General features: G+C 69.0%; 6 protein-coding genes across 10 annotated transcripts; 4 read left to right on the top strand and 2 right to left on the bottom strand.

The window, feature by feature from the left end:
• The first annotated feature begins 9,490 nt into the window (after positions 1–9,490).
• Positions 9,491–77,051, top strand: CBFA2T3 (CBFA2/RUNX1 partner transcriptional co-repressor 3). 4 transcript variants are annotated; one of them, XR_009181483.2, is made up of 13 exons: positions 9,491–9,871; positions 57,717–57,857; positions 60,063–60,140; positions 63,564–63,805; positions 64,245–64,334; positions 67,742–67,923; positions 68,451–68,671; positions 71,528–71,613; positions 72,333–72,498; positions 72,723–72,791; positions 73,622–73,812; positions 74,982–76,233; positions 76,472–77,051. XR_009181483.2 is itself a non-coding variant. In XM_058279573.2 (12 exons), the coding sequence occupies exons 1-12, from the start codon at positions 9,784–9,786 to the stop codon at positions 75,267–75,269; spliced, it is 1,842 nt and encodes a 613-aa protein (XP_058135556.1). In that variant the 5' UTR covers positions 9,491–9,783; the 3' UTR covers positions 75,270–77,051. The 4 variants fall into 4 exon arrangements, 3 of the variants coding, with proteins under 3 accessions (XP_058135556.1, XP_058135557.1, XP_058135558.1); XM_058279573.2 differs by having other exon boundaries at positions 74,982–77,051; XM_058279575.1 differs by lacking the exon at positions 9,491–9,871 and adding an exon at positions 35,392–35,459 and having other exon boundaries at positions 74,982–77,051.
• A 4,649-nt stretch (positions 77,052–81,700) lies between these two features.
• On the top strand, positions 81,701–84,445 carry PABPN1L (PABPN1 like, cytoplasmic). The gene is made up of 7 exons (XM_004479598.5): positions 81,701–82,028; positions 82,390–82,510; positions 82,673–82,737; positions 82,980–83,086; positions 83,320–83,407; positions 83,905–84,008; positions 84,186–84,445. The coding sequence occupies exons 1-7, from the start codon at positions 81,768–81,770 to the stop codon at positions 84,223–84,225; spliced, it is 786 nt and encodes a 261-aa protein (XP_004479655.2). The 5' UTR covers positions 81,701–81,767; the 3' UTR covers positions 84,226–84,445.
• A 1,733-nt stretch (positions 84,446–86,178) lies between these two features.
• On the bottom strand, positions 86,179–90,948 carry TRAPPC2L (trafficking protein particle complex subunit 2L). The gene is made up of 5 exons (XM_004479592.5): positions 90,839–90,948; positions 88,957–89,129; positions 87,923–88,010; positions 87,694–87,773; positions 86,179–86,374 (listed from the first exon to the last, which is right to left on the bottom strand). The coding sequence occupies exons 1-5, from the start codon at positions 90,869–90,871 to the stop codon at positions 86,329–86,331; spliced, it is 420 nt and encodes a 139-aa protein (XP_004479649.1). The 5' UTR covers positions 90,872–90,948; the 3' UTR covers positions 86,179–86,328.
• A 348-nt stretch (positions 90,949–91,296) lies between these two features.
• Positions 91,297–114,943, top strand: GALNS (galactosamine (N-acetyl)-6-sulfatase). Its single transcript, XM_058279576.2, has 14 exons — positions 91,297–91,508; positions 98,306–98,429; positions 98,851–98,925; positions 99,389–99,491; positions 101,920–102,063; positions 102,416–102,482; positions 102,706–102,833; positions 102,905–103,044; positions 103,241–103,344; positions 106,054–106,190; positions 106,759–106,861; positions 108,918–109,039; positions 110,863–110,980; positions 113,929–114,943. The coding sequence occupies exons 1-14, from the start codon at positions 91,389–91,391 to the stop codon at positions 114,013–114,015; spliced, it is 1,572 nt and encodes a 523-aa protein (XP_058135559.1). The 5' UTR covers positions 91,297–91,388; the 3' UTR covers positions 114,016–114,943.
• A 116-nt stretch (positions 114,944–115,059) lies between these two features.
• APRT (adenine phosphoribosyltransferase) lies at positions 115,060–117,270 on the top strand. Its single transcript, XM_058279577.2, has 6 exons — positions 115,060–115,216; positions 115,300–115,406; positions 116,382–116,515; positions 116,622–116,700; positions 116,802–116,940; positions 117,164–117,270. Exons 1-6 carry the CDS (start codon positions 115,137–115,139, stop codon positions 117,168–117,170), a joined length of 546 nt encoding a protein of 181 aa, XP_058135560.1. The 5' UTR covers positions 115,060–115,136; the 3' UTR covers positions 117,171–117,270.
• A 318-nt stretch (positions 117,271–117,588) lies between these two features.
• On the bottom strand, positions 117,589–121,693 carry CDT1 (chromatin licensing and DNA replication factor 1). Of its 2 annotated transcripts, XM_058279578.2 has the most exons (10): positions 121,416–121,693; positions 121,071–121,184; positions 120,835–120,986; positions 120,525–120,722; positions 120,304–120,449; positions 120,022–120,122; positions 119,380–119,568; positions 119,093–119,245; positions 118,680–118,881; positions 117,589–118,207 (listed from the first exon to the last, which is right to left on the bottom strand). In XM_058279578.2, exons 1-10 carry the CDS (start codon positions 121,683–121,685, stop codon positions 118,044–118,046), a joined length of 1,689 nt encoding a protein of 562 aa, XP_058135561.1. In that variant the 5' UTR covers positions 121,686–121,693; the 3' UTR covers positions 117,589–118,043. The 2 variants fall into 2 exon arrangements, with proteins under 2 accessions (XP_058135561.1, XP_058135562.1); XM_058279579.2 differs by lacking the exon at positions 119,093–119,245.
• Positions 121,694–121,896: the final 203 nt, after the last annotated feature.

The following is a 121,896-nucleotide window of genomic DNA, read 5'->3' on the forward strand; positions in this document are numbered from 1 at the left end:
GCCTCAGGCCCCAGAGAGGGCACACCTGGGCGCACCTGGGCGCACCTGGGGGAAGGGGGGGCGGAGAGCCAGCGGAGGGCCCACGCAAGGGCCCCGGGGCGGCCCTGACTGGCGCGTCCCCCTGCTGTCTGCCTTCGGAGCGGACCCCTTGGCGGGGCGGGCTCCCCGCCTCCCGGCCGGCGAGGGGGGCACCGCTCCCCGCCCTCCCTCCCGCCGGGGGCTCGTTTGGCCGCCAGGGCTCTGCGGGGAGCTGGGGAGCAGGTGCCGCCGGCCGTCGGCGGCCAGGCCTGGGAGGCGCCGCGCACCTGCGCCCATCAGTTGACAGATGGGCCCTGGCTGGTATTTTTGGATTCGGTTAGACCTGGGGCTGACGTGAAACGATACGGGTGCAGGTGTGAGCGCAAACAGCATCCTGGGGGGGGGGCGCCGAGGAAACGGGGACACGGGGAAGCACGGGGGGGGGGGGGGCTGGGAGCCGGCGGGTGCTGGGGGCCCCTTCCAGGGGGCGGGACCCCCGTTGGCCCTTGGGCTCGGCCACAGCTCCCCCGAAGGCCCTGGGCGGGACCCCCAGGGTGGGGGAGGAGTTGGGAGAAAGGCGGCGGCGGGCGGCGGCGGGCGGGGACCCGGCCAGCGCCGACCTTCCCAGCAGCAGCCGCTTTGTTTCTTACCCGCGCGGCGGGCAGGAAGGCCCCGCCCTGCGCCCCGTATCTCTGGGGCCACCCCAGGGCCGGGGGGGGGAGGGGGGAAGTTCCCAGGAACCGAGATAAGGCGCCCGGACGCGGCCGCCGGCTCCGCAGACAATGGCCCCTGGCGGCCGTTTGGCCAGCGCTGGCTGCAGGGCCCGGAGTGTCCGGGCAGGAAGGGCACGTCCCCGCCCGGTCCCAGCCTCCGCCCTCGGCCCGAGGACACCCCCCTTCTCGCCACCCGGAATCGGCCCCTACTGACAGGCAGGGAAACTGAGGCTCGGGGCCCGAGTGGCCCCCGGGAGGCCGTGCCTGGGTCGTGCTGCGGGCAGCCCGCCCCCCCGCAGAGAGCATGGGTGCACGGCCATCCCGCCACTGCCCACCCCACTGCCCGGGCGGGCCGCAGGCCTCGCTCCTCCCTCTCGCTCACCCGCCAGCCCACGCTGACCCCAGCCGTGGGCCAGGCCGGGATCTGGGAGCTGGGGACGCAGCCCCCACCGCCCCACGCGGCCGGCGGGGACGGGCTGTCCACCACAGCACGCCACCCCCCGGGCAGGCGCGGGAGCCCAGGGCAGCAGCCACCAGCTCCGGCCGAGCGCTTCGGCCTCAGGCGGGGGTGTCGGCCCCCCGGGGCTCTTGGAGCGGGAGGGAGGGTGCATCCCCCTCCCCGGCGTGAGGCTGCTCCGCAGTGCCTGGGGCCGAGCTCCACAGACGCGGACGGGCCCCCCAGCGTCCCGGGTGCTGCGCCAGCAGGCCCCCTGCCCCTCCTGACGCCGTGGGGGCACTTCTCCCTCCATTGTCCAAAGAGACCCCCCAGCAGTGAGAAGAAACCGGAAGTTCCCTTCTCAGGGCGTGAGTGGCTGCCCTGGAGCGTGCCTGTCGCCAGGGGAAGGGGCCGGGGGCCGCCAGGGCAGACCCCAGGGAGGTGGCAGCGGGCCAGAGCAGGCGTCCAGGCTCCGCCGGGTCCAGGCTGCGGCCTCTGCTCCGCCCACTGACCCCTCTCGCCTGCAGAGAGCAGAGCCCGGCTCCCCTGAGTCCCACCTCCCACCCCCCCAGAGGACGGTCACCGACAGCCGGCGGGCCCCTTCCTGGCTGACCCAGCCCCGGCCTTAGCGGGGAGGAAGGCTTCACTAAGCCAGCCTCCTGGAGCCAGGTGCTCACCCTCCCAGCCTCCCTGGCACTGAGCTTGGCTGTGGGACCCTGCCCAGCTGATAACCTAGAAGGGGAGGTCTGCCTGGAGGTCCTGGGAAAGTTCCCTTTCTGATTTATTTCCTTCCTTCCTTGAATGCAGTGGACAGAGGTTGTGATAGCAGGTGCTACAGCAGCCATCTTGGAACTATGTGGTGACAAACCAGAGGACAGAAAAGCCAGCACAGAGGGGATGGCAGAGCACAAAGCCGGAAGGAGCCGTCGCTGACTCTGCGCCTAATCCGAGCTTCGTGACAATGAGCATGAGATAATTAAAGGTCTTTGTTGGCTAGAGCTCTGTTGCTGGAGCCTCTGTCACTGGTGCTGAGCGCATCCCAGCCGGTACTCCGGGGAGCAGAGCTCTGTCCTGGGAAGCCCGGCCGTGACGCGGGGGCCTGGAGGGAGGGACGCCCGAGGAGGGGCAGGGCTGAGGCCTGGCGCTGCCCCTCGCTGCCTGGTGACCTCAGGGAAGTCCCGAGCCCCCAGGCCTCAGTGTCCCCATTTGAAATTAGAGAGGGTGTGGCGGCCCTTCCTGCCCCGGCCTGAGCCCCTCCAGGGGACCCCGGTCAGGGCCCACCGCACGGGCCACGGTGAGCACTCCGCCTGCCTGAACCCCCCAGGAGCTCCTCATGTCGGGAGAGGACCTCGAGCTGGACTGTGGGGAGGGGCGTGGTGGGCGCTGTGGGGGGAATGGGGGGCACTGTGGGGGAGGGGTGTGGTGGACGCTGCGGGGGAGGGGCGTGGTGGGCGCTGTGGGGGAGGGGCGTGGTGGGCGCTGCAGGGGGCAGTGGTGGGCATTGCAGGGGGGCGTGGTGGGCGCTGCAGGGGGGCGTGGTGGGCGCTGTGGGGGAGGGGCGTGATGGGCGCTGCAGGGGGCAGTGGTGGGCGCTGCAGGGGGGCGTGGTGGGCGCTGTGGGGGAGGGGCGTGGTGGGCGCTGCAGGGGGCAGTGGTGGGCGCTGCAGGGGGGCGTGGTGGGCGCTGCAGGGGGGCGTGGTGGGCGCTGCAGGGGGGCGTGGTGGGCGCTGTGGGGGAGGGGCGTGATGGGCGCTGCAGGGGGGCGTGGTGGGCGCTGCAGGGGGGCGTGGTGGGCGCTGTGGGGGAGGGGCGTGGTGGGCGCTGCAGGGGGCAGTGGTGGGCGCTGCAGGGGGGCGTGGTGGGCGCTGCAGGGGGGCGTGGTGGGCGCTGTGGGGGAGGGGCGTGATGGGCGCTGCAGGGGGGCGTGGTGGGCGCTGCAGGGGGGCGTGGTGGGCGCTGTGGGGGAGGGGGTTGCATAACTGGCTGGTGACCACAGACCTGGACGTGAGCCTGGGAGAGGGGCTTGGTCCGGGCCTCGATGACCAGGCCCTGGACTTGGCCTTGACTTGGTAGCAGATGGACGCCATAGAAGGAGCTTGAGTGGAGGCCGTCCAGGGCCCGGCCTGAGTCCGGCCTCGCCCACCCCTGCCGTCCCCGTCGCCCCCGAGGTCAGCTGGACGAGGCGTGGGCTGAGGAGGCAGAGGCAGCCGAGGTTGCGGTGTGGCTGGGGGTCCCCCAGCTTCATCCCCCCGGGCAAGCCTCCCGCCGGGCCATCTGGTCTACCCAGAGAGGCCCAGGGCGCACCTGGCCCTGCCCCCCCAGCCCCGCCCCCCCTACCTGGCTGGAGCCAGGAGCGGCTAAGAGGGAAGGAAAGGCCAGTCCTGGGCCCGCGGCCGCGAAGCACGCGCACCTCCCAGCGGTGGGCTGGCCCAGGCCCCAGGCCCCGCCCCCCAGCCCTCCCTTGCCCACCTCACCCCAGGGCAGTGCGCACGGTCATCCCCACACCACGGCCGGGGAAAGCGACGCTTAGGAGGGGACGCAGGCTCGAGCGGGCAGAGCCAGGCCCCGGGGGTGGACGGGCCCTGGGACCCCCGGGGGCACGGGGGCTGCCCACCACCCCGACAGGTGGCCGTGGCGCCCGGCTCCCCGCGCCCCTTCCTTCCTGCCCCGCCCGCGAGGGGGAGGGAAGCAGCGTGAAGAGGCGGCAGATGGCGCTTCCACGGGGCTGCGCAGCCACAGGCTCCAGCTTCTCTCAGGCGGCAAATATTTACACCCGAACGTGTCCCGGTGCCATGTTTTTGCCTCCAGCCAGCCTGGGAGTCTGTCCCACCACCTGGGAGGAGGCAGCCTGGCTTAGGGAGGGCCCTGCCTGCCCGGGGGACTTGCGGAGGCAGCAGGGGTGCTGCCCCCAGCAGCAGGACGCTCCGAGCCGGGCCTCCGGGCCTGAGACGCGATGGGGCCAGAGGCGCTGCCCCGGGGCCTTGGCACGCGCTGCCCGCCCCGCGGGGGGCATGGCTCACCTGGCCGCTCGGGCCGCTGCCTCGCAGAGGGCCCCGACCTAACTCACGGCCCTGCCGTCCCCCTCGCCCATGTGACTTGCCCTCCAGGACTTGGGACGCCGCGGCGTGTGCTGCTCCCTGAGTCTCCCCGCTGCCCTCCAGACCCCTCACGGCTGCCGTGGACCCCCCCGCCCCCGCCCCGGCCCGCAGGAGCTGCTCGGCGAACGCAGGGCCAGCACTGGGCGGCTGAGAGCCGGCGGCCACAGCCCCCCTGAGCCTGCACGTTCGGGGCCCCCTGTCTTCACGACGGGCCCCCGGACCTCCCGGCGCACCTCGCGCCTTCCCGTGTCCCCGACGTGCTCACCAGCTGGACCGCGCTGCTGGTCTCCCGAGGCCCTGAGGCCGCGCCGTGCCCCTCACCGCCCTCTGCCCTCGCGGCTCCGCAGGTCCTGGTGTCCTGGAGAAGGGCCCCTTCCCTCCCCCCAGCCCAGCCCAGCCCCGGGCACGGGACCCCGTCCCCACCCCATGGGCTCTTCCGCGGCGTGAGCCCGAGCTCACCCGTCCCCTTTCTAGGATCTGGCCGTACGGAGCGGCCAAGGAGCTCCCCTGGGGCTCAAGACCCCCTCTCAGGAGAGCCCGGGGTGGCCCCGCCAGCCAGTGTCCCCACCAAGGCACTGGACATGGGAGAGAAGCCATCTGGGCCCCCACCGGCCCCTTGGTGCTGGCCACACCGAGTGACCGCCACGGATGCCCCGTGGAACAGAAGAGTCGCCCAACCGGGCCCAGGACTCCCAGACGACAGCACCAGAGGGTGGACGCTCTGAGCCAGCGTTTGGGAGCTGCTTGTTACACAGCTGTAACAACCCATCACCCATCACTCTGGGGGCTGCTGTCCCCGTGTTGCTGCTGGGCCATGACCAGGCCTGCCCGGCCCCCAGGCTCCAGCCGGCAGGAGTCCCACCCCCCTTAAGCCCCTGCCCATCCCGAAGGCGGGACCCAGCAGCAGAAGGGCGGAAGGCAAACGGCCCCCGGCCGGGGCGGGCTCTCTTGGGCCTTTTCTGGGCTCTGTGCCCAAGGTCAGCTGACCCCTGGCCTTGGGGCCGCGAGGGGATGAGATTAGTGGCAGCAGCTGAGGACAGACTCGTCTCCCAGAGGGAGCGGCTCAGCCCGGTGCCCCACCCTGCCCACCGAGCGGCCGCCTGGGGGGGCTTCCTCCTGCTGCTCCAGGAGCCGGGGCCTCCCAGGGCTCGCCCCGTTTCCCCAGGAGCGTCAGGCCAGGAACCGCGGCCCATCCTCCAGGGCAGCCCTCCTGGGCCGACTCGACGGCCACACGGGCCGGGGGGACGCGGGCACCCAGGTGGGCAGAGGGGGCTTTGGGCCCGGGGGGTTGGGACGTCTGGACTCAGTCCCAGGCTGGATTCTCCGGCCACTCCTGGGGCCCCTCTCTGACCCGGCTCCAGCCTGGCCCCAGATTCTGGGCCCAGGAAACCCTGACCTCACAGCGACGCCACGTCAGCAGCCCCCACCCCATCCAAGGTGGAGCAATTCAGGGAGAGGCGCAAGCAGCCCCGGGCCCCAACAGCCTGGCCCCCTAAGAAGACCTACACCCCAAGAAGCCTGGCGTCCCAAGAAGCCCTGTGCCCTGGGAACCTGGCACCCCAATAACCCTGGCACCCCAAGAAGCCTGGTACCCTGAGAAGCCCTTCACCCCGAGAAGCCCTGCACCCCGAGAAGCCCTGCACCCTGAAGGTGTACAGTCCCTGGAGGGGTCGGTGCCACTCAGGGCTGCACAGCAGCGTTTCTATTCCACTCCTGTTCCAGCGATCCGTGCAGCCCTGTTTTGCTAATGGAGTGAGTGAATTTGGGGGGCTGGGAGCTCGCCTACGGCCGAATGGTGAGTGGCCCTGGCTCCAGTGCCCTCTGCTCCACATGTGCATGCCAGGCCCGGCCCCAGAATCTGCCCCCAGAGGGCCCTGGAACACCCCCAGCGGGGTCTGAAACCCCCCCAGTGGCCCCTGAACCCTCCGCCCCAGCAGGCCCTAGAACCTCCCCCCAGCGGGCTCTGGAACCCCCCCCACGGGCCACGCCCTCGGAGCCCTGGCCGCTGACCAGCTCCCCCACTCCAGCTGGACAGCAGGGTGCTGGCGTGGGCGTGGCCCGGGCGTGGAGGCAGGAGGACAGGGGGCCGACGGCAGAGAAGTTTCCGGTGGTGGGGAGGGCCGGCCAGGGTGGAGGGGCCGGTGCTCCCCACCGGCCAGCCTCATGGGACGAGCTCGCCGCACCGACGCGCAGCAGCACGGGTGGTGGGGGCCGGCCGGGGGGCGCCCGGGAGGCACTTCCGGGGGGCTCTGGAGGGGGAGGGGATCGCCAGGTGCGAGGCGCCCGGGGGTGGAGGAAGCGGCGAGTGTACCTGGCGTCAGGCCCGAGACAAGGAGCATCAAAGGCGCAGCTCGAGGAGGGGCCGTGGGCAGCGTGGCAGCTCCAGAGGGAGCAGCGACCAGATTGCGGTGGGCAGGTGTGTTTGCTGGGGGGGGAGGCGGGGGCAGGACGGCTGCCGTGGCACCTGGCAGGAGCGGGCTGCGGGGACCGGAGCCAAGTCCTTGATTCCCCAGATTCCCCAGGGAAGGGGCCTGTTCTCGGCTGGAGTCACGGGAAACCCTCTTCCTGACGTAGGAAGAACTTTCTAGCAACAAGATGCCCATCTTGGGAGGCGTCAGGCCCGGATGGCAGGGTGGGGGGCTCGAGTCTTCCCCTGGGCTGGTCCCGCGCTGCTCAGGGGTCTCGCCAGCTCATCCTGCAGGCACCGAGCCGGGGTGCATTCAGCGTGTCGCTAAGCCTCAAGCACACTACGAGGCAGACCCTGTAACCATCCGATTTTACAGGTGAGGAAACTGAGGCACCTGCCCAAGGTCACCTCACAAAGGTGGGTGAGACTGGGCTCTGACTCCGTAACTCACCTCCAAACCGGCTTTCCCAAAGCTGAGGTGCCACGGAACGGAGCGGGGGGTCAACACTCTCCAGAACCCCAGTTCTTTACTTAGATCTCAGGGGCACCATGAACATGGGTAGGAAAAAAATCACCTCTCAGGTCACTAACCTCTAAGCAAAGTGCGGCATTTCCTTCCAACATGAATGTCGGCAGCCCTCATCCACCCATCCATCCACCCACCCATCCCTCTACCCACTCATCCACCCACCCACCCATCCATCCACCATCCACCCACCCACTCACCCACCCATCCAGCAGTCCCAGGGGCGTCTGCGTGCCAGGAGGTGGGACAGAAATTAGACAACTAGACAGACCCTGGGGAAGAGGCCTCCCCTCGCCGCCCCCACTGCTGTCTCTCCACTCTCCCACTCCCCACTTGTCTCTCTCCAGCCTTCAGTTGTCCCCCCGACGCCCCAGAGTCCCGAGACGAGTGCCCACTCCAGGCGCTTTCCCAGGCCGGCCCCTCTGCTTAGAGGCCCCTGGGGGCCCCTCCTGGCCGCACCTGCAGCAGCGGCTCCCCCGGCCCCCGCCCCGGCCACGCCCGCGGCCACGTCAGGGCTGGTCAGGGAGCAGGCGACCGTCTCCCCTAGACTCTAAGTCCCCAGAGGGCAGGGGTGGGCGCTGCTGGACACCCACATGGCCCCGGAGCGGGGCCCCCCAGGTGCTGGCTGGGAAGGGGAGGGGAGGGAGGCAAGGCGGGGCCCCCGCCCCCGCGCCCGCCGCCAGCCGCCCCGCACTTCCTCCCCTGCTCCTTATCTCCCGGCTGCCCAGCCCCCGCAAGCCGCAGCCAACGTCCGCTTCCCACAAGCGCCAACTGCCCGGCCGTGGGGAGCGGGCGCGCTGGCCGTGCCCCCCCGGGCGGCCGCCAAGGGGCCCGCCGCGGCGCTGGCCGGCTTCTCCCCGTCCACCCCCCACTGCCGTCACACCTGCTGACTAGAAACCCCGGCGGGGGGATGCGCACCCCCCGCGAAAGTGGAAGTGCCGCGTCTGCAGGCGGGGGCCGCCGCCGGCGCAGCCGCCCCAGACATCTGTGCCGGGCTGAGGAGGTGGCCCCCGCCGCGCCAGGCTGAGCCGCTGGCACCCAGCCCGCCTGGCCCGCTGCCCCGAGACCCTCTGACTTCGACTCCTGCCGGCTCACAGGGTGGGAAATGGCCGTCGCCACGGTGACAATCCATCTCCACCCAGCCGGCGGCACCCCCTGAGCAGCCCCGGAGGCGGGCAGCCGCTGTCCACCCTCTGCGGGGGGGCCGCTGGGCTCTCGAGGCCGCCGGCCGGATGCTGGCTCTGAGTCCCACCCCGGAGCCCGAGCAAAGGAAGCGAGGCGGGGGCACAGCCACGGCCCCCCGCGCACCAGGCCCCCTCCCCAGCCCCGAGGTGACAGGCAGCTGGGGACACCTGGGAGGAGAGGGCGCAGCCTCCCGCGCACAGCGCCGGCCACCTCGGCAGACCCCTGCCAGGACCAACTCCTCCTGGTCAGCGTGCTTCGGCTCAGGACGGGGCGTGCCCGTGCCCGCCTCTCGGAGCATTCTAAAAGGAGGTCAGAGCACGAGGACCGCGGAGGTGGCCTCGGGAAAGGACACGTCTGGGGCGGGGGTCTCACTTCCCACACCCCTTTGCCCCTGCCTGCCCTTATGAGCCACGTGCGGCTGTTGCCAAAAAAGTTTTAATTAAAGTGAAACAAATGGAAATGCTCTGGTCAGCAGCGTGCGGGAGCCAGGCCCGGGGAGGCCCCGGCACGTCCTGACGGTGCCCGGCCAGCCCCCAGGCCCGGGCTGCGCTGACCCGCGTCGTCCTCGGACGGCCACCACCCGGGGCGCCTGCAGCCCCTGCTCTGCATCTCAGGCCCCTTCGGCCGGGGGCCTCGAGGACACCCCTCTACTTTTCGGGGATCCCTGGTCCCCCCACGTGCATCCTGGGCCTCTGCTCCTCCTGAGGTGAGGCCCGGAGCTCTAAGGCCCCCTCGCCCGCGGCCCCCAGGCCAGGTGAGCTCAGCCGAGCAGGGAGACGCCCCCTGGGCACTGAGTCCAACGGAGCGCTGGCGGGGAAACCGAGCGGGGGCGCCAGGGAGAGCCCCCCGCGCCGAGGGGAGGGCCGGGGAAACCGGGGCCCGCGGCCTCCGCCCCGAGGGCAAGCGGGCGGCCAGCGCCAACGGTCCCAGGCCCCAGGCGCGGCGGGCGTCCCCAGGTTCAGCAAAGAGGAAGTTGTTGGAAGCTCGGCCCGGAATGGCCGGGGGCCGGCGGGCAGGGCCAGGCCAGATGGTTCCTGCTGGGGAAGGGGCAGGGTGCAGCTGCGCGCCGTCCGCATTATCGCGGCGACACAGCTGGCTGCTTCCCTCCGCGGGCGAGGGCCCCGCGCCCAGCCCGGCCCGCGTCACATGAGCCCCCGCGGCCGCCCGCCCCCTCCCCAGGGCCACAGCCCGGGCCTGCGGGCAGCCAGGCGGCAGCTCCCGGGCCGGGCTCCAGCGGCACGGGCTCGGACCCCGGCCGGCGGCCGGCACCTCCTTCCCTGCGGCCCCGCGGGCTCGGGCGCCGGGCTCCAGGAGCATCCTCGGGGGGCGGCCGGCCCCGCGTGCCCCCCGCGCCCGGATTTCAGAGCCCGGGCCGGTCGGCAGCCCCGCGCCGCAGCCCCATGTCCCGGGCAGCCTCCAAGCTGGACAGCGGGCTCCCGGCGGCCGCCAGCGGCTCGGCACCCCAGGCTCCCAGGAAGGGCGGCCCAGGTAAGGGGCGGGGGCCGGCGGGGGGCGGGAGCCGGCGGGGAGGACGCTCCAGGCGGCCATGCTGCCCGATGTTGACACAGCCCGCCGCCGTTGACTCACTCCCTATCGACCTGGCCCCACCACATGGCCCCGCACAGCTGGGGCAGGTGGCCCCGGGGCCCGCAGGTGCCAGGCCGGGCGTCCCGCCCCACCCAGAGGCAGATGCTGGGGGTGCTCGGCCCCGGCGCGTGGGGGAAGGCGGCGTGGCTGGGAGGTGTGGAAGGCGCTGCTCCGGGGCTGGCCCGGGCGCCGTGTCACGGGCAGAAGCCTTGGAGGGCAGAGAGGGAAACTGAGGCCCAGGGAGGACGGCACGCCCCGGGAGCGAGCGACAGGGCCCCTGTCCACCCCAGGTCCCCAGGCCGAGCTCCCGCCTGGGCTCCTGACCTTTGAGCCAGTTCCAGCAGGAAGTGGGGGACAGAGAGCAGTGCTCTCGCCCTCCCCAGGGGGTGCCCAGCTGCCCCCGGCTCCCCGCCACGTGGCCTCTCCCCAGGCGCCTCCCGAAGCGGGAGCCAGCAAGTGCCCCCGCCGCGCCTGCAGAGGGGCCGTGCCCCCCAGGCCGGTCTTAGGGCTGCTGCGCAGGGCCCGTCCCCACCCCAGCGGGCCCGGCAGTCCGAGAGCGCCAGCCCCCCACGAGGCGCTGCACCTTGAGGGGCTCGTTCCAAACAAAGATGCCAGCTGTGCAAAAGCCCAGCTGAGCCGGCGACACGTGAGGCCCCTGGGGTCATGTGCCAGCTGGGGGGATTCAGGGTGCCCCGTGGTCACCCACCCCTGCTGCCTCCAGGTCCTCCGGGTGCAGGGCAGGGGGCTCGGGTCCCATCCAGTCAGGCCACTGACCCCCACTCTCCAAGGGCCCCCCGCCCGGCCCCACTGTCCTGGGGGCCGGGCTCCCCGAGGCTCCCCTGTGTGAGCACCCCGTGTGAGCGCCCCGTCCTCCCTGACGTAGGAGGGCTCTGGGACCAAGGACCCCAAGGGGCAGCGGCTCTGCTTGGCCGGAGGGAGCTGAGGCCCGTGGAGGGAGCCGAGGCCGGGCCGGGGGTCTCGGGGGGCCTCGGAGCCAGGGTCCCGCCCCCGCGCGCCGCTCCTCGGGCAGTGTGCTCCCCGGGGAGAGCAGGCAGAGGGCTGTGCCCGCCTGGCGTGGTGTGCGCCGCCGTGGAGACCCCCCCGGGCCCTGCCCCGGCGCCCGCGAGGACCCTCCCTCCCCGCTCTGGGCCAGCGTCGTGCGAGCCCCGGGCCCCTGCGCCCGCCGAGGAGCCGCCAGCGCAGGCGCCGCCGTGAGGGCCCCTTTGGCCCACGGGCCGCCGCCGAGTCGGAAAACCTTGGAGATGTGGAAAAAACGGTCGTTGGCTCAAACTTTGAGAGCAGTAATGGTTTTTCTAAAGCAGAAGCATAAGGTCCTTTCTGTTTCTAGAGCAAAAGCGTGTTGAGCGTGGCCCGCGGCCGCCTTTGTGTCTGGTGGCGAGTGGGGGGCCGCTGGGGGGCAGAGCCGTGGGCCCCTCTCCCTGCCAGCGCCACGGAAGGCGTGCCGGCTGCTGGGCCCCAGCGAAGCGGGCGGGCACGTGGGGGGGCCCGGACCCCTGCCCTCAGCTCCACCTTCCCCACCACTGGGACCTGTGCCCTCTGACCTCGCCACGGGGGTGGGCTGCCACATGGGTACGCGTTAACTCGGTTGCTTGGTGTGGAAAGAAAGGCCCAGCCCTGTGTAGAGGAGCGTTTGCCATGCTCAGATTTATTAGGCACCTGCTGTATGTACTCAGTGCTGTGAGGGGACTAGCAACTGGCTTCTCCCAATAAGCCCATTTTACAGAAAAGGAGACTGAGGGTCAGAGTGGTGACCTGTCTTCCCTGGGGAACGAGTTGTGGGAACCGGGACACACGGTAGAGGATGTGGGGACAGAGAGCTTGCAATCTGCTCACAGGAGAAGGACCAGGTGAACTCAAGCAGAAACGGCTGCGGGCCATGCACCCGGCCACCTGGGGAGGAGCAGCCAGGGCTTTCCGTGTCAGCGCAGAGGGCAGCGGGGTCAGGTGCGCAGACCGCAGCCTGAGCGCGACCAGGCACCTGGGAGCGCCGGGGCGGCGAGGCGCCGCTGCAGCCCCCTGCCTGCGCGGGGCTCCGGGTGCGGGGTCCGCGCAGCCACGGCGCCAGGAGCCTCGCCCTCCTCCCAGGCCACCTTCCCAGGCTGCTCTCCGGAATGTTCTTTACCCAGAAGGCCCTTCCCTGGCTGCTGGCACAAAGCGCCACACACAGGATGACGTGAAACAACAGCAAATTACGCTCTCGCGGGTTCTGAGGCCGGAAGCCCGAAATCAGGGAGTGGGCGAGGCCACGCCCCCTCCGCGCACCGGGGTCCCTCCGGCCGCCGCGTCCTCCGTCGCCACGCGCCGCCCGCCTGTGTCTCCTGGAAGGACGCCTGCCCCTGGACTGAGGGCGCCGCGGGGCGGGCTCAGCCCAGGCCGTCACCTAATCACGTCCGCGGAGACCCTTGTCCAATAAGGCTCGGTTCGCAGGCTCCAGGCGCGAGGTCGGGGCCCTCTGCCCCCCGCGCCGGCCCCCGGCCCCACCCCTCAGCTGCAGTGTCCCCTCCGGGTGGGCGTCCTCCCCGTGGGGCCGCAGCCCCGGCCCGGCACCCATCCCCGGTGGGCACCGCTGCTCAGGCTTCACGCCACCCCTGGGAGCTGGCCCTCCTCGGGTCGCCCGCTGAGAATGTTCCGGAGCCGGAGGCCGCGCCGCGCTGGAGCTAATTAAATCCCCGCTGATACACCAGCCAACGCGGCGTTGGCCAGCAGGGCCGGGCTGGTAGGCTGCCCGCCATAAAGGCGGCCTCAGGGCCGGCGCGGGGGCGGGGGCGGAGAGCAGGGGTGACCGGCGGGACCGAGAGGCCGTGGTGGGTGGCGTGAGGGTCGGCGTCCCCTCCTGGGCTCGCCGCACCGGCTGATCGAAAACGAGTCAGGCCACGTCTTGCCCGTGCACGGCCTCCGGGGGCTCCCCACTCGGAGCTGCAACCAGAGCCCCCCGGGTCCAGGGCTGACCGCCCAGCCGCCCCCTCTGTGCCCCGCCCCTGCACTCACCCCTCTCACTCCACTTCCGCCCCGGCCCCCGGGCTGCTCGGCACACCTGCCAGCCACCGCCCCAGGGCATTTGCACGTGCCACTCCTCTTCCAGGCGCCACGCGCCTCCCTCTCCCTGCAGGTCTTTGCTCAAGGTCACCTTCTCACAAGGCCCACTGAACCCCTTTTACATTTCTTTAAAAAAAATTTTTAATATAGTTTCATCTTCATATATATTTTGTAGATTTTTATTTATTTATTTCTCTCCCCTTCCCCCCCACCCCAGTTGTCTGTTCTCTGTGTCTATTTGCTGCGTCTTCTTTGTCCGCTCCTGTTGTTGTCAGCATCATGGGAATCTGTGTTTCTTTTTGTTGCGTCATCTTGCTGCGTCAGCTCTGTGTGTGTGTGGCGCCATTCCTGGGCAGGCTGCACTTTCTTTCGTGCTGGGCGTCTCTCCTTACGGGGCGCACTCCTTGCACGTGGGGCTCCCCTACACGGGGGACACCCCTGCGTGGCACGGCACTCCTTGCGCACATCAGCACTGCACATGGCCAGCTCCACACGGGTCAAGGAGGCCCGGGGTTTGAACCGTGGACCTCCCATATGGTAGACGGACGCCCTAACCACTGGGCCAAGTCCGCTTCCCTCTTTAAAAAATTTATTGAAATATATCACTCATACATAAATATAAATAAACAATAAGTGTATAATAGTTGTGAACACGCCAAACAAACATATATATCATCAAACAAACTTATATAACACCTCAACCTACCACCAATAGCTTACATTGTTTTTAAACCTTTTTAACTAATAATTAAAGAGCATTGTCAAACTATTACTACTAAAGTATTTTTCCCCTAACCAATCCTATTATTATCTTTACATCTTTTATATGTGAACATACATAAACAATTAAGTGTATAGTAAAAGTTGTGAACGTACAAAGCAAACACGCGTAACGTCACACAGGGGTCCCACACATCAGCCCTCCACCAGCACCTGGCATTGTCGTGAGACGTTTGTTACAAACTGAAAGAATATTGTCAAAATCCTACCACTAATCATAGTCCTTATCTTACATTTGGTGTGTTTTTCCCCAACCCACCCTATTATTACTTCTTAAATATATATTTTATGACAGAAGTTGTAAACTTATAAAGCAATCATGCACATGTGCAGGATTCCCTAACAACACCCTCTATCAGCACTCCACACTGTGGTGTGTCATTTGCTACAGATAAGATATCATCTGATTGTTATCACGTCCACAGTGTACATTTGGCTCACATTTTCCATACGGCTTCAGTATCAACACAAGACATCTTTTGCATAGATGCAGGAATGTTGTGCTATTACTGCTCACCACAGTCCGTAGGTCGCTCCAGCTGTGTTTTCCCATGCTTCTCCACATTCCCACCACCCTGCAGCAGCGATGTACATCTGCTCTAGCTCACAAAGGACACTCTTCATCTGTACCATCAACCACAATTCTCACCCACCTCCTGGTTTACTTGTATCCATGTTCTAGATTATTCCGACCCCTCCGTTAACTCGCACCCTCCCCCCACGGCCAGTTGCTCTGTCCTGCTGCGCTTTGTCCTTCCCTGCTCTGTCCCATTGACAGGCTGGCCGTTCCCCACACCGTTCGCCATTGTCTGCCTCCCCTGCTGCTCTCGGCCGCCCTGTCGTGCCCTCAGTGCCCAGAGCGGCACTGGCCCGGCTGACACCACCCGCCAGGAGGGCGAGCACTGCGGCCTTGCCCCGTCCTGGGCCCTCCTCGCGGCCGCCTGGCTGCCGGGTGACGCCCGCCGCCGCCGCTGCCACGTCAGGGAGGCACGTCTGAGCCGCACCTCCAGACCCCGGGGTCTGCGGTCACGGCGTTGTCGGATGGGGAAACCGAGGTCCCGGGGCGGGAGTCGGCTGCTGGGCTGCCCAGAGAGAGGGGCCGGCCCAGAGCTGGACGCAGCAGGGACACCAGGCGGCCCACGGCAGGCTGGCGGGCTCCCGCGTCCGAGCTCCCGGAGCCGGCGGGATCGCGCATGGGGCACCGGTGCAGGGTCGACGCTGTGTGAGCTTGGATGGCGTCCCACCCTCTCTGGGGGCTGCACATTGCCCGGGCCCCCAGGCGGGCGGTCCAAGGCCTGGGCTCTGGAGAGGGGCTGCCCAGGCCGCCCAGCACAAGTGGGGCAGGGGGCTTCCCGTCGCCGGGCCCTGGCACAGAGGCGGCGGGCTGCTCAGGTGCACCTGGCGGGACACCGCGGGGTGAGGATGGGACGGCACCTTCTCCCGGCCACGCCCACCACGCCACCTGCCACAGATGGGGAGGGGTGGGGGCCTTGCGGGGGCTGCCGGGGGTCCCCAGGGGGGCCCAGGGCCCTGCATGAGCCCTGCGGGCGGCACCCCCCCCTGGCCCCCAACCTGGGAGTCCAGCAGCCTAGACGTGGGGCGCAGGAGGTGCAGCGACGTGGAGGGCGGGCGCAGCCTCGGGTCGCCCCACTCCTCCCCCATCCCCCCAAGACAGGACACGGCCCAGAGAGGGCGCGGACCCCCAAGCCACATGCGCGTCGGGGCTGGGGTGGCCTCTGGGTCCGTGTCCCCTCAGGGCCCTGGACTCGGGTGCGCCAGGCCCCCGCCGCCCCCCGCCTGGCTCCGGCTCCCAGAGCCTCCCGCCCTCCCCTGCCGACCTGGCTCCGAGAACGATCCTCCAGGAAGGAGCCCGAGGAGGGGCGGCCAGGGGCAGGGAGGGGCGCACGGGCACCCCAGGGACACCAGGGCACCCAGGGACACCCCGTTCGTGCTCTCCCTGCTTGCCAAAACGACCCACACGGCACTTTCCAGAAAGGTGGGGGAGGGGTGACAGACAGGAAGGGGTGACGGGAAAATACCGGGGCGGCCCCTGGCCCGGCGGCATCCTGGCCTCGGAAAGCTGGAGCTGCCGCTGCCTTTGCGTGTCTGCGCCACAGGCCTGCGTGTCCGAACCCTGGCGCTGGCCACCGTCCGCGTCCACCTCGGCCTGGCACGGCTTTGGGCCGCTCACGTCTGTCAGCCCCGTCCCCCCAGCCCCGTCCCCCCCAGCCCCGTCCCCTCAGCCCCGTCCCCCCAGGCCCGTCCCCCAGCCCCGTCCCCCCCAGCCCCGTCCCCTCAGCCCCGTCCCCCCAGCCCCGTCCCCCCCAGGCCCATCCCCCAGGCCCCGTCCCCCCCAGCCCCGTCCCCTCAGCCCCGTCCCCCAGGCCCGTCCCCTCAGCCCCGTCCCCCCAGGCCCGTCCCCCAGCCCCGTCCCCCAGGCCCGTCCCCTCAGCCCCGTCCCCCCAGGTCCGTCCCCCAGCCCCGTCCCCCCCAAGCCCATCCCCCAGGCCCCGTCCCCCCAGCCCCGTCCCCCCAGGCCCGTCCCCCAGGCCTGCACACCTGCCCTGGCTCCCTCTGTACCACCCTCCCCTCCCCGGCCTCAGGGTGGCGTCTGGGAGGAGCCCCCGGAACCCCAGGCAGAGCAGCCTGGGGCCCCCAGAGGGGCAGCCCTGTGGCCGGGGCCGGGGAGCAGCCTGCCCGAGGCCCAGCGAGCCCCCCGCCATGACCCGCCAAGGAACCCGCGCAGGCCCCGCCTCCACGCCCGCCCAGCCCGGGGCCAGGTCTGTGGACGCGCGGCCCGGCTCTGCCCGTGTCCGGGGCTGCTTGCGCTCGGGGCCGGCAGCGGGGCCGGCAGCAGGGCCGGCGCTGTGAAGGGGGAGCCTGAGGAGCCCCTCCCAGGGGCATGGAAGGCGGTGGTTTCCAGGGAACCCACGCTCAGGGCCCCGTCCGGCAGGCCCGGCACCGCCCCTCCCCGGGGCCATTTTGTCCTTGGCAGTCCTTTAAGGGCCTCGTTGTGCAGATGAGGACACAGGCTCAGAGAGGCAGAGAAACCGGCCCAGGGTCACACAGCGTCCCCGCAGGGCTGGGGATTGGGCCCCCCCACTGCGCTGCTGCTCCCCTCTGCCGATCGCCCTGCCTAGAAGGAGACGATGACCTTTCCCCTCACCGACAGGAAGGGGCCCCTTTGTGCACCCACCACCCCAAGGGGGGGCGCCGCCCTTGGGCTCCGCCCTCCCTGCACCAGCCTGGTCTGCTCGCCCCGTTCCAGAAAGCGCAGGCAGGAGCGGCTGCCGCTGGATCAAGCCCGCCCTGAGGCCCCAGCAGGGGCAGCACAAGCAGCGCAGCCCAGCTCGGCCCGGCGTGGCCCCAGCAGGGGCTCTTCCCGGGGCAGAGCTGCCTCCCCGCAAGCAGAGCGGCTGCCTGGGAACCGCGGGGCCGCGGCTCAGCACGCACACGCGCCGGCGTTTCCGGCTTTTTCCGAGCGTCCCCTCAGTGCGGCCGAGGCCGGCGCTGGTGGTGGGACCGAGCTGGGGTCCGCAGGGCAGGACTTCGCGAACGGCCCTGCCCGCGCGGGGTTCACGGCCTTGAGGGAAACACAACTGGACGAAGGGGCAGGTGAAGCTCGAGGCCGAGCGTGGGGCGGCAGCCGGGCCGGGGCTACCGGGAGGGGCCGAATCGCAGCCCCCAGGCCCTGACCGTGGCGAGGGGGCGGAGCACGGCTGAGGTCCGGGGGACCGGGGGCCTCTGGGCTTCAGGCCTCGCCCGCCCGCCCCGCGCTGGGCCCCGCAGGCCTGTCTCCTGGGCAGCGGGTGCCCGGGCTGGGCGGCCTCGGCCGGCGAAGGGCCTGCAGGGGCCCCTCGGCCCGGCGCCGCCCGTGGAGCCGCTCCCTCCCAGGGGACTCTGGCGCGTGCCCCGCCCCGCCGCTGCCACCGGGAGCCACGTGGAGAGAAGGAACTGGGGACCCCCCCCCCGCCGCGGGCTCCCGTGCTTCCTCCTTCCCTTCCAAATCGGGGTGCATTTTGAATGTCCTGGAAAGCCCCGACTTCAGGGGGCCGGGCGGGGGGTGGGGCGCCAGCGGCAGGAGAGGCCTTTGCATACCGCCCCCGCCGGGACCCCTTCCCTCCAGGCCGCCCGGGGCCCTGCCCAGCTGGGGGCCCGCATTGCGGCCCCGCCCGGCCCAGCTGCCACGACTTGCGGCTCGGAACTTCCTCAAAAACGGGTCTGGCCAGGTCGGCCGCGGGGATTTTCTCACCACCCGCTTCCCCTGCCCCGCCCTGCCCACCGACCCACCCTGCCCCGGGCCCCACAGCCCTTTGGACCCCAGAGCTCAGAGAGGCTGCCGTTTGCCTGCGATCACGTCCCGACCCGCACATCCCCCTCCACGCCAGCCCCCGCGCCAGCAGTCCCTGCAGAGGTGCAGGAGGAGGCGGCCTCCACTATCCGCCCTTCCCACAGGACTGTCCTCCCCCGCCTCACCCATCAGACACACTGCCTGTCTGCTTGTCCGTCTGTCCGTCCACCTCCAGCAGGTCAGTCCCCAGGGCAGGGAGTTCGCCAGCTTTGAGCACGTGGTCGCCCTGGGCTAAGGGCCCATGCCTGGCAGAGATCACACACGGAGGAAGGGGAGACGCGCCCAGCCCCCTCCCCGGGCACCCATGCCCACCTCGAGGGCCGCCCTGCCCCTCTGCAGGCCACTGTTTGGCCAAATCTGATTTTTAAAGCGCAGCCCAAAATCCTAAATTTCTGGTGAAATTTCCAGTTTTGAGAAGATGGGCAGACAGGGCCCCTGCGGCCCACGAGCCGAGGCGCCCTCTGGCCCTGCCGCCCGGGCAGCCCGACCCCCGGCCCCGGGCTCCAGGCCATCCCGGGGCTGCCAGTTCCCAGGGGCCTCCCCGGCCTGGGGCTGCCCGGCCTGCAGGGTGGGCCGCCCACAGCGGGCGCTCGGGCCGCTCCCGGCCGCGGGGCAGCTGCGCGGGCAGACAGCAGCAGGGCTTCCTGTCAAAAACCGAAACCGCCAGGTGCTTCCCTGCCGCCCGCCGGGTGCGCCGCAGCCGCCCGCCCGGGGCCCCCAGCCCCCTGCAAAGCCGAGCAGCCCCGTGACCCGACGCGGCCTCTCGGCACCGTGCCCCCCAGCCTCAGCTTCCCCACCTGTCGCGGGTGCGCGGGGCCCCGTCTCAGCGGCCTGGGGGCCGCACCGTCCACGGGGCTTCTGGGGCTTGGGTACCTGGGGCCTGGGGGCCGCAGCCCACCCAATACTGGGGTGCAGAGAGCGCGGCAGCGTCCGGGGACCGGGTGGTAGCAGGCTACGTCGGGAGCGTGGCGTCACGCTCACTGCGCCGGCCCCTCTGCCCCTCGCTCCGGCTTCTGGGACGTGGCGCGTTCGCAACGCAGCTTCGGGCACCGTCCCTGGACGTCGCCCTCCGGGGCTGAGCCGGGAGCTGGCCGGTGCCCACGAGCGCCGCCGAGCCCGCGCCGAGCCCGCGCCGTGCCCGCGCCCGTGGGAGCTCTGCGGCCCAGCCGGGGCCCTCCGTGCGCGGCGGGAGCGAGGGGCAAAGGGGCGGCCGAGGCAGGAGCCCCGCTTCCATCCTTCCCGGTGAAGGCGGATCCGCGCGAGTCGGGCTCCCAGGCCGGGCGGGTCGGGCCACTCCCTCCCAGGACCCTTCCCTCCTCCGCAGAGCAGGACGTGCGGCGCCGCGGGACCCTGGAGCCGAGCGGCCGCGGCAAACCCGGGCGGTCTCCGGTCGGTTCCAGGGGGCCTTTCCCGTGTGCATTGAATTCTAAATTTTGACCTAAAAAGCATCAGACTGTGCATCCTTCTGGAGTTTTCTTTCCCCCTCCAGTGTCTTCAAGGCTCGTGGAGTCTGCGCTTCCGCTGGTTCACGTCGGCCGCCGTGGCCTCCGATGGCGGAACATTCCGGCAGCGTCCTTCACTGGCCCTGCTGCCGGGCGCTGAGGGTGCCCAGGCCTGGTACACGAGCTCGCTGCAGCATGGCTGCCAGACGCGGGCTCGGGCTGGCCCTGGAGTGCCCACAGGGTGGACGGGCCAGTCAGCGGGCGGCCGAGCAGGCCTCGTGGGTCCACGCCCCCGGCCCGGCGAGGCAGTGGGGGCTCTGGGGGCTGCCGCAGGAATGCAGGCCGGGTCTGACCTGCCGGGCAGGGCCAGGGGACGAGCCGAGGGCACGCGCCTTCCAGCTCATCCAGCGCAGCCGCCCGGCGCTGGGATGGCATGCGGGGCAAGGGGCCCGGGAGGGCTGGGGCTCGGCAGCTCTAGCCGGACCCTTGCCTGAGGGCAAGACGGGCGGGGAGAGGGGCTGGACGCCTGGCCCGCCTCCCCTCGTCCGCTTCTGGGCCACGGAGCCGCCGGCAGCACCCGGAACCCTGGCCCTGCCGCGGGCGCTGCCGAGAGGCCTCTGAGGCCTGCGCCGGCCGCATGTCCAGCCGCCGCCCTGGGTTTCGTGCCTGGACCGCAGCGAGCTGGGCCGAGGCCCTGGAGAGGCCTGGAGCCGTGCGGCCGCCGCCGAGGGGCCCTTCAGAGCCCGCGTCACCAGGAAACTCTGCTCTCCCCTGGCCGCAAGAGGCTTCTGGGCTGCCGGTGGGGACTCCCTCCACCCCCGCCTGCTGGAAGAGGCAAAGGGCCGCCGTCCAGGTCGTAGGGTCCCCCGCCCCTCCCCGCACAGAGAAGGGCCAGGAGGCAGCTTGAGCAGAGCCCCGTGGGGTCCTCGACGAGGCCAGGGGCCCAGGGACGGCGCGTGGGGGCCGGGCCCACAACCCCAGTGGTGGACCCCAGGGCAGCGGCACAGGCAGGGGGCCTCGGCCTGGCACCGTGGCTCCAGGGTAGGCTGCGGGAGCCGGCAGGCGGCGTGGAAGGCCACCAGCTGGCGTCGCCATGACGCGCGGCACCGTGCTGGACGGGGTCTCCTTCCACCGAGTTCCGGGGATGCCCTTGTCGGCTGTCACCTGTTGCGCACGACCGAGGCATGTCGTCAGCGTCCCCGTTTCTCTGCCGGGTGCCGAGCCGGGCTGGTTGCCCGGAGCCTCCAAGCCGGTCAGTGGGCAGCAGAGGCACCTGGACGTGGCGCGATGCCGGACGCCAGGGCCGCGTCTGGAAACCGGCGGCTCGCTGGCTTTTGATTTAGTTTGGCTTGCGCGCCCGCAAACGTGTTTTTGAAGAACCAGTGCCTGATCCGGTTTGGCCGCAGGCCTCGGGCTGCTGCTCTCTGGGTGAGGACAGCGGCCGCTGGCGAGGGGGCGCAGGCAGCAGGTCACCCCAGCTCCGCACCAGGTCACAGGGAAGGCAAGCCTCAGGGCCCGTGCTGTCCCCCAAGAGCCACGTGCCCCACGGGTGTGCCAGCAAGCGGCACCGGGGGCCCGCGTCTGTCTGCGCTGCAGGTGCCAGGCCCACCTGGCTGGGCACACAGCGGCAGGGGCAGGGCGCGGGGCCTCGCGGGCGCTGCGCGGCGGGCACCCTTCTCGACTGCGGCGCCGCACAGGGCCTCGGCAGGGGTGCCCGATGGGCCGAGTTGCGGTGTCTTTGTGCTTCTGTTTAAAGTTGCAGAGGTTGTATTTTCCAGCGCAGTGTGTATTTTTTATTGAAGACAAGCTCGAAAGCCAAATCAGCAGAGCCAGTTCCTGCTGGAACCAATCCCCCCGCCGAGCTTACTTCGGTCAGTTTTTAATTCAAATAAGCATGTTATTAAATGATCCAGCCTCCTCACTTCTGAATTCTATTTCTGAGGCAAATGGATGGGCAGACGGACAGACAGATGTATGGACAGATGTATGGATGGACAGATGGATGGATGGACGGACGGATGGAGGATGGACGAATGAACACAGAGATGGATGGATGGATGGACAGACAGATGTATGGATGGATGGACAAACGGACAGATGGATGGGTGGACGGACAGATGGATGGATGGATGGACAGATGGATGGACAGACGGCTGGATGGCCGGCTGGGATGAATGGACAGATGGGGGGATGGTGGGTAGGAAAGTGAGAAGGTAGGAAAGCAGGAAGAAAAGGTCAGCGTATAATTTTCAAAAGGTTAAAACACAGCTCTGGCGCCAGCACCCGGCGGCACGCATCAGGGCCGCAGCTTGTCCCTAACGCGGGGCTGGGGGAGGCGAGAGGGTCCAAGGAGGACACGGGGCAGGGAGCCAGCCCGAGACGAAACCGGCAAGGGCCGCAGGACGAAAGGCCGTTGTCTTCTCATCAGGACGAAATTAACTGCAATTCTTCAGTTTCTTACCAGCTGGGGCCCAACTTCACACGCCTGGGGCCCCTTCAGCCGCATCAGGAAGGCAAAGGCGCCCGCGCTGAGCAAACGTGGCACAGCTTTTCCAACAAGGGGACGAGGCGGGCGGGAGCTTCTCCTCCTGTGGGCAAAGCCCTGGAGTTAGAGGGGACGGGGGGGGGGGGCGGGAAGGAAGGCCACAAGGGGCGTGGGGAAGTGGTGGCCGCAGGCCCAGTTTTTTGCTAGAACATTCCGGAAGGCGAGGACCCCTGTGTGTGCTCCTCTGGCTGCCTTGCCCAGGTGCTCTGGAGTACGTGGGCCTCAGGCAGCCCGTCTCTCAAGTGGGGGCAGAGCCTGGGGGCTGGAAAGTTCTCCGTTCTCGGAGGGCCCGGCTCTGCTCCCCTTTCCTGGAAGGCAGAGCCCCGTTCCCCCAAGGACGCTGTCTCCAGCCACCAGTGCCCCCTACTGCGCCCCGCGAAGACATGCTCAGAGAGTCAGGGCTGCGGTTTCCAGGGCACCCCGCTGTCCCCAGCCCCTGCCCACTGGGCGCCTCTGGGACTCAGCAGGGGCTGTGCACGCAGAACCGGTCTCTTCGGTGCCTGAACTTTGGCACAAAGTAGCTGCTCAAGAAACACCTGCTGAGATGCAGGTCCAGGCGGTCGAGCCGCAGGAGCTCGGGGCCTTCAAGCGTGTCCTACTGTGCGTGCTACGAGCGACGCAGCTCGAGGCCATCGCGCCCGTGGGAGAAGCACGCGGAGGCCCCAGAGCATCGGGCTCCAGCGACGGAGGCGGCAGGTCGGCTGGGGGGATGCTAAGGGGGGTTCTAAGTCGCGTCACCTTGTGAATGTGCTAAAAGTCTCTGAACTGTACCCCTGAGATGGTTACGGTACATTTCATCTCACGTGTGTTTTACCACAATTTAAACAGTTTCAAGTCTTTTAGAAACTGCAGAGAAGCTCGTCGTCCCACCTCGTCACCCCAGCCCTGTCGTCCCAGCCTCGGGGCTCCGCCGCCCTAGCGCCAGCCTCTGTCCGGGGTGCCTGGGTCTCGCCGTCCTCCTGGGGTCTGGGGTGCGATCCCGGCCAGCCCCCCTCAGATGTACTGGGAGGTGCCCGCCTGCCTCCTGCCCCCCATCTGCCCTGTGCCCCAGCCCTCACCTGTGACCCCCACTCCGCCCCCAGATCTGTGAGCCGAGAGGAAGGGGCGAGCTGGGGGGCACAGCCCTGCCCCCCTCCCCTTCTCTCCTCTGCAAACCGCAGACGGGGTGCTTCGCGCAAGCTGCTTCCTTTCCCCCAGGGACACCCCACCTCCTGCAGGGAACAGTGACCCTGAGCCCCGGAGGATGCTGGGGAGCTGGGGAGCTAGGGTGCTGGGTGCTGCAGCTGTTGGGGTGCTGGGGTGCTGGGGGCTCTCCCGGGAGCAGAAGGCGCTCAGCGGGGCCCGAGGTCTCTGTGCCCAGCTGCAGCACCCAGGCTCCCACACCACCCCAGGAGGCCTCTGAGCCCAGGGCCGGGAGCGTCTCCGGCAGAGTAAGGCCTGGGGCCCCCGTGTCCTGGCCCCAAGTCCTGCTGCCATTTTAGAGGCACCCCGGGTGGACGGCCAGCCCACACGCAGGCCCGGGGGCCAGAGAAGGTGAGGCCAGCCCCGGGGGCCCTTCCTTCCCGCGCCAGGCCAGAGGTGCCTCAGTGTGGGGTGGCAGGGACCCCGAGGCACCCGCAGGCTGCAGCTAACTGCTCACAGTAGGGCAGCGCCTCTGCCGGCTGAGCTGTCCCAGCAGGCAGCCCCTGGCCAGTTTCTGGACGATTCTCTTGGCTTCCTGCCAGGACTAGGGTGAGGCGAGTGAGGCACCTGCCTCAGGCACAGAATTCAGTGGAGGCGCCGGAAGCCAGGGAGCAGGAAACGGACCTGCCCGAGGTCCTCTTAACAGACCAGGTGTTTGGAGCCGTTTTAGGTTTAGAAAAAAACTACACAGAGAGTACAGAGAGCTCCGTGTAACCCCACCCCACCCCGTTTCCCTGTCACGGCATCCGCGGTAGTGGGAGCGTTTGTCACAACGACGAGCCAGCGCTGAAGGTCCCTGCTAACTAGAGCCCGCGGTCTACACCGGGCGCCGCTGGGCATGTGGTTCTGTGGGTCGTGACAGATGCACGTGGTCACACATCCGCCATCACTGCGTCTCCCGGGCAGTTTCACGGCGCTAACCGTGCCCTGGGCTTACCTGACCCCTCCCCACCCGGCCCCTGACCCCTGACCTCTGACCCCTGGCCCCTGGCGGCCCCTGCTCTTTTATCGTCTTTTATCGTCTGCATGGTTTTGCCTTTTCCGGAAGGTCGTCTAGTTGGGGTCGTCCACACGCAGCTCTCCTCGCGCGTCCTGGCCTCCCCGTCTCTTCTCTGAGCAGGCCCTGTGTCCTTGGGGGCCCTGCCGTCTTCTCGCTGAGATCTAGGAGCTCTTCCTACGTTTGGGGTGCACGCTGTGACCAGATACACATTTTGAAAATATTTTCTCCCTGTCCATGGCTTTTATTTTCTTTCTCTTAACAGTGGCTTTTGCTGAGCAGAGGTTTTTCTTTCAGCAAAGCCCAGCTCATCGCTACTTCTCTTCCGCGGGTCGTGCCTTTGGGGGTGTATTAAGAGGTCGCCCCGCCTGGACCGCGTTCCCTGCCGTCTCCTGGGAGTCGTGTGGTTCCGTGCGTCACGTTTAGGGGTTTGAGCCACTTCGTGTCACTTTGGGGGAAGGTCACAGCGAGCGCACTCTGCTGCCCGCGAGCGCCAGCACACCTGCTAAAGGCGGCCCCTCCCCGCGCGCTGCTCCTGCTCCCCGCGCAGCGCGGGCTCCCGGCTGGGGGCGAGCGGCCGCCTGGGCGGGTTCCACAGGGGCTTCGGCGGGTCAGGACCCTGCCTCTCCCCCCCACAGCGGCCGGGGGAGACCGTCCAGCCCCTGAGCAGGACAGCCCCCAGGGAGGGGCTGCCGCAGCCCGTAGCCCGGCTGCAGGTGCGCTCAGCGCCCGAAAGGCGCGAGGCAGGGGCGCGGGGTCCCAGCCTCTGCCTGCGTGGGGGCATCAAGCCCGCCAAGCTCCCCTCTAAAAGGCGGATGACCCCCCCCCCAACCAGGCTCCTCCGAGGTCAGGGCTTTGGAAACGAGCCTCTCCGCAGGGGGCTCCGTCGCTCCCCCCTCCTCAGCCCCCCGCGCCCAGCTTCGCCCCAACCAGTCCCCACCCCCAAAAAGCACAGACTTCTCCTTTCCCCGCCAGGAGTTCCCCATTAGAGGTGCCGCACCGCCCCACTTCCCCCAGGAGTTTCAGGTTCTCAGAGCTATTTCAGGCCCTTCTCCCCCCGCCCTCCTCTAAGCCCCTCCCTCCCGGGGACCCTGCCCCACCCCCGCTCTGCCCTCTGGGCCCCCGGCCCGTCCGCGCCCACCGCCCCGAGCAGCCCTCCTTGCTGCCCTGGGGTCCCGGTCCCTCCCAGGGGGACGCCGCCCCCCCTCCACGCCCCCTGAAGACTTGACAGGGGCTGGGGCGCGGGCCGGGAAGGGGCGCACTCCGGCTCCGCGCGTGTTTCGCGAGCAGCTCTGTTGAGACGCGGCTCACACCCCGAAACATCCGCCTGCTCGGGGCACAGCCCGGCGGCTCCCCAGGTCTTCAGGGCTGCGCAGCCGTCGCCGCGCAGGTTCCAGGGCATTCTCCTCACCCGCGAGGGGAGCGCGGTGCCTGCTAGCCGTCACCCCCGCCCGGCCGCACAGTCGGCTCGCTGCGTTCAGAGTGGCCGGTCCCGGACGGGGCGTCTGACGTGGGCTCACAGCTCCGCGGCCTTCTCCGTCTGCTTCTCGAGCTCCTCCGTGCCGCGGCATCCAGGGCTTGGTTCCTTCTTAGGCCCGGGTCATGCTGCGTCTTTTCAGTTTCTCTTTGCTCGGCTGGGGAGTGGACCCGGCACCTCATGCTGTGTGATGCGGGGCGAGTTCCCTGCCCTCTCTGGGCCTCCGGGTCCTAGTGGTAAAGTGGGGGCAGTGAGAGCAGCCAGTGAGGGGACGAGGCCTCGTGTGGCGCTGGCCGTTCCCGCGCCGCCCCCGTGGCTCAAGGACACAGGCCCCGGCACCACCCACACTGCCTGCCCAGGAGCTGGCGTCAGGAGTCGTGCCCAGCCCCGGGGGGCGTGTGCCCCTAGCGGGGGCACGGCTCTGGGAGCCGTTAGTGCCAGCCCCGGGGCGGGGCGCCTCGGGAGAGGTGGGCGCGGCGGTCGGGAGGGTCCTGGGAGGAAGGCGGCGTCCCCCGGCCCCTGGGCTTCAGAGGTTCCGGAGCGCGTGGGGCAGGGGCTCCCAGGCTCCTCGGGGCGCCCCAGGAGGCCGGGCAGGGCGGGCCAGCACCCGTTCCTGCAAAAGTGGGCCCGGGGCTCCAGGCCACCGCCGGGTGCCCGCTGCTTGTCCAGGGAACCTCGTTCCGGGCCCGAGGCGGAGGGAGAGGAGAGCCCGGCAGGCAGGGCCTCCCGCGGCCGCTGGGATGACCGTGCCGTCGAGGGGGAGCCGAGCAGGCCCTGCAAGGACGGGCTCCTTCTGGAAGATTCTGTGGCAGGAGCTGGAGGCCGCCCAGGCCTCTCGGGGCCAGGGGGCGGGCGGGGGCGGGAGGCAGCGCGGGCCAGGCTCGTGGGCTGCTCCCGCTGCTCCCGCCGAGGGGCTGTCCATGAACGGATGCTGTCAGAGCCCGGGCTCCACGGCCGTAACACGGGACAGCGACTGTCCACGCCTGTGGGATTGTGGGGGGGCCCGTGGGGCGTGGGCGGGGGCAGGTGGGCCCTTCTCTGCCCCGTGGGGACCAGGCCGGGAGCTGCCCACACAGCAGGTGGTCGCTGCGGTCCATGGGTGGGCACCGCGGCCACAAGACAGGCTGGGGACGCGAGGGGCAGCTGGCGCGGCTCCCGCCACCCAGTCCACGGCAGGATGGCTCCGTGGCCCGGGTGAAGTCGGGGTCCCTTGACAAGGAGAAGGGGAGCGGACACCACGCAGGGAGCTGTTCCTGCCTTCCAGCAGACGCCGGCCTGCGTGTCTGCCCCGCGGCCTTTGCCCCAGCCCGCCGGCTGCCCGTGGAGGGACCGCCCAGGCCCCGGAGCCTCGCAGGTCCTGGAGCCTCGCAGGGGCGAGGAGAGAGGTCTCAGGCCAAGGCCCACGCGCACCGTCCTTCTCTGCCCCTCCCCGGGATTGCTGGGGGCCGCGGGGCTCAGGGTCGTGGGTTCTGGGGGGCTCCTCTCTGGGGTTGCCAAGCTCCTGCCATCACATCACCATCTGTCCTGCAGAGTACTTGATGGAGAGATGGCGCCGCGCACGTGGGCTCTGCAAAGGGGAGGGGTGCAGCGGGAGGCGCAGCACGGGGGTGCAGCATGGGGGGTGCAGAGTGGGGGATGCAGAGTGGGGGTGCAGTGTGTAGGGGTGCAGTACGGGGGTGCAGAGGGGGAGGGTGCAGCGGGGGGGTGCAGAGCGGGAGGGGTGCAGCACGGGGTGGGGTGCAGCCTGAGGCCCCGGGGGTGGTGGCAGAGCCGCAGTCCCGGGCGGGGCCCCCGATGCTGGCCGCTCCCTGCAGGCTGGAGGGCGGCGCCCGGCCTGGCCACTTCCCGCTTCCTCTCGGTCCAGGCCGTGGGGGGCGCAGCCGTCCTGGAGCCGCCGGGGCGGCGGGGTGCAAGCCCACTCCCCAGGACGTGGCGCTGCCGGCCCCCCAGGATGGGGATGGGCCCACCCAGTGGGAGGGGCAGCCTCAGGCGCCCCCAGGCCCGGCCCCTGCCTCCCGCCCTGTAGTTGGGGGTCCCGGGCAGCCCAAGGAAAGCACCTCCTTCCCGGGCCGGTTCAGAAAACCCAGGGAGGGGTCCCACTGGCCCAGCCCAGGCCCGCCCTCCCCCCCAGACCCACCACACCGAGGGGGCTGCTGGAGCAACAGGACGGGCCCAAGGGCTGAGAGCCGGCGGGCCTGGGGCGGAGGGCGGCCGGGGTCGGGTACCGCCAACGCACTCGTCAAGCTGATTTCTTCCTATTTAAAAAGCAAGAATAAAACAAAACAAAAAACACTTCTAGAAAAACGAAAATACGCAGACAGGAGAACAGAAGGTGGAAAAGGTTCGCATGGAAAAGTCTGGCGTCGCCCTCCCGGCTGCAGCGCGTGCTGCTGAGCGGCCCCGCGCCGTCTGCCCGCCCATGTCCACACCCGACGCCGCACTGGACGCTGCCCCCGGCCCCCAGCCCCCGCCCGCTGTGCCCGTGCCCGGGGAGCCGAGAGGGGCCGAGGCAGGGGGCAGCCGGGGAAACCGGCCTCCTGCCCCCGGGCCCCGTGGCGCTGCCCCTCTCTCCAGGGTCCTGGTTCCAGTTCACCAGGGTTTGGGGAACCCGTGGACTGGTCAGTTGGTGGGGGGACGGGGGGAGGGAGGGAAGAGCGGAGGAAGTGCAGCCTCGGGGCGGCGAAGCGGGTGGGCGCTGGCCGCTGCCGCTTCTCCGCTTCTCCGGGTGGGGCTGACCGGTGCCCGGGGATTTTAAGTGACATCCTTCTCTCTTGCCGCCTTTCTGCACCTCTTGGCCGAGAGACCCCGCGTGCCTTGCTAGCGTCCTCCCGCCCCCTCACCCGGGGCCTTAGGGCGCGCAGGCTGTCGGGGCTTCTGGGGCCGAGTCCGCGCCCCCGCTCAGGCCGCCCGGCTCCCGGGCTCCTGGTCCCTCGCAGCCGGCGCCCTAAGGCCTCTCCTGCGTGTTTCCGCCCAACGCTCTCACCGTTTCGTTTTTCACATTTTAATCTTTAACCCAGGCAGCATTTATCTTTTCAAAAAGTGAGGAAGACGTGAACATTTTTTTCTGAAATGGGGTGGTAGGCTGCCCTGGCCCCCCTCCCGCAGCTCCCGGCAGCTCTGGGGGACGATCCGCCCGCCCGCTTCGCCGGGGCCTCCCTGCTGTTCGGCCTGCTTCTCACCCCAAATTGAACAAAAACCAGAGCGTGCTGGGGACTCGCCTTCGGGGCTCAGGACGAGGTGGGCGCCCGCGGCCCCTCCCCTGGAGGACAGAGAAGGCCGCTCCGGGCCCAGCCCCTGCCTCGGCGGGGTCTGGAGAGGGAGGGAAGGGGGTGGCTGCGGAAAGCGGCCGCCTGACCCCGGGGTGGCCTCGTGCTGCTTCAGGGACCCCTAAAAGGCAGGGCCGGGCTGGGGTCTGCGCAGGGCTGGCGTGGCCCCTGCAGACCTCCCAGCTGGACCCCCGCCGGGGCCTGGAGGCCGAGTCCAGCCGGCTCCTGACTTCCCGCTCGAGGCACGCGCTCCTGGGCTGTGGCCTTGCTGGTGAGGCGACCGCGTTCCAGAGCGAGGCGCGGGGTCGTTTACCACCGGCTTCCAGGGGCCTTTGTCTCTCTTTCGTTTCCGCTGCTGGTGCAGTGCGGTCAGCTGCACAGCACCCTCGCAGAGCTGAACCTCGGGCACCAGTCGCTGATGCATCTCAAGGCTCAATCGCCACGTGCCTCGTAAAGGGACACGGCCAGTGCATGTCCCCCCAGCGCCACAAGAGCGGCCTGCTTTCCCGCAGCCATGCCAACACTGGGTTTTATCAGTTTTTCAACATTTTCAACCATACTGTGGCCCTCTGGGTAATCACGAGGTCGGGTGTCCTGCTGCGCGGTGGCCGCGGCACTCCCTGCTGGATGAGCGCCCGTCTGTGCACACGTCCCTTCCGATGTGACCTGGGGCCCCCCAGGAAAGGGGACGAGGATGCTGCGGCAGAGTGCTGCGGTACAGGGGGGCCGGGGGGGGAGAAGCGTGCCGTCCGCGCGGGGGCCGGGGCGACTGCCCATCCCGGGGGCCGCGCTGGCTTCCCGCCCCGCGCAGTTCTGGGGAGGGAGGCCGCCACCCACCCCGCCTGCCGTCCTCGGGGCACCACCTCACTGTGCAGACGGGCTGGTCGGGGGGCGGCAGGAGGTGACCGTCCAGAAAACAGGACGCACGTGAGCAGGACGAGGCCGGGGGGCGGGGGGCATGGCATGCGGCCTCTGCCGCTGCAGCGCCTCTCCCGGCAGATGCCTCCATCCTCCGGCCTCGGTTTCTCGTCACTCGCGGGGTTGGGGTGAGGGGTCCCCAGCTCAGGGGGAGACAGCAGGTGGCTGCCTGCCGCTCGGGGTGGCGTCCCCAGAGGCCCAGCCTGGAGCCGGGTGCACCGAGCAATGATCAGCTCGCGCCGAGAACGCGCCAGCCCCGCAGTCCGCCAAGCTGCCGGCCTGGCTCCTGGTTTGGCATTTGTAGCTTCAGTGAAGACAGGAACAGTCCAGGCGTCGGGGGCTGCGGACCCCCGCGGCCTCTCCCCGACGCCGGGTTCCGAGGGGCACCCCGGGGCACCCGTCTGCTCTGACCGCCAGGCGGGCAGGACCCCCTAAGCCAGCGGGGCCTCAGTTTCACCTTGGCCGCCACCAGGGTGCGTGCCGCTGGGACAGCCGTCACCCAGAGCCCCCCAAGCTGGACAAACGCCGCCCTCCAGCCCGAGGGACACCAGGGGGCTGCTGGGCCGCTGCGCGCAGGTGCCCACGGCCGGCGCTGCTGCCCTCCCCAGCCCCTCCCCGCCCTGTCCGCTCCCCGCTGCCCCCCAGGGCCTCCGGGGTCCCCTTCCGAGCAGGCAGCTGCCCTTGGACTCTGGGGCAAGCAGCGCGGTGGCACAGGGCAGGCCCCGCTTCCGCCCTGCCAAGGCCTCTGCCTGGGAGCCCGTGCCCTTCTCTGAAACCCGCCGGCCTTGCCCGCCTGCCCGGCTGTGTCGCCAGGGAGGGCACCCTGCGGGCAGCGGCTGCTGAGCGGCCCGGGGCCGTGGACTGGCCAGAAGCGCCTGGTTACCTTGAAATGCAGATTCCCACCCAGGATGGGCCCGGGGTGCCAGGCTGAGCCGCGTGGGGCCAAGGAAAGGATAATTCAGGGAGACCGAGCCTTTATCTCAAACGTTGGTATTTCGTTCACCAGGGATTTGGGCATAGATGCTAACATTCTCAAATATCAGGTTAAGATGTGACGCCCGAGCGCCGGTCGTGCCGATGCACATGACGGTGAGATCCGGCATAAGGGGGACGGCCGGAGGCCCCAGCCACCCTCGCGGCAGCGCAGGCGGATAAGGAGATGCTTTTGGTGGGAAACAGAAACGCAGGTCGAACTGGTTAGATCGTAAGGAAATTAAAAATTAAAAAAAAGTGCCCCGAGGACGGGCAGGTGTGGGGCGGGTGGACTCGCCCCTCCTTCCCTCAGGGGCCCCGCCTCCCCCAGGCCAACGTCCCCCTCAGGGTGGCAACTCCAGGGCCGCGTCCAGACCCCTCGGGCCCGCCCCACACACCGCCTTGGCCGGAGTCAGATCACACGCGCAAGCCCGCCAGTCACCGCCGAGGGAGGATGCGGGCTGAGCGGGCGCCTGGGAGCCGGGCTGGGGTCCCACGACCGGACCGCTGGGCCCTGCATCCCTGTGGCCCTGGGGAGGGGGTGGAGGCCCAAGCCACGTGGGGAGGAAGCGGAGGGGGTGGCTGCTGGGGGGGCAGAGGCCCCGGCAGGTGAGGGTGGCCCGGGAAGCCCCAGAGGTGTTTCTGGAGGAGGCAGGCGGCCTCGCCCTTGGGGACAGGTGGACCCTGCAGCCCTGGCCGCCCCGGCAGACCTCGCAGCACAACGTTGCAGCCCTGGTGCCGGCAGGAGAGGCCGAGGTCCCGGGGCCTCCAGGTCTGCACACAGGGCCACTCCTGGGCCCCGGCTGAGGGTCTCAGAGGGGCGAGGGCGAGGGTGGGGCCGGGAGTAGAAAGCCAGAGGCGCTCCTGGGGACCCCAAGCCCCCCGGCTGTGGCCGGTGGCTCCCTCTGCTCAAAGTCTCTTGCGGGCCCTGGGTGGCTCACATCCGGCTGAGGGCCAGGGCGCCCACCCTCCAGGGCACCCTTGCTCCCAGCCCCCGCGCACGTTTCCAGAGACAAGCACCCTCCTTCCGGCTCAGCGGGTGTGGGGCTCCCTCTCCCCCGCTGCCCCCCACTGCCACACCCAGACCCCGGCGCCCCCCAGCCGGTGGCCGGCTTGGAGCAACGCTGGGGAGCGCCTGGAGGACGGCCCGGCCCGCGGGCGCCGGGAGGCATTTTTCAGACGCCCACCACGAGGTGCAGGGCATCGGGCTCTCAGGGGTCCGAGAATCCCGCGAGGTGACCGCGGCGCAACGCCCCCTCCCCTGAGATCTCTCCTGCCTTCCCTCTAAGGACGCGAGTGCGATTAACGTGGGAACTGCCTTCTCGTGGCCATAAGTACCACACATCCAGGAATACGTAAACGAATCCCCCAATTGCCCCAGCCTCGTTTTAGATGCATTTCCACTAAGAACTTGTTTTTTGTTTAGCTATTCTCAAAATTGATAATAAGTTCACACCGAGTCAGTGGTATCCTCCTAATAATAATTATCACCATCTATTTGGTGGAAACGAACTTGGACATAGGAAAGTGTTTGAATCTTGACGTTTCAGTTCATTCACATAGTTTTGTATGATAGGGTGATGGATAAACTTTCAAGCTTGAAAACACATTCAGAGGCAACCGTGTTGGCTGGAATTGAAATAGATATTTGGGACGGACAGGGGACGGTGGGAAACTTCAGGTGTTTAGGAGGACTTGCGTTTTGTGTTTTAAAATGGGCAACGGTGCCGGCCGGGGCTGCGGTGCTGGAGCGCGCTGGACCCGCGAGATGTTAAAATGTGCTATTTACGCTGTCAATGTGCGTTATTTAGACTTCTGCTGGAAGCGTCTGGGCACAGCACAAAAGGCTTGAGGGAGTCCCCGGCTTTTCAGAATTGCATTTGCAGACCAGTGGCCAGAGCCGAGGGCAGCCTGGCCTCCGTTCCCCCGAGGCAGACGGGGCTGGTGGCAAAACCCACCTCCCGGGGTTCAGCAGAGGGCTGCGTGACCCCCGGGGTAAAAGCGGGACTGGACAGCCCCTTGCTGGCGAGGCTGGCCGGGTGCAGGGCGCCTGCGACGCCGTGACAGGGCGCGTTGGTCAGGGCGCCGTGGGGGCTGGAGTGGAATCGGGTGTGGCCGCGCCCTCAGGGCCCAGCACAGAGGAGCTTGGCGCGGGAAGAAGCGACGGAAATGCAGCGGACGGGCACCTGGAGTGGTGCGGTCAGCAGGGGCAGAGCCGCAGCGTGCCCCAGACTGCAGGGCGGAAAATCCGGGTGCTGCCCTGCTCTGCCCCGGGGTGCCTGTGGAATGGGTGCTGGGGAGAGCTGGCTTCTCTTGGCCGAACCCCAAGGCTCTGAGCAAGGGGGGGGGCTCCTCGGAAGGGAGGCGAGTTCCTGCCTCGGTTGACCTCGAGACACTGGAGGCCCCGGGGCACCCCGATTTCCCTGCCCACAGGGTGGCTTTGTGCTGTTCGCTCACTGCTGAATCACCGGCTCGGCCCGTTTTTTTCACATTTTAGCATCTCGGAAATCTGGAGGCGTTTTAGGATTAAAATTGGCAGCGTCTTTTCCTTTCTCGGTGGCTCATCTTTTTGAAAAACGGTAGAGTTTGAAATCCACGGTGCCCTCGGGCCGCGAAGTAAGGCAGCGGGAACGGATAAGGAGCCGGGCAGCACGGCGCTAAACCGCCGGCCTTGGCAACGCGCCCACCCCTTTCGCTGCCCACTTCTCCCAGGAATGGGTGCGGGCCCTGCGGGCGTCCCGAGGTCTGCTCGGGTCCCGGGGCATCACCCTGCCAAGCACACTCCAAACGCCAGCACCCCACTCGTGCCAGCCCCGGCGGAGCTGCTCCCCGAGGCGGACGGGCAATTTCGCTTCACTGGCCGGGAGCCCAGGAGCCTGGGCCACGGGGGTCGGCGGCAGGACCCCTCAGGGCCCCCCACTGTGTTCTCGAGTGTGTGGACCTAAGACCCCGGGGAGGCCAGCTGGGCGAGGGGTCACGGCCGCCGGACAGAGCAGGGAGGAGCGGGCACGGTTTGGGGAAAGCGCTGAGTTTCTACACTGGGGAGCTGGGGCCCGCGGCCTTGGGTTCTGCCAGGTGGGATGGAAATCAGCGGCCAGTGTCCTGCCTCCAGGCTCTCGTCCCCGTGTCCCCAAGACCCCGAGGCTGGAGCCCAGCTTGTCGCCCAGCGGCTGGAAAAGGCGCCGGGGGTCTGGGGTGCAAAGAAGGAAGTGGCCCCGTGTATGCGCCAGGCAGGCCCCGAGACCCCTGCAGGGGAGCGGGGCGGGCGCTGGCGGGCCCGGGGACGGCGGGGGGCCCTATGCAGATGTATGCAAAGCACATGCAAATCGCGGCCCGAGGGCCTGGGCGGGGGCAGAGCGCCCCCTGCCGGCCGAGCGCGGAGGGCCCGGGTCCCCGCGGGGCCGCGGCGCGGGGGGCGGGCGGGGGGCGGGCGGGGGGCGCGGGCTCGGGCCGGGGGAGGGGCGCCTCCCGCGCGGACGCCAGACGCCGCGGCTCCTGAAACGCGCGGCCGGACGCTCCGAGGTGGGTGTGCGCGGCCCGCGGAGCCGGGAGCGGGTGGGCGCGGCGAGAGGCCCGCCCTCGCGCCCCCCGCGTTGCCCCGCGCCCCGCGCCCCCCGCCCCCCGCGTTCCCCCGCGCCCTCGCGCCCCCCGCGTTGCCCCGCGCCCCCCGCCCCCCGCGTCCCCGCGCCCCCCGCGCCCCCCGCGTTCCCCCGCGCCCCCCGCGCCCCCCGCGCCCCCGCGCCCCCCGCACACTCGCCTTGCGCGCTCCCCCCGGCGCCCGCGCGCCCCCCCAGGGGCCCCCGACCCACTCTCCCCGACACCCCCGCTCTGCCCACGCACCGCCCGGCCCATCCCCGCGACACCTGCGCCCCTGCGCGCCCGCGCCCGCCCCGCGCTCCCTCCCCAGCAGCACCCGCCGCCCCGCCACGGTCCCGCACGACCCCGCGCTCCCGCCCCCGGCCTCGCGCGCCCGCTCCCCCGCCGGCCCCGCTCGCGCCCGCGCCCGCCCGGCGCGCCCCATGGCCCCGCGGCCCCCCGGGCGGCAGCGGCTCTAGGCGGCGGCGGCGGAGCGCGGGGCCCCCGGGCCTCCCGGCGGCCGAGGCGCCCCGGGGCGGAGCCGCGGCGATGGGCGCGGGTCGGGAGGCAGGTGGCGCGGCGGCGGGGGGCGGCGGGCGGGGGCGGAGCGCGCGGGGCGGGCGCCGCGGGGCCCCGTGAGAGGCACTCGGCGAGCGCCGCGCCTGCCCGGCCCGAGCCCCGGCGCAGGCGGTGGGACCCGGCGCGGGCCGCGGGCGCCCCGGGCGGCGCGCTTTGTTCGCGGCCGGCGGCCCAGCCCCGCCTGCGCCCCGCGGCGCCCCGCGCGCCCGAAGCAGGAAGGCGGACCCCGCGCGCGCCGGCGCCCCGCCGCCCCGAAGTTGCCGCGCCGGCCGCCCTGCCCGAGGAAGCGCCGCCCCGGGAGCCCGGGCGCCACCGTGCCTCGCCGCCCGGAGCCGGACCTGCGGAGCGTAAGTCCCGCCGCCGCCCCGGGCTCCCCGCCGCGGACTTCGCGAAGTTGGCGCCTCCGGCGGGTGGGGCGCGGCGGCGATGCGCCCACCCACCGCGCCGAGGGCCGACCCCCGGGCGAGGCAGCGGCCCGGCCCCGGGGTGCGGCGGAGCTTGAGGGGACCCGCGTGCGCAGGGGCTGGGGGCGCGGGGCGCTGCGCGGTACCTGGTTTCCTGACAAAGGCCCCTGTCTGGGGAGGCGCGGGCCACCCCAGGGGAGGCTGGGTGCCTGCCGCGGGGCTGGGACGCCGGGCGGGCCCCCCTGGCCCCCTCCTTGTTTTGGCCCCGGCCCCCGCCAACGTGCCGGGGGTGGTCGCGGCGGGCAGCGGCGGAGGGTCCGGGAAGCCGGCGGGGGCGCAGGGGCCGGGGCCACCCTGCCGGGCCCTGACAGCTCGCCGGCCTGGGCGGCGGCTGCTCACACCCTTTGGGAAGCGGCCATCTGTGTTTTGGGCAGGCCGAGAGCCAGGCTGCGGGGGCCGGGGAGGGAGGCGCGAGCAGCTCGAGGGACAGATGGTGGCGGCGCGGCGAGCAGGGCTGACGGGAGCAGCGGGCGGGCTGGCGGCAGCAGACTCGGCACCCAGCCCCCGGCCGCGACCCCGCCCGGGAGGGAACTTCATATGCCCGGGATCCCGCGCAGAAGTGGCGCACAGACCCCGGAAGTGGGGAGACCCCTGCCTGCCCCTCCCACACCAACGGCTCTGTCCTCCTCCTCCCCCGTGGGGCAGCTGCAGAGCAGGGGGCAGGAAACCCCCCTGGAGGAGACAGTCCGGGCACCGTCGTCCTGAGGTTGCTGTCAGCCCCCGCCTCTGTCCGCGGCCAGGACGTGGCTTCGCTCTAACTGTCCCCTGGACGCGACAGGGAGGCCACCCTTGGGGCAGAGCAGAGGGCGCAGTTTCCCCACGCCCTGGGGCTGCTCTAGCAAGTTGCTGCCCCGCGGGGGAACTTCTCAGGCTGGCCTCTGCCGCCGCCCACAGGCGGCCCCCGGCTCCCCTCCTGGGCGCAGGGGCAGGGAGGCCCATCAACTGTCCTGGGCACTTGGGTGACACCGGGACGCGCCCTGGGCTGCCCCGCCCGGGAGAGCCTGGAACAGCCAGCCGAGCCTGGCGAAAGGCCGCTGGCAGGAGGCCACGGACTGGGAGCCGCGCCTCGGGGCGGGGGGGTGCGGTGGGCAGCAGGCACGCATGGGATCCAGCTGCGCCTTGGGGACAGGAGAGAAAGGGCTGAGAGTGGGGGACACGACGTGGGCCAGCATGGGCGGCTTCGGGTGGCCTCTGGCTCTCCCAGGCAGCCCTCGCTCTCCGGCGTGACGAGAAAACGGGGCCCTGCTGCGCGCCAGGCCAGGGCTGGGACCCCGACCACCTCCGGGTGCCTGCCCAGGGCCTCTCGCAGGCGCCCAGGCTCGCCGCGGTCTCCGGGTTAGCCACAGAGCCGGGGTGCCCCCTCCAGGAAATGGCTCTGATTTTGCTTCACGTGTTTTCATTTCTGCATGACTGGAAGAAATTAATTTTCCTTCCTACGCGGAGATTTGGAGACGCCGGGGGCTGGGCCACTCATCGCGAAATCCTGGCCGGCTGCGCTGCGCCCTTGGCTGGGCCCGGCGGCTCTCTCTCTGCGCGGCGGGGCGGGCGTGGGACGGGACGGGCGCTTCCCCGCCGCCCTCGGCAGCACCCGGGGCTTCTCGGCAGCCCCCTCCCCGCTGCGCCACTCGGCTCAGGCTGATTCATCCGTAGCCTCCCACGACACACAGGAGGACTGTTGAATTAGATGGGACTGAATTTCCTCCCCGGGCCGGGAGGGAAGGAACAACTTTTAGCGTGTGCGCGTGCATGCACGGAAGCTCGGCATGGAGAACACGGGGGGCCCGGCCCTGTCCTCCCCACCCCCCGTGCTGGGGCCAGGACGCTTCTCTCTGCCAATCAGGCTGGAGCTTCCTTCGTGGCACTGCGCAAGAGGACGCTGGCGTTCCTGCAGGGTCCATCCGGGCCACGGCGCTCCAGCTCAGGCTGGCCCGTGCGCCGTGGCGGACATGTCTGTCCGTCCCGCCGGTGTGAGCCCGAGGTCACGGCCGCTGCCTCCTCGGCCGAGCGCGGCCCTCGCACATGTTGGCTTCCTGTCTCGGTCGGTTGCCTTTTCCCTACCGCGGGAGCCCGGGGCGTGGAGCTGCTCGTCACTGGTCATGGTCAGAGCCCAGTGCAGCCGATGGCCCTGGCACTGCCAATGCACCCACAGTGTGTCCAGTGGAGAGGAGCCGCCTGGCCTGGCTTCCCCGTGCACCCCCCATGGCTGGGGCCTCGTCCTTGTTCTGGTCTCTGTCTCTGATTCTGCTCCTGATTCCTGATCCCTGGTTCCTGTCCTGGTTGTGGTTCTGATGCCTGGTCCTGCTCCTCATCCCTGGTCTCTGGTCCATGGTCTCTAGTCTTCAGTTCCTTGTTTTGCTCTTGGTTCTTCATCCCTGTCCTGGTTGTGGTTCTGATTCCTGGTTCTCACCCTAATCCCTGATCCCTGATCCCTGGGCCTGCTCCCGCTCCTGACCCCCAGTCTCTGGTCCCTGGTCTGTAGTCTAGTTCCTTGTCTTGTTCCTGGTCCTTGATCCCTGTCCTGGTTGCGGTTCTGATCCCTGGTCCTTGCTCCTGCTCCTTGGTCCCTGGTCTCTAGTTTCTAGTTCCTTGTCTTGCTCGTGGTCCCTGGTCCCTGGTCCCTATCCGGTCATGAATGGTTCCAATCCCTCGTACATGTCCTGGTCATGGTTCTGATTCCTGGTCCTGCTCCTGATCCCTGGTCTCTGCTCCCTAGTCTCTAGTCTAATTCCTTGTCCTGCTCCTGATTCTTGGTCCCCGTTCCGGTTGCAGTTCTGATCCCTGATCCTTGCTCCTGCTCCTTGGTCCTTGGTCTCTAGGCTCTAGTTTCTTGCCCTGCTCCTGGTCCTTTTCCCCTGTCCTGGTTCTGCTCTCTGCTCCCTCATCCCTGTTCTTTAGTTTCTAGTTCCTTGTCATATTCCTGGTTCCTGGTCCCTGTCTTGGTCATGGTTCTGATCCCTGGTCCTGTTCCTTGGTCCCTGGTCTCTAGTCTCTAGTTCCTTGTCATGTTTCTGGTCCCTGGTCCCTGTCCTGATCATGATTCTGATCCCTGGTCCCTGTCCTGGTCATGGTTCTGATCCCTGGTTCTGGTCCTTATCCCTGATCCTGGCTCCTGCTCCTTGGTCCCTGGTTCCTGGTCCCTTGTCCTGCTCCTGGTCTCTGATCCCAGTCAGGATGTAGGGTGGGGTCCTTGACTCTACCCTGTCTGCTCACAGAGGCTGACCTTGTCCTTCAGTCCCTTGTCCTGCTCCTTGTCCCAGCTCTCCTGCAGCCCTGGCCAGCTCATCCCCCACCCCCCAGCACCGAGTGAGGGTGGGGTAGGGGACTGGGCAGTGGGGCTGGGCTGGCGTCGTCGAAGCCCGATACCTCCTTCAGCCTTTAGAACAGGGCGTTCGAAGCCAGCAGCTGCTGGCCGTGGAGGGCCGGGGCGGCCGGGCCACCTCCCTGGGGACACTCGGCCTGCCCGTGGGGAGCCGGCCCTCCCGCCGTGGATGCGAGGGGCCGGCCCTGCGTCTGCACTGCCTGGGCGAGCGTGGCTGGGCCGTGGCGTCTCCTGCTCATTCACGCCGCGCGTGCTGCTTGAGCACGCGCCCAGGGCAGGCGTGGGGTGGCAGGGTTGTGGGCTGGTGACGAGAGGCTCTTGGGCTGCCGGACCCTGAGGCCGCGCCACGGCGGCGCTGGCTGCTGCGTGTCTGGGCCGCTGACGGCCCCGTGGGCGATACCAGCGCCATCCTGCCCAGGAGCGAGGCACGGAGAGGCCGGCCCGCAGCCGGGGCGCCGAGCCGGGTGGGGCCCCTCGGGGGTGGAGGAGCCGGGGATCCAGGCGCGCACCCTCCGTGGAGAGCCGTGGCGCTGGGGGGGGCATGGGATCGGGGTCCCTGCCCCAGGCCTGACCGTGGGGAAGGCGAGCCGGCCTCTCATCCAGCCCCGGGGCAGGCGGGTGGGAGCTGGGGGGGGGCTGCTTCCAGACGGCGCCTCCCAGGGTCCACACCGGCGGGGGGCGCCGTGGTGGTTCCCACGGAGATGGCCGCTTGCTGGCCCAGAGGCCGCGCAGCCTGCAGCAAGCTGCTCCCCGAAGCCACTCCCCAGGGGGCCAGTGTAAGAGTCCGTGCCTTCTAGGCACTTCTGGGGGAACCCACTTCTTTCCATGAGTCTCCCCGAAGCCAGGGCTGCCGGAAGCCAGCCCCCCACGCCCCAGCCCCCGGCTGCCGCGGCCCTGCTGGGGGGCGCCCACCCCGTGGCCCAGCAGACGAGGCTCGGGACGGAGGCTCGTGGTGACGACGGGCTCAGCGACCGGTCCCGGCTCCCCGGGCGTGCGCAGCCTGCCCGAGGAGCACCCGCGCCACAGACCCCCAGAGCGCGCTCCCAGGCCAGCCGTGGCCCGGCCTCGCCACTCAGCGCAGGTCACGCTCCTGCTTTTCACGAGCCCGCGTAGGACCGCACGGAGCCGCTGCGCGGGGAAGGAAACGTGAGCCCGGCCATCAGAAGGAAGGTGTCTTTTTGGCCGAGGCGCTGGCCGCCCGCTGTCCCCGCCCTCCCTGCTCAGCCGCTGGGGGTTCCTGCGTGGTCCCTTCCTCTCGGGACCGCCATGGTCTCGTCCGGTCTGGGCGCTCAGATCCCCCCTCCGGCAGCCCCGAGCAGGGAGCTGGCAGGCGTGGGCGGGGGGCTGCAGGGGCAGCGCTGGGCGTCCTTCCGTTGACTTGGGTGGAGGAGAGTCACGCTGGGGGGCCGAGCAGGGGCGGCGGGTGGGGCCAGAAGGAAGGGGGCAGAGGCACCCAGACGCTCCGGGGCCGTCCGAGAGCGATGGCCACTTGCGGCTGTTGGACCCTCAGGAGCGCCCAGGAAGATGCGGCCCAAGCCGGCCACAGGGAGGCCTGCTTATGGGGGTGGGGTGCTGAGACCCTGGGGGTCTGCAGGACCAGGGGTGCCCCTGCCCAGCTCGGGGACCCCTGCCTGTCGGCCAGCGTGGCCCGTGTGGCACTCCTGGCTTCTCTGAGCCCCGCTACGTGGATTCCCCGGCTGCTGTGTGGCTTTCAGCAAAGTATTTACCTTCTCTGTGCCTTGGGTTTCAAATGCACAAATGTAGGCGACAACCAGTTGTGCCGGGCACGTGGGGCGCTCACAGCTCGCCTGCCTGTGGGTAGAGCTGTCCCACCCCCTCCCAGGGGGGACCCCCGGTGAGCGCCAGGCTCGCTTCTCCCCTTCCCACCTGCTTCCTCTGCCCATGTGTTCTCTCAGCGTGGCGTGTCCCAGAGATGAGGGCTCCGGCTCCAGCCCCCCAAGCGCTGCCCCCACTCTGATGGCCAGCAAGGGGGCACAGAGGCCCCCCGAATTCCGCGGGGGCCCCACCTCGCCTCTCGCTCCCCCTGCCGCGTCGGAGCTGGGGTCCACAGGGGAGGCAGGAGGACACCGGGGCCCCTCGCTCGGGGCCGTCCCTTGAGCCTGTGCAGCCACCCCGTGGGGTTCCTGGAGGCCAGGGTTCAAGGGACACCCCGACCTGCCGGGCCCGTCCCCCGGGTTTTCTCTAACCGTGCGAAGGACGCGGGTGAAGCCTTGCACTCCAGCCGGCTCGACATGTACCTTTCAGCGGCTTTTCGTACGTCCCCGATACTGTGCAGCCGCCACCGTGCTCTCTCCAGAACGTTCCGTCGCCCCGTGGAGGCGCTGCCCGCCCCACCCCCCTCGGCAGCCTCGGCTCTTGCCGTCCCTGCGGACTTGCCTCTTCGCGGTGCTGCTTGGGAGTGAGCTCCTGAGCGCGTGTCCTCCGCCCGCTTCTGTTCTCCAGCACCGTCCTCGGGCGTCCACGTCGCCGCAGGGGCCAGCAGGTCGCCTTTTGCGGGGCTGCACGGATTGCGGGGGCCCATGGGTGGACCGGGGTGGTTTCTGCTTGGGGCTGCGTGGACACGGGGTGCAGCTGTCACGGGGACGTGTCCTCCTTGCCCTGTGGGGGCCCCTCGGGCTGGCGTCCCCAGGTCTTGGGGTGGCCGTTGGCCTTGCGCCCGCCGGGTCGGGAGATGAATTGGCAGCAGAGCCGTGGCTCTGCCACGCCGCATCACCCGGTCCCCCTGCGTGCCCGAGGCGGCCCCCACCTCACCCCCGTGCCCCGGTGGCACCTGCTGGTGGGGGTCCCCGCCTCGGTGCTGGGAGCGGGCTGTTGGAGCAGCGGCGTGTCTGCGCGAGCTGGCCTCAGTTTCCCTCTGCCGCGCGCGGCCTCTCCCGCACCTGCTTCCCAAGCCTCGTGGTTTGGACAAGTTTCTGCACCTGGTCTCCTGTGTCTGCCCCACACGGCGGCCTGGGGGTCCCGGAAACACCCGTGGCCCGGCCCCCGGGGCGCCTGCCGCCCTCTGCGCAGAGCACGCGCACAGCCCACAGCGGCCCCCGCGGCTTTCTCCGCCCGCCTCCCAGTACCTCTCGGGCACACCCTGCGGTGCCACCCCGGGGCCTTTGCACTGGCAGTTCCCTCAGCCCGGAATGCTCTCCCGCCAGCACCGCGTGGCCCTGGAGCGGGGCCCCGTTACCAGCAGGGGAGGACACTGAGGCTCAGAACCCGGGGACGGGCTTGGCCACACGCGGATACCACCTCCCTCACCGCCACACGCCGGCACCCTCGCCTGGGTGCCGGAACCTTCCGACTCCCTGAAGGGCGGCCCTCTGCGTGCCCGAGCCGTGGCCGTCCCGTGGGCTCACCTGCCCGGGCGGGTTCTGGCCAAACACGGCCGCTTCTCGGCGCCAACCTGACGAGCCTGCGTGTCAGAACTGGGTGGCTGAGCCCAGGGGGGGCCCGGGGGCCGCACAGAGCCCCGGCCGAGCGCAGCCTGGCCGAAGTCGAGAGGGACGTGCTCGCACGCCAGGGTGCCGAGGTGCAGGGACAGGCAGGGGAGCCTTGTGCTCCGCCTCTGACCCCCTCCTTCAAGGAGAAACCGCCAGGAAGCGGGTCCAGCCCAGGGGACAGGGCGTCCGCCTACCACACGGGAGGTCCGTGGTTCAAACCCCGGGCCTCCTTGACCCGTGTGGAGCTGGCCCACGTGCAGTGCTGATGCGCGCAAGGAGTGCCGCGCCACGCAGGGGTGTCCCCGCGTAGGGGAGCCCCGCGAGCAAGGAGTGCGCCCTGTAAGGAAAGAAAGTGCAGCCTGCTTAAGAATGGCACCGCACACACGGAGAGCTGACACACCAAGATGATGCAACAAAGCACAAAGAATGGGCACAGAGAGCAGACAACTGGGGGAGGGGGACAAATAAAAAATAATAAATCTGTAGGAAAAAGAGAAACCGCCGGGGGGGCTTTCAGACACACCCTGTGGGAGCTGCCGGGTCCTCAGAGCCCCCCGAGGGCACACGGCCGGGAGCATCGCAGAGAGCCCCAGTACAGGCTCACGTGCGCGCCCACCGGGCGGCCCCACTGCGTCCAGCACAGTGTGGTCAGCCGCGTGTCCGACCGGCCAGGGGGCGGTCGCTGCTGGGCGCGATGGCATCCTTCCCTCCGGGCGGGAGCGGACACCGCGTCCTGCTCACGGGCCCCGGCCCACTCAGTCGGACTTGGCGCGAGTGGACGTCCATTGCCAGCACCGCCCAGGCGGCCTCCAAGGCCCACGGCTCTGACCACGCGCCGTGGGCATCCAGGAAGCAGGCTCTGGCTGCCCGTGGTAAGGGGTGTGCCACGGCGCTGCGTCGTCTCAGGCTCCATGGGCAGGTCGGACCCCTGTTTGGGAAGCGAGGGGCCCCTCCGTGAAGGTGCCCCACCGCGCCCCTGCGCACCCGGGGGTCCCTGCTCCTGGCTGGGGGCCTCCCGCGCCCCTGCCGCACCGCTCGCCCCCTGCCACTTGCCCAGGCAGCCCAGCCTCGTCTGCCCTGGCCCCCCTCGAGCCTCGGCCACTGGCCACGGGGATGACCATGAAGTGGCGCTGTGTGGGGTACTCACGCCTTCCAGAAGCACTTATGGAGCGCCTCCTGCATGCAGAGGCCGGCTTCCCTGCTGCTCCGACACGAGGAGGAACCCGAGAAGATGAAGGCGCCAGTGGCCAGCGGGTGTCAGAGCGCGGCGCGCGTGTGGTCATGGCTTGCCGGTTCCAGCCATGCGCTGCCGACGCCCTGCGTTCTGTCGGTGCCTAATAACAGCGGCTGCGGCCCCGGCCCTCGGGAGGCGGCGGGGCCTGGGGCTTCCTGGAAGCAATCCGGGCTTCAAAACCTGGGGTACGACGGGGAGGCGGGCAGCAGACCCTGAAGCGGAGTCATGGGGCGGCGGCCGAGAGGCCGGAGGGAAAGGGGCTTCCCCGCTGTGAGTGGGCGCTGGGCCCTAGCCGGGGGTCCTGGGAGGAGGCCCCTTGACACCCCGAGGGGAAGCCCCGGCGCCGTCCGTCGTCCCCACCCCCCCCCCCCGCCTGTGCTCATCCGTCATGAGCCAGACTCGCGCCGGAGTCTCGCCAAGCTGGGGGGCTCGCACTCGGCTCCCCTATTCCCAAGCCATCCCTTCTGCTGCCTGCGTGTAATTAACAGAGTAATTAAAAACAGGACGAGTTAATTGGGATTCATTTATGTGGCAGATGTTTTTAATTGAGGCAGGAAACAATTTACCTGTTTACATAAACAATGGCACAGGCAGGCTTGTAAAACAGCTTTTTTCTCCTGTTTTCCTCCCCCTTCCCCAAAAGACTCGAGAGCCCCAGGTCCACCCTGCGCAGCGGCTTCGACTCGTGAGAGCCGAGTGGCCGCGGGGAGCTGGGCGGCGCCTGCCGAGAGGAAACATCTGTGAAAAGGTTTGCTTCCAGGAGGCTGTTCTCCTTAAATTCAGAGAAAGGGCGTGTTGTTTTCAGCTCGCGGGGGCTCCCCAGCCCTGGATGCTGCTCATGGGACAGTGGCCCTCGGGGACCTGCGCCCCCTTTGCCGCCACTCCAGGGCCCCGTGTTCCCTCCTCCAGGCGGGCAGGTGGCATGGGGAGGGGGCGGCCTCCCCCGGGTGGTCCGGGCCGGGAGCCTGGATCGATTCCTCCGTCGCACGGCCACCTCTCGAGAGCCCTGTAGCCACGTGTGGCTCACGCACCCGGAACATTCCGTGGTTGCCGCAGAGAGCTCTGTGGACAGCCTGGGCCAGGGCTGCTCGGGCTGGAGGCGGCGCCGTGTGTCCGCATGTGGCCTGGCAGGCGTGGGGACCGGCCATCGCAGGGAGAGCTGGGCAGGGCCTGTGTGCGGAGGCAGCGGCTCAGCAGAGCCATCGCCAGACGTGGGAGTCGTGAGCGGGCCCCTTCGGTGGCACCTACCGATGGCCGCACGGCTGGAAGACGCGCCCACTGCGTGTGGCACGGACTGACCAGGAGGCGCCCGTTTTCTTTAGAGGGGAAACGTGTGGGGTCGCGTTTCCGCGGAAGGCTCTGGAAGGTGCACAAGGGACTGCGAACAGCTGGCGGGATGGAGGCACCTGCACCCGGGCCGCTCGCCTCCTTTGGGGTTGCCTCTCGACGACGGGCTGCACGGCCAGGCTCTGGCCCTGCCCATCCTCCAAGCCCCACCTGGGCCAGCGCCCGCGGCGGCGCACCCGGAGAGCTTAGCCCGAGACTGGCAGTGCCGCACCCGGGCGCGCCCCAGAGGCGTGACGCTCAGCGCGGCATTGGCCACACGTGCCAAAAGTGGGCACCGCCCACATGCCTGTCCTAGATGAGGGACGGCCCCGCTGCGGTCTCGCCACGCTGTGGGACACTGTTCAGCTGTGAAAGGGGCGCCACGTAGGAGCAGAGGCGCGCAGGAGGGCCGCACGCTGCCGTGAGGGGCGGCGGGGTTCTCGTCACGGGTGGCAGCGACGTGATTCACGGGTGAAGCAGCAAACTTGGTGACACGCTCGTCTCCACGACAAAGAGACGTGGAGGTCGTGCGCAGCCCACGCGCGGGAGCCTCAGGAAACGGGGCACGCAGCCCCCAAGCCTTGTGGCGAGTGTGGGCTGTGCCTCTTGGGTGTGTGGTCGGATTTCCTGGGACATTTCAGCAGTTTTCTGGGGGCCGCACAATGGAATGTTCCAGAATCCATCAGGACAAGGCCCTGGGAAGAGGGAACCCCGAGCTCGGGCAGCTGGCGCGCCCCTGAGAGCGTGTCGGGCTGGGGCCGGGGGGCGCCCCTCAGGCCCCCGCTGCGTTGCCGTGGTGACGTCAGGAATCAGCGGTGCCTTAGACACTTGAGGCCGCCATAGCCCACCCCGGGGCGCGGCGGGACCTGCCGGAGCCTCTCCGGCCTCGGGAGCGCGGCCTCCTGCTCTTTGCGGGGGCTTGCAGGAGAACGTGGGGTGCTCTGGCCGCTCCACGAGGGGATGCCCGCACCACGGACCTGAGGAGGGCGCGTGGGGGACGTGGGGGGCTCGGGGGGTACGCCCTGGGCGGGGCGGGGGGAAGGCCGCAGGCCCTGGGCTGCCCGGCGTCCGCCCCGGCCTCTGCCCGCATGAGACGAGGAAGCGCCGGGAGGGGCGGCAGCCTGACCACGGCCCGCGCCAGCCGCTCCCGGGCAGTGGTTCCCGCAACCCGCTTGGGCCCCTCCTAGCGGAGGGTCTGCAGCCCCCGCGGCCCTGACGCACCCGCACCTCGTGCCCCCGTTGACGTGGAGGGCGTAGGGGGCGACGCTGGCAGTGGACGTGGCGGGGCGCCGAGGGCGGCCCCGGGAGGGCTACCCTGTGTCCTCCCGTGCGTATGTCGTCACCGTGCCGGGCCACAGGGAAGCCAGCCCCACGCCCCGCTTACGGAGAGGTGGCCGTTCTGCTTGGGCTGGTGAGAGAACCTTCCGGTGCCGTGGGAGAAAATCTCTGTGTTTGACACCTGCGCACAGCAGCTGCCAGCCCCCTAATTATGATTTGCGTTCACGCGAGCAGACTATTAATTTTAAGTTTTGGCAGCATTCCTCTGGAGAGTTACGGTGACACACAGCCGACTTCCCCTTTTCTTAAACAATGAAAACTCTGGGAATCGGCTTTTGCCTCTGGTGGCGCCTCTTTGCCCACAGAGGAAAATCCTAACTGCTGGGACTGGATTTCAAGGCCCTCCGCGGGCTGCCCGAGAGCCTCCCCAGCCCCCCCCAGCCCCCCCTACCTCCCCAGCCCCCCCCCCAGCCTCCCCCAGCCTCCCCAGACCCCCCCAGCCTCCCCAGCCCCCCTTCCCCGCAGGCAGAACCCCTTCCTCGGGCTTCCGCCGCGCCTTGGCCGTGCCGCACTCTCGTCCCTTTCTGGGGGTGCGAGTTCGACAACCTCAGAACCCAGCGCCAGTGCCCCCTCTTCCTAGAAGCTTCTCCCAGGGCATCTGCTTTTCCTTCTAGAACTTTCCACCTTACCTCTGCACTGTGAACACACCCTGACTCAGAGGGCAGGGCCCTGGCCGCATTGGCTCGCAGCTGGTGGGGCCGCGGGCATCTATCGGCCGGCGCGGCCACGTGCAGCGTCTTCTATTCCTTGTTCTTCCTGCGCCTCCCATCCCCTCACTCCCCGGGGGTTAAAGCGGGGAGGTGGGCTTAGGGTAGCAGGCATTTCTTTTTCAACTTCTTATTCAGAAATCCTTTCAAATTACAAGACAGTTAGAAAAATAAAGAGAACTCAGCCACCACCCCCCCTGTACCCACACCACCAATTTTAAAGTTTTGCCGCATCATTCTGTCTGCCCATCTGCCTGCGTGGCCACCCATGCCTCGAGCCTTGGTGTCCGCTTCCACAGAGCGTGGACGGGTGTGCTCGATGCTTCCCCACAGGCTCTGCTGACCCTTCTTCGTTCTTTCTTCCTTCTGCGCCTCAGACGGGATGGTTTTAGTCGTCTTATCTTATGGATTAGAGTGGTCTTACTGATATTCTATTCATGAACTATTGTGATTAGTAATCAAAGAAAATGTGGCATTGGCGTGGAGAAAGTGGCCATGGTGGCTGCAGGGGGTAGGGCGTGGGAGGAGGAGATGTGATGTGGGGGCATTTTCAGGACCTGGAGTTGTCCTGGGTGATGCTGCAGGGATAGTTACCAGACATTGTCCTCCCAGGGCCCACTGGGTGGACTGTGGGAGAGTGTGGGCAATGATGTGGACCATTGACCATGAGGTGCAGCGGTGCTCAGAGATATCCACCAAGTGCAATGAATGTCCCATGATGATGGAGGAGATTGTGGTTATGGGAGGAGGAATGGGGTGAAGGGGGTGGGGGGTATATGGGGATCTCATATTTTTTTTAATGTAATATTAAAAAAATGAATAAAGACAAAAAAAATAGTTGTCTTATCTTCACGTTCTCCGATTCCTCTGCCGGCTCCAGTCTGCGGTTGAGCCCCTCTAGAGAATTTTTAATCTCTGTTGCTCTGTCTTCAGCGCTTTGGTTCGTGCTCATGAATTCCGTTTCTGGCTATATTGATAGTTTTGTGTTTCTCTATTACTCCGCTTTAGTTCTTTGTCCATGTTTTCCTTTAGCTTTTTGAGCCTCTTTGGGACCGTTTTTAAAAAGTCTTTGTCTGGAATGTTCCAGATCTCATTCTCATCGTTGATGGTTTCTAATTCTTTCATCTTCTCCTTCGTCGGAGGCGTCACTTCCTGCTTTTCTATAAACGCTCTTTAACCTTTTGCTGAAACCTGGACATTTTGCTACTTTAAGGTGTCGTTGCTGGACTCTGAGGCATCTGCTCCTTGTTTATGCCCAGTCGGTATCATGCCAGAGCTTTCCTTGAGTGCCAGGAGCTAACCCAAAAAAAAAGAGAAGGAAAGAAAGGAAGCGTTTTCAGCCTGCACGGCACCCCTTCAGGGCTTGGCCGTAAGATGAGTTTAGAGAACAGCCTGAGGCCAAAGTGTAGGGCTTCCCAGCCCTGGAAAGGAATTCTCTCTGTACCGGTTCCAGTGCCCCCTCCTCCCTGGGGAAGTGTCCCCCTGGGCTGGGCCCTGCGCCGTACCCACAGCTGGCGCCCCTGCCCCAGGAGCCCTGGACCGCTCTGTGTCCACTCGCTGTGTGTTCTTCTCTGACCGCTTCTATCCTTATCAGCGGCACCGGGAATCTGTATTTCTTTTTTGTTGTGTCATCTTGCTGTGTCAGCTCTCCATGTGTGTGGCGCCACTCCTGGGCAGACGGACGCCCTAACCACTGGGCCAAGTCCGCTTCCCAGGAAATGGTTTTAAAGGAGGAAAGACTGTAAAAGGGGTACAGAGAGGAAAGTCCTCGTCCCGAGACGGTTCCTGCTTTCTCGCTAAAGGTCCATCTTTTCCGTATTCCAGGGACGTTTCACCTTCTGTAGGGCCAAGCGCCCCTCCCTGGGGGGAGTGCATGCGACCCCTCTTCCTGCCGACCCTGCCGGGGCCTCCCCTCCTCCAGGGCTGACCACGCTCCTGAGCTGCCGTGCGGGTCCCAGGGCAGGCGCCCCTGGCTCGGGAGTCCTGGCTGATCCCCGCAGCGGGCCAGGCGCCCCGAACCCACGCCCGCCCTTAGTGTGCGCTAGTGGACGCCCCTTTAACCCTCAGACAGTTGTCGCCCCAGTGCACAGATGGGGAAACCGAGGCTCGGGGGGTAGATGAGATGCCTGCCGGAGGCCACACAAGCCCTAGAGCGGAGCCGCACAGCCCCGCCCGGCCTGACCCCGGCCCCCCGCCCCACTCTCATTTCTCGAGGCGCCACAGGGCGGCCCCGGCCCCACTCAGGAGCCCCCCAAGACTCAGGCTGCGAGCTGGAGGGAGCGAAGGGTGGCCTTGGGGTCACATCTGGGGTGTGGGGAGGGCCCAGGGAGGGGGTGCCCCTGCGGCGACGGCCAGCAGGGCAGCCCCTCGGCCCGGAGCCCGCGCACACCTCGCGGGGAGCTCCTCAGCCTCCCTGCCGGGCCGGGCGCCAGCCCAGAGCCGCACAGTCGCGGTGGGCGCAGCCGTCCACCCCCACCGCCCCCCACCCACCTCTGTCCATCTGTCCACCCTCCCCTGCCACCCCCACCCAGGAGGCCGCGCTAGGCTCAGGCCTTCCCTTCTCTGCAGGCTCCGTGCACCCTGAGCTCGGGGAGGGGCTGGCCGGGGCGCCCACCTCTGCCGGCCGCCACTGCCTGGCGCCTTGACGACGACAGCGCCTGAGAAGGCGCAGACAGAGGTCAGGGTCAGGGGTCGGGTGCCCGAGCCGGGGGCGACGGGGCCTTTGGGTCCCGTGCTGTCGAGCGCTGATTGAGCGCCTGCTGCGTGCCTGAGCGGAGCGGCCCTGAGCCTGCCCTCCGGGAGCCGACGTGGGGCAGAGACGAGCGGGAGGAGCCGAGGCCGCCGCACACGCTGCCACGGGCGGGAGGGGAGCCTGCGGCTGCGCAGGGTTGACTGCGGGCCGAGACGCGCCGTTGCGGGGTGCCCAGGGCCAAGGCCTGGGGGGACAGCGGGGGGGTGGCAGGGCAGGGGCGCCCCTCCCGCGGAGTGAGGGGGCAGCACCCGCCCAGGGCAGGACTCGGGAGGCCCCAGCCCAGGTCGCGGCCCCCTCCCCACGCCCCCCGCGTGGCCGTGGCCGATGACCGCGCCCCTCGGGGCCTCTCCCGTGGGGTGCAGTGGGGGTCTTGGCAACATGAGCTCCAGGGGGCTTTCTCCTTTTGCTTTTCTGCCCTCCCACACGAAGGCACAGCTTTTGCACGATTCAAAAGAAAACAACCAGCCACTGAAAAGTCAGCATTCTGTCCTCGTCATGGCCACCAGCAATTACCAGACCCCCCCGGTGTGCGTCCAAGACTCGCTTCGTACCCCAATTTAGAGATGGGGAAACTGAGGCTGGGGCGGCAGAATCCCGTCAACGCGGCCGCCTCTCACTCCGCCCTTTGATGGGACCGAGGCCAAGCAGCCCCGGACACCCGCGGCTGGTGGGCCCGCGGCTTGGGGTGGGCTCTCGGGTCTGGGGGCTGACCAGGGCCCCTCCCGGCCCCCACGGCTCCAGGAGCCCTGCCTTGCGGTCGGCTCCAGCAAGTGGTCAAGGGTGTGTCCACCCGAGGCAGCCCCACGCCAGCAGCGCCCATCCAGGACCCCTTAGAGTGCACCCGGGAGCCAGACTTTCCCTGCTCGTGCCTCGGTTTCCTCGTCTGCCAAGCGCTCTGGCCCGTGGTGAGGATAAAATGAGCCCTGGCGCAGAGTCTGGCTTCGTCCCCTTCGCCCACCCTCCTGGGCCCACGGAGGCGGAGGCTGTAAAACGGTGGCGCGGGGGCCGTGGTCCCCAGTGGACCGCTGTGTGCAGGGGGCAAAGCCTGGAAGCGGGCCCTCTCCTTGGAGAGTTCTAGAACCCTGGGACTGGAAACGCTGGGCCGAGGCCAGTTCCCAGGCAGCTGGCTGGGAACCACGGGTGGCCGGGGACAGTGATGGATGGGGTGGCTCGTTCCAGCACATTCTGCGTCCTTTCCCACCGGCCGGCCGGCCTTGGAGGGCTGCCACTCTGCTCAGTGACGCGGTGCTGGGAGCTGGACCTCTGGGAAAGAGACGGGGTCTCCAGCGGGCGCTGGGGCGCGGCTGCCCGGGTCTGGGAATTTTCACGAGGGCCGGGGGTGGCGGGAAGCTGGAGGGGCAGTGGCGGCTCTGTCCTGGGGGCCTTGTTCCGGTTCATCTGGGCATCTGGGCCGTCCTCAGGCGGACCGGGGTCGACGCCGGCCCTCGAGGCCCTGCCCAGCCGCGGCCCTCGTCCAAGGAGGGCGTCCTGCCGGCCCTGGGCGGGGCGCGGGGGTCAGGGGGGCGCAGACCAAGGCCGCGGGCGTGGTCAGGCCTGGCGGTGTGGCAGCGGAGCTCCAGGTGGGGCACGGGGCAGCGGCGTCCAGCCGAGACCTGCCTGTGGGATGCAGGCAGCTGGGGTGCCGGTGTCCTCTCTCAGCAGGGTTGGAGGGGACCGAGCCAGCGGCCGGCACGCTCCAAACCCCCGGCCCCCCTTCTCAGCCGTGTGATCTGGGGCAGGCGCCGCTCTGTGCCTCAGTTTCCCCATCTGTAAACCGGGGGCGGCCATGGACGCTACCTCGAGGGTTGTTGGGCCAGATGAGTCCGCTCGGAAGGGCACCGTCCTCCCCTTCTACACAGTGCCCGCTGCCTTGGGCGCCCTGGCGCTGAGACCCGACGCGGTGCCCCACATGCCTCCTCGCGCCGGACGCCCACCTGCCCACCAGCAGGGGAGGGCTGGGGACCCCTCCCGCCGAGTCGTCAGGCAGGGTCTCGGCGAGCCGGGCCGGGGGCCCGTTTGTGTTGACAAAGCTGTGGGGGTGCCAACAAGTCCTCTGGGAAACGGGGTGCTGACGTGGCCCCGTGGTCCTGGGAAGACGAAGGGAGAGCACGTGTGTAGAGCACTTGGCAGGGTACCTGGCACATAGTAGGTCCGCACCTCCAGAAAATGATTCTCTGCCTCTGGACAGAGCTGCCTCTGCTGCCTGGGGGAGGCACCCCCCTGGGCCGGCCGGGGCCGCTGCCCTTCTCCCTTGGGGGCAGCCCGGCCCCAGGCCCATCCCGCCGCGGTGCCTGTCCTTCGCTGGGACACGCACGCGCTGCGCAGCTTGCCCTTCCCATCAGGACACACAGTCCCGTCCTCTCCAGGTTCAAGAGCAGGTGTGAGGGGAAAGTAAACTAAACTAAACTCACGGCCCAACACGTGGCATCAACCTCACAGGCTTGGGTCTCTTTTCTGCCTTAAATTCTTTTTCCCAGAAGTATCAGAACCTCACAGCTGCCCTTCGGCCTCTGAGACCAGGCTTGGCATTGGGGCTCCTTTTGTTTTAAAAAAATCAACTCAGGAGCCTGGACTGTTTTTGGAGAGCGTGGCAGAGGTTCCTAGGATTCCGACAGATGCATTTGCAGCGTCCTGTAACCGTTTCCCAAGCACATTTGCAGGCACTAAGCCCTCTGTGTTAGACTGCCAGAGGACACTGATGCAAAATACAGAAATCTGCTGGTTTTTATAAAGGGTATTTATTTGGGGTAGGAGCTTACAGACACCGGGCCATAAGCATAAGTCACTTCCCTCGCCAAGTCTATTTCCACGTGTTGGAGCAAGATGGCTGCCGACGTCTGCGAGGGCTCAGGCTTCCTGGGTTCCTCCCTTCCAGGCTCTTGCTTCTCTCTCCTCTGTGAGCTGACTTCCTGGGGCTCCAGCTTAAGGCTTCAGCATCAAACTCCAACATCAAAATCCCCCAACTCTGTCCTTTGCCAAGCTTTTTATCTGTGAGTCCCCACTCCTTGGTGGGCGGGGACCCAACACCCTAATGACGTGGCCCAATCAAAGCCCCAATCATAACTCAGTCATGCCCAGGCACAGACCTGATTACAAACAAGCAAATACCTGTTTTCGGAGTCCATGACCATATCAAACTGCTACACCCTTTGAGCAACCTTATAAAAAACAATTTTTATTCCCATTATATGAAAGTAGAAACCCATGCTTGGAGAAGCCCAGTGACTCCCCCACCCCACCCCCGAATCAGTCAACTCAGGAGACAGAGTCTGGGCTCAATCCCAGTCTCCTGTGTGCAGTGTGCACATTCTGTTTTTTTTCACCTGCTGACCTCTGCTTTTTAATCAGTGAATCTAACCCGTTTATACTTACTGGGGTTGTAACTATGTTGGAATTATTCCTGCCACCCTATTGGTTATTTTCTATGGCGCATCCCTGCTCTTGGCTTTTTTGCTCCTCTCCTGCCTTCTCTTGGGTTGATGGTTGCTATTCTCCACCTCCCACCCTGTCCCCCTCTGCTGGGGGGAAACCGCCCCCAGAGAGGGCAGAGGTGCCATCGCTCCGTCTCCCCACGTTTCCAGCAGGGGTGCACCAGCTGCCCCAGCGGCTCCCTTCCCTGCCCTGTCCCGCCCCCGACTGTGCTTCCTGGGGCGACCCACACAACGTACTCACACTCCCGTCCTTCCTCGGGCAGTACCTGGGGAGCCCGGCCTGGGACGCAGCCCACGACATCAGGTGGTTGCGCAGAATAAACGAAGCCGCACGCCAGGGGCCGGGCTCTCACGCTCCACCTGGGCGCAGTCTCACTAGAAAATGAGTTTCACCTGAAACAGGCGTGGAAAGGAGCATGGGAGCTTCTGTTTCCCACCTGGGTGAGACCAGACACGCTTCAGGGGCCCAGACCACTCCCCCCAGGGGGCTGGCCCCACCCCGGCCCCTCCTGCTGCTCGCCACAGCCACACCCCACTCAGCAAAGCGGATTCTGCACGCCCTGGCTGCCTGCTCTGCGCCCCAGCCCCCAGATACCCCGTGCCCAGGGTTGCCGCAGCAGATGGCGCGAGCCGTGCGCAGAGCCGACTCGACTTGGAGCCCTGGAACGCCTGAAGCGGCGGAGCTGCCTTTTCTGAGCCGTGGTTTTCCCGTCGCGGGCTGGGGTGTGAGTTTTAAGTGAATTAATGTGCACGCAGTAGGCGCTGTGTATGCAGTAGGCACCATGTGCGGAGTAGGTGCCGTGTGAATGCAGTAGGCTTCATTTGTACACAGTAGGCTCCATGCATGTAGGAAGCACTGTGTGCACACAATAGATACCAAGTATATACGTTAAGCTCAATGTGTGTATACAGTAGATAACATGTACAGTAGGCACTGTGGGTGTACCGTGAGCACCGTGTGTGCAGTAGGTGCCATGGGCATGCAGTAGGCTCTGTGTGTGTGCAGATGTCATGTGTGTGCAGTAGGTGCCATGTGCGGTGGATGCTGTGTATGTGCAGTAGGCACCTCTGCATACAATAGACTCCCAAGTGCATGTAGCAGACACTGTGTGTAGTAGGCGCCATGTGCACACGTGTGTACAAGGTCCATGTGTTGTGTGCATGCAGTAGGCACCTGTGCACACAGTAGACTCCATGTGCATACAGTAGGCACCACGTGTGTGCAGTAGACACTGCACACAGTAGACATCATATTGTGCAATAAGCTCCATGTGTGCAGTGGGTGCTACATGTGTGCATTAGGCACCGTGCACACAATAGATGTCATATGTGTGGAATAAGCTCCATGCATGCAGTGCATGCTGCATGTGTGCACAGTAGACTCCGTGTGCATGCAGTAGACACCCTATGTGTGCAGTAGGCACCAAAACTCCTCGATGACATCCCCCCACCGTGGGGTGGGCTGTGCGGCCACCCCCAAAACACGGCCTGGGAGCCCCTGGGCAGGGCCTGGCGCGGCAGCCAGGCTGGAGGAGCACGGACGCAGAGGCCCGAGCCGCCCAGGCCCACCTGGGCTCTGCGGCGCCCGGCCCCACAGAGGGAGGGCCGCCTGGGGTGGTCGGGGGTGCCCGGGAGTCCAGGGCCTGCGGTGGCGGAGGCTGGTCCGGGGGGACATGAGTGGACGGTCTCGGGGCGCGGGGGCCCGCCGCCTCTTCCTGCCGCCGCAGGGCTGTGGGGAACACGTAGCCTCGTGGCCGGGTCAGCACGGGGCGCTGGGCCCTCCCTGGCTCGAGCCCTGTGGGGGCCGTGAGAGCTGCGCAAGCACGTGGCCCAGGGGCTCGCGGCGGGCGAGGCGGCGGCTGGCCGCGGTGGGATCGCCGTGCGTTCGTCCTCCGTGGAGAGGAAGTCGACTTAGAGCCGGAGAACGCGCCGGCTGCCCGACCAGCACGGCCAGGGAACGGGCATCGCCGGCGGGGGCTTGTCGGTGGACACCCCGAACTGGGCGCAGGGGCGGGGGCTGGAGTCCCGGGGGGGCTCCCGAGGGGCGCTGGTGCCGGCTTGGGTCCCGTGGACGTGCCGGGAGCCAGCTCGGTGTCCCTCTCCTTGTCGGGGCCTCGGTTTCCCCCTCCGTGAAACGGTAGTGACGGCGCCTTCTGGGGCTGTGGGGGGAAGGCGCCGTCTGCCCGTGCTGCGCCCCCCTTCTCAGCAGCCGCTCTCCAGCCGGGCAGTTTTCCAGGGGCCCCGGACTTGGCCACAGCAGCCGAGCCGCCCCCGCTGGCCCCCCACGTGGCTGCACCCAGCCCTGGCCGCGGTGAGGCCTGGGCGCCGGCCGCTCCCGTCCCCTCGGCTCTGTGACCCTGGTGACTTGCTCACGTGGACAAGCGGCTCCTCCGAGGCCCGGGGGCGGGACCCGCGCCTGCCCCAGCCCCTCAGCGGGGAGTGGCCCCCATACCCCCGGGCCCCCGCGCCTCGCCCACCGCCTTTGCGGCACCGCGGGCAGCCCAGCCCCCTCCGCGCGGCCCGCTCTCCGGTCTCTGTCTGACCCCCAGGCCTGAGTGCGGGACCCCAAAGAAGCGCGTCCAGACCCCCTGCGTGTGGCTGCGCACCAGGGCACCGCCAGCCCGCTCTCCCCTTCAGGACGCATGTCCCTGCCTCCATGGGGCCTGGCTCGGCGCGGGGCCTGGAGCAGGTCCAGACGCACGGTGGGCCCGCGTGGGGGCCCCAAGATGCTCAGGTGGGGGCTCGGTGGGGGCGGGAGGGGCAGGGCGGCCTCTCCAGGCAGTGAGGCTTGAGCCAGACCCCCAAAAAGAGGCGAGAAGGGGGGGCCGTTCAGGCTGCCGTGGCCCGAGGGGGCGCCCCGGGGCGTTGGGGGGCAAGGCGCCCGGGGACCCCGAGCAGGGGGCCTGCTGGGGTTTGGGGCAGGAGCCGCACGGTGGCATCTCGGCCCCCAGGTCTCTGCTCCCCCCTCCCACCTCCCCCAGGGGCCCGGCCCCTCATGTCTGGCCTGGGCACTCCGTGCTCAGCCGCAGGGGCTGCCCTTGCCACCACCCCGTCGCCCCTTTCCTGCGGCCCATCACTGGCCGCCTCCCCGGGCGCGGTCTGCGCACTGGGTGGTGGGCCGAGGCTCCTGGCCCCTGCCCCCGGCCAGGCTCCCCTTCATCCACGTTCCCGTTGCGCTTGATCTGGGGTGCCTGTGAACCCGCCTCTGGGACGAGGGTGTCGGCATGGGCCCTGAGCCCTGGCCCGTCCAGCCGCCCGCTCTCGGCCCCGACCCCGCCCCGGGTGCTCGCGTCCGAGCCGTTGCGCGAGGGCGGCCTGGGCGGGGAGGGCCGGCGAGGGCAGGCCGCGGAGGGCAGCGCCACGCACCTTCTTTGGTCGTCACTGGGCTGGCCGCCGCCCCGCGCTGGACGTTGACGGGCCCCACAGCTGCAGCCACACGCGGGCCCGGCCATCAGCGCGGCCTCGACAGGCGGAGCGGGCAGGGCGGGCGGGGCCGGCCGCAGCTGATGGGCAGCAGGTGCCGCGACGGCCGAGCTGGTGACCGCTGCTTCCCGCTCGCCTGGGGCCGGGGAGGGGGCCGCTTCAGGGGAGGGGGCCGCTTGTGGGCGGGGGCTCCTCGGGGGAGGGGCTGCTGGGGGGCCTGCAGTGCGGGGGGACCTGCCTGGGCAGCCTGCCGTGTGCCGTGGGCGCCTCCACGTCTCCGGGCTGCCCTTTCGCCCCGTAAACGAGGGCGCTGGCGCAGTGTCCGTGCTGGCCACGGTAAACATCGCCTGGTCCTTGCATCACCCCCGGGGGCTGGGCACCCCGCCCTCCGCGCCTGCTGCCCTGGCGCCTGCCCTGCGTCAGCTGAGAACTGCGCCGCGTCCTGGGAGTGGAGGCAGGGGGGTGAGGGGCTGACGCCAGTGGAAGTGACAAGCCTCCAGCACCGCCCCCCCCCCCCCGTGACCCCGGCCCTCCCCCTGGGACCCGGCTGTGGGGGTCCAGCCGGGGGCTGTCAAGGGCAGTGCAGAGAGGGGTCTGTGCAGGAGGCCTGTGAGGGGCGCACAGGGGCCTGCTCCACCCGCGCCTCACCTGCCCTCACCTGTTGCATGCCCTCACCTGCCTGTCACCTGTGCCTCACCTGCCCCTCATCTGCTCCTCACCTGTGCCTCACCTGTCCTCACCTGTTCCCCACCTGTGCCTCACCTGCCCCTCATCTGCTCCTCACCTGCCCTCACCTGTGCCTCACCTGCCCTCACCTGTCCCTTGCCACCCCCTCTCCCCAGTCCTGACCCCTGGGAGGGGCCCCCAAGCCTCATGGGCCTCGGCTTGCTGGGACAGCGCCCCGGGGAAAGAGGCCCTGCTGATCTGGGCACCCCGTTTGTGGTCAGGCCTGGGATGTCATGAAGCGGATGGCGTCCTCCTGTCCGGGGGCCACCGCTGTGAGGGGCCCCGCCCCCAGGCACCTCGATGGGCCACTTAGGACCTGGAGCGCAGAGGGGGGACCCCCAGAGTCTGGTTTCGGGGGGTGGGCCAGAGCCACCACCTCACCCGGCGGACCTTGCGCGCCCTCACCATCTCCCCCTCCTCTGCCCGTGCCCCCAGCGGACAAGAAGGCAGCAGTGATGCCGGACCCCCCAGCGGAGGTGAAGACGCAGCCCCGGCCCGCGCCCCCCAGCATGCCGCCGCCACCACCCACCGCGTCCCAGGGAGCCCCACGACACCCCTCCTTCGCCCCCCACACAGGTGAGTGACCCCAGAGCTGCACCCCCGGCAGGGCCCCGGCACCCGGGCGGCTCCGGCCTGGCTGCACCTCCAGCCAGGGCGGGGGTGGGGACCTGAGGCCCGTCCAGCCTGGAGCCCCCCGGCCCCTCAGGGGAGGGCGGGCAGGGTCTCAGGCGGCGGTGGCCTTGGTGGTGTGTGGAGCCAGGGGCCAGCCCAGGGGCCTTCCTGGGGCCCACGTCCACCACCACGGCCACGCCTCTCCACGTCAGAGGAGGGGCTGGGGGCGTTTTGCCGCAACGTCAAGCACGCGGACCGTGGGTGTCGGCCAGCGTGGGGAGCGGGGGAGAGAGCCCCCCGCCCGGGGACCCTTCCTGGCCTTGGAAATGCCAGTGACGCCCCTGCCCGGAGGGAGGCCAGGCCCTCAGCTGCCCCCGGCTCCCTGCCACCCACCCGGGGCCCCACGGGTCCGGCCTCCGCACAGGCCTGGCTCTTCGCCCCTGGACTCGAGGTGCTGGTTCTGCCGGCCGGGCAGGGCAGCACTGTGTCCACAGCTTCGGCCACACCCCTGAGGTCAGGGGGTTGGACACCCAGCCCAGGCCCGGCCTGGCCCTCCTTGGTGGGGTGTCAGTTGAGAGCTGGCCTGACTCCTGCAGACCTGCGGGGGAGATGGGGGGGCAGAGGGTCGTGCGCCTGGGGGTCAAAGGTGGGGGGCCGAGGGCAGGGGACTGTGAGCGCCCGGGGGCCGAGGGCGGGGTCCAAGGACAGGGGGGCCAAGGGCGGGGGGCCGAGGGCAGGGAGCTGTGGCTGTCCAGCGCAGGCCCAAGCAGGAGCACAGTGGCGAGCGCCCCCTTTCTGCGCCTTCGTCTCTCACAGAACGTTCCGGCTCGCTCTTCCTGCGGGGCCTTCCGAGCTGGGGCCATGCCCACCTCTGCCAGGGCGCAGGGGGCCCCAGCTTGTCCCTTCTCGCGTGGCCGCGGGCTGGCGGCTTCTCGTTCCCCCGCCCACGCTGCCCGAGGCAGAGCGAGACCCCTGCCCACCTGCGCAGGTGGGGGTCGTGGCCCCGGGGTGCTCGCACTGCTCCACCACCTGGGGCAGCAGCACAGCTCCCAGGCCCCCGAGACCCCACCTCGTGCGGTCAGGTTCCCAGCGGGAGACGGATCCGTGCGGCTCAAGCCCCTGTGTGCTGCGGGGTCTGCCCCCTCCCCGGAGCCCACGCCTCCAAGTGCTGGGGTGGGCGCCGGACATTCCTGGGGGCGTGGGGGGCTCGGGGTCCCATCCTCCGGCCCCGTGGCCCCCACCCCCACAGGGTCACGGTTCTGGGGTGGAGCTGCGGCTTTAGGGGCGAGACCGGGCTTCTCCCTGTTTCGAGGCCGCTGCGCGGCTCTGTCTGAAGCCTGGGCCACTGTGGGGGGCTGAGGTTTGCTCCCTGGAGGCCAGTGTGACGCGCGTCCACGCACCTGCCGCGGTGGCTCTGGCGTGGCCGTCCCCGCGTCCCCAGGGGGCCTCCGAGCCCAGCTGACGAGTTACCGTCCTTGCCCGCGGCTCGAGGGCTCTGGTTTTTCCTGCACGGTGACCGCTGGACCTCTCAGGGCCCAGCACGGAGCCAGGGGGTTGAGGCACAAGTGTGGCCCAGGACGGGGTGGAAGGAAGAGAACCTGAGAAGGGAGCTGAGGAGGGGTGCGCAGACTGAGCCACCTCGAAGCGAGGGGATCCTCAGAGGGCCGTCGCTCCGTCCTGCCCTTGGTTACCCCCTGTGACAGGTAGCTCACTACTCGTTCTTACAGAGCTGCAGCCTGTCTCCCTGGGGCTCCCGCCCACTAACTCCAGCTCAGACCAGTCGAATTTTCCTTGCCGTTTGCGTGTTTCTTGCCCCCCCCCCCGGCCTCCTTTTGGAAGCACGTTTGGCTCGTCTGTTGATGGAAATGCCGCACCCCGAGTCTAAGGGCAGTTTTCACACGCACGTGGCCGCCCGGCCGAGATGGACCTTCCGGGAGGAAGAGTTATAAAACAGGACTGCCGGCGCACGGCGGTGGGCGCGCTGAGATTCACGGAGCCCCAGGGGGCCAGGCCGGAGCGGCCCGGAGGGCAGCCAGTGCTCCCCGTTACGTCACAGACGACGATCCGGTTCCCAGGACTGGGTCTCAGGCGGGGGGGGGGGCAGCGCCCCCGCCGCAGCCCCCCCGCCGCAGCCCCTCCCTGACGGCGTTTTTCTTATTTTGCTCACAGCTCAAGAGGACGGGCCTGCACTGTTTCTGCCCCCCGGCCGTTTTCATGGCTGCTTAAAGTGGTCCATGGTCTGTCTTTGTAAGTAAAATAACAAAAACCGCCGCCTCCAGGGAGGCCTCCACCACTGCCCCCCCCAGACCCCCCCCCACCGCCCCTGCACCCCCCGTTACCAGAGGAGGGTCCCAGGCCGCAGGCTCCGGCCGAGCTGCACAGTCGCGCTCACCCGCTCCAGGGCCCTCGGGCACGTCCGCGGCTGCCCGGGCTCCCTCTCGCACCTGCGCAGGGGCCGTGTGTGGCCGTGCTGCGACTCTCGAGTTTCAAGGGCAGACCTAGCCCTGCCCTTCCCAGAGGGCGACTGTGCCTCAGTGTCCTCACCTGGAAAACGGACGTGCTTGCAGCACCCGGCGCCGAGGGTGATCAGGAGCCACGTGCACTGGCGCGGCGGCCCGCACAGGGCCCGGCACACCCTCGCGGACGCACACCCGCACGAGGCTTGTGGAGGTGCCGGGTGGACAGAGGGTCTAACCGGCTGGCATTCAGGGCGTCCATCAGGCATCGGACCCGGCGTGGCCCGTGGGGGGGCGGCCACGTGACTGGCGCCGACACAACGAGCGAGCGTCTCTCCTGATGCTACCGGCGCCGTTACCCGGCGACAATTTGGTGCCACCCCTGTGCCTGGCAGGCGGCCCCGGCGCTGGCCATGACCCTCTGCCGTGACGCTGGTGACGGGTCCCCCGGTGGAGGCGAGGGGCTGGCAGGCGGGCTGCGGCCCAGGCCGACCCCCACCCGCGGCCCTGGGGCTGGAGGGGGCGCGAGGATGCGTGTGCGGCCGGGACACGTGTGCGGTCTAACTTAGTAACACAGCTGTCGTGGGAATAAAGGCCCTCGGCCTGCGGGTTATTTTCGGCGTCTCTTTAGCAAGCTGCTGACACTGGCCTGCGGCACGGGGCGCCGGGCGAGCGGGGCGCCGGGAGGGCCCGGGCACGGAGGGCAAGGCTGGTAAGCGTGGGCCAGGAGGCCAGGCCGGGGCCGGCAGCGTGGCCGGGGAGGCCGGAGGGCCCGCACCCGGCGGCCATGAGAAGTGGGCCCCCCGCTGTGGAGAGGCCTCCTCAGGGCAAGGGGCACAAGCTCTGCAGGTGCCCCAGCCGACCTGAGGGTCCTTTGCCTGAGGCGTGGTGGGTGGGGGCCGCCGCGCTCAGTCCTCGCCACTGGTGACACTCTCGAGCCGCAGCAGAGGCTTCTGGGGCCGCTCAGCCCGGAGGGCAGGTGGGCTCCGCCCGCAGGGCCTGGTCCCGGGGGCAGCGCCTCGGAGCCGTGTGTGGCCTCGGGGGGCTGCAGCCCCCAGGGAGCCAGCGGCTCTGACCTGCCCTGCCACCCCCATTTGCGCCGACCCCAACGGGGTGAGGACCCGCCTCTGTGCAGACACGGCCAGGCGGGCATGTGGGCCTCATGGACAGGGCAGGGGGAGCAAAAGGAGTGTGCGGGCGTGCCCACGCCTGAGCATGGCCATAGCCTGTGAGCACACTGCATGTCCTTGTGTGTTCTGTACCTGCATGTGCATGTGTGCGTGGCCGTGTGTGTCCTGTGGGCGTGCAGTGTGTGTGTGTGGTGTGTGCCCCTTGAGCATGCAGCGCACATGCATGTGGGTGGCCACATGTCCTGTGAGCATGCACCACATGTGCATGTGTGTGTGGTCACATGTGCACGTGTGTCCTGTGGGCATGCACTGCGTGTGTACGTGTGTCCTGTGGGCGTGCACTGTGTGTGTATATGGCCATGTGTCCTGTGGGCATGCACTGCGTGTGATTGTGTGTCCTGTGGGCGTGCACTGTGTGTGCACGTGTGTCCTGTGGGCATGCACTGCGTGTGCACGTGTGTCCTGTGGGCGTGCACTGTGTGTGTATATGGCCATGTGTCCTGTGGGCGTGCACTGCATGTGCACGTGTGTCCTGTGGGCATGCACTGCGTGTGCACGTGTGTCCTGTGGGCGTGCACTGCGTGTGCACGTGTGTCCTGTGGGCGTGCACTGCGTGTGCATGTGTGTCCTGTGGGCGTGCACTGCGTGTGCACGTGTGTCCTGTGGGCGTGCACTGCGTGTGCACGTGTGTCCTGTGGGCGTGCACTGCGTGTGCATGTGTGTCCTGTGGGCGTGCACTGCGTGTGCACGTGTGTCCTGTGGGCGTGCACTGTGTGTGTATATGGCCATGTGTCCTGTGGGCGTGCACTGTGTGTGGGTGCATGGTTGTGTGCGTCCTGTGTGTGCACTGCTTGTGCATGTGTGTGTACGTGGCTGCATGCGTCCTGTGGGTAGGCACTGTGTGTACACGTGTGTGTGCATGGCCATGTGTGTCCTGTGGGTGTGCCCTGCGTGTGTGTCTGCACATGACGAGGGAGTGACCGCCTTCGGGGAAGCAGAGGGTGCAGCAGGGAGCAGCCTCTCAGCGCCGTGTGGGGCAGACTGCAGGGGTGGCGAGTGTGTGTGCGAGTGTGTGGGTGTGCGAGCACGTAGGCGTGCGAGCGTGTGGCAGCCAGCAAGAGTGAGCACCCGTCACCCCAGGGAGCAGCAGTGCCCAGTCCCCTCCCCGGGCCACAGCCCTGCAGTGCCCGGGGGCTCTGGGTGCCCTGTGATCTCTGACCTCTGCAGGTGCTGGCGGGGGGAGGCCCAGGGGTCAGCAGGGGGCCAGGGCCAAGGGCTCCACGGCCACCCGCGGCCTCCCCCCTATCGGCCTGGTCCAGGGCAGAGGCCCAGCAGCCCGGAGCCCCGGTGGGGAGGGGGCCCTCGCCAGCCCGTGCCCAGGCCCACCCAGGGCCCTCGCCTCACCTGCCTGTCCTCAGCAGGCCCGGGCTGCGTGCGTGTGCGTGTACCTGCGTGTGTGCACAGGGGTGTGCAGGAGTGTGTGTGCCCAGCTGTGTGTAGGGGTGTGTCTGGGGGTGTGTGCACACGTGTGTGCATAGGGGTGTGTGCACGTGTGTGCAGGGGTGTGTATCTGGGTGTGTGTATCCTGGTGCGTGTGTCTGGGTATGTGCAGGGGTGTATGTCCGGTGGTGTGTGCATAGGTGTGTGTGGGTGTGTGTTTGCACGGGGGTGTGTGCACACGTGTGCGTGGGGGATTTGCACGGGGGTGTGTGCTGCCTCCATTTGTTCAGCAGCTCTGGACCGGGTCCCCGGCTGGGCTCAGCCCATCTCTGGGGGCGACAAGCCCTCAGCCCCCACGAGCCCCCGAGTCAGCTGAGGGGCCTGTGTGGGGCGATGCCACCGGTCGGGCTGGCCGTGTGGACAGAGGGGCACCTGCCAGGGGGCGCTGGGGGCACCAGCCTTCCGGGACCTTCTGGGGTGCTGCCAACTGGACAACCTGGGCCCCTCCTGACGTGCTGGCTCCCGCTCCGGAGAGGGGCGCAGCCAGACCTCCTTGGGGCGGTGGCACTGGCGTGGGACGGGCAAAGCACAGGAGGCCATTGTCCCCGTCCCCGCTGCGCCCTCATGCCCGCCCCCCCCCGCAGTGATGAACGGCAGCAGCCCCTCGCCGACGGCCGTGCACGGCGCCCCGTCCACGCCCAGCGGCCTCAGCAATGGCCCGGCCTCCTCGTCCACGGCCGCGCTGTCCACGCAGCACCTGCCGCCGGCCTGCGGCGCGCGCCAGCTCAGCAAGCTCAAGCGCTTCCTCACCACCCTGCAGCAGTTCGGCGGCGACATCTCCCCGGAGATCGGGGAGCGCGTGCGCACCCTGGTGCTGGGGCTCGTGGTGCGTGGGGCCGGCGGGTCATGGGGGCACAGGCGGGTCGCGTGGGCGCGGGCGGGTCGTGGAGGCCGGGCTGGTCGCGGGGGCGCGGGCGGGTCCCGGGGGCGCGGGCGGGTCCCGGGGACGCGGGCGGGTCGCGTGGGAGCCGGGTGGGTCACGTGGGAGCGGGCGGGTCGCGGGGGGCGCGGGCGGGTCGTGGGGACCGGGTGGGTCGCGGGGACCGGGCGGGGCGCGGGGGCGCGGGCGGGTCGCGGGGGCGCAGGAGCGGCCGCCCCGGGGCCTGGGGACCCCCGCGCTGCGCACAGTCGCTCACGTGCCTCCCAGGCCCCCGCCGCGCCGGCCTGCCCCTCGGGCCCGGCTCCTTGCAGCCCTCGCTGTGCGTGGGCGGGCGGAGGGGCTCGCAGCCCCGCATGGCCCTGACCTGCCGGCCTTGGGCCCCCAGAACGCGACGCTGACCATCGAGGACTTCCACTCGCGGCTCCAGGAGGCCACCAACTTCCCCCTGCGCCCGTTCGTCATCCCCTTCCTGAAGGTGAGCGCGCCCCCGCCGCGGGTGCTGAGGAGGCTCCAGAACCCTCTCCCTGGCGCGTCCCCCACGACCTTGCTCTCGGGGGTCCGGGACCCTCGGGGCTGCCCTGTCCCTGAGACCCGCTGACCGGCTGGAACAATTCCCGCTGGTTAAGGCCTCAGGCCGGTGACCAGGTCAGGTCAGCCGCTGTCCTGGCCAGCGCCGGGGGGCCATGCCGCAGCCCCGTCCAGCTCGGCGTGGGCTGGAGCCGCTGGCTGACGCAGCAGGGGACCCCGAGCACCTCCTCGCCAGGTGCTGTGCTGAGCTCGGGGAGGGGGCCCTGGGGGGGGGGCGAGGACGGCAGGTGGTGGACGGGTGGGTGGGCAGAGGGGCAGGGTTCAGGTGGCGGAAGAGCTGTGTGTCTAAGACCCAACGGCACCCACGGTGGTGCTTGGGCCGGTGGTGGCCGCGACCCCACAGCACAGGGACCCAAGTGTCACCTTAGCAGGGGGACGGGGGACGGGTGCCTGCACCGCCGGAGCTCCCTTGGCCACGCAGCCTGAGGTCAGGGCTCCCCGGAGCCCACTTGGGGAGCACTGGGCACCCGCGGCCTCCTCCACTGCACGCAGCCCCTGGACCGGCCACACTGGCTTCCAGGCCCCGGACCCGGGGGCCAGGGTGTCTCCTCCTGGTGGGCTTGGCAGCCCCTCCCTGGCCTCCTTCGGGGCGCCGTGAGGACAGACCAGCCGGCGTCGCCTGGGCGAATGCGCACGCGTGCCTGCGCCTCTGCGTCACAAGCCTTCTTGGGGGTCCAGTGGTGCCCAGCGCCGCAGCACACACCACGGGCAGTGGCGGCCAGGAGCTCAAATGGCTTCTCCAGACTGGGAATGCCCAATGCCTCTGTGGCCCTGGGGGGGCGGCGCAGGACCCCAGCTGCTCCCAGTTAACAGGCAGGGAAACCGGGGCCCCAGGGACGGAGCTGCAGCTCGGACCCAGGTCCCGCTGACTGCGCGCCCCTGGGCCGGGCGTGCCCTGGCAGCCCCCCTCCACTCGCACACCCGGGCCCCCCTTCCTGCCCTCGGCCTTCCGTGCGGCGCCCGCACCCCCAAACCGGCGTGGAGGGGCGGGCTTGTCAGGCCCCCTGCCCTCTCCCTCCCCCCCCCACCGCTGACCCTGCCGCCACGGAGTGCGCCCTTTCAGTTAGAACTCGGGGGCGCCTGGGGGTGGCGTCGGCTGCCCGGGGTTGTCCGGGGGCAGGGCCTCAGCGGGCAGCCCCTGGCCCACCTCACGCCCCGGACCCCTGCGTCTTCCCCACCTTCACCACCATCGCGTGGGGCCCCGGCCGTGCTGCCGGTGGAGCACCCTCCGTGCCTCAGTTTCCCGTGCCTGCAGGGGCTCACACAGCCGGGGGAGGGGCTGCCTGCGTGCTTCATCCTGCCCACAGCCCCAACCAGGCCCCTATGCCGCGGGGACGTCCGAGGGCGCGGGTCAATCCGGCTCCTGACGTGGAGCTTCTGGGGAGAAGCCGGGAGAACTCGGAATGAGAAACAAGGGAATAGACGGGGTGTCCTGCCCACTTCAGGCCTGTTGGGGAGACACCCACCGGGCACCCCCAGAGCCGGCACCTCTGGCCCTGGGTCCCCGCTTCGGCCACACCTCTCGGAACCCCAAGCACGTGGGGAGGGGGCCGTGCCCATGAGCGGGCGAGCAGCCGGGCAGTGGGGTGGCCCCTCGGCCAGCGTGGCCTCGCGCCCGCCGCCCTCCAACCTCGCGCCCACCGCCTCCAGCCTCATGCCCGCCGCCTCCAGCCTCGCGCCTCTCATCTGACGCTGGGCCGTGGCACAACAGGCCGCCGGAGGGGCAGCCCTGTGTCCTGGAGGTGCCATCACCGGGCACGGTGTGGAGACGCCATGGCCTTGCTGGAGAGGCGGTGCATGGTTCGCCCCATGAGCGTCTTGGCTCGCCTGACCCTGGCCTGCGTTGCCAGGTCGTCTCGGCCTTCCTGCGCACCTGAGGGCTCACGCGGCTTGGGGGTGCTGGCGACGAGCCGCTGGTCCTGGATTCTGGTGTCAGGGTCCCCCCGGGAGCCTGGGCCCTGGGGACAAAGCAGGCTGAGGAGTCGCGGGGAGCCCCTGTGCGCCCCCGGCCGAGGACCCTGACCCTGGGCCTGTCCCCAGGCTGCCCCAGGCGTCGCCGAACGACGGGGCCTTCCAGAAGCTGGAGGCGCAGCCTCCACCCGCCCGGCTCCCAGCTGGCCCAGCCGGCCCCGCGTCCAGATGTTTCCACTGCCCCACGACAGCCGGCCGGCGCCGCGCCTCCCCGCCCAGATGCCGGCACGGCTCCTCCTCCCCGGCCGGGCACAGACGGGGAGGCAAGGGGCGGCGGGTTCGCGTCCCCAGACTCCCGCGGCCACGTGTCCCAGCTCGTGCTCCTAACGTGTTGGACAGATGGCGTGCTGGCCTGTGTCCAGCCGGCTAAATAGGAAAACAGGCCTGGCAGCCAGCGCTGCTTGACAAAAACGTGTCGGGCTGCCCCATCGCGCCCGGCGGTGCTCCGAGGGGGGTGGGGGCAGTGCGGGAGGCAGAGGCAGTGGCCGCGGCAGCTTGGGGACGCCAGGGGAGTCGTGACACGTCTTGTTTACAAACACGCAGAGCGCCCACTCTCCGCCGCGAGACCCCGCCCAGCATTCCCAGGGCTGCTGCCCCCGCCACCACCTGGCCTGGGAGGCCACAGGGAAGCGCTCGAGCAGCCGAGGGGCCTGGGGCCGCGCAGGCGCCTGGCGGGCGGCTAAGGGGCCTGTGCTCTAATCCCGGCTGTGGCTGCGAGCCCAGGCACCTGTGGACGTCCTGTGCTGCCGTGTCTGGGTCCCTAAAACGTGTCTCCGGTGGCCGTGAGCGTCATACCAGCCACACGTGTCCCGTGCTCAGGGCACCATGGCCTACGGCGGGTGTGTGCCAGGGTTGACGCTCCAGACACCAGGCTCGTTCCAGGCGGGGGGCGGGGGCTGGGCCCGCTCCGTCTGTCTGTCTGCGGCACACTCATCCCCTCCCAGGGCCACCATCTACAGTGCTCAGTGCGTGCGGCAGCCAGGCCCCAGAGCCGCGATTCTCCCTCCACGGGCAGTGCCGGCTCCGCTTCGACGGGGTACAGGCGGGAGGCGTGGCGGGCGCTGGGTGGAGCCCCCGGCCTGGGGTCTTGGGTGCCCTGTCGCCCTGGGCAGGCTGCTGTCCTGCCCCGCCCCCTCCACGTGGCGCCAAGAGGGAGTGCAGCCTTGCAACCCCCCGGGCCTGGTCGCGGGTGGCGAGGCTGGGTGTGGCGAGGGGACCCCCTGCGCGCCCCCGGGCCCGGCGTCCTCCCGGGGGGGCCCTGCCCAGGGTCGAGCCCGTGCGCGGTTCTGCCGGCGGCACCTGCAGCCCGTCCCCCTCCCGCAGGCCAACCTGCCCCTGCTGCAGCGGGAGCTGGTGCACTGCGCCCGCCTGGCCAAGCAGACCCCTGCCCAGTACCTGGCCCAGCATGAGCAGCTGCTGCTGGACGCCAACGCCTCTTCCCCCGTCGACTCCTCGGAGCTCCTGCTGGACGTGAACGAGAACGGCAAGCGGAGGACGCCCGACAGGTGAGCGCCGGCCCCTGGGAGGCGGCCGAGGCCGGGCCCTGCCTGCGCCCTCCTCGCCAGGGCTCTGGGGCTCCGGGCCGGGAGGGGGCGGGGGCCGCGGTATGGCGACCAGGGGGGCAGCCTCGTGGCCTGCAATGCCCCCCCAGGGGCGAGGAGCGGGAGTCTGGCAGAAACAGCCCTGCACGTTCCCTCGAGCCCCGTGCAGACCCCGTGACTGCGGCGCCGGGGCCGGGCCGGGCCTGGGGGCCCAGGGGGCTTGTCCTTCCGTGCCCGGTGGGTTCGGGGCTCCAGCTCTGGGAGGGGGGCTTGCACTCAGGTCCTGCTTCTCGAGCCCGGAGCCCTCGCCAGGGCAGGGTGGGCCAGGCTGGCTGGAGCCTGCAGCAGAGGGCGAGGGGCTGCAGGTCCAGACCCCCGGGCTGCACAGGCCTCCCTGCCCTTCTCTTCCTCTGCGCGGCCCCTCGCCCCTGCCCGGATCCCGCCGTGGCTCGCGGCTCCGTGACCCCTGACCCCTGTCCTCTCTCGGCCAGGACCAAAGAGAACGGGTCAGACCGTGACCCGCTGCTCCCCGACCCCCTCGGCAAGCGGCCGCGCACCCTGAGCCCCGCGCAGCGCCACAGCCCCGGCAACGGGCTGCCGCCCCCCACGCCACCACCGCACTACCGCCTCGAGGACATGGCCGTGGCCCACCGCTTCCGCCACCCCGACCCCCGGGAGCTGCGGGAGCTGCAGGAGCGCCATCGGCAAGTCGGTGAGCAGCGCATGGGTGCGGGGCGTGCGCGAGCACGAGCACACATGTACTGTGCATGGGCGTGTGTGCCTGCACGTGAGTGTGAACACAAGTGTGTCTGCATGTGTGTTGGTGTGGGCACATGCGCCCTGTGTAAGCATGTGTGCCCTGTGTGAGTACACACACCAGTGTGAATACATGTGCCATGTGTATGCGCACACGTGTGCCATGTATGTAGGGATGTACCATGTGAGTGCATGTCGGCGTGTGTGTTGGCGTGTGCGTGCATGCCAGCATGTGTGCGCACGGGTGCCCTGTGGGAGTACACACACCCGCGGGTGTGTGCCCTGTGTATGTGTATATGTGCCGTGTGCGTACAAGTGCTGTGCGCGCATGTGCCAGCATGTGTGTTGGTGTGTGTAAGCCTGTGTGCCGTGTGTGTGTGTGCCAGCATGTGTGAGCACGTGTGCCCTGAGTACATGCACCAGCGTGAGTATACGTGCCCTGCGTAGGCTTGTGTGCCAGCATGTGAGTACATGTGTCCTCTGTGTGTGCACATATGTGCTGGTGTGTGCGCATGTGTCGTGTGCACAGTGTACCAGTGTGTGATCGCGTGTCGTGTGCACACGTGCTGGCCTGTGTGCCCTGTGTGTGGACACATGTGCCAGCATGTGTGAGCACGTGCCCTGTATGTGCGCACGTGTGCTGTGTGTGTGTGAGCACATGTGCCCTGTGTTGGGTGGTCTGGGCCCCTGCGGCTGGAGGCAGGGGCTCGGCTCCTTGTCGTGGGCCCTCCAGCCTGGCCTGAGCCCACCGGTCGTCCTCAGCCTCCCGCCTGGGGGCCCCTGCCTGAGGACAAGCTCACAGGGCCACCCAGGCTCTGCGCTGGCCACCGGGGTAGGGGACGTCACCCGCCGTGTGGACAGGCCGGGCGCTGCGCCGGCTGTGGTGTGGGAGGGTGGCCACGGCCCAGCAGGCCCAGCCCCATGCTCGAGCTACCCCACGGGTCCCGGGTCTGGCACCCTGCGGGAAACCGAGCGCACCCTGTGGGGCGCGAGCGCTGGCCGCCGCCACTGCGCAGGGGCACCCGGCCGCCCAGTGCGCGGCCCCCGTCTGTGCTCCTGAGCCACAGCAAGCACCCCTCCTCCGAGCCCTGCCGCTCCCTTGCCGGGCGCCGTGGGCGGCCCCGGGGCCTCTGTGCCTCAGTTTCCCCATCAACAGATCTGAAGCGGCACCTGGTAACAGCAGCCTGAGCCCGAGCATGGAGGACTGGGGGGGGCTGCGCTGTCATGGTCGGGGTGGCGAGAGTCGGGGCCCCGAGGCCGGCTGGGCGGCTTGACCTCGCGCAGCAGCGGAGAGCGGCGACCCGAGGCCAGAGCGTGTACCTGGCTTGACCTCCCCCGGTCCCCCCTGCCCACCTCTGCACCCTCCGGTGCCCCCAGGGCCCCAGCGTGGGGGGAGGCAACCCGGGAACAGCCAGCCCCGAGTGGGGGCCCCAGGCAGGGTCAGTGGAGGCCTCACCCGGGCAGGCCCGTCCCCCGCCCCCGCCTCGGGGAAGCTTCCGGGCCCCGGGCCCCGGCGGCAGGTGACGGCGTCTGGCTTGCGGCGGCCGGGCTCCGGGCAGGTGCTAATTCCCACCCGCTCCGTGGCTGCAAAAATAAACGCCAGCTGTCCGGGCAGATCCCAGCCGCTATTTTGGTTGGGGCGTTGGCACAGGCCCCAGCTCCGCGGGCGCAGGGAGGCGGGCGCCCGGCTGCTCCCCCGCCGCGATGGGGGCGCGTTTCAGGCCCAGGGGGGCTTCAGGTGTGAGGCTGAAGGAGGCCAAAGAAGAGGGAGCTCGGACGAGCTCGGGGTCCTCCCGCCAGGCTCCTCCAAAGCAGGGTCCCCCGAGATGGGGGTGGGGGACCGGAAGCGTTTGCTCTTCCCAGAGAACCGCGGAGGGGCCAGGCGGACGCCCCGCACTGCTGGGCTCGCGCTGCTTTCTCAGCTTCGGGTTGCTTCCTGTTCCTGGGGGGGGGTGCCACAGATTTTCAGTCCTTGCATCCCCGTGACCGAGGGCGCAGGCCTGGGCTGACACTGGCAGGCGCGTCCTCCCGGCCGCCCTCGTGCGCTCTTCTGTAAGGCGGGAGTGAGGACAGGTCCCCGCCGGGGCAGCGCCAGGGCTGGGGGCCAGTGGCGCAGCGCAGAGCCTGCTCATGGCCCCCGGGTCGCAGCTGTCGCCTTGTTTCCCGCGTGCGCCCTGAGCACGCGGTCCCCCAGGTGCTTTCACAGCCCGTGAGGTGGGCAGGGTAGGGAAACCGAGGCACAGAGGCAAGGGCCAAGCGTCGGGGGCTCGCTGTGCCAGCCCCCTCCCTCCCTGCGGAGCTTGCACCCGCTCCCCCCATGCCCGTCAGCCTGGGGCCTCCTGTGCCAGCCCTGCCCGGTGGGGTGGGAAGCCGGGGGGAGGACCGAGGAAGAAGAAGGAACGAGCCTGGGGTCACTAAGCGAGCGGACACGTGGGCCACAAGGACGCCGAGGGCGCTGGGCTGCTGGCGGGGGACCTGTGCAGGGTTCTGAGGGATGTGGAGGAGCCTGGCTGCCAGGAGGACATGGTGAAGCGTGGGCTGGAGGCCCTGGAGGCTGTGAGCAGCAGCGGGTGCTCCTGGGGCCCCCCGGGGCAGGAGCGGGGAGGGGCCGGCGGCGGAGGCAGCGAGTCGAGCCAGCCCGGGGACGGCGCCGCCCGCACCCACGCCCGCCGTGAGCTCCTGGCCGAGGTCGGGCCTGTGGGCAGCGCCTGGAGCTCCGCCCCCTCCGCCTTCCCTGGGGCGGGCACAGTCCACGGGTGGGGCCGGGGGCTCGGCGCGGGGCTGGACTCAGCGTTGCCCTCCCTCCCCACAGCGGTGCCCGGGCCGCGGCAGGAGGAAGTGATCGACCACCGGCTGACGGACCACGAGTGGGCCGAGGAGTGGAAGCATCTCAACCACGTTGGTGTCCAGGGCCCGGGCCGCGGGGGGCGTGGGGTGTGGGGGCCGCGGGGGGCGTGGGGGCCACGTGGGGTGCCGGGGGCCATGTGGGGTGTCCGTGACCCAGCACACGGGGTCTCCCTGAGCAGCCGCAGCACCGCGGCCCCACTCCTGCTCGCTCGCTGTCCCCGCCCCTCTGGTCGGCTGTGGGCTCAGCCTGTGAGGGACGCGGGGGTGCGGGGTCTGGCAGGGGCAGCGTTTTGGGGCTCCCTGGAGAACCCCCGGTTCGCAGTGGGCTCTCACAGCAGGGACAGGTGGGGACCCCCAGGCGCTCCCCAGAAGCAGCACCTCCCAGGACCGGGAGGAAGGTTCCGGGCTCTCTCGACTCCAGCGCGGGGCACCCCTTCAAGCACGTCACCCTCACTGTGCTTCCTTCCTGGGGGGCGAGGGGGCCGGAAGTGCCGTCCCAGCGGGCACGGGGTGTTTGGGGGCCCGAGGCCTGCAGGTCACTGGCTTCCTGGCGTTTCCGTCCCGTGGATTCCTGGATCCCGGGCTAGAGGCCGGTCGGCCGCCCCATGCCCATGCCCCGTGTCCCGTGTCCTGCACCCTGAGCCCCATGCCTTGTGCCCCTCGCCCCATGCCCCGCGCCCCGCTCCCTGCGCCCTGCGCCCCGCGCCCCTGGCCGGGGCACGTTCGGGCGGCCGGGCCCCCTCGCAGTGCTGAGGCTGCGCTGCCCACAGCTCCTCAACTGCATCATGGACATGGTGGAGAAGACGCGGCGCTCGCTCACGGTGCTGCGGCGCTGCCAGGAGGCCGACCGCGAGGAGCTCGCCCACTGGAGCCGGCGCTGCGGCGACGCCGAGGACAGGAAGGGCCCGCGCCACGGCCCCGAGGGGCCCCAGGCAGGTGCGCGGTGGGGCGGCAACGGGCCGGTCGCGGGGGCTGTGTGGACCTGAGCGGGCAGACTCCAGGCGGGACCCCGGCCCATTGGCCCAGGAGGGGGCTCCTTTCTACTGAGCACACAGATGCCCCAACTCCCGGGGCCACCCCAGAACCCCCCCCCCCGGCCCACCCCCAGGGCTGAACCAGGGCTGGGGACCTGCCCGCGGTGACGCCGGCCCGTGTTGCAGACACCCACCGCGAGCTCGTGCCCAGGAGCCTCTCCGGCTACATGCCCGAGGACATCTGGAGGAAGGCCGGTGAGTGGGCCGGGGGCGACCCGCGCATGTGCTGGGAGACCCCCGCCTCCAGGGGCTCGGCTGGCGCCGACACGGCAAAGCTGGCAGTGCGCCAGAAACGCCGCAGCCGCCCGGAGCTCGTGGGGAGGCAGGGGCGTTTTGGTTCAGGGAGGGCGCCCTGGTCCCCCGTCTGCCGGGAAGCGCATGAGCCGCGGGGAGTCGGGAGCTGGGACCAGGCACCCCGGGGCAGCAGGGGCGCCCACGCGCCCGCCGTCCAGCGCGCCGGAAGCCTGGCTCCTCGCCACTCGAGCCAGCGGCCCTCTGGGCGCGAAGGAGAAGGTGGCGCCGGGTGGGCTGGGGGCGGCACGCCAGCCGTGGGTGCAGGGCGGCCGCGGGAGGCCGCGGAGGGAGGCGAGATGGGCCCTGCGTGACAGCTGCCGGCATTCGGGTGCTCGGGTGTGTGGGTGATTCGGTGGGAAGTGGGGGCGTCTTAAGTACCTGAGAGCAAGGAGAGCGGAGGCCCCTGCCGCGGTGGAGCCGAGGGGCCGCCCACGCAGCCACCCGGGGGGGCAGCCCCCTCTCAGGCTGGCGCCTCCTCAGCCTGAGCGCCCCCGTCAGACCCAGGGACCCCAGAAAGAGTGGGAGAGTCTCAGAGGCAAACACGCCGGTGGGTGCGCCTCGGGGCAGGATGGCGGAGAGCGCGGGCGCAGGGGTTCCCACCCCGCTTCCCGGGGGGCGAGCTGGGCCGTCCACACCGCGACGCACGCGAGGGCCGTGGCCTCCGGGCGGGCCCGGGCCGGGCTCTTGACGGACGCGGCTGTGGACGCGGCGGCGCCTGTGGCTCCCGGCAGAGGAGGCGGTGAACGAGGTGAAGCGGCAGGCCCTGGCGGAGCTGCAGAAAGCCGTGGGCGACGCGGAGCGCAAGGCCCGCGAGCTGGTCAGCTCGGAGCGAGCCAAGATGGAGCGGGCCGTGGCCGAGGCCCGGCGGCAGGCCTCAGAGGACGCGCTGAGCGCCGTCAACCTGCAGGAGGACTCCAGCGAGGTAGGCCGCGCCCCGCGCCCCCGCCATCGTGCCCACCAGCTCCGTTGGCGTCGGGCGGCCCGGGGCAGCCCCGTCGTGCCGGTGCCGCAAAGGGGCCGGGGGGCAGTGGCCCGGGGTCCTGGCCCTGTGATTGGCAAGGCTGTGCAGACCCCACGGACTGCCCCACCGCCCTGGGCCGTCCATCACCTGCGAGGTGCGGGCGGTGGGTGGCGCCGTGGGGCCAGGTAGGCACCAGCTCAACCCCTGCCACGTGGAGGAGGTGGCATTTGCCACGCTCGGTGCCGGCAGGGGCCCTGGGAAGTCGCGCGGGGGGGCCCCCTCTCCAGAGCGGCCAGGCTGGCCCCCCCGGTTGAGCCTCCGCCCGGCTGGACCACGGGAGGGGCAGGAGGTGCCGGCCCCCAGGGTGCTGCCCTTGCCACCGCCCGCGCCGCCCTCTCCAGCTCTTCTGACCGTTACTTTGCGCTCCCGCGGGGTCGGGCGAGCACGTGAGGAAGCAACTGGAGAGCGGGGGTCGGGGGGCCAGACGCACAGGCCACGGGGTTCAGGAAGGCGGCCGGGAAAAGTCCCCCAAGCCGAGACCCCGGGCAGGGGAAGGGGCCGCCGTCAGGGGCGTCAGCAGCGCGTTAACGGGCCGCGGGGGCCGAGCCTGGCAGTGGGGGTGGGCTGTCACCTGGGGCATGGGGGGATTCGGGCCTCCCCGCCCCACGGCCGCCACCCAGGGCCTCCGGGGGGGCCCAGAGGCGCACGTGAGTGGTGGGCTGTCCCCAGGCTCCTGAGCCCTTCTGCCCACACAGGGCCCGAGGCGTGGAGGCCGTTTTCTCCCGCCTGGGCCCCGTGCGGCTGCAGAGGTGGGAAGTCAGGAGGTCAGGAGGTCAGAGGTCAGGAGGGCTTCCTGACCATGGGGTAGGCTCGAGGCCCTCTCCCGTGCTGAGACCCCCGGGCAGGGAGCACCGCGGGGACCTGCCTCGGGTGGGCCGGATCTAGAGGGCCTGAGCGGGAGAGCGCCCGGGAGGCTGGACCGGGCGAGTGGAGCGTCGCCGGAGACACAGCACTTGGGGACCCTCTTGTCCAGGGACGGCGCGGCGGGGCCAGGGGGGCCTGCTCCTCGGGGACGTGCGGGGCTTACCTGGCCCCCCGGGCCCCGTCTGCCCCCACCCCCCTCGCTCCAGAGCTGCTGGAACTGCGGGCGCAAGGCGAGCGAGACCTGCAGCGGCTGCAACGCGGCGCGCTACTGCGGCTCCTTCTGCCAGCACAAGGACTGGGAGCGCCACCACCACGTGTGCGGCCAGAGCCTCCAGAGCCCTGCGGCCGAGGCCGCCCCCGGCCCCGCGCCCACGGACGCTGCCACCGGCCCGGGGCCCGCGCCGCCAACGGGCGCCGCCAGCCCCGGTGAGCCCGGCTCCACGGGGCCGTCCCGCCCCGGCTCCCCCGGCCCGCCGGACGCCGCGCCCCGCTGACCCCTCCCGGGCCTGACGCCCGCCCGCCGACCCCACCAGTCCCCGGGCCCGGGAGCCCGGCCGACGGTCACTGCTGCTACTGCTTCTCTCCAAAAGAAAACCGCACCAGCGAGCTCGCTCCGCGCTCGTCCTCAGCCGCCCAGCAACGGCGCTCGCCGACCCTGAGCGGCTCTGGGGACCTCACCGGCCCTGAGGAGTGGGCGCCCTCGTCTCCTGCCCCCCCCTCCTTCTTTCCTTTGTGACTTCCACACACTCTCTCTTTAGCAAAAAAGGTCTAATCGTTTGGTGGCTTATATTTGCAGCAAAGAATTCTTGGGGTTTTCAGTTTGTTTTTTTGGCAAGAGAACTACTCAGAAAAGGACAAAGGAAACTGAGGGAGGTTTTACCCCTCCCCACCGGAAAGGAAAAAGAAGAAAACTGTTCTCTGACAGCTGGAGAGCGGTGCTGCGGAGCGCCTGGACCCCGCGGGCCGTGGCGGCTCGGCGAGGACGGGAAGGAGCCTGCGGTTTCCAATTCAAGCAGCATGTCTGGCTGCAGGTTATACCGGGGATTTTCCTCTCTCCTTTAATATCAGACTCTTTGGCTTTAAGTGAAAATCCAAAAATTGTTTTTAAGTAAGTAAAGGAAGGACATTGTAAACTACCTTGCTAGCTCGCCAAGGATACCAGACCCACCTCTGCTCCAAAGGAGATCCAAAAAGCAAACGAAGCCGAGATCCAAAACGTTTCGTCACTGCCAAAGTCCTCTCCACTGTCGCAGCCTGCCCCAGGCTCGTTCGGCCCCCAGGCCTCTTCTCCTTTTGTATCTGGGCTGTTGGGATGTCGGGGTTTGGGGGGTTTTTGCCCAACAAGAAGCGGCCTCTTGTTTCTTCTCAACAGCAGCAGGTCGCTGGCCGGGGTGGACGAGCCCATCGGCCACGGCGCCCCGTGCACGTGGAGCTGCTCGGTCACTTCTCCCGTCCTCTGTGAGTTTTCATCCCATCTGATTTTTCCAGTTGTGAAAAAAGATGCTTCCCAGGAAGGACGCTGTTCCGGAACCAGGCTGCAGCGAGCTTCCAGGGTCTCCGCGCTCTTCGGGGCGCCGCCGCGCCCCTGCCCGCTGCTTCTCGGGGCTCCCCTCCTCTACCTCGCTCCTCTCTGCTCCCCGACGCCGCCGGCCCCGGCGCCTTGCTGAGCCACTCTCCTTCCCTTAAACTTTTGCAGAAAACAGGAAAACTGCAAACAAAACCAGCCACCCTCCCCGCCAGACGGCTGCGACGGGCCGCTGTACATAACCCTGCGCGTCCGAGCCGACGCTCCCGGGGGCCCCACCCCAGCCGGCAATGCTGCAGGGGCTTCTGGGAACGCTGTCCCTCCCCTCCAGCCCCTCAAGGATTCCGAGGATAAGGACAGCCCCACGCGTCCCCACGGAGGGGCCGCAGCCTCGCGCGTCTTCTCGCGTTGCTGTAAAAAGTCCGAGAGTGACAGTGCAATACCGAGAACGGCCCGGGGGCTGGAGGCCACGGCTGGGAGGCCACGGCGCGCGTTAATGTGAATGTACATAGTCTTTGCAGAGGTCCAAGAGTGAGACTCACGATGACAGCGATACTGAACAAGAGATGTCTGCCAAATGAAAACCACTCAGAAACCACGGAGGCGCGGGAGGCTGAGCGAGTCCATGTTCAGAGAAACCTGGATGCTGGTCTTACGGGGCGGGGGCGGCCGTGGTTCATTTGATTGTTACTATTTTTCCAGAGTTGTAAAAATTCTTTCTTTGAGCATTAAAAGGGAGGATTCGATCAAAGCACCTTCTCCAGCCTGGCCGCAGCCGCGTCCTGGGGCCGGGGAGAGTAGGGGCTCCCCATGGCCCCCCATTTCCTTCTCCGGCCGGTCCCCCAGGCTTGCCTCGTCAGGTCTCAAGAAGGTGAGACCGGCCCAACGCGGGGCTCCGGTAGGCGGGGACGCCTGTGGCTGCTCCGGCCTCACCGTCCTTCCCACACCGGCCCCTTGCGCCTTCCTGCCCGCGCCCTTCCAGATGGTTTGAGGGTGCGCGCGGCGAGTTCAGGGGGAAGTGGAGCCGCTGCGGCTGCGCGGCCTGGCGGGTGGTGCCGCTGGGAGGAGGCTTGGAGCAGCTGCCTCGATGGCCAGGGTCCCTGCCAGCCGGGGGGCGCACCTGGCCCCGGGGACCACCCCACGCATGGCTGCAGTAGAGCCTGGAGACCCCCTGGTTTGCCGCCGCCCCACGTCCCCTCAGAGGCCCCTCGCTGGGCACAAGCGGGCGTGCCAGAGGACGGCGTGCTGGCCGGCTGCCCACTGCCACCCCACCCCAGGGGCCCAGCCCGAGGTCCTGAGACCGCCTCACTGGACACCAGGAGGGTGCCGGGGTCCCTGCTAGTCCAGCGCTGGCCTTTCCTGCCCACCCATGTGCTCAGGCCCCACGGCCCGTAGCTGGGAGCGCCCGTCCTGGGGGGCCTGGGGAAGGCGCTGGGCAGGGCCCTGTGGCCACACAAGGCCCTTCTCACTGCTGGGCTGGAAGTTCCGGGAGAAGCTGAGCTCACGGGCTCCCGCCCCCTAGGCCCCCGCAGCCTGGACGCCCCGTCTGCAGCCAAAGCTAAGAGAGGAGGGGGCGGCACTCGCTTGCCGGCTGCCTCCCACGACGCCGACTCTGGGGCCCCTGCTGCAGTGGCCTGGGCTGCGCGGGGCCTCCCGCTCGGGCGGCTGCCAGGCGGGGGTGAGCCACTGCAGGGGGCAGTGGACGGCCAGCACCGGGGGCTTTTCAAAGAGCAGCAGGGGTGGGGGAGCAGAGCACACGGCCCTGGGGGGGGCCAGCAGGTGACGGTGGGCCCTGGGCGGGTGCCTGCCGGGCCGCGATGCCCTGCTTTCACGCGTGCCACCTGTTGAGGGGCACCCACGATACCTGAGGGCAAGAGCGGCAGCAGCCCCCATCCCGCCCAGAAGGCTGCGCAGCAGGGAGGGCTGCGTCAGTCCCCCCCGACTCCCTGCCCCACTGGGCACCCCCGGGGCGTGGCCTCTCTGCCTGCCCAGCCTCCTCCATCCCTCTCCTGGGAGGCACCGCGGCCCCGGTCTGGCCTGGCCTGTGCGGCCTGGGGGGGTCCAGCCATCCACCAGGACAGACCCTGCTGGGTCCTTCCTCGGTCTTGGCGGTGCCCCCCACTCCACACGGGCCCGGGGTGGGGCGGGGACAGGCTGGAGCCACCACAGGCTCTGCCACCCAGCAGGCCCTGGCGAGCCCCGCGTCCCAGGGCGCAGGGGGACAGCGGAGGAAGCCCGAGGTTCCGGGGCAGCAGGGGGGGCTGCCGTGGCCCTGGGGGGGGGGCCGCATCGGAGGCCCAGGGCGGTTCTGGTGACAGAAGGGGTAGGGGGCCGGGGCGGCCTGTTGGGTTTCACCCCAGCTGGGCTTGGAGCCGGCCCTCAGGCCCCAGCCGCCCACCTCCGTGGTGCCTCGTGGCCACACAGCCCCCTCCTCGAGTCTGTCCCCCCACCTGCCGGCCAGCAGGTCTACCCGTGCGCTGCTCCTCCCCGCAGCCCACCCGCTCGAGGCTCGTCCTTGGCCTCCATCAGCTCATCCTCTGACCCACCCGGCCATCTGTCCACCCACCCGCTCTTCCATCTGTCCATCCCTTTGCCCACCTGCCCATCGAGCCCCCGGCTGCGCCCCCCCAGCACTATTCCAGCCGCCACTCTGCCCCCGTCTCCCCACCAGTGCTGTGCCTCCAGCCACCGAGCCACCCGGGCCCGTGTGCGTCCGCCCATCCTCCAGCCCAGTCCATGCCCTCTCCCTCCACGGACCCAGAGCAGGGCCCCACCTTCCTTGTGCGCCTCGCTGCCCTGCGGGGACAGCAGCCCCCAGCCCCCGGCAGGTCCAGGCTGCCCCTGCGGCGGGGGCTGGTGCCCCGAGACTCCAGCCACGCTGTGGACCACCCGGCAGGCATGGCACAGGCGTGCACCCTGAGGGTCGCCCCCTGCTGGGGCCTTGCACAGACCCCCAGGCAGGCAGAGCCAGTGCGCAGCAGCCGGGCCCCTCCCATCTGCAGGAGCCCCCACCCCAAGGAGGGGCCCAGGAGGGGAGGCGCGGCCGAGGGGCAGGGGTGGCACCTCTAGCTGCAGCAGGGTGCTCGCCTCAGCCCCACACCCGGCTTTCCCGGGGTCCCCCTGGCGCGGGGCTGAGCCCACGACGGGAGATGCAAGAACAGATCCCACGCAGGCGGGTCTCCGGGGCCCGCGCACCACGACAGGCCACGTTCCAAGGGACGCGGGAGCAGGTCGCGCTCGAAGCGCGTTGTGGGGGGGGGGGCGGAGAAAGAGGCCAGGGCGCCAGGAGGTGGGGGCTGCGCGGGGCTGCTTCAACACCCCTGGCCCTGGCGCCGCCCGAGTCTGCGGAGCCAGCCCGCGTGGGGTCCCCAGGCCTCCCGCGGCCCCTGGACAGGGGACAGCCCACCGCAGGGAACAGCCAGGGCGTGGCCTCCGCACCTCGCGGAGACGGAGCCGCCTTCCAGTTCCTCTTCTTCAGAAAAAGTAAAATACTCCCCAAAAGCAGCTGAGCCAGAGTGCCCGGGTAGGGTCCCGGTACGGGGGCTGCGCGGCCCCAGCGCGGCTGTTGCGTGCCGGGGGAGACGCTGCCGTCCCGGGCTCCGCCCCTCCTTGGGCCCCCGGCCCGCCCCACACGGTGGCCGAGTGCGGGGTCTTTGCTCCACGCCGGGCAGGCACGAGGCCGCCCCCTGGAGCGCGCTCCGGCAGGGAGAGGGGACAGACGCCGTGGCGCCACGCCGGGCGTGGGGAGGGGCGCGCAGGCCCTCCGGGGGCTGCTGAGCCTGGGGCTCCGCCTGCTGCCCCCCGGCAGGTGGCTGGGACGGGCGTCCACTGGCCATCGTGGCCTGAGGGCAAGCGAGCAGAAGGGGCCGTGGCCGCTGGTGAGGGTCCTCGGAGGCCAGCCCTGGCCGCCCCCGGGGCCTGACGCCGTGGGGCTGGGGGCAGGCACCCCCCTCAATACGCGGCCCAGCTTGCAGCACGGCGCATCCGGGGTCATCTCGGAGGTGGACGGGGCACATCTGTCCCCTCCCGGCCGCAGCGAGAGCCGGCAGGGCCTGGCGTGGGGGCGGGCAGGGGGGATGGCACATGACCAGGTCCTCCCGCTGCAGGGCTTGGAACCCACGGGGACCGGGCAGGGCTGGACGTGGCCTGCGCAGTGTCCTGCCCGCCACGGGGAGGCAGAGGGATGTGCCGTGGCCAGCGCCGTCCATGGGCCACGCCCACAGGCGGGAGTGCAGCAGTCACTGTCCCCCCAACCTGGGGCTGCAGGGGGAGCCGTTTCCACGGGACGCTGCGGCCGTTCCAGGGAGCAGGAGCAACCCAGGGAGGCTTCGTGGAGGTGGCGGCATGACCCTGCGGGGTACGTGCCCCCGGAGGTGGGCACACGTGCATCTGTGCAAGTGCCTGGAGGCGGGGGAGGGAAGGGTCCTGGGGGTCGGCACACCGAGGTGGGGAGCAGGGAAGCGCGGGTGCTGCCCGGGGGAGCGGGGCAGGTGCGGCCGCCGCCCTCCCCCTCCGCCCCGCACCCACGTGGAGGAAGGCAGCGCCCAGGTGCCCGGCGAGCCGCCCCCGCTTCCCCCGCCCCAGGCCGAGTTCCCAGGGAACGGCAACGACGGGCCGGGCCGGGCGGGGGTCACGGGGCTGCAGCGCCCCCCGAGGAGGGGCCGCCCTGGGACGTGCTGGGGTGCGCTGCCAGCCAAAGGCCGCGTCGGCGCTCAGGAAGTCGGGCGCTGGTCACTCGGCCCCGTGGGAGGGACAGATGGGCTGCACGGCTGGGGGGAGCCCGCGGGCCAGGGGCCTTTCCTTGACCAAGCCGCCCGGCCCCGCCCCCGGCCCCGCCCCCTGGCAGGTGCCCTGCAGTTACTCCAGCTTCTCGCCGGCTGGTGAGGGCCCCGTGGACGTGGCGGGAGGACCCCGGCCTAACTTAAGAGTGTCCCACTGAAGGGGACAGGGTTGGGGTCCACAGGGAAGCCATGGGGGTGCGGTCGGGATGGACGCACGGAGGTGGTCGGGCCAGGGCTCCTCCGCTCGCCTCCACCCTCCCTGCACACACCTGGCGCTGGCCCCGGAGGCCTGGTTCTGCCTGCCTCAACCTGTTAGGGCCGCCCCGGTGCTGCCCCCTCCAGGAAGCCTGCCCTGACTGCTCTGGCTGAGCGGGTTGCCGCCTAGTGCGTGTCCTTGGCGGCGCCCGGACCGCAGGCGGCCGAGCTTCCTGTGCTCTCGCCGCTGACGCTGGCGGGACGCTGGCGGTCCCCAGCCGCGCTGCCGCAGGCTGTTCCCCCCGAGACCCCGCCCCCGGGAAAGGGGCGGGCAGGGGTCTGCCAGGCCGGAGGCGGGAGGCAGCGCGGCGGGAGGCCTCGAGGCTCAAGTGGGCGCAGCTGGGGCGGGGGGGGGGGGGGGGGGGGTGGGCGCTTAAAGCCCGGGAGGCCGGGCGGGCGCCCCGTGGAGGGAGCAGGCGCGCAGCCCGCACATGTGGCCCTTCTGGAGCCGCGCGCTCTTCCCGCCCCCCACGGAGGCCTGGCTCCAGAGAGTCTGCGCGGACCCCGAGGCCCAGGGCTGGGGGGCCTGGGGGGGCGCCGAGGAGGCCCCTCTGGGCTCGGGGGCAGGGGCCGAGGAGGAGGAAGAGGAAGAGGAGAGAAGGGCGGCGGCAGAGGACGACGAGGACGGCGCGGGCGCCCCCCTTCCTCTCCTGGGGAGGGGGGCCCCGGCCGAGCACCCCGTGCCTAACCAGGTAGAGCCGCCGGCGGGCGACCCGGACTGGGGGGGGGGCGGGGCCCTTCCACCTGGGACTGCCCGGCCCCCGGAGGGCGCGACCCACCCTACCTCTGCGCAGCCGGAGGGGTTGGGGCACGGTCTCTGGCCTGCGGGCCTTCCTAGGGGCGCGGGGCCTCCCTGGGAATTACAGGGGGCGTCCCTGCGGGTCTGACCCCACTTCAGAGCCCGGGAAGGCGTTCCCTGGCCATCCCCCTGGTCCCCCACTTGGGGCCTTGGCCTGCCCCACCCGGGCGGGGGGCGTCTGCGAGGGCTGCGGGCCCTGGGGGGCAGGCGGGGTCGCCGCCGCGCCGCCGCGGTCAGCCGGGACTGCCCGGCAGGAGCTGGAGGCCATCAGGCGGAGGCTGCGGGCCATGGAGTGCGCCCGGCCGCCCGGCTCGGCCCGCGAGGACCAGGGCGCGGGGGCGGCCCTGCCGGGGCAGCTGTGGAGTCCCCCGCCGGGTAAGCTGGGGCGGGGGCAGCCGGGCGGGGCCCTGAGCGCGGCCGGGGGTCTTAGAACAGGCTCCCTGGATGCCCGGGGGAACGGAGTGGACAGAGACCCCAGTATCAGGCCCTGCCCAGGCGCCAAGGCCCCCCACCCCATCTGAGGCTGCCCCCCCCCAGGCTGCCTCTTCCCCGGGACCCCCAAGAATGTGGAGGCCGACCACAGATCCGTCTACGTGGGCAACGTGAGTGGGGGGTGTGCCAGCCCCGCCCCCCAGGCCCCCCTTGAAATGGGGTCGGCCCTCCCGGGAGTCATTGGGGGCACAGAGGCTGCCGCCTGGGGGCGCGGTGGGCCCAGCGTGGGGGCGGCGCAGCGTTGGGGACCGTCCTCTGAGCAGAGTGCTGAGCATGGGCGGGGGCCACTGGGCGGGAGGAGACCCCAGGGAGGGAGAGGCTGGAAGCCCCCAGGGGCCTGCACCTGTGCCAGGTGGACTATGGGGGCTCAGCGGAAGAGCTGGAGGCGCACTTCCACCCCTGCGGGGATGTCCACCGCGTCACCATCCTCTGCGACAAGTTCTCCGGGCACCCCAAGGGGTCAGTGCGGGGCCAAGGCGGGGCAGGCAGGGGGCGGTGGGGCCACAGGAGGCTGGGCCCCTCGTTTACTGCCGAGGACGGGCACCCAGCAGCCGCGCCTGGCCCCCAACACTCCCCTCCACCCCACAGCACCCCCTCCCTTCCCCTCACCCCTCCCTTCCCCTCACCCCTCCCTTCCCCTCACCCCTCCCTTCCCCTCACCCCTCCTCCCCTCACCCTTTCTCCCCCCCCAGCTACGCCTACATAGAGTTTGCGGCCCGGAGCTCGGCCCTGGCCGCGGTGGAGCTGCACGAGAGCGTCTTCCGGGGCCGGGTCATCAAGGTGCGCACCTCTGGGCAGCCAGATGGGCTGCGCGGGCGGCACCTGCGGGCGCGAGCTCGGCAGCACCTGGGGCGCAGCGCAGAGGCTGGTTGTGTCCAGGGACACATCAGGGTGGCCCAGCCTGGGGGTCGCGCTGCAATGAGACCCCAGACTCAGGCTGGGCCTGGCCGGTGTGGACCTGGGAGGCGGGCCCCCACCCAGGAAGACGTGGACGACGACAGCTGGTGACCACGGCGGGAGGGTGGGCTTGGGCCCCAGGTCAGGCGCAGGGCAGGGTCTACCAACCTCAGCCAATCCTGTGCTGGGGGCGGGGATCTGGGCACCCGGGTCTGTGGAAGCTGGGAGAAACCCAGGAAGACTTCACGGAGGCAGCCTCGGTCCTGGGCTTGGCACAGGGCTGGGTTTAGGCTGTGCTGGCAGGAGGCGGCGGGTTGAGGGCCGGTCCCAGGGCCGTCCCCACCAGCCGTGACCTGGGGTCAGCTCAGCCTTCTGTGCAGGTGCTGCCGAAAAGAACCAACTTCCCAGGGGTCAGCTCGACGGACCGCGGGGGGCGCCGGGGTGCCAGGGCAGGGCCCAGGCTCCCACCACGAGGACGCCACCGGTGAGCGGGCGGCCCCTCCCCCTCCCCGCTCACGGAGGCCCCGGAAGGGCACAGCCCCCCAGGCGGCTAACCTGGCTCCTGAGCCGCCGGGCGGCGCCCCTGCACGCTCGCCAGCTGTCCTGGGCGCGTCCTGGCACGGCCTGGCGAAGGCCCCACCTCTGGCTCTTTCCCGCTCAGGGCACGTGGAAGACTCTCGCCCTGGTTCCCGCCGTATTGAAGGAGGAGCCGCAGGGGCCCGGGGGCCACAAGAGGGGTGTGGCGAGGCAAGAGGCCCGCAGGCGGGGCGGAGGTGGCCAGCCTGGCCAGAGCCTGTCCTGGCCCGCAAACCTCGGCCTGGGGGCACCCAGCCCCGCGGGGGGCGGGCGGGCAGGGGCGGGCAGGGGCCTTTTAAAGAATGGAAACGTGCGCATCTTATGGTGAAGAATAAATTATTAAACTTGAAGATGTTTTAAAAGCAGGCGACGGATCCCCCATTCCTCCCGCTGGGGAGCACGTCACGTTCCCTTTGGTCTGTCACGGGCAGACTCTGGAAAGGTGGGGTCCCCGAGAGCTGGGCCACACGTCCACCCCACGCTGGCCCTCGTGCCCAGGGCAGGCGGCGAGCGGGCGGCTCCTGCAGGCGCCGGGCAAGGCAGCGGCAGCGACGCACCTGCAGGCCCCTCCCGCTCACCTGCGCGCCCCAGGCCCCGCCCCCACCCGCCCGCCAGTGCCCGTGGTCACCACCCACGTGGCCTGGCCGTCCCATGAGGCCCTGGGCAGCCTTCTGGCCAAAGCGGCTCATTGCTTGTAGGGGATGATCTTGTCCTGACCCTCCTGAGCGAGGAGCCCCTTCCCATGGACTCGGCCCGGTCAGGGCGCGGGTGGAGGGGCCAGGGCGCGGGTGGAGGGGCCAGGGCGCGGGTGGAGGGGCCAGGGCGCGGGTGGAGGGGCCAGGGCGCGGGTGGAGGGGCCAGGGCGCTCCTGGCATGGGCCTCGGAGCCTCGACTTTCTCAGACTTAAAGTGGGGCGCTAACAATGCACGCAGAAGCTCTCTAATGCAAAAAGCTACAGACTGGCCCGGCTGCCCTAACAGGAAAACCAGGTGGGGGGTGAACACAAAGCAGGGGGCACAGGACTGGCAGGCACTGGGTCACTGCCAACGGCCTGGGCGCCTTCTGGCTTTCTCCTTCCCCATCTTGGTGGGACTCTCGTCCTCGTGCTCTCAAGAATGCTGCCTGAGCTCCAGCTAGCACGTCTGAATTCCAGGCACGAAGAAGGCAAAAGCCGAGAGGCACACGTCTGCTGGTTAGGCTCATGTGTCAGTGCAGCCGGTGACAGTGTCCAGCTGCTTGGTCAAGCAGGCGCTGGCCTGTTACCGTGAACTCATTTCATTGACTAAATCGGCAAGCTGGTCGCGTCTGTGGCGGTTACACCTACAGGCAGCTGAGGAGCTGGCCTCCCGCGAGACATCCCATCCAACCAGCTTCCCGCAAGGCCCTCCTGACACCTTCCACCCGGCCCCCCCACCCCCCACCCCAGTCTGGCTGGCTATGCCCAGGAACACGGGGTTCTGCCAGGAAGAAAGGGGAGCAATGCTGGGCTGGCCCCCCGGCCCCGCGGGTGCTGGGCCGTCCTCTCGGGCAGACAGGAAGCTGGCGCCAAAGGCCACCCTGTACCGGGACCCGCTGCCCTGAGGGCGGGTGGCTCTTCCTCAGCCCAGTTCCCCCAGCTCAGCCTGGCCACAAGGGATGCTGGGAAGTGTGCGAGTGCAAGTGTGAGTGTGAGTCGGGCTTAGCGCCTGGACACAGCAGCAGATGGACGGGTGCCCTGGGCTCGGGCGGCGTGGCGGCTGGAGGCAGAACCGCTCACCGTGGGGGCCTCGAGGCCAGCGTCAAGGAGTGCCTGTGCAGAGCCGCAGGGGGCTGCCCCTCCCAGCTGGGGTCTGAGTGGGGGCCGAACTCTGCAGACCCCCCAGCCGAGCCCCCAGCTTCCAGTGCTCAGCACACGAGAGGCGGCCAGAGCAGAGGGTGGCAGAGCGGCCAGCTCCCAGGCCCTCGGTGCGTCCTGCCGGCATCCCCGTCCCCTAGTCCCCCATACTGTCCAGGCCCCTCACCTGGCCATGCCCCTGAAGAGCCCTGTAAGCAGACCTGCCAGGTGAAGCACCTGCCAGCACAAAAGGAAACAGCCTGGCTTCCTTCCAAGGCCTTTAGTCGACGCCCACATGCACAGAGGCCCCGGCCCCCGGCCCATCCCGCTGGGGAAGAGGCAGTGTGATGACACATGGACATGCAGGGCAGTCACGCACAGAGCGCGCCTCCCCAGCGGGGCCGCCGAGCGCTGGTCAGCAGACCTGCACCATCATGGATGCCACCATGTTGTCGAACGCCCTGCAAGGAGAGACGCCAATCAGAGGACGCGCTCTGAGGACGCGGACCTCCGGCTCTGCTGCCCCCCCGCCCCCGCCGCCGCCCCCCGCCGTCCAGACGCTCGGCGCGGCCTCCGGGGCCCAGGGAAGGAGACGTGGCCAAGAGGCGGGATGCGGTCAGTCCCCGGGCCAGCCCAGCCTTGGCTCCTTGCTGCTGGGCAGCGTCCTGCCGCCCTGCTCACTTCTGCGTCCTCCTTGCTGGGGTCTCCCGGCGTTCACACCAGGAGGGTCCCATCAGGGTGGAGGGCGCAGCCGGCGCGCCGAGACGCAGTGTCCTATGTGGCAGCCCCTGGGACCCGGGACACGCCAGGCCTGGAAAGGCGCTGAGGACTGAGCCTGGCTGGGGTCACTTCTGGCTGCAGGGAGCAGGTCTGGAGGACAAGTGACCCCAAGTCACCCCACGGGCACCTCCATGCTCTTCGGGGCATCTGAGGGTCAAGTCTGTGTGACGAGGCCAGCCTAAGCAATGGGAACCGGCGCAGCGGGTGGCGGAGGAGAGGCCGCCCTCTCCGGGAGGCCAGTGCGTGTGGGCTCTCGCTGGGTGCTGGGAGGCGCTCGAGCAGCCGCTGGGCCCTGCCCCACCCACCCCCCTGCCCTGCTTTATCCCTGGACATTCTGTGTCAAGCGGGTCTGGAAAGCCAGGGTTCCACTGTGTGGCAGTTCGACGTTTGTGAATTCCAAAAAGGAGGGCTGTGTTTGTAAACTGGCCTGTCCCTCTGGGCGTGGGCCCCTTGACTCCATCAGGTTCAGCTGGGATGGCTCTGGTTAAATTATGTTACAGTCGGGGCTTTGATCTGACCACATCTGTAGGGTGTGACTCGGTTGCGTCCCTGCCCCCTCGGTGGGCTACACAAACGGACACTCGCTCAAGAACACACGGAAGATGACAAGGAAGAGGAGAGGACTTCGCCATTTCGGCCCCACCAGGTGACAGGAAAGAGCAGGCTCAAACAGCTAAAGCCCAGGGAGAGCCGAGCCCCGTGCCAGCCTGTGGCTGAGAGAGGAAGGCGGCGCCCTGGCAGAGACGGGCAACCACCTTGCTTCACCACCGGGCCACGGGCTTTGGTGAGAAAGGAGACTTGAGCTGGGCTCCCTGGGGCCTTTTAACTGTCAGCTTCTACCCCGATAAACGCCCTGATAAAAGCCAGCGGGTCTGGGCCCCTCGAGCCCGCAGCCTCTGGCTGACACACGCTGCTTTGCTCGAGGGGAGGAGCTGGGCCTCAGGGCAAGGCAGTCCTAGAGAACGCTTTTTCAGGCAAACCAAAGGAAGTCGTCGCCCACCTGGAATGAATACAGTCCCCTGGGTTGTAGAAAGGGTTGCACATGACGTCCGTGTAGGAATTGTGCAGCTTCCGGAACATCTGAAAAAACCCAACAACGATTCTGATTAACACACAGACACAGCTACGGCCAAGTTGTTGGCTTCTCAGCATTTTAAGACAAAGGCGGGGAAACAAAATGAAACGGAACGAACGGCCCCCAGGCCCCGCCTCCCGGCGCCCGCACTCACGCTGCGGATTTCGTTGTCGCGGAGCGCGGTGTTGGAGGAGTCCACCACCATGACAAACTTCACCTTGGAGTTGGTCACGTAGCCGTATCTGCGCAGCTGTTAGGGAGCGAGCTCTGAACTCGGGCCGCCGGGAGAGCCAGCACGAGGAACGGGCGCGGGGGGCCGTCTGTTCACGCTCCCCCGTGGCTCCGAGGCGACAACCGTGAAATCACGACAGAGAGCGCCACAGGCTGGCCATGTTGACCACGCGGCCATGAGCCCGCACACTTCCCCGGGCGGCCTCTGGCATCTCCTGGTGGAGAGGAGGCTCTGCCGAGTCACGCCCAGGGGCCAGCTCTCAGGACTCTCGCTGTGTGTGCACCTACATGGCCCACCCCGTCACCCTGACATAGTCCTCGCCTGGGGATTTGAACCGCAAACCCAGTGGTTGCACAAATAAAGAGAATCCTGCTGAAGACGTCCCTGCCTCTCAGCTCAGGGTTACCGTCTATCATAACGTGGCAGCACCCAGGACACACGTCACCGCAGGTAAGCGACATTCCCGGCTTGGAATATCTACACTGAGCTCCGCAGGTTTCCAGTGATTTGTCCCAAGGGACTTGCCAAGATCATACAGCGAGTCGTGGAGCTAGACTTGATATTAGAAATAAATGACATAATCATTTCCTGCTCAAAGGTGTCGGCCAAAGGCACTGAGAAAGCCAGAGAGGACTCCTTGGAGGGGGGCAGCAGGTAGGGGAGTCCCAGCTCTCCACAAAGCAGTTTGAGGGACAAGTGTACACAGTCACACTTTTGCAGCTAATTCAAACCTTGCTTTCTCCCAAATTATTCTCCCAGTTAAGAGAAAAGAAGAGTTTGAGAACTTAATGGGCCCCACACTGCCCTAATTCCCTGATTAGCTGAAAAACCTCGTCTTTCTAGTCAAGCAATGCTAACCGGATCTAGAACATACCCTGCAACTGTAGGCAGACACCCAGATGCAAAGACTCCACAGTGCAGCGACCTGCCCTCACCCAGCGGCCCCTAAAAGATACACCTTGTAGTCTTCCGTGGGGTAGAGCAGACCCAGGTAGAGCTCCCTCTGGTCCACCAGCGCCTTCCCCATCGCTGAGATCTTCTCATCCACCACGTCCAGGGACGTGTGCACCATGTAATGGAACTTGAGCTCGTTCTCGGTGGGGATGCTGCGCGTGTAAAGAGGGTAATTCTGCAAGAAAGGACGACAGCCGCTGCCATGACCAAAACCTGCCTGTGAGCCCAGGCTATGAAAGCAACACGTGGAGCGTGCGTGAGGACGAACAAACGAGGCTGCCAGCTGCCCGCCCTGGGGTCTGGATTTGGCCACAGGGATTCTGGACTCAATCTCCAAAATCCTCTGTTGACTTCTCCAGCCTGCCGTGGACATGCCCTGCAGAGGCCCCCGTGTGATCTGAACTGAAAGGTGGGTCTACGTAGAGTCTGCAAAGGTGAAGCAGCAGGGCGGGCAGAAAAGAGAAGGCAACTGAGTTTGGGTCCGAGCAGCCTGACAACTCAACACTGTCACTGACATGACTCCCTTCCGGGGCCCCTCTGCCTCAACCCCCCTCACTCGCTTTGTGTGGGCTCCGGTCCTAGCATACGCCCTCCCCCTGCCACTGTAAATATTTGCTCTTTCTCAGCATGCCACCCACTGCCAGTGTCATCTCCTTTGCAGAAGTGCCAGCATGCCCTTTTACTGAACCCATCAAAGCTCAGCTCAAACTTCACTCGTTTTTGCACAGCCATTTCTTCTCTCCATCCCCACAATTCAATGCACGTCTGTTCAGAACGGGGCACTGCAGGGAGGATTGTGAACAGGATGCTGTCCCTTCCCTAACAGGGCTTATGGTCTGGTGAAAAGAGGTCCCCGATAAACCCATACACAAGTAAATAATGACTAGTCGTAGCACATGCTAGCACGGAGCAGGCAGGCTGCTGTGTTTGAGCAGCACCAGCAGAGCTTCCAAGCAGGGGTGAGGGCCGCCGGGTCCTGCCTCGCACGCCTGGCCTTGTGGAGGAGGCTGGGAAGGGAAGCAATGTTTTGCGCTGCAGCACAAAGTGGATGGCCGCCAACCTCTTAGGATTTGGAAAAAAACTTTCCGGAAGAAATGAGAGATGGCAGCCAAAAAAGGGGTTTCCAGATGCAAAGGCCCAGAGATCACAGAGCACAGCCTGGGAGCCAAGGAATTCAGTTTGTTAGAGGACAGGTGTGAATGGCATGAAGCTGCCAGGTGGACAGAGGCCAACCCAGGACCCCTGGGATTCCGCGCGAGGTTGCTCAGACACCATCAAGGCGGTGAGAAGCCGCTGGAGAGATTTTCAGAGGGGAGTTTCTCCCTCGGATATGTTCCTCTTTTTATTTTTTAGGAGGTAAGGCGGGACCTCGCATAAGGGAAGCAAGCGCTCAACCACTGAGCTACACCCGACCCACTCGAATTTGTTCTTAAAGCAGCACAGTGGCTACTCTGTGGGGAGAAGACTGGCGGGGGGGGGGGGCAGCAGGTGACCCTGGGAGGGAGGCGTCTCCAGGGGTAGGTGAGGAGTCTGCGCCAAGGGGGAGGGGCAGCAGGCTGGAGGGAAGCTTTGTCATCACGAGTCAGCAGCGCTCGCCGAGGACAGGGGAGGACAGGGAAGGACGGCTCGTAGGCTTCCGGCCCGCGTACTGGAAGGAGACCTGGGGGAAGGTCCCGGGGCCTGCGGGGCGCCCGCGGGTGGCACTCGGGCACCGGCAACGCGAGTCCGGAGCGGAGAGGGCCCTGCTCGGGGACGCCTGCCGACCACCTCGGCTCGGGGAAGACCACACCCGGGCCCCGTTTCGTAAGGAGGAGGCGGAGAATGAGGAAGGACGGGGGCCGGGGCAGGACGAGGCCGCCGCCCCGCCGGGCCCGCCGTACGCACCTCCTTGGCGATCACAGCGACGCACACCGCCATCTTGGAGGCCGGGCGGGCCTCCGCGTCACGTGACCCGGGCGGCCGGTCACGCGGCCCTCCTGGCCCCGCCCCGCGGCCCCGCCCCACAGCCCGGCCCTCGGCAGGCCCCGCCCCACGGCTGTAACCCCGCCCCATCTCGTAGCCCCGCCCGGCCTTTGGCAGGCCCCGCCCCGCGCCATGGCCTCGCCCCACAGCCCGGCCCTCGGCAGGCCCCGCCCCACGACTGTAACCCCGCCCCATCTCGTAGCCCCGCCCGGCCTTCGGCAGGCCCCGCCCCACGCCATGTCCCCGCCCCATCCGGCCCTCAGAAGGCCTAGGCCCCGCCCCGCCCTCGGCAGGCCCCGCCCCGCGCCATGTCCCCGCCCCATCCGGCCCTCAGAAGGCCTAGGCCCCGCCCCGCCCTCGGCAGGCCCCGCCCCACCGCCGTGGCCCCGCCCCCAGCCCGGCCCGGAAGGGCCCCCCGCACACGGGGCCAGTGAGCGCGGCTGGCGGGAGCTGTGCGGTGTCCGGCGGGGCCATGGCGTTGGTTCCCGCGGCGGCGAGACGGTGGCGGCGGCTGCTGGTGCTGTGCGCCGCGGTGCTGGGGGCCGTGGGCGCCCCGCAGCCCCCCAACATCGTGCTGCTGCTCATGGACGACGTGAGTGCGCGGGGTCGCGGGGCGAGGGGCGCTCTGCACCCGCGGGGCCGCGCTCCGCAGGCGGGCAGCGCCCAGGGCGCGGGGGTCCCGGCCCCGCCTGGAAAGGCCGGCGCCCCTCGGCCCCTGCTGCCCCCTCCCCCGCGCCCTGGGCTGCAAGGGGCTGCCCGAGCCTCGACCCCCAGCCCTGGCGCGGCGCCCCCGAGGCTCAGCTGCTCCGCCACTGACCCGGCGCTGACCGCACCGCGGGGCGCCCCCCGAGCCCTTGCAGCTCTGCGGGACCCCGGATCGGGGCGCGTCTTCCCGGCGCCTCTGCCCGGGCGTGCGGGCGCAGAGCCACTTCCCCAGGCCGTGGCCCGTTCCGGGGCTCTGGGCGCCCCTCTGGCCGCTGCCTGCCTGCCCCGGGGCGCCCAGGGCGAGGCCGCGCGGTGCGGGCAGCACCTGCGTCGCTAGTTCCCCAAAAGGGGAGAGGGGCGGGGCGCGGGGCGGGCTCTGAAGGCCGCGCAGGGGAGGAAGCGCCCCTCACGCCTCGTACCCGGGGTCGTGTGGAAGCTCGCGGGTGGGGCGTGCAGGATCCGGTGCCTCCCGCCCCCCGCCGTGTGAGGCCGGCGCTGTACGTGTGCCCGGCCCTGGCTGGGGCGGCCGCAGCCTGGCGTGGAGCAGGTGCGCGCGGGAGACCGTCCCTACTTGCCCAGGGAGGAAGTGGGGAGCCCGGCGCCTCCGGGGACTGAGCGGGGGCTCTTTCCGTGTGGGTTGCGCTCTGTGGCTTTACGGGGTTCTTGGGTGGCTGAAGCCCAGTGAATGGCCCGGGAGCCTTGTCCTGGTCAGTGACTCGCCTTCGTGGGGCTGTTCTGGTCAGATGGCAGAAGCCAACTCCAGGTGACCTGAGCAAAAGCAGAGCCAGCTCTCCCCCAGGTGCAGGGCAGGCTGGACCGGCCGCTCCACTCCCCACAGCTGGCTGTGCTCTTGCTGGGCCGTGGCCCCGTGATGGCCCCAGGCAGCCCTTGCTGGGGGACCCTGAGCGCGGTCGTGTCCCCACCGAGGGGACTCTGGGAGCGCACGCCTGAGTTTCCTGGACGCCGTCTCCCGCAACTTTCGTCGCCTCCAGCTCAGACCTGCCCTGGCGCAGGCACGTAAAGTTCACCTGCGTCACTCCTTCCGGGGCGTCCAGCCCTGCAGGCCTGGGAGCAGGACAAACCTCGGGGTGAAGGCCCAGCCACGCCCCCCTAGGCCCCTTGTCCTGGGGATGCCTCGGGCAGGCCACCAGCCCCAAGGGCCCCGGCCGCTCACCTCGGCGTCTGCCCGCCACCTGGCAGGAGCCAAGCGATGGGCCGGGGCGCTTACTGGACACCCGTGGGGACACCGCCCTGGCAGGCATGGCCGGAGGCCAGCCCCATGTCCGCTTGCCCCTTCTGCTGCCCTCGGCCATAACCAGGTCTGGCTCTTCACCGTCCCAGACTCGCCTGCGACCTGAAGTGGCCGTGCGATGTCTTCCTAGTGCCTCGGACGTAGAGGTGGCTGCGTCAGGGCAAACCCCGGGGGGTTGAGCCGTGTCCTCCGAATCCGTGTCCACCACCTTTGTTTGGAAATGGGGTCTCCGCAGGTGTCCAAGGAGGGTGCACTGGTGTCAGGCGAGCTCCAAATCCGGGGCCACGGGTATCCTGATGAAGGCAGGGAGACGGCGTGGGACAAGGGGGCCAGGCCGCAGTGGTCGAGGACGCCCTGGACGCTGGGCTCCTGGCAGCTGCCCTCTCCAGACCACCTCAGACAGTAACGGGGCAAGGAGGGGGAGTAGATGTGGCTCAAGCAGTTGAGCTCCCACCTCCCACACGGGAGGTCCCTGGTTCGGTTTCCAGTGCCTCCTAGAGAAGACAGACAAGGAGCGGACAAGGAGTGGACAACAAGCAAACTGAAGAGGGCGCCAGCGCAGGGAAGCCCATGTGGCTCAGTGGTTGAGCACCTGCTTCCCACACACGACCCCCGGTACCTCCTATAAAAAAGGAACCAAGGGAAGCGGACTTGGCCCAGTGGTTAGGGCATCTGCCTACCACGTGGGAGGTCCATAGTTCAAAGCCTGGGCCTCCTTGACCCGTGTGGAGCTGGCCCATGCGCAGTGCTGATGCGCGCAAGGAGTGCTGTGCCACGCAGGGGTGTCCCCCGCGTAGAGGAGCCCCACGTGCAAGGAGTGTGCCCCATAAGGAGAGCCGCCCAGTGCGAAACAAAGTGCAGCCTACCCAAGAATGGTGCCGCCCACACACAGAGCTGACGCAGCAAGATGACGCAACAAAGAGAAACACAGATTCCTGGTGCCGCTGATAAGGATAGAAGCGATCAGAGAAGAACACACAGCAAATGGACACAGAGAGCAGACAATTGGGGGCGGTGAAGGGGGAGAGAAATTAAAAATCTTAAAAAAAAAAAAAGGAACTAAAGCAAAAGGACAAAACAAAGTCATTTCCCCCAGACTCCTCCAGCCGGAAGAGCCCCTGAGAGGCAGCCACGGGGTCCAGGGAGAGGGCTGGGGCCTGCGTTGACTCCTCTGACCCGATGGCCACGAGGACCTCCATGTCGGGCCTGGAGCTGGACGCTTGGGGCGGGGCAGTGCCTGGGAGAAGCAGCAGAGGGGTCAGCAGTGGCCCCCTGGGCCAGCCCCTCCAGGGAAGCGGCCAGTGAGCGCCATCCACAGCAGAGCTTCCTGGGGGTGGCCGGGCCCCGCTGGCTGCGCTGGACAGCTGTGCTGCTCGCCAGGGCCCAGGCTTCCGAATCCTGCAGCACCAGCCCTGCGCCTCGGGGGGCTGCGGCCAGCTCGCCGGCGGGGGCTCTCCTCTCAGCTCAGACCCCGGGGCCACCTCACACAGCTACCTCGAATCCAAAGAGCGGGCGCCTGGCAGCGTCCCGAGATCGGCAGGCGCTGGGCCTCGCCAGCCCTCCTTCCACCTGCCGCCCCTCTCCGGGCGTGCATTCAGCGGAACGCGATTCCCGTCTCAAGACACCTTGGTCTTAGCCTGTTTGCAGAGTTGTGCGCGCAGCGCCGCGGCCGACTTTACAACCTTCTCGTCACCCCAAGAGAAGCCCATCCATCAGCCGTCACCGCCCGCAGCCCCGGAAACACCGCCGCCCCTGCGGCTCTGCCTGCCCTGGATGTCGCCTTCACACGACCTCTTGCAGCACTACCCCCGGGTCTGGCTCTCAGCTCGACATCTTCATGTCATCTGAGTCATAGCGTTGCAGGGTTTCGTCCCTTTTCAACAGCTGAGTAGCTCCCGTCGCGTGGATGGACCAGTCTCCCATTGTTGGCGAAGGACACCTGGCTGCTTCCACCTTCTGACTTGGGGACGCAGTGTCCACGCAGGCGTGTCCTTGCCGGGTCACATGAGAGCTCGAGACTTAGCGGCCGCTTCACATTCCACCAGCAGCAGACAAGTTCCACTTTCCAAGATTGGTTCACTTTTAATATGTTTGATTCCATTTCATAAAAACCCGCTTTGGACACATCCGTGTCCACGCTCTGTCCTGCCTGGCCGTGGAAGCACCAGTGGGCGCAGCGAGCATGCGTGGTTCAGGGGAGAGGTGCCGCTCCCAGCCCCCCCTCCCACTGTCCTGGAGGGCACGACCTTGCTCCGTGGACGAGGCCCCGGCTCCTGCCCGGGAGCATGGAGGACAAGTGCTGGAAACGACGAGAACCGCGGCGTGTGTGCGCTGCCTCGGGAATTGCCAGCGCTCTCCCCTGAGGGCGCAGGCGCCAGCTGTCGGCCTGAAACGCACGGGCAGCCGTGGGCACGTTTGGGCCACGGAGGCAGGTTCCCCCGCAGAGGCTTCGCCTGTCCCCGTCAGACCTCACGAGGCCCTGGTTTCCGAGGCTCAGCTGCCCCTTTCCCTGATGCGCCACATACTGTTCTCCCCTCGTGTTGTTTTTTAATTTTATCATCATAAGACATATTAAACGTAAACCCCGCCCTATCGACCACCTCTCGAGGTACGTTTCAGTGGCATTAATTACCTGCGCAACGTTTTGCCGCTCAGCACCACCCGTTACCACGACGTTCTCCCCGAACGCAAGCCCCGTCCCCACAGGCAGTGCTCCCGCAGGCAGTGCTCCCGCCCCCAGCACGCGGGACCCTGCTCTCTGTCTCTAGGAGTTCGCCTTTCCTGGATGTTCCATGTAAGTCACGCACTGCTTGTCCTCTGGCGTCTGGTTCTGTGATCTCGAGGCTCATCTGGGCCGTAACGTGTCTCAGAACTTCGTGGCCCGTGGTGTGGACGGACCACGTTGTGCTTCTTTCCTCGTGGACGTCTGGTCGTTTCCAGCCTTCAGCTCTTGCGAATCAAGCTGCAGTGCACCCTGGGCTCTGAGCCCGTTCGCGGCTCCTCGCATCTGAGTCCCGGGGTGCGACTCCGGTGGTGATTCTGTGCCGGCTCAGGTCGTAATTCTGTTGGACACTCTGAGGACCTGCCAGGCCCGTCCACAGCGTCTGCAGCGTTTGACGGTCTCAGACTTTGCCAGCAGCGCACAGGGGCTCTGTTCCTCCACATCCTTGCCAGCACTTGCTACGTTCTGGGTGTGTTTTAAGTAATACCTTTCCTAGCAGATGCGATGTGGGATCTCATGGTGTGCATTTCCTTAATGACTGAGCATCTTTTGTGTGCTTATCGGCCATTTGAAGATCTTTGGAGAAGCTCTCATTCAGTTCCTGTGCTCATTTTTTAATTGGGCTGTTCGACTTGTTGAGTTGCAGGAGCTCTTTATATATTTTGGATATTAGACCTTTGCCAGATATACGATTTGCACCTATTTTCTCTGTTTTGGTTGTCGTCTTCACTCTTGATAATGTCTTGCAAGTCACAAAAGTTTTTAGTTTTGATGAATCACAACTTATCTAGTTTTCCTTTGGTTGTTGATGCTTTGGTGTCCTGTCTAAGAATGCACTGCCCCATCTGAGGTCGTGAGGATTTTCCCCTGTTTTCTTAGAGTTTTGTTGTTTCAGCTCTTCCCTGGAGGCCATTGGTCAGTCTGAGTTAATTTCTGTGAATGGCGTGAGGTCGGGGTTGGACTCGGTTCCACTGTCCTTTCCCCACTGAGTGGTCCCCACGCCTCGTTGGAACCGGGGGCAGTAACTGTGATGTCCTCCTGCCACCCCGCGCTGCCGTGCTGATGGCAGTCAGCAGCCTGGTTAGGGAATCGAGAGACGAGCTCCAAGCCGGCAGGAGGCCACGTGGCCGCTGAGACCCCCAAGACGGTGCCGAAAGAGCCGCGAGAACCCCCATTCGGAACAGGATTTCCTCCGGAATCAAGAAGCCCGGATATTCTCCAGGGGCTCACCATTGCCCCCCTCCCCCTGGGGGCGGGGTAATCAATCAAAACAGCAAACAACTGGGACTCCGTCCCATGTTAGCAAAGGAGCGGAATAATCAGTGGTTTAAAAGCAAACTTGATATCCATCCGCCTTGCCTTTTCCCCCCTTCCTGGGTCAGCAGGTAAGCAAACCTGGGGACTTGTAATCTGTAAATCAGTCCTTTCCATCTCCATTTAGCCCCTTCCTCTCTACCTGGGACCTGTGATCTCTTTCTCCCGTTTCTCTTCTCCCAGCTCCTTAATAAATTACTGTTCTAACTCTACTGGCTTGCACTTAAATGCATTTTTATAGCTTCACCGTGAACCTAGAGAAAATCCGGCATCGGTGGCAGTGACATCTCTCAGCGGCAGGCAGGGACCCCGACTCGCTTCCTCTTTTTCCAGATCAATTTGGCCGTTCGGGGCCTCGTGACATTCCACGTGAAGTCGAGAATCAGCTTTTCCACTTCTGCAAACTCCGGATATCGACAGGGTTCGCGGCGAGTCTGTCGCCTGCTCGGGGCGGACTGTTCCCCTCCCCAGCGCAGGGCGTTGTGCGTTTATTTAGGCCGCTTTCTCGCGGCGATGTCGCGTAGCTGTCGGTGCGCGGGCCTCGCGCCCCCGGGTATGTCTATTCCTCAGTGTTTTGTCTCAGACGCTGTCGTGTCCTCATTTCCCTGCTGGGTCTGCGCTGCAGGTGGTGGACACGCCGCCCTTCTGCGCGTCCGCCTTGTGCCTGCGGCCCTGCTACCCTGGCCCCTGCCCACGCAGCTCTCCCGTGGATCCCGCAGGGTCTCCTTAGGCAGACAGAGCTCCCCTACTCTGTTCCGCGGGGGCGCCTGCTGCCTCCCTTGCCGCCCGCGCCTGCTGCACCGGGAGAGGAGGGGCTCGGGCGGGACGTGGCGCGGCAGGCGCTGGCGGGCGGCCGACATGGGCGCTTAGGGAGACCCGGAGGACCCGCGGCCCAGGGGGGCCCTGCTCCGTTCCGCTCTGTGGGCGCTCCGCCGTGTGCGTCGTTGGTCCGTTGACTGCGGGAGGCCCCTGGGCTGTTTCCAGCTCTTTTTCCTGTTGAGTGACGCTGCCAGGGACACTCGGGGGCAGGTTTTGTTTGAGCGCCTGCTTTCGTTTCTCCCGGTTCCGCCCGGGGAGCGGAACCGCCGGGCCGGGCCGTTCTACGCACGCTGTTTCCTAACCCTGTTCCGTGCTGCACGCTCGTCAGGGCTGCGTGGCTGGCAGAGAGAGATGCAAACTGTAGGGGCCAGGTGCCCGCCAGCGTTGGGGTTGGGGGGACGCGGGAGCCCAGACGGGGTCGGGGCGCGCAGCCGAGCCCCCCAGGCCGCGAACCCCATGATGGCGCGCCCCCCGCCCCCCGCGCCGCCAGCTCTCCTTCTCCCAGCACGTCTCCCTGAGAAGGAAATGCCGTTTGTGGACGGAGGGTCATCCCACATCTCCCCACTCTCCCCTGCAGATGGGCTGGGGCGACCTGGGGGTGAACGGAGAACCTTCCCGAGAGACCCCGAATCTGGACCGGATGGCCGCCGAGGGGACGCTCCTCCCGAACTTCTACGCCGCAAACCCCCTGTGCTCGCCGTGTAAGTCCGCGCCAGCCCGGCCCCAGCGCCCCTCCTCCCTGCCGCTGCGCCCCGACCCTGTACGTCCCGTCCCGGGCGCCAGTGATGTCGGAGGCCACCGCGCAGACTGGGAACCCTCCGGAAGGCTCGGGCTGGAAGGCGCCAAGGGCCTGTGTCGGCCGCCCCGTTTCGCGCGCCAAGTGCTTTGGGGAAGAGCTGCTGGGGGCGCCTCCCGGGGTGGTCAGCCTGGGGGGGCGGGACCAGGTGGCCCCTCCCTGCGGTGGCAGATCACTCACGTAACGTGCACCTGAGGAAGCCCGGCAGGCGGGGGCCGCAAGGGCGGCTTGGGGGCGACTGGAGGAGCGCCAGCCGTGGGGAGCCTCGGGGACTCTGACGTCAGGCCGCGCCGACCCCGCGTGGCTCACCGCCTCCTTCCCCGCAGCCAGGGCGGCCCTGCTCACCGGACGGCTGCCCATCAGGAGCGGCTTCTACACCACCAACGGGCACGCCAGGAACGGTGCGTCCCCGGGGCCCCCGGCGAGGGGCGGGGTGGGGGCCCCACAGGCAACCTCTGGCCCCGGTCCCCCGAGTCGGACGCCCGGAAGTGGACTTAAAGCCTGGCCGAGGACGGCGGCCTCGGGCCCTGGGAGCAGCCGGGCAGGCCCTAGGGCTGTCCCTCCCTCCAGGAGCCCCCACCCTACCTGGGCGGTGACCCCACTGGGGGTCAGTTCAGCCAGGTGGGCTGGGTCAGGAGCTGGACGAGGCGCCCGGGCGTGGGTGGACGAGGCCGGAGAGGAGCCGAGGCTGTAGGTGCCCCTAAGGAAGCCCACGGGGCCCAGGCGGGGGGCCGGGGGGCCGGGCAGGGGCCAGGCGCGCTGTCCCCTAAGGAAGCCCACGGGAGCCTGGGTGGGGGCCCGGGCAGGGGCCGGGGGGCGGGCGCCCTGCCCCAGGCCACGTGGGTCACCGGGCCGCCCTTCCAGCCTACACGCCCCAGGAGGTGGTGGGGGGCGTCCCCGACACGGAGCTCCTCCTGCCCGCGCTGCTGCGGAGAGCCGGCTACGCCAGCAAGATCGTGGGCAAGTGGTGAGTGCCGCCCGGCTCAAGCGCTGAGCCACGCGCCCGGGGCCACCGCTGGACGTTTCCAGACAAGGAGGGCGTCTCGGCAGGAAGCAGAAAAGCTTTACGCACTGAGCCAGATCAGTTGATGTGTCCGCTTGGCCCCCTGAAAGCTTGTCTGGAACGTTCCATTCAGATCCCCGGTCACAAGGCGCGATGCCCGGTGCAGGCAGGGCCTTCCGGGCAGGTCCCGGCGTCCGGCCGCTGCCCCCCAAGCGCTGTTCCCCTACAGCCCCCCAGCGAGCCTCCCCCCACGCAGAGCCTTTGCGGGAAGCCCGGGCGTCTTGTCTGGCAGGAAACTCTCTGCCGACTGGTGGAGCAGCCGCTGGGGGCGCGGAGGCGTCATTGGGCCGAGGACACCGCTGGCGAGCGCACACCCTGCTTCCCACCCGCGCCGTCGGTGCTGTCCTAAGCGGGTCGGTCGCTGTCCCTTCTCAGGCCCAGGTGTGCAGGCCCGGGGGTCCCCGCTCCCCCCTCCAGCCTTTTCCCCACCTCTTGAGACCCCGCGGGCAGGGGGCCTTCCCTCTGCCAGGCCCACCTCCAGGCGCCCTTCTCGTCCGCACGCCGCGGCGGCAGCTCCCGCACATGTGGCGACGGCGACGCCTGCGGAGCCCTGGGGACATCCTCAAAGCCCTGTGGTCGAGGCTGCCCGGCGTCGCAGCAACCACGCCTGCTGCCCTCTGGGGACACGTCAGGAGGCCACCCGCCTGCGGACATGCTCTGAGGGGCACTCGTCGGGCCCAGAGGCCTTCCAGAGACGCCGGGGCCAGCCAGAGCACTGTCAGGGCCACATCCACGGGGGGAGCACCCAGGCCTCGGGTGACCAGACCCGCTGCCAGTCACGGCCAGGACTCGGGAGGGCCAGAGCTGGAGAGGGCGCATCTGTCCAGACGCCGGCCAGCCCGTCACCCATGGCGGTCAGCGGGAATGAGCCAGGTGCAGGGAGCTGAGGAGGGGGCGAGCAAGGTGGGCTCTGCGCAGAGCTGGAGGGGGCCAGGCCGGGCCGGGCCCACCTGGAGAGGAGACTGTACTGGGCCCACCTGGAGAGGAGGTGCTGCCGGCTCACCCGGGGAAGGAGGCCACACTGGGGGCACCTGGGGTCGAGGCTCGCTCTGCTGGGACCTCCCAGTGGGTGAGCCGGGGCAGGCCCAGGGGTCAGGGCTGCGTGGCTGTGTCAGATGGGGCTCTGGGGGCCCAGGGCAGGCCATTCCTATCCTTGGTTCCCTGGTAGAGAGGCCACCTGACCCCAGCAGCCTGGCGAGGTGGGATGGCCGTAACGCGCCTCTCCACGGCCCGCCCTGGCCCCCCGTGCACGGGTAGCCTGGCGATTGGGGGCGGTGGTGGGCGGCAGTGGGAGGTCAGCAGCCTCTGAGCTTCGGCCAGTGGAAAGGGACTCGGGGCTCCCTGCCCAGCAGCTGCTGCCGGGGCTGGAAGGACACAGCACTGGAGCAGGGGCCAGAGAGCAGGGCAAAGTCAGGGGGACACAGCGCGTGGAGCCGGCTGGGGGGGCCGGCGGAGCCAGTGAGGGGTCAGCAGAGCCGGCGAGAAGAGCTGGACCGGGTGAAGGCTGAAGAGCTGGCTCGAGAGGCTGAGGCCCTGTCCCAGGGCCAGAGCCTTCTAGAACCAGCGGGACCTTAGGCACAGCCGTTCCCGGCTCCCCTGCGAGTGGGGAAACTGAGGCTTGCCGAGCACCAAATCAGCTAAAAGGAGGGCCCAGCGCTGCCCGCCCACCCCAGCCTGCCACGCGATGCCGTGGGCACCCCTTGAGACCCGCAGGCCGGTGCCGAGTGCAGCTTACAGCCCAGACCCCCTGGCAGCTGTGCGCACAGCCGCCCCCTCCCCGAGGCCAGTGGCCACTGAGCTGCACGGGCAGGGGTGCCCGCCCAGGCCCCACCTCCCCCACACCTCCTTGGTGGGTGGGCGCCCTGGGCTGTGGAGCCTGGAGCCCAGCGAGGCGGGGCGGGTGGGGGCGCTGGGGGTCTCGCGCTCGGCTGTCACCAGCGGGGGTTCTTGGCTGGTCTCATCTTCCCTGATCCTGCCCGCACTTTGGGTTCGAGGGTGGGGCATCCCCGCCAGCCCGTCCCCACAGCCACCCCTCAGGCCACCACCCCCGGGGGCGGCGCTGAACTCCCCTGGAGAAAAGCCCCAGGGCCACCCAACGGGGCGTCCCCCCCAGCGCAGCAGTGGAGGCACTGCAGCCAGGAAAGGGCGGCAAGGACGCGGGCAGCCGAGCGCAGGGCTGGAGCCAGGCCTGCCGTGCCGGGGGGGTGGGCTCGGACGCTGACCCGGGGTGATGCCCACCTGCGGCCCCGGAGCCGGGCGGGCCCGTTTCATCATGAAGCCGCATCCTCCCGCTGCTCCCCGCGGCCTGAGCGTCTCGGGGTCCCCTTGGCAGGCACCTGGGCCACAGGCCCCCGTTCCACCCGCTGCGGCACGGGTTCGACGAGTGGTTCGGGTCCCCCGGCTGCCACTTCGGGCCCTACGACAACAGGGCGCGGCCCAACATCCCCGTGTACAGGGACTGGGAGATGGTCGGCAGGTACTGGCCGCGCCCCCGCCGTCCCCACCGCCGCGCCCGTGCCAGTGGCCCCCCGTGGCCAGAGGGTGGCGATGGGCGCCTGAGCCCGCAGGGGAGAGGGTCGCGCTGTGGGCAGGGGGTCCCGGGGGCAGGCGGGCGCGGCTCCCCTCGGTTCTGTGCGCTTTCGCCTTTTTTCCTTTCTTGTTTCTTGTTGTCCTCCCCTCCCCTGCCTCCCCCTCCCCTCCCCCTGAGCGCGGGCCCCACCCTGTCCTAGACCACGCAGGGTCCAGGGGTCAGCGCCAGCCGCAGGTGGGGCTGTGCGCACAGGGACGCCTGCCCTGGGTCCTGAGCGCCTGAACCCCTGTGTTTTCAGATTTTACGAAGAATTCCCGATTGACCTGAAGACGGGGGAGGCCAACCTCACCCAGATCTACCTGGAGGTGGGTGGCATCTGCGGCCGGGCGGGGGCCGGGCGGGGGCCGGGCGGGGCTGCTATGGGGGCCGAGGCGGGGGCCGGGCGGGGTTGCTGTGGGGGCCACTGTGAGAGCCGGGCGGGGGTCACGGCAGGGGCCACTGTGGAGGCTGGTGGGGGCCACAGTGGGGGCCGGGGGGGCCCGGTGGGGCCAGGCGTGGCAGGACACGGCGTGCTCTCCCTCCTCGCAGGAGGCCCTGGACTTCATCAAGAGGCAGCAGTCGCGCCGGCGCCCCTTCTTCCTCTACTGGGCCGTGGACGCCACACACGCGCCCGTCTATGCCTCCCGGCCTTACCTGGGGAGCAGCCTGCGGGGGCTGTGAGTGCCGTAGGCGAGGTGAGGGGGGAGGGTGGCGGCGCAGCCACAGCGCTGACCTCGACCCCGCGCAGGTACGGGGACGCCGTGCGGGAGATCGACGACAGTGTCGGGAAGATCCTGCAGCTGCTGCGGGGCCCGGGCGTCCACGGGGACACGTTCGTTTTCTTCACCTCGGACAACGGCGCGGCCCTCGTCTCGGCTCCCCGGCAGGGCAAGTGCCCGCGCTTTCCCCGGTCCCCACCCCACGAGGGAACTCGTGCCGCGGCGCGTGAACTGGCCGCGCGGGCGGAGCGAGGGCACGGGCGGGCCCCCCAGGGCTGCCGGGCAGGGCGGGAGCCGGGGCTGCGGCTACGTGGACGAGCCAGCCCAGCCCCCGCCGCCCCGCGGTGACGCGCCCCCTCCCCCAGGCGGCAGCAACGGCCCCTTCCTGTGCGGGAAGCAGACGACCTTCGAGGGCGGCATGCGGGAGCCCGCCATCGCGTGGTGGCCCGGGCATGTCCCTGCAGGCCAGGTACGTTGCGGCTGCCCCGGCGTGGCCGGAAGCTGCTAGGCTGAGTGGGCTGGGGAGGCCGACCCAGGACCGGGGAAGGATGGTGCAGAGGCACGAGCCCACCGGGCCGAGGGCGAGGGGCTCGGCCTCCCACTGGCCGCCGCCTCCCCCTGCGTAGCCGGCACGCAGAGCACCTCCTCCAGGGCGCGGGGACGCCGGACGGCGCGGGGACGTTAGCTGTCGTGGGCAGGGGGCGCCTCTGGTCAATGTGGACGGTGCTGAGTACACAGCCTCTAGCTGCAGGACTTGTCAGAGCCTTTAGCATGCCATCGTGTCTCTAGAACTTCTCAGAGGCTGGAGTCGGCTGAGTTCTCAGATGCATCTGGCCAGGGAATCTCTTTTCTCCACCCAAAGTTTATCTCCCAGGCCAGGCTCTGTGGCACACACTTTGAGGGAGCAGCGGCAGCGCTGGCTGGTCGATGGCTCTGTCCAGTGTGGGGTGCGGGCACGTGGCCTCTCCCTGGCCCTCCCGCCCTCTGGGCCTGAGCAGTGGCCCCCGGCCCGGCCTCTCCCCCGCCCAGCCGCCTCCCACGGCAGGGCCTCCTGGCCGAGGCGCCTTCACGCGGAGCCCATGAGACCCCGTGAGACAGGCCGTGGAGCCGTGCATGGCGCTCGGCGCTCTCTCCGTCGTCTCGCCTTCCGGCTCCTTCCCAAGGCTCTGCTCCGAGCGCCGTGCTCTAACGCCGCCCGCCGGCCACGCCGGACCCCCCACGCGCCGCCACATGAGACAAGAAAGTCGCTTCCTCGCCACTCAGGGGCTCAGAGGTGGACGCGGCCCCCCAGTGACCACCAAGGTGTGGGCAGGGCTGGCCCGGGCCCCTGACCCCTCCCAGGGGGGTGCCGACCCTCACCCGCCTCCCAGGCCGCCGGCCGCTCCTACCCCCGCCCACGGCACACACAGAAACGAGTCAGTGGGCCTTGCGCCCGTGCGCTGCCATGACAGCCAGAGTCACCCGACATCTGAGCCCCTGGCCCTGCGTCCAGCTGCCCCTTCACCCCTGGGCGGTGATGTTACCTCGACGCAGAGGTGAATCTCAAAAGCACTGGTAACGGCTTCGGCAGCGGATCAGAGATCCCGTTTCTTTTTTTTTTTTTAAGATTTATTTTTATTTCTCTCCACCACCACCCCCATTCGCTGTATGTTCTTCTGTGACTGCTTCTATCCTTACCAGCGGCCCCGGGAATCTGTTTCTTTTTGTTGCGTCATCTTGTTGCATCAGTTCTCTGTGCATGCGGCGCCATTCTTGGGCAGGCTGCACTTTCTTTTGCGCTGGGCAGCTCTCCTTATGGGGTGCACTCCTTGCGTGTGGGGCTCCCCTACACGAGGGACACCCCTGCGTGGCAGGGCACTCCTTGCGCGCATCAGCACTGCGCATGGGCCAGCTCCACACGGGTCAATGAGGCCCAGGGTGTGAACTGCGGTAGACGGACACCCTAACCACTGGGCCAAGTCCATTTCCCCAAGAGTTGAGGTTTTTTGAGTGAGGCTCTGTGCAGGGTGCTCCCAGCTGCTCCGAGCCTGGGTTCCAGCCGCCCCCTGCAGCCTTCACAGCCATCCTCCTCCTCGTTTGTCTCCTCCAGGCGAAGTTCTCGGATTTCTTTTCTCTCTGTCTTCAGAAGCTGGAAGGGAGGGAAGTGGCTGGAGCAGATGCGCTGGCGACTCGGGGCTCTTCTTGCCCCTCCCCGCGAGGGTTTCAGTTTTTAGCCGAACACCAGGCCTGGGGTCCCCGCGAGTGGGCGCTGCCGGCCCGAGGGCGGGGACTGGGCCGAGCAGCTCCCAGGGGGCCGGGCGTGACTGTGCCAACAACCCCCAGGAGGCCACGCCCGCAGGCCCCGGAGCACAGGGAGTGTGTGTCGTCTGTCCGGCTCACACCCGCCCGGCCCTGAGCCCCAGCCTGAGCTCGGAGCGGACGCCGGGGCTACTCCCACCCGGGGGGACGGCGCAGCGCGGGGCAGGGCAGCTGTGTCCAGGGAAGCATGTGGCCCTGCAGGCGTGCCTCAGGGACCGCCGCGTTCCCTGCTTCTCGCGCCCTCGAGGCCAGAGGCGGGGGCTGGGGCGGCAGCTCGCGGGCCTGTGAGAAGGGCCACCTGTGTCTCATCCCGTCCGAGCGGTCACCTCGGGAAGAGCGGCCCGCCGCGGCCTCTGCTTGCTCTTCTGCACCCGCAGCCTGGAGGCCTCTCCGCCTTCCTCGCCTGACTCGGGAGTGCGCAGTGGCCCCGAGCTGCCGTGTCCTGCGACCGTGGCCGTGTCCTGCAGACACGGCCTCTTGAACACGCACAGGCTCTTCCCAGGTGGCCCACGGACGTGGCCGGGCGGCCGCGCCTCCGTCATAAGGAAGCCGCGCCCTCACCCGGGAGCCGGGCAGCCGAAGCGGCCGTGGCCAGCGCCGTGGACACCGTGTGCTGCGGGTGGTCGCCGGCACGGGGCTCCTGTCCACCCAGGCGGTCGCCCTGCTGCTCCAGCCACGGGGGCCCGGCCCCACGCAGCAACGCAGCCGTTTTCAGGCCTCAGCGGCTCGTCCTTCCGTCGCTGTCCATTGACGGCTCGCCCAGAGCCGCTGCTGCGCCGCCTCCGGTGGGGAAGCGTGTGCGTGTATGTGAGCATCCGTGCGCACACATGCGAGCCTCTGCGCGGCCCCGGTGCATGCCCTGAACGCGGTGCCCCCGCAGGTCAGCCGCCAGCTGGGCAGCGTGATGGACCTCTTCACCACCAGCCTGGCCCTCGCGGGCCTGGAGCCACCCAGCGACCGGGAGGTGGACGGCCTTGACCTCCTCCCCGCCCTCCTGCAGGGCCGGCTTGTGCACAGGTGACCAGGGCGGGCTGGCGGTGCCGGGCGCGTGGAGGCCTGCAGGGAAGGGCCTGAGGCTGGCGGAGCGGCCCCCGAGTGGGCGTGGGACCGGGGGACGTGGCTGTCGCCCCCTGCAGCTGGGGGGGTCGTGGGCAGCCCCTCCCAGGGCTCTCAGGCACGTTTTGCGCTTCTGATTCCCGTCGTTTGTGCTTCAAGCGTGAGGCAGGTGCAGGGGCATCCTGGGCTCAGGCTCAAGGGGCAGGAGCCCCCGGAAACGCCCGCCCCTTCCCCGGGGGCAGGGGGGTGGGGGACTCGTTCCTCTCCCGCACGATGCCCTGAGGCCACGGAAAACCCGCCTCTGGTGCCGGGCCCTGCCTGCTTCTGCTCCTTGTGATGGCGCCGTCCTCGGCCCGTCCACAAGCGTCAGCCCCGGGAAGCACAGGGTGGACGACGGCAGGGTGGCCCCGCGCGCTCGCCCGCTCTGCGCAGCATGGCTTGCGGGAGCGTCTCTCGGGCTCACCCCGGCAGCCTCACCCGGCTCCCGGGACGCTCCTGGCACTGACCGTTCCTCCCTCGTCTGCGACAGGCCAATATTCTATTACCGCGGCAACACGCTGATGGCGGTCACCGTCGGTCAGTACAAGGCTCACTTCTGGACTTGGACCAACTCCTGGGAGGAGTTCAAGAAGGTAACGGGCCCTCTGGCCGCAGCACCTGCCTCGCCACCCCCGTCAGGCCGCGCTGCCCTCCCCGGGCGCTCTGCCCTGGCCAGGCCCGTCCCCTCTGGGGCGCAGAGCCCTCGGGGTCACGCTGGCCTGGCCACTCTGCAGGCAGCCCCCTGGCACCCCCTCCTCACCCACCCAGGCCTGGACCCCACTTTCCCTGTGCCCCGGCCCCCCTCCCTACACCCTTGGCCTCCCCCGCACCCCTGGCCCCCCCTCCCTGCACCCCTGTACCCCTGGCCCCTCCTCCCCACACCCCTGGTCCCCCTCCCTGCGGCCCCCTCCGTGCCCCTCGCCCCCCCCTTGGGATTCTAAGCTTCGTGCTTTACTGAAAAGCACGTTAACTGCACTACCGACCAGCTGCCCGCTACAGACTCACAGGATGTTAGAAAATGGCTCACCAGCAGGATCACACTGACGCCGCTAGGGCAGGGCTCTTAGCCTGTTTTGTTCCACGGACCCCTTTGCCAGTCAGGTGAAAACCATGGACCCTTTCTTAGAACACAGCAGCAGGTAGTTTTATGACACTCAACTAGAGTCAGGTCTAACGACTACCGTCATTTTGAAATACGGATGAGCGTGAGCGATTTTTCAAGATAGATGCCAACTGTAATATGGTATGAAATTACAGTGGTCATTTCTTTCAAACGTTGATAATGAAGAAGTGCTAGACTTCAGTTAGAGGTCAGCGGAATAAAGGTAATAAAGGTGATTTTCCAATTCAAGCTCACAGCCCCCCTGAAATCTCCCACGGGTTCCGTGGACCCCTGGTTAAGAACCCCGCTCTAGAAGGGCACTGCCGCAGCCTGTCCAGCCCGGTCCCTGCTGCATGTGCTGAGGGTTGTCTTTTGTCTCAGCTGCGTCTCCAGATGCGTACAAATGGTGTCCTGTGTCACCAGGCAGCTAAGCCAAGCCCCCAGCCCGGGGCGCCTCCCCAAGCCCCGAGCCTTCGCCTCCCCAAGCCCCCAGCCCGGGGCGCCTCCCCTTGCACAGCTCTGCCTCTGGGCGTACTGGCGGCTTAGAGGGCAGCAGACCTCTCCCTTTCCCAAGTCAGGGAGCCCCGAGGGCAGCCTTCAGGTTGAGGGAGGCAGCTCTCCAGATCGTTGCCGTCTGCTTCTAGAGAGAGCCCCTGGCCAGAAGGCAGACCCCTGACGAGAGAGGGCTGAGGGGCCTCAGCCAGGCCAGGATCTGGGACAAAGCTCAGACCCCAGGCATAGAGAGCCCGTTCTAAATGTGTCCAGAGGCCGTGGCTGGGGTCGTGAAGGCAGCGCCAGGAGGGTGTGGACCAGGGCTTGGTGTTCTGTTGCCTTGTCCTGTGTGTGGAGCTGATGGCTACACGCCTATAAACCTTAGCGCCTTTATTTTATCTATTTTCTCCTGTGCTTTCTTGAACGTGTTTATCATGATTAATGTAAAGTTTTTGCTGTTAGCTTTAACTTCTGGGCCATCCACAGATCTGTTGTCTCTGTTTTCTCTTGGCTTTCAGTCTTACAGCCTTTCTTCTGATCTAATGATTTTTGAGCGAATGGTGGTCATTGTGGTTGTCTTTTGGTCAGGGAGGCTCCACGCTTACTCTACTAGGCAGATAGAGTGGAATATTAGAAATTAGCTTTCCCTTATGAAATTGTGTAAGTCAGGATACGAGACTGGTCAAAATATTTAAAGACACTCCCCTGCCAAGAAAAAGGTACACCCCAAAAAGCTGGGGGGTGGGGTTGTTGCACACAGCATGATTCCTCAGCAGCTCTGCGGCCCGTGAAGATGGGAAGGGTCCCCTGCTCTCCCAGGGTGGCCATGACAGTCCCCACCCCCCATATCTTCACTCTCCACTGGGTGTTTACTGAGCCTCTTAGGGTGCTCCAAGCGTCGCGGATACTCCCGAGGACAAGACGGGGGCCGGCCCTCGCGGAGCTTGGAGTGCGTTGGCTCCACCGTCAGGCTGGGAGGGCACAGATGTGCACCAGGCAACGAGCAGTGGGACTCGCCTCGGACGCCCGCACGCTCCCCCGCCTCTCTGTTGCAGGGCATCGATTTCTGCCCTGGGCAGAACGTCTCGGGAGTCACGACGCACACTCAGGAGGAGCACACGCGGCTGCCTCTGATCTTCCACCTGGGACGAGACCCAGGGGAGCGGTTTCCCCTCAGGTGAGCATGCGTACGATGGCCCCAGTGGCCCCGAGGCGGGCGCAGGGGGCTCTTACCACAAGGAAAGGTCCAGCAGGCCTTCCCAGCGCAGGTACCACGCTAGCGGGCTGTGGCTCGTCAAAGAGCAGAACTTGATACGAAAGGAACGTGCTCCCAGCAGGACCCTGGAAGACGCGAGGCCGCGGTGCCAGTGTGGCCCCACCACTGCCACTCCCCAAGTGCGCACTGAGGCGTGGCCGCCCGTGCCTCCCCGTTTCCTCCTCCAGAGTCGTCTGTTCATCTGCTTGTCTGCTCGCAGCTGCTGTTCTCTGTGGGTGGCCCCTCCTGCCCGGCCCCGGTTCTGGTCAGCCTTGAGGATGGCGGGAGGGTCCCCTTGCGGGAAGACTGACCCTGGGCCCAGCAGGGGTTGAGGCTGAGGGGCCTGGGGACCTGGAGGGCCAGGGTGGGGAGCGGGCTCCATGAGCGGGGCCCCTCGACGCCGTGACTGCGGGCAGTGGGCAAGAAGAGCGAGCAGAGCGGCTGTGGGGGAGCAGGCAGGGGCCGGCGCACCCACTCGCCCGCGCAGGGTCATCAGGAGGACGACGCAGAGGGAAGAGACGATACCCGGGCCTGGCTTGGCCGGGAGTCGCCTCCCAGCGGCTAGTGGGGGCATCGGGCCGCTCAGACCCTCAGTGTCTTCGTTTGTCGGGTGATCACAAGTCCTGCCCGTGCTCAGAACCTGGGCCAGGCGGGCAGCACAGTGGCCACAGCACTGTTTGCAGGGGACCCAGGGAGGGGGAGCCGGGGAGACAGTGGCCGGAGTTGCAGGGAGTAGAGTCGGGGCATGGGGGGCACAGGGAGCAGAGTCGGGGGGCTGCGGTGGGACTGGGGGGCAGGTTCGGAGCTCCCTTGGTGAGGAAGGCTCCGGCGCTAGCGGACAGGGCCTGCCCGGCGCACAGCTGCGTCCTCCAGCAGCAGAGCTGGGGCCGCGAGCCAGGCACGAGGACCGGCAGGAGCGCGGCCGGGCGCCCAGGAGGGCGAGGCTTGCCAACCTGCTGGGCGACTGTGCGTCAGGATGCGGACGGGGTCGCGGGACCCTCAAACCTCAGCCCCCAAGGTCCCCAGCGGTGCAGGCACAAAGGAGGTGACGCATCCCGCCCCGTGAGCCCCTCGCCTCCGGGGGTCAGCAGCACCAGCCACCGCAGTGCCAGGCCTCTGGGGGCGGGGCCCAGGAGTGAGGCGCCCCCCCCCCCCCATAAACTCTCCCACGGTCACGTTCAGCCTCTGGGCCCCCCAGCTTCTGGGTCGCCCGACAGCCCCCAGGCCACCCCCCTTTCCACAAACCTCCTGCCCCCCGACCACAGTGCCCCCCTGCCTGGTTTCCGCACGCCCCCAGGTGTTGCTCCTCTATGGGGGGCACCCGGCCATGGTAGGATTTGGGTGATGGTGGCAGAGCCGCTGCACACAGCCCGCGGGTTTTCACTTTCCAGGCAGTCCCGCTGCACCCCGGAGGTGCTGCCAGGCGGCTCCCCGAAGCGGCTGCGCCACTTTGCGTTTCCACCACAGCGTGAGGCCGGCCGCTTGGGTCCCCCAGGATGGGGGGATGAGGCAAGGGTGGGAGGGGGCAGGGGCAGCAGGGGCCAGGCAGGTGCCCCCGAGCCACCTGGCCCCCTGCCCCGCGGCCTCCCCCGCCCCTGTAGACGCAGCCCCCGCTCCGGGCAGCGGGCACTGCCCAAGGGAGCGGCCTTAGTGCACATTCCTGCGGTAACTGCCGCCTGGCCCTGCGCACCGCCACCTGCGCGGCCCTCCGCGGAGCCACAGCCCCGACCTGCCTCTCGTTGCAGCCTGGCCAGCGCCGAGTACCGGGCAGCCCTGCGCACAGTCGTCCCCGTGGTCCAGCGGCACCAGGACGCCCTGGTGCCCGGGGAGCCCCAGCTGAATGTGTGCGACCCGGCGGCCATGGTGAGCAGGGCCGAGCTGGCCGCACTGCGTGGGGGGCGGGCACCGCGGAAGCTACCCCAGGGCCTCCGGGAGCCTTCACACGACTGCGCGCCCGCCCCACTGAGCACGGTGTGGGCCCCGCAGCAGGGCTCTGTCGCCGCAGGACGCCATCCGGCTGCACGCCAGGGCTCCCCCCGCCCCCTCGGGTCTAGCGGTTCCCACGAAAGTGCCGTGCTTGGCCCCGTAGCTGTATTATGGCAGGACGCAGCAAGTCAGAAGGGACGCCCGGGGGTCCGTGCGCAGCCGTGTCCTCGCCCCATGAGACCGCTGTTGACACGAGGTGCCCCGAGCGCCAGGGCCCAGGGCCCTGTGGGGGCTCGTCACGGCATGAGACGGGAGGTGCCCACGCGGCTGCACTCGGCCTGCAGCCCCCTCCTCTGGGGTCCAACCGCTGTGACAGAGCCCCCGCTGAGCCCCGCGCTCGCAGGAACTGCCCCCTGTGCTCCGGCCGACCCCGCCCTCGAACACCGGCCTCTGGGAAATTCCGAGGACAAGGAGTCACGCCGGGAGCTGGGCACCAGCCAGCCGTGTCCCGCCTGGCCACGGCCTCCGGCAGCCTGGGCCCTGCAGGAGGGGCACCCTCTGCCCCAGGCGCAGGACCCTCTAGGGAGCTGCTTGCAGGGCAGGCCGCTGGGGGCGGGGACCCCTCCCTGCTCCCTCCCAGAGGCTCGCCGGGCAGAAAGAGGCCCAGTGGCCACCCCTGCAGGCAAGCGGTGGCAGAGCCCCGAGGGGCAGCGGTCGGGGGCGCTCTCCAGCCACGGGCCCTGCCACCTGCCCCCCCCCCATTTGGCTCCTCCCTGGAGCTGGCGTGGCCTTGGCAGGGCCATCAGGTCCTGGAGCGCCCGCGGCTCCTGGCCGTACCTGGGGGAGGCAGGGCAGGGGGCACGCACCCCTTCCTCCCAGGTGGTGCAGCTGCCCTTTTGTGCTGTTCGCCGTCCGAGGCCCTGCCTGCCCCCTCGGGAGCTGTTCATGTCTAGCTCTGGCTCAGAGCGGCCCCCAGGGCGCCCCTCGCCCCGGCCTGATGAGAGCCCGGCCCCCGTTCCTACCAGCAGCCCCGAGAGTCCATCAGAACCAGGGTCGGAGGCGGCCAAAGCGTGGCCAAAGCCTGTGCCCAAGCCACGGAGGGTCAGCCTGCTGCGGGCGGGGACGCGTGGCTGCCGGGTCGGCCGTCTGGCCGTCCTGAGCGGCCTTGGGCTCCCGGGCACCCAGCAGGAGGCAGCGGGCAGCTGGACACAGGGATAGGCTCCTGGAGCCTCGTGGGGGACGGCACGTGCCCTGCACGGCTCGACGAGGGCGGGCCAGCGGACCCTCAGCCTTCCCGCGCCCCCCTGCTGCACTCAGCCCACGCCCCGACCCCCCCTGCTCCACACCGCCTCGGTGGCCAGGCCCTCGCTCTGGTTCCCGAGGACTGAGACCCCCCAGCGCCCGGAGGGCCGACCCTGGAAAGGGGCCTTCACGGGTGGCCTGGGGTCACTCGGGGTCACACTGCACCTGGAGGCCTCCGAGGCCCAGCCTGGGGGTCCCCAGCACCCACTCAGGGCAGAACCACTGGTCCTTCAGCCTCGACCTGTGGGGACGGTGCGGCCCTGGGGCCCCTCCCTGCGGTCCAGGCGGGAAGTGCCTGCTCCAGCCATGGTTCCAGGTCCCGGGCACCGCCCAGCCCCACAGGGCTCTGCTCCCAGCGGCGCTGGGGGGATGCCGCGGGCCTGGACGGGCACGAGGACCCGCCTGCAAGCGGACCAGGCACAGCCGGGGGTGGTCAGCTGGCCGCCAGGAGGGGCGGGGTCTGCGTGTGCGCTGTGTGCACGCTCGTTTGTGCATGCTTGCTTGTGCACAGCTGTGTGCACGCAGCCTCAGGCGCCACCATCCTCTCTCCACGCCTGCCCCCTCGGCACTGGCCCAGTGGGCTCTGACGAGGAAACCCGGCCCGGCCCTGGGCAGGGGCCCTCTGTCCCCCTGCCCGTCCGGCCCGGCCCTCCCCTGGCCTGCAGTCCTGGCCTGGAATCAGCATCCAGGCCCCGGAACTGGCATCCAGGCCCCAGAACCGCCCGCTCCCCGAGGGCCCCGCTCAGGCCAGAGGACAGCAGCACCGCAGTGCCCACAAAGCACCCCCCCCCGCCCTGGCCCTAGGGGCTTCCCCGTCAGGGCGCAGGCGAGCCTGGCGCGAGGACGGTCCCCGGCGCCACATGCCCGCTGCTGCTCGAGGCTGGTCCCCGACGGCGGCTTCCCGATAGGCCATCACGGACAGCGTGCCCCGAGAACTCGCTGGGTGTGGAAAGCTCTTCAGGCCTGAGTGGGCCGCGCGTTCTGTCGAGGACCTGGGAGCTTTGTGCTGCAGAGCGGCAGCCAGATGGCCTGCAAGAGTGAAGCCGGCCTCAGGGTGTGAGGGACCGCGCCATATTTACTTACTTAAAAAAAGTTTGCGGGCGCCCTGTCGCCGGCTGGGGCCGGAGGCGGATTTGTATCTCTGCTTGGGCGGCTTTAGAGCCAGCGGCAGCTACTGGGGTCCTGGGTGCCCGGCAGGGGTTTCGAATCCCACAAGATGTCGAAAGAGGCTCAGGAGGGGGTTCGCGGGGAAGGAGGGCCGGGGTCGGGGCTCTGAGGCCTGGGGGCTTCTCTCCTATCTTCCTGGGTGGGGATTTGATCTGCTCCCGGGGGGGCTGGGCACTGCACGGGGCTGGCAGCGGGTTCTTGGCCCAGGGCTGCTGCTGGTGCCCCAGCCAAGGGCGAAGCTGGGGGAGCCCTCGTCTTCCTCCCTCCGTGCCGGCTGGTGTCACCCGCGCCCAACTGCCAGCTAGAAGAGCAGAGCGCCGGCCTGTCCGCCCCGCAGCCACCTGGAGGAGGCGGCGCCGTGCCGTCCAGAAGCGCCTGCAGTAACCCGGCATTTTCTCTGAATTGTCGTTTCCCAGAACTGGGCGCCCCCGGGCTGCGAGAAGCTGGGGAAGTGCCTGGTGCCCCCACCATCGGCCCCTGAGAAGTGCTCCTGGCCCCATTAGCCCCGCGGGGACCCAGGACGCGGCCGGACGAGCCCCACCGCGGCGGCAGCAAGAGGACCCGCGTGGCCGCAGGCCTGGCCCTGGGGCCCAGGGGTGCTCCCGCCTCTTGCTGCCTGGACCCTGTGCGGGGGAGGCTGCGCCCCGCACCCCAGCCCGTACGGCCCTCCCACATCCCCCCGTGGCCTGGCGCAGGCCCCGCTGCCCGCTTGTCCTCTGGGCCGTGCCCTGCCCTGCCTCCTCCCAGGGCCTCCGCGCGGGGGCAGGACATGGAGCGGACGGAGGCCCAGGGAGGCGCAGGCTCTCCCTGCCGCAGGCCCCCTTCCTGCTTCCTCGGGGACCGGGCCCGCCCTGCCACCCGCGTCCCCTCCCTCCGGCGGAGCTGGAGGTTAGGGCGAAGGTGTGGTGGAAGAAAAGCCCTGGAGGCGTTCTCGCTTGGGGTGTTGGGGCGCCCCAGGCTCCATGCCCCCATGCCCTGCCAGGCCCCTCCCTCACCCCTTGTTCAGAGGTGCCCCAAAGGCCTGGCTCTGCCCTGGGGCCGACACCCCTGGCCCATCCCTCCTGGGACACCCCAAGGAACGGGGCATGTGCAGCCGCCAGAGCCCCCCTGCCCAGAGGAAGCCAGAGGGGCGCAGAGCACAGCGCACGGGAGGGTGGGCTGTCCTGCCGAGGCCTGCCGCGCACGGACGTCTTCCATCGGCCCCGACCCGCCTTCTTGTCACGCGTGAGCTTCCCTGCACACTGGACGGGTGCCCCTGCCTCTTCTCAGTGGTCCTAAAAATTATCAGTGGCACCAGGGAGCAGAGGTGACCAAGTGATTAGGCGCCTCCCTCCCACATGGGAGGCCCCGATCGGTTCCTCGTGCCTCAAAAAAAAAAACAAGAAAAAAACGGAAGAGAGATGCATAAAACAAATAAATACATTTTTAAAATCGGTGGCACCTTGGTCTGTGAAATACGGTACTTCCGGAGGCGGTGGCGGGCCCCGCCCTCCCCTCCCGCACTGGCCCCGCCCTCCCCTCCCGCACTGGCCCCGCCCCTCGCGCGCCCAGACCGCAGGCCCCGCCCCGCCCTCCAGCCGCGCAGGCGCGGGCCGCCTGGTCCGCCCGGTCGCCTCGGGACGGGATGGAGGCCCCGGAGCTGCAGCTCGTGGCGCGGCGGATCCGCAGCTTCCCCGACTTCCCCATCCCCGGCGTGCTGTTCAGGTGGGAGCGCGGCCCGCGGCCCCCCGTCCTCACGGCCAGCGCCCGGGAGCCCCCGGGTCACCAGGCCCGTCCTGTGCGCCCAGGGACATCTCGCCGCTGCTGAAGGACCCCGACTCCTTCCGCGCTGCCATCAGCCTCCTGGCGCGGCACCTGAGGAAGACGCACGGCGGCCAGATCAACTACATCGCAGGCGAGCGCCCCCCCGCCCGTCCCGCGGCACCCCTTGCCAGGCCCGGCCCCCCACGTGCCCACCCCGGGCACCCCACGTGCCCGCCCCGCGGCACCCCTTGCCAGACCCGGCGGCCCCCCTACCAGGCCGGCCCCCCACGTGCCGGCCCCTCCTGCCTGCCCGGGTTCCTCCCCCGCCTGGGTCGGGCCGCCCCGGGGAAGGGCGGGCTGGCTGGACCCCTGTCCAGGCCCCCTGCTAGCCCTGAGGGAAGGCCAAGGGGCAGCGCCCCCCCCCCCCCCGGGTGCGTGGGGTCAGGGCACAGGCCCTAGACCAGCCCCGGGCTTGGGCGTGCCGCGGGGTTTGCCCCCCGGCATGTCTGACCTGAGTGCCGAGCCAAGCTCGTCTTGTTCCTGTTTTGCAAGCATGTCTGAAGCTCCTGCTGTATACCGGACCCTCAGCCAGGCATAGGGGGCAGCCGTGAACTGGGGCATCAGTAAAGACGGAGGGAGGTCAGAAGGCCGCAGGAAAGGACGCGGGGTGGGCAGGGGGAAGAGGGCGCCCCCCGCGGATGTCGCCGTCCCCGGCACGGGTCCCCCTGCGGCGGGGGAAGCAGAGCCGCCGCACAGGCGTGGCCTGGGCCAGCCCTCCTCCCCCCACACTGCCCTGCGGGTTCCTCCTGCAGGACGCCCCCCTGACCACATGAGCGCCCCCCAGGCCACTTAGTGAGACGGCCGGGGTCCACTAGCGTGGCCCCTTCCCGAGAAGCCCCTCTTAGAGGGAGATGGCCGTCCGCACTGGGGAGCTGAGCCCCGCAGCGTCCCGCGGGCCATGCGCCCGCCGGTGAGGTGGACGACTGCCCCTCGCCTTGGCCGGAGCCAGCAAGGCCGGGGGCCCTGGAACTGCCGTGTGCGTCTGTCGCCGCCCAGCCCCGGCTCCGGGAACCCCCGTTTCCCGGCCGTGCAGCCGCCGCCTGACCCCCAGCTCCCGCCCTGACAGGCATCGAGTCCCGCGGCTTCCTGTTTGGCCCCGCCCTGGCCCAGGAACTCGGCCTGGGCTGCGTGCTCATCCGGAAGCGCGGGAAGCTGCCGGGCCCCACCGTGTCCGTCTCGTACGCGCTGGAGTACGGCAAGGTGAGGAGCGGGCCTGGGGCCCAGTGGGGCGGGCCGGGCCGGGGCGGGCCTGGGCGGGCGCCCTCAGTTGGTGGCGAGGGGACCCCGGCGCCCGCTTCCCCCGCAGGCCGAGCTGGAAGTGCAGGCGGACGCCCTGGAGCCGGGGCAGAAGGTGGTGGTGGTGGACGACCTGCTCGCCACGGGCGGTGAGGGCCCTGCGGGGCTGGGGGCGCTTGCCGTGCGGGGCGGGGGTCTCGCGGCCATGCCAGCTGCTCCCCGCCTTCACCACTGCCCTCCCTGCCTGCAGGAACCATGCGTGCAGCCTGCGAGCTCCTGGGCCGGCTGCAGGCCGAGGTGCTGGAGTGCGTGAGCCTGGTGGAGCTGACCTCGCTCAGGGGGCGCGAGAGGCTGGGGCCCGTGCACTGCTTCTCCCTTCTGCAGTATGAGTGAGCAGCGGCCCACCCACCACGGCCCCCGCCCACCGCAGCCCCTGCCCGCAAGGCCAGGGACGCCCCGGCACCAGCCAGGAGGGGAGGCGGGGTCAGCCTTGGGGGGCCGCCGTGACCCCTCCTACCGCCAGGGAACACTGGCTGCCCACTTGGATTTTAACCATTTGGCTGCACAAGTCTCCAGTGACCACCTGGCCACGTGGGCTGGCCCTTCCTGCAGGTTCTGAAAGTGCCAAGGCCTGGAGCTGGTGTCCGAGTCGGGCTGTGCCCTGAGTGCCACAAGTGCAGATGCCACCCGGGAGACGGGAATAAACAACTTTGCTACAAGCTCTGCCCGTTGTCTGTTGCTCAGGGTGCTGCCTGGACCTCACGGCTGGGGGCAGAGGGGCGGAGGTGTGGCCCCAGAGCCGGGGAGCGGGCAGGACTTCCTGGCCGAGCTGAAGCTCCGAGCTGCCGCCTGCCACATGCCTTCCTGGGTCGTGGTACTGGCACACATCAGGGACCCTCCACCCCTGCTGCCGTCTGCAGCCCCCTCCCCTGGGACCAGCGGGAGCCTTTGTGTGCCACTTCCGAGGCAAACACCAGGGCGTGGTAGGAATCTGCTATGGGAAACAAGGGCAACGCGCATTACAAACCACCAGCAGCTCCGTGGCTGAAAACACAGGTTTATTCAGTCCTAAAACAAACGTGCAACGGGCCTGCCCCACCCAGGGGCACCAAGAGCCTGGCCCGGGCCCGGCAAGCCCCTAGAGGCCCCTGCAAACCTGCCCAGCCAGCGTCCCCAGCCCTGACCCGCTCTCCTGCCCCTTGTCAGGCTTCGGCCCCGCACGCCTCCCCCCTCAGGCCTCGATGCCCCGCACGCCCCGCCGTGGAGGGCCTCAGTCCACCTTGGGGCTGTTGCTCTGCCGGTCAGTCCAAGCCGGAGTGGCAGCTGCCCGCTCAGCCCCTGATGCCACAGCCGCCAGCAGGACCCGGTAACGCCAGCCTGGGCAGGGGCCCGCGTGGCACCTGCACCCACACTGGCGGGAGAGCCCGAGCTGTGGGCCACGACCCCGAGCTCGCTGCGTGTGAACTTGGGGAGGCCGCGCCTGGCCGCCGGGTCACAGCCCCTCCTCGGCGCGGGCCAGCAGGGCCAGCCGGGCGGTGAGGCCTGCGAGGTCAGCGGCCTTGTCCAGCTTGACGTAGGTGTCGGTGCGGATGCGGTGGAGGCTGAGCCAGTCGGGCAGCAGCTCCGAGAGGAGGCGCACGTGCGCCTCCATCTCACCTGCGGAGAGCGCGGCGTGAGGGCCGGGCAGGGCCTGCGTGGACACTCAAGGCCAAGGGCGGTCGTGCCCTCAGCCAGGGGACCTGAGCCTCTGCACCGACCTGCAAGGCGGAGCGTCCACCCTGCTTCCTTCACAGGCTCCTCGGGCCTGGGACCGTGAGCAGAGGCCCTGCGCACCCGCAGCCCTGGGGCAGCCTGAACCTAGGCTGGGCCCTATCTGGGTTCTCAAGACATAGTGAGGGACAAGGAACAAGGACATTTCAGGGGGGCCCCAAAAGAGTGAAAAGGGAGCCCCGTGAGATTGACCACAGAGTAAACAACGTGCTTGGCGTCTAAACCCCTGCAGGAGGCAGTACAGCTTTGCTGGTGCTGTCTACCCGGGGTACACAGCAGGTGCTCAATGCATGCTCAGGGACTGGAGCAATAAGGGACGCCTGTCTGCCGGCAGCACGGGGGCCGGCCCAGTGCATACCTGTGCTCAGGGAGGCGCGGCAGCTGCCCACCATCCTGGCACAGGCTACCTCCATGGGGAGCGCTGGCTTCCGCTCAGACACGAAGATGCTGCGCAGTACGCGCGCCAGCTCGGGCAGCCGCTCCAGCCGCTGCAGGCGCTGCTCCTGCTCCGGGCGCCGCGTCATCTGCGCGAGGTGCTTCTGTGCCTCCTTGGCCCGGATCTGGGGGCGAGTCGGGTGGAATCGACGGATGTGTCGGGGCGAGGTGTGGGGTGAAGTGGAAAACAAGAGGGATGAGATGGGGAGTGGGGGGGTCTAGTGAGGCAAGGGGTGGGGATGGGGAGTGAGTAGGGGGCAGGGTGGGGTACGCTGGGGTGAGGTGGGGGGTCCTGGCACCTCCCCTGGGGCCCCGTGTGCACCCACATGGACTCACCCGCTCCAGCAGAGCCTGGGACACCCCCTTCAGGGCGCCAGGGGGGGAGGCTGGGGAGGCGGTGGGGGCCGGGCTGGGCGTGGGGGGCGTGGGGGGCACGGGGCTGCTGGGCTCGGCCGTGCGCAAAGCCAGGTCACTCAGGGCCTTCTCCATCTGGGGGACACGCGACAGGTCACGTGACAGCAGGTGGGTGACCCGGGACCCGTCCTTGGCGCCCCCCGGGGACGTGCCCCATGGCGGCCCTCACCGCTCTCGCCTCCCGGCCCCCCAGGGTCTCAGCTGCTCACCCGGGGCGACATCAGGCTGCGGGCCCTCGCCAGCACCTCCTGGGCCGTGGTGAGCTTCTCGGGGGCGGGCGGCTGGGGCAGCTTGGCCGGCTCGATGTCGGGCACCTCGTCCACATTGAAGCGCGGGTGCCAGCGGGTCAGCTGGGCCTCGGGCACCGCCACAGGGGGCGTCAGGCCGGCCAGGAAGACCTGTGGGGGGATGGGGAGGTGAGGACCTGGCTGGTGACCCAGGCACACCCTTCCTGCTCTCCAGGGCCAGACCGTCTGCTTCCCAGCTGTGCTAGCCTCGCGCACGCCACCGTCCGGGCGCTCGGCCACCCCGGGGCTTCGCTGGAAGAACGCGCACCACCTAGCGTGGTCGCTGCTCACCCAACAAGAGCCACGGCTGTTGCAGCGGGAAGGCGAGCCTGGTCCGGGCCTGAGCGCCACAGGCCGGCTTGGGGAAGGGGCAGAGGCCAGCAGTCAAGGGGCACAGGCACCCTGGGCTGGGACCAGGAGCGAGGGCTGCCGGCTCGGGCTCCCCACCCCGCTGGCCAGCTGCTCGGCCCCTCGCAGGGCCACTGTGCGGCCTGCTCGAGAGGACACCGCCAAGAGCTGCAAGCTCGGCCTGGCTGGACGAGGCCGCGGGGCCCTGCCACTCACCTTATGGTGCTCCTTGACCCGCTCCACCAGGTTCTGGCTGAAGACGTGCCGCCGCTGCAGGAGGCGCGAGGCCGTGAGCTGGGGGACCGCCCCGCCGGCTTCTGCGGGGAGAAGCCAGCCTGAGCCCCGGGCCTACGCAGGCCGGGCATCCCACGCCCAGGGAGCTCAGACCCGGCCCCGGCCAAGAGCGGCCAGGTCTGGGCTGGGCAGCTGAGCCCGCGGAGGTGTACTGGAGACCCTCACGCCAGCCCCAGAGTGCCCCGGTGTCCCGGGCGCCCTCACCTGGCTCCAGCAGCGGCTCGATGGTCAGCTGGTAGTCGGACCTCTTGACGCCGTCCCTGAAAGTGGGGACGTCGCGCTCCTGGCGGAAGCGGTAGGACGCAGGGTACACGGTTTTGATCTGGCCCACGTGGCGCTCCTCGAAGCGCCTGCCGACGAGGGGGCCGTGGCTCAGAGAGCGCCGGGCAGCTCCCACCCCCCTGCCCGCCAGGCCGGCCGCTCACTTGCGCGTCATGTCCTGGACGCCCTGCTTGACCTTGGCGAAGGTGGCAGTCTCGGTGCGGTTGTGCAGGATGGCCACGACGGTGTCCATGCCGCGGAACATCTCGGCCAGCACCTGGTACTTGAAGGGCAGGACGAGGCCCGGGGGGCCGGGCTGGGCCAGGGCGTGGAAGCGCTGGTAGGCAGGCGCCTTCTCCTCGCTGCCAGAGAGGGGCCGGGGCGCGTGAGAGGCCCCAGCCGCGCACCCGCCGGCCGGCCCTGGCCCTGGGGGCCTGCCTGCCCCCAACCCCCGCCAGGGCCCTCGAGACTCACTGTGGCTCTGCTGGGTGTCCCTCCGCCTCGGGGGTGCCCGGGTCCCCGGCATCCTTCTGGGCGCCTGCCCGCAGCTCCCGGGCCCGCGCCCCCAGCGCCCGCACCCGCTGGAGGCAGGCTTTGAGTTCGGACGTGGCATTCTCTGGGGGTGCCTGGGGCAGAGGGGGTGGTCAGCCAGCCCTCCCCCTCAGCTGATCCCTACCCCCCCCCCGCCCCCCACGGCTGCCCCCTCCTACCTCATCCTCTGGGGCCACCGAGCCCGGCGGTGCTCCTGCAGACCGGGACACTTTCTTTATCTTCTCTGGAGAAGGGCAGGCTGGGGAGCCAGCGGCAGCCGGAGGGCTGGAGCCCTGAGGGAGGCCCGAGAGCGGGTGACCAGAGCCCAGGGCGCCGCTGCCCCCAGGAGACCCACTCCCGGCTGGCCTGCTGCTCCCCCGGCTACCTGGGGCGGCGCCTGCCCAGGGCTTGGCTCCCCTCCGTGCACCCCACCGCCTGCGCCTCCCCCGTCTCGCCCCTCCCGGCCTCAGTTTCCCCCGCGCCCCTGCCGTGTTCCCCCGCCTCCGCTCCCCCGCGCCCCTCACCGTGTCATCCGGCCCCGGGGCCCCGCGCGCGGGCGGCAGCCGCAGTCTCCGGCGCGCGGGCGGCGCTGTCTCGCGGCGCGCGGGGTCGGGGTCGGGGTCGGGGGCCGGGCGCGCGCGCTTGCGGCTGCCGCTCGGCGCGGGGCCCGGGGCGCCGGGGGCGGGCTTCGCGGGGCTCGGCGTGCGCCAGGCCGGCTTGGCCCGCAGGAGCCCGGCCCGGGGCCCGCGCGGGCGGCGGCGCGAGAAGAAGTCGGTGAGGCGGCGCTGCGCCATGGCGAGCGCGGGCGGCGGCGGGACGGAAGTGAGCGCGCCCCGCGCTTCCCGCCGCTTTTCGCGCCGCGCCGGGCCCCGCCCCCCGCCGGGCTGAACCATCGCGCTGAGGCGCGGGGGGCGCCGGGGCCTGGGAGGCGCCCGGGCGCATGCGCACGCCGGAGCGGCCGCCCGCGTGGCTCCCAGCGTGCGCAGAGAGCGCCTGCGCGTCGGC

This window comes from Dasypus novemcinctus, chromosome 18 (assembly GCF_030445035.2).
Source record: "Dasypus novemcinctus isolate mDasNov1 chromosome 18, mDasNov1.1.hap2, whole genome shotgun sequence".
Classification (NCBI taxonomy): domain Eukaryota; kingdom Metazoa; phylum Chordata; class Mammalia; order Cingulata; family Dasypodidae; genus Dasypus; species Dasypus novemcinctus.

Excerpts from the sequence above, each read along its gene's own strand:
- CBFA2T3 (XM_058279573.2), top strand. The coding sequence starts at position 9,784 with ATGTCCCGGGCAGCCTCCAAGCTGGACAGCGGGCTCCCGGCGGCCGCC. Across the intron at positions 9,872-57,716 it reads TCCCAGGAAGGGCGGCCCAG|CGGACAAGAAGGCAGCAGTG; the intron begins GTAAGGGGCGGG and ends CCGTGCCCCCAG. Across the intron at positions 72,499-72,722 it reads CCCCGAGGGGCCCCAGGCAG|ACACCCACCGCGAGCTCGTG; the intron begins GTGCGCGGTGGG and ends CCCGTGTTGCAG.
- PABPN1L (XM_004479598.5), top strand. The coding sequence starts at position 81,768 with ATGTGGCCCTTCTGGAGCCGCGCGCTCTTCCCGCCCCCCACGGAGGCC. Across the intron at positions 82,511-82,672 it reads GCTGTGGAGTCCCCCGCCGG|GCTGCCTCTTCCCCGGGACC; the intron begins GTAAGCTGGGGC and ends GCCCCCCCCCAG. Across the intron at positions 83,408-83,904 it reads TCCGGGGCCGGGTCATCAAG|GTGCTGCCGAAAAGAACCAA; the intron begins GTGCGCACCTCT and ends CCTTCTGTGCAG.
- TRAPPC2L (XM_004479592.5), bottom strand. The coding sequence starts at position 90,871 with ATGGCGGTGTGCGTCGCTGTGATCGCCAAGGAG. Across the intron at positions 88,011-88,956 it reads CCCACGGAAGACTACAAGGT|ATACGGCTACGTGACCAACT; the intron begins GTATCTTTTAGG and ends ACAGCTGCGCAG. Across the intron at positions 86,375-87,693 it reads GGGGACTGTATTCATTCCAG|GGCGTTCGACAACATGGTGG; the intron begins GTGGGCGACGAC and ends CTCTCCTTGCAG.
- GALNS (XM_058279576.2), top strand. The coding sequence starts at position 91,389 with ATGGCGTTGGTTCCCGCGGCGGCGAGACGGTGGCGGCGGCTGCTGGTG. Across the intron at positions 103,345-106,053 it reads GGCATGTCCCTGCAGGCCAG|GTCAGCCGCCAGCTGGGCAG; the intron begins GTACGTTGCGGC and ends GTGCCCCCGCAG. Across the intron at positions 106,862-108,917 it reads CCTGGGAGGAGTTCAAGAAG|GGCATCGATTTCTGCCCTGG; the intron begins GTAACGGGCCCT and ends TCTCTGTTGCAG.
- APRT (XM_058279577.2), top strand. The coding sequence starts at position 115,137 with ATGGAGGCCCCGGAGCTGCAGCTCGTGGCGCGGCGGATCCGCAGCTTC. Across the intron at positions 116,516-116,621 it reads ACGCGCTGGAGTACGGCAAG|GCCGAGCTGGAAGTGCAGGC; the intron begins GTGAGGAGCGGG and ends CTTCCCCCGCAG. Across the intron at positions 116,701-116,801 it reads CGACCTGCTCGCCACGGGCG|GAACCATGCGTGCAGCCTGC; the intron begins GTGAGGGCCCTG and ends CCCTGCCTGCAG.
- CDT1 (XM_058279578.2), bottom strand. The coding sequence starts at position 121,685 with ATGGCGCAGCGCCGCCTCACCGACTTCTTCTCGCGCCGCCGCCCGCGC. Across the intron at positions 120,723-120,834 it reads GGACACCCAGCAGAGCCACA|CGAGGAGAAGGCGCCTGCCT; the intron begins GTGAGTCTCGAG and ends CCTCTCTGGCAG. Across the intron at positions 118,208-118,679 it reads CCGCGCCTCCCTGAGCACAG|GTGAGATGGAGGCGCACGTG; the intron begins GTATGCACTGGG and ends CGCTCTCCGCAG.